We start from the raw sequence: 144,179 nt of genomic DNA, 5'->3' as shown, positions 1-144,179 counted from the left end.
ACGAACTTATTTCATTTTTAGAATATGTGTTTTCTAGTTATTCACCAACCATAAATATGTTAAAGTTACGGACTTTCTTCGTAATTTTGTTTTTGGCATCAAAGTTCATTTAACGCTTTCTAAAGTACATATCACACTTTTTGAAGTAGTATTTAAGAGATTCTCAAATACGATTGGCTATTTTGAAGTACATTTGGCGGGTTCTGAACTATATTAACGCTTTCTGAAATACATTTAAATATATAATATTATATAAATATTGAAATATATTACACGTTTTCTGAAGAGCATTTGATTATTCGGAAATATATTTTATGCCTTATGAAGTACGATAGGAAACATTGTTTTTTTTTTTTTGTAGCAGCTTTCTAAAACCTGTCAGTGCGATGTAGTACCAGTCGTCTTCGTCTAACTCATTTAACGGTAGACCCAGGAAACATTGTAGTAAAGTTCGCTTCATTAGCTAGATGTGAACACGGCCCTAAGTAACATGTTTGCTTAAATGTAAGTATCATACATGCGTATCGCAAGTTTAGTCGCGTAGATCAAAGTAATTTACGTGTAATGCAGTTTGGCTTATAAATAAAGGATCTTTCAAAGAACGCGTCTATACCTTTAAATTCTTCAAGGTTGCACTATTTTTATTCAAGATACGGCTCTTAACAATTATATGTGAAAAATGACATAATTTAAATGTCCACCATGAGCACTTCTACCAGTCGATTCATGAATGCCTGACTTTGAGAACGTCCGGATTTCGATGTTGAAGTTTGTTCAGCAACACTTTGTGCTACAGCAGTAATATTTTCAACAGAACGTCCAGATTTTGGTCTTAGTCCCTTTTTTATTCTGGACAGGAAAAAAATTCACCATTTTTTCACCAACCTTTGAATTGTCAACTCACTCACACGAATATTTACAACAAAAAAATCTGGAATTTCGTGATAAGTTGTTCCATAAGATCGACTATTTTCATAATAAGTTTCAATAATTTGTGCTATAGCGAAAAAATGTACATCTGTCTACTAAACAAATGCCAAAGATGACATAAAGAAAAGGTATCGTCTAGGAATTACCATGTTCAATACTGACATCTAAGCGTCACTTCTGAAAATAACTTTATTAATAAAAAGGGTATTACTCAAGAGTTTAACAGAGCTGTTCTCGTCCTAAATACTTATTCGAAAAATTCCATCGCGTTTTCAACACTAATCGAATTAGCATTTTCCTGCATCATAGGATAATATCAAAAACATTTTAAAAGAGAATAGATCAAAATTGAAAACAAAAGTAGTAGATTTTACCAAAAGCTTAGGTCCAAATTTTCAAAGTACGAAAATATTAATACATTTTTGTAAACAATTCTCACTGGCTTGCTTATAACAGTTTTTTCATTTCATGGAAAAAACCAGTGAATGTTAATATGTGAAAATTTCTCAGCGCATTGGATATATACAAATACAAATTTAGATGACATACAGATTAGATGCACTTATTTTGTTTTCACTTTCTTTTCTTTTAGTTTTCATGATAGTAAAATTAAGTGGAACGATTTGATTAAATTAAGAATTCTAGAATTCCTAAATTAAATCTAATTTACCAAAATTAGGTCATAATAGGGAAATATTGGAGGAAGAATCTGATGAAAAAATTTCAAAAGGGCAAATGTCGCTACTAGCGTCATGATTGCAGAAAAGGTCCGCAACTGGCGAATAGCGTCCAATAATTTTCACTAATTTTAGCTTTGCCAGAAATAGTAAGCTTTCCAATTAATTTTGGAACAGCTAAGTCTGCTGGTCTTAATTTAAATTTATTATATTTATGTTATTTACGTCTGGTTGCTCTGGGAGTGCGCAAACAGAAGCAAGGATCTACAATATAAAAAATGTGCAAACTCCGATATTTGCTATATGTTTATCTTAGATGAAGCATTTATCTTTGGCTTAACTCTATGCAAAGCCTTTTGCAAAACATGCAAAGCCTTTTGAAAGCATGCAAAACAGTTGTTCAAGCTTATAATAATACAAATAGGAGTATGTTGACAAATTCATATTTCAAGCGTATCTGGTGATAAAAGAAAAATTGGTACATTTAATTTCAAACCTATATACAGTACAATCGTGATAGTCCGACATTTCTTAATCCGACACGTTCGGTAATCCGACAACCTCATAACGTCTATGGATGCAATTGGCATTATTTTATTTTGATCAGTCGTAGCATAGCAGCAGAGGGGGATTGTGTTTTGTTTCCCGGTCACAACGAATTTGTCATTAAATTTGAACGACGCCAGTTCTCTCGCGATTTCTGACGGTGTTGATGTGATTTTTTTCTGTCTTTTCGTGTCATTAAATGGAACCTTCGGTAGTCCGGAATATTTGATAATCCGACAACGAGTCGGACCCGTATGTGTCGGACTATCACGATTGGACTGTACTTGTAAAGACAAAATGGGTACGAAGCTTAGCAGGAAAATCTAAATGTTTTTTCAGCAGACAGACAGATACATAAATAAATCAAATTCTCTCGGAAGTACCAGCTGTATTACTTTGAGTACATGGTTTTTTTAAGTCTAAGTCTCTTTCTGTTCCGATGGAACTCAAAATTTCATAAATTTCAACAGAAGGAAATTATCTTTTGAAGAAAATCTTAGAAAAATACCGTCGTCAATTATTTATTGCGAGTCTGATGTATCAAAGATGCTGGAATGAGAATTAAAATATTGTCTCAAACAATAAAACACTTTATTTAATACATAATTTCTTTTACATTAACTCGAGAAACAAAAAAAACAAAAATTAAAACTTCCTTAATAATTGAGAGAGAAGATTAAAGCTAACTTCAACCAGAAGAAAGATACTGATAACACAGGTCAACAACGTTTTGTTCTAGGAAAGTGTAGGGTAATTTTCGAAGTAATTTTTTGCGTAGAATCCGAATCAGGGGTTTAAATTGCTCTATCACGTCAGGATTTTGAGATATCCTAACCTAAAAGTGCAAAAACGCTGTTTTTGCCCATTTTTGAGGTTATGTAGCTACGCAGATTTTGCTCTTCATAAAAAAGTAAACATAGTATTTTAAAGTATAAGTCTTCCTCTTTTAAATGCCGGTGAGTTTGCTTAAATATCTTAATTTTTCACTGAGATATCGCATTTTGAAGTTTCCATGTTTGTGAATTTTTCGATATTCGATAATCCATTGAGATAACATGAGACGTGATACGGTCGATTACATAGTCGCACAAAAAAAAAAACATGGAGACTGCAAAATGCGATATCTCAGTGAAAAATTAAGATATTTGAGCAAACTCAACGGCATTTAAAAGAGGAATACTTATAATTTAAAATACCACGTCTACTTTTTTATGAAGAGCAAAATCTTCGTAGCTACATAATCTCAAAAATGGGCAAAAACAGCGTTTTTTGCACTCCTAGGTTAGGATATCTCAAAGTCCTGACGTGACAGAACAATTTAAACCCCGGATTCGGATTTTACGCAAAAAATTACTTCGGAAATGACACTACACTTTTATAGAACATTCCGAACCCATTTTTTTGCAGACCTGTGTAATCGATCCTGTAGGCAGATTAATCAAAAATAGTATTATTTCTAGTCTATATCTTTGGCTAGCAAGAGTAGAAAGAGTGATGAGTTTAAACGACTATTATAAGGGGAAATATTATATAGAGAATCCCATGTTTTTTAATGTGTTCGACCTTAGCTTCATAAATTTGCGAAGGCTTCCTTCGGGAATTCTTCAGACGTTTATACATATATTTGGTAACAATAATAATAATAAGTATTAACTTGATAATCGAGGTAAGAAGAGATTTAACGAAAGAGACTAACTAAGACCAAGAAGATCACGGTTTTTTTTTAATTGCATATATATTTAAGTAGAAAAGTTTTAAATCCAGTTTAAAGCGATATTAGTCCAAATTCTGGGATTGAGCCATGTTGGTGATCGCTTTTTGAAGTTCTTCAAGAGGCTGTCTGCTTCAATCAAAAAGTAACATTCTCTGCTAAATTGCACGTTTTCTTGAAATTTTGTTAGTGCAGTGATTCAAAGAGCCAGGCCCGTGCGCAGACCCTCAGATTTAGGGGGGGTTTTCAAAAAATGTTACAATAAGCGTTACAGTCTTAAAGTAATTATAAACAATGAGACTTTGCATCATTTTTTTTTCTCTGTGCAGATGATGGGAATACAACATGTGTATCTTATATACGTATATTATGATTGGGAGCAATACTAGAAAACAATTCAATAAATATTATACTATATATTGATCGAAATTAAATATTTTTCGGGACTGTTAGCAATACAGATTTGTATATACTAATAAAAATTACATTTTTATGTGGATTAACTCGAGATTACAACACAACGGAAGTCAAGGATAAAAATTTTTATCTTGAAGTCATCAAATAGGCTTTTTCAGAAATTCCTATTTTTTTTGCAAATGGTTTACTTTCCGTAAAAATTTATATTTTTATAATAGTAACCGTAATTGGTTTCATTAAAAATTTACAGAAAGTTTTCCAGTAGTCGAACTCGCACTTGCTATTTCGTGAACCAGCACACTAATCACTCGGCCACCGAAGCATTTCATTAATGTAGGCAAATGTTCTATCATACTTATCGAATCGTTGTCTGTGTCTGCTGGTCGTTAGCTCTTCTGTTCTAATATCGATTGCATATTGGATGGGAGCATTAATTCATATTCTTCAAATAGAGACTTCTGCATTATTTCACATTTTGGAGATAAATTTGAGACCATCATAATACTCATAGATAGCTTCCTTAAAGAGATTACAAAAAGTCTTTTATTTCAAACAATCGGAACTTTTTTATAAATAGATTACAGCAAGCGTTTTATTTTAAAAAAGCAAATCTGTAGCTCTCTATTGAGATTTTGTTTTCCAATGGATTAGGAAAAGGTTATTGTGAATGACTCGTTAAAATTTTGCTAAATATGTTTGATAATTTCAAATTTTAAATGATTCGGAATACAAAAAAGTCTGGAGCTTTTTAGTTCTGCTTTACATACCGACAGTGGGCTTATTTTCTAGTTTTAGAACTATGCTTCATACCATCGATGCATTAATTTTGACTCAGACCACATTTGAAACCGTAAAAAATCATTGCACGAAAATTTTCATTTTTCACAAAATTTAATTTTTTCACAAAATTTAATTTTTTCACAAAATTTCATTTTTTCACAAAATTTACTTTTTTAAGATTTAAGATGCTATTAAAACGAAACTAATCTGTCAATGGTGTTTATCATAAACAATTTCAAACATTTAAACTATTTATAAAAGCTGCTCGGATGTGAGCGTTTGCATGATTCGTTTAAAGAAAAAAAATTTCCGCAGAGTCATTGGTGACAAATATAGACTTTCGAACAGGATTTATTTGCGGTAATGATAAGAAATTCACCAAACATTTTGTTGAAAATGGATGTGTTTTTCATAACAACGACGTTGATATGAAGTAAAACATTTTTAAACTTTATCTAATTGCTTCGATAGCGCAGAGGTAGGCGCATAAATACCTCGATCAGTAAACGCGAGTTCGACGCGAAGAAAGCTAACTGTAATTTTTTTGTTTTACTGTAATACATTTAAATTGCTCAAGCTGACATAAGTTGAAAGTGATGAATGGTTAATCAATGGCTCATTTATTTGCACTGAAGTCATAATCATTAGTGATAAAGTCATAATCATGAGTAATAAAGACATAATTGTTAGTAATTTTATTCCTAAACTTTTGCTTTGAACTGGGATAGTTGTCTAATAATAGTAAGATTACTTCTTAGCTGCGGCTTTTGTCTACTTAAACAGCTTTAATTTATTGCTTTATATAATAATCAATTACTTCAAGTTGGTTGTAGATATATTCAAATGTAATAAGCCTTGGCTAATAAAAAAAGATGTTTGTGTAACTATCAGTTAGGATTATTTTATGGCATAGTAGGCCGGCGGCACAGACAATTTGGTACAAGTATGAAATATTTAATGTTTTCGGCCTACAGTGGGTGGAGCGTTAATATGTACATTAACATTTTCGGTCAATTTGTATTTCAAATTTCATTATTGCTTTCTTGGCATTGCAGTAAAAGCAGCATGTTTAAGATCATCTAACCAAAAAACAAAGGATTGTTTAAGCCTTTCGTAACTCTTTAATTATGTCGAAAGTTTGTAGAATCTATGCCAAGACGCTTAGAAGTTGTTTCCAAAATAATGATTATCAAACGAAGTATTAAATAGCTTGAACACATATTTATACACCACTACTACAGACGTACTGTTAAGTTTATATGAAAAATAACAATTATTTTTAAATTTTGCGAAACTATTTATTTAATATTAAGCGTAAGTTTTAATAACTTTTCAAATAATTTATAAGAAATACAAAAAATTATAGATTTACATCATCGTTCTTATATGTAAAATACTTAAGCGAACCACTCAACTCTACGAGAGCTGACTTTATATTTTGCGCCCAATAATGACAACAAAGTAAAATAATAAATGAAATTGAATCAACTTTTAAAGCACTTTTGTCACTCAGATGTGAATACCTCCGAAACGAGCAGTTTCAAAGCTTCAACAGATTTTTTGAGCTTTGAAAAACGTTGACCTCACATTTTATTTTTGACGTTCGGGAACAAAAATAAATCAAAGTTGAAGTAAGTTGGTTAATGATTAGTGAAAGCGTTAAATGTAAGTTTATGCTAAAAAATACTATATCGAAAGTTGAAAATGTCGAATCAGTTCATCACACGTAGTGTGCAAAGGCGCAAAATATAAAAGGCAACCCTCGTACATACCAGCACACAATTAATTTTTATTATTTTAACTGATTTTTTCATTTTAACTGTTAAACGAATTTTTTATCTGACAATGCTCCAAATACCCCTAATGACATCCTGTGAAAGTTTACAATGGCAACCATAACTTAGTGCATGATGCTTTTTTAATATTTACAATTTTTTTCGAACTAAGATTTTTTTGTTACATTTGTTATTTTGCTACAAAATTCATACTGGAAATTTTTCTTCAAAATTTCAAAATTTAGATTTATTTTTCTAAATTTTGTATAAAGCTTGAATATTTGATTTATTGTGGTTTTGGTTACAGAAAGAACAAAATTTACCAAAAAAAAATTAGCTTGAAAAACAGTTTTAATATCGAGAAGTTTTTTAAGACGTTTTTTGTGCTTTTTCTTCAAAATTTCAAAATTTAGATTTATTTTTCTAAATTTTGTATAAAGCTTGAATATTTGATTTATTGTGGTTTTGGTTACAGAAAGAACAAAATTTACTAAAAAAAAAATTAGCTTGAAAAACAGTTTTAATATCGAGAAGTTTTTTAAGAGCTTGAGAACTTAAAATGCTAATACAAAACGGAAATATTGTTGGAATGGATTTTTTTACTATAATCTGGTAGATCATTCCATGGCATTTAGTTTTTGTATATGATATCCAGCATATGTATTTTCGCCGCGGCTACGAGTTACTTGGTCCATTCGATTAGTCCAATTTTTGATTACTTTTCCTAGTAATAATAAATCTAAATGAGACCCATCAACAAAAACTCGACGCAAACGATGGTCATTTAACTTCAATTATTGCACGAAATTATGCAAAATTCTCCACGTGGTCGAAGTACAACAAGTTGAGAACGACGACAAATCGACAGGATTGCGTCGTTTTGAACATATCGCTGTACGAACTTCGCGAACAGGTTTTTTTCTTCAAAGTACATTTCCACAATTTGCTCTGGCGTTAGACGATTCATAATGACTTGCCAAAGAAGTGTCAACACAATTTGCCATTCTCAGCTGTCAAATCATTGTTATCGATATCGATAGTTTTCATGCAGCTAAAAAACACTCGGTCGGCCGCCGTAGCCGAATGGGTTGGTACGTGACTACCATTCGGAATTCACAGAGGTTCACAGAACGTAGGATCGAATCTCGGTGAAACACCAAAATTAAGAAAACATTTTTCAAATGGCGGTCGCCCCTCGGCAGGCAATGGCAAACCTCCGAGTGTATTTCTGCCATGAAAAAGCTCCTCATAAAAATATCTGCCGTTCGGAGTCGGCTTAAAACGGGCCTACAATTTGTGGAACAACATCAAGACGCACACCACAAATATTAGGAGGAGCTCAGCCAAACACCCAAAAAGGGTGTACGCGCCAATTATATATATAATATATATATACATATATTAAAATAATTCTCATGCACAAGTTATGCTCGCCACTGCAGATATTTTTTTTGGAAAACTTAAGTTTAATATTTAATATGATAGCGTTACCTGCTGTAAGTTTTTATTGTGTGTTTATATATGTGTATATAATTTTCCACACATGTATTTTGTTAAGTTTATTATGCTTTTAATTTCCGCGCTGCATTTTTAGAATGTACTTTGCTTGAGTTTTTGCTTTAATGCATGTATTTATGGATTTTTAATAATTATTTTTTTTTATTTTATAATGGTTTTGCTAGTTTGTATTGAGGTTGACTTTTATATGTTTGTACCTTAGAATTTTCCTTTTTTTCTTTTTTAATATATGTATCTGCGAATATTTTAATGCTAACATTTACCTTGTTTTATTGGAGTTTTATCAAATGTTTTCGTTTATTTCTTATTTTGTGTGTCTCGTTTTTCGTTTGATCGCCGTTTTATGTATGTTATGTCTGCGTTTTGTGTTGGAATTTGATCTTTATGTACGTACATATATGTATGTATATATGTGAGAAATGAACAACAACAACAACGAAAACAACGACACAAAATGAAAATGTTGTGAATTGTTTTATGGAATTGACATCATCACTGATTGCTGGATGCTGATTGTGCGTGAAAAACCATTAACTCGCATACGCACATATGGCATGTGTGTGGTGTACGGCTCCTTTAAATGTTTATTTTGTTTTGGATGTATGCATGTGTGTGAAACAAATAAAAAACACTATAAAAATGTCATTGAACTGTGCAAAAACACATACATACATACATACGCCCGCAACTAAAAATATTGACTTTCGTGTGTTGTGCCTATGCATGGACGTGTGTATTTGTGTTTGCATATATATGTACATGTGTATGCACCCTGCAATAATGCTATCTGTTGTATTTGTTGTGTATCTGTTGTGTTTGTTTGTATCATCAATTTATTTTCATTGGATGTGACTACTAAAAATAGTACCGATGACACACACATACTCACCGAATACACACATACGTACTTATGTAAATATTGATAAAAATGGCTGTGATATTTGGCCTCTGGTGACGGTCAAGCATTGTTTGACAAGAACTTTATATGTGTGCGTGTCGGGTGCTTGACGCTAATATCTAAAATTTTTGATTTTTACCGACAACAAGTATGTGTGACACGACGCCACCCGACTGCACTAACACATACAAAGCTCAGTCAAGCATGCTGTATCGTCACCAGAGGCCAATTGTGAAAAACATTGAAAATATGTCGGTATGTGATCAGCAATCATGCGTCTTGATGATGATGGTCCAAATAAATAAATATGCACATTGGCTAACAAACTCAAACACACATACATACATACACACACGTATAAACATTTTAGCTGACACTGAACACAAACGCTGAAAGTACAATAATAATATAATAAAATAATAGTTGGATATTTCGCGAATTTGCGGGGGAAAATCAACTACATACACAAACACCTTGAAAATTTTAAATTGTCTACGAAAATTCATCACGCCAGAAGACACTAAGCTAAATAGAAAAATATTCTTGTTTCGCCTACTAAAATTCATATATTATGCTGTTGATGCCGTTGCTGCTGCTGCCGCCGATGCTGTCAACTACGTACACTCACCAACAAAAACAACCACAACCGACATCTTCATCATCTCGTCGTAACATCAACAAAATTGGTAATAAATTTTTTGCAAAACTACTTGTTTGCGTCGCATTTGCTTCTTCGATCGGCGATGTGGCGACCAACACGTGTCGTCCGCCTGGCGTCCACTGGCGTGTCTGGTTTTTTACGCTTCAAATAAATTTCGCCAACACATATCTTTGATAACATGGCGCCACCGCTATTATATACATGTGTATGTTTGCACATCATGTCATGTCGCGTCTTTCACCAAATGCCTTTGATCTTCTCTCGTTAATTTAATGCGCCTGCTTGTGGGAACTCATGTTGTGGGCCAATTCGGTGTCGACTGCTTGCTGCTGCCGCCGCTGGATGACTGATCTTTGCACCAAATTGCCAAATGGTTTATTATTATTTTTTGTTGTATTTTTTGTTTGCTTTGCTATGATTTTTCAATGGGACTACAAATAGTGAGTTGACGTTGTACGACAATAGCGTGCCCATATACTCCATCTCGTCGAAGGCTAACTAACCTCCTCGGCCAACCCATTGGAAACTGCCGTCGCCCGTCAATCAACTGCCAGAATACATTTCAATGATGATTGCTTAAAAAGCTTTTTGCTAGAAATTCCCAACTAGTTTAAAATGTTTATGATTTGTTAGTAGAAAACAAATAGAAATTGATAATAAGAAGAAGAAGATTCATGCGAACGTTACTTATTAGGGCATTACCATATACAATATATTTTTAATTTTAATTTATGTATCTGCTACGCTAATGTAAATAAAAGATTAAGTACATTTTTTTAATTTATTATATAAAAGCATTGTTTTTGGCGTAAATTAGTTGCATATTACACATCAATATACGAGTATATCGTCTTATGCACTTACTTATTTAAACTTAAATAGTTAAAAATTAGTTTAAAACGAAATGTTGCAATTAATTTCTGCTAACACTTCATTCTCTTGCCAAATTAAATACATGCATACATATTTATATTTTTTTTTATCACAATTACTGATTTCGTTGTTGTAACAAAGCTTTTGTTGTATATTTATGTTTTAGAATTGCATAAAAAACGTTTGCGCTGTATTAATTATTTATTTAACTAAAGTTAAAAAAAGTAGTTTAAATTATATTTATGCCTATATAAATAAAGTTTGTAAGTAAACCGCCCCTTTGTATTTAGCAAGCACCATTAAATTATTATAGTAGTTGAATTTGCAAATATAAATAAACACATAAAACAACTGAAGATATAAGTACATATTCGACTCTAAAGCTCTCTCTCTCTGGGCAACTGTGTAACTGGTGCCCTACTGTATAACGCTCCATAAACGTATATGAAAATATTTAAATTAATTTATGTATAAATAACATTAATAAAAAACAATCTTTTAATTTTTTGCTTACCTTGTTCGTTGTTGTAGCCTGTGTTTTATTCACTTATGAGTTGCTGAATCCTATTTGCCAATATACATATGTACATGCAAGCATACGCAGTATATGATGTGCAAGTATGCATGTGCACAATTGTTCTTACATGCGTATTTACTTTGATCTTTTGCAGCTTTCCAGCCTCATTATTGTACAGTAACAACAATAAATTGAATTTACAACTCTGTATGAATAACTCTGTGCAAACATTTTTGCTTTGCATTTACACACCAACATACATACATATACATATACACATTTGCTTGCCTGTAAAAACTAATCGCACTTTTAATTTGTTTGTTTTCTCATCTGTTGTTTATTGTTTTCTATCACTTTGTGCATTCAATTGCTATTGACATCTTAGTGAGAGTGAATATTACTCTACTATGTACATACATACATACATGTACTGTTACTTTACATAGATATTTTGAAAGCGTAAGTATCATATTTATGATATCACCCGATTACTCCGAAATCGGAACGCGAAGTTCGATATTTTCCCTTTTTAATATAATAAAATAAAGCACAACAAAACGTTTTCTTTAAAGTTCCAGTATTGTGTTTCATATCTACTTTAAACTGTCAAGCAAGACAAATGGTTTAGATGAGCCTTTTTGGGGGTCTTTCAATTATTAGTGCGAAAAACAAATTAATAGAATATTTTTTGAAACTTTTTTGGGGCTTTTCAGTTTTTTCATAAGAAAAAGATTTAAAAATAATCTTTTTTTTATCATTGAAGGATCCTGTTTTGGACCTTGACGGTTTCTATGCAAGAAAAATAATTAGGAATAATATTTTTATAGATATTTTTAGTTTTTGGGTATTTTCCGTTTCTTCACCAGAAAAAGAATTAAATTTTTTATAATTTTTAATTTCTGCCTCAGAAATAAATTTTTGAATTTAGACCTATTCAGTTTCTAGGCAAGAAAAAGAAATTAGAATTCATTTTGGACGTTTTCATTTTCTACGGAAAAAAAATTAACGACCCCACTACTACAACTGTAAGCATGCAATACCCAAACTCTCGGCATGCCTAAAGCCTTGCTTGGAACTAAGCACAACTGCAAGCTTTGCATATTCCACTTGACCCTTTGTAATGAATGGAATTTGTAATGTGAAACTTCTCTTGCGGGGATAGTGAAAAGAAATCGTCACGGTATTTGTCTTGCTTCTCATACTAATACTTCGAATGAATTGTACCGCTCCACCTGTTTTATATTTGTTGTATTTTCGGAAAAAATTCCCTAGAGTACGCCGGACAATGCTGGCTTTATGCACCTGCATTCCGTTTTACTTTTTCAAACCACATCTCGCTAGCTTCCTTTTCAATCAGAAGTTCGTTGTCAATATTTGTATGAAGTGGTATTGTTGTATTGTTTTTGAAGAAGTGGTGTAGCTCGTAAGGTTTTCTCCGAGTTCAAATGCGAGCCAAATGTGATCAACTGCAACCAGAAGACCTTAGGTTCAAACCTCTATAAGACTATCACTCGAATTAGTATCCCTTTTGGAGGTACTGACAAATTTATGCAGCTTCCAAACGTCAGATAGCTTTCACGTCCAAACTCGTGAAAAATGTACCGAAAAGGGCCTGCAAATGCCATTTATCAAGTTCAGAATTGCTTCGAATTCTGCCTCCTATAAACTCTAAGACAACTTCTATCAGATTTACGCAATCGATTTGAGCGTTATTACATAAATTAACTTTCTACAAAACCACTCCAAATTCCACCTACTAGTCTGTTCTTGATGCAACTCTATCTGATACTAAAAGGCCTGGACGCAAACGGTAACATGGCTTTGAACGTTTATACACAAACATCTTTTTCGGATGAAGTACCAAATTTTTCCATGTATTCATTCCGGAGATTCGAACCCGGGCACTACCGGCGGCCCAAGATTACAACCAATACGGCTTGGCGGCTTTCTTGTTCGGGCGGCGGTTCTCAAATTTATTGTTTATCAATTATAAAAAATCCCCACGGCAATTTATACAATAGCACCTGCTAATGGTAAGCCTTTATTAAGAACTATTTGAGTGAAGGTAACCATACCCTCAATCACGGACTCGATGTGAATTGACCTCGCTACACTTATTGACCCTTCTGAAGGCATGGGCCTATGCCAATAAATTGCAAGTAAGTGATGGCATTAAAGTGATCCCAACACAAGGAATTGCTCAAATTGGGCCGTGGCAGACATTTTAACGATGTCATATGCCACACATAATGGGATATACGGACATTTCAAATAAAAAGAAAAGATTTTCGTGAAATAGGTCAACTAAAATTATGATCGTGCCGTCTTTAAAATGCTTACATTTGTTTATTAGTAACTATTTTAATTATACATATATTAATATACACCCTTTTTGGGTGTTTGGCCGAGCTCCTCTACCTATTTGTGGCGTGCGTCTTGATGTTGTTCCACAAGCCGACTCCGAACGGCAGATATTTTTTTTATAAAGAGCTTTTTCATGGCAGAAATACACCGGAGGTTTCCCATTGTCTGCCAAGGGGCGGGGCGACCGCTATTAGAAAAAGTAACCTATTTTAATTACATTTATCAAAAAAAGTTACATATGCCCAACTGCATGTATATTTTCAAAAATATTTTTAAAGCTTTTGCTTTGCGCCAATAAAAAAGCTTTATCACCAAAAAGAATGTTCCGAAACGTATTCTTATAAATGCAGTAGAGCACTTTCGCAGTCTCGAAGAGAGAGCCAGCTTCGGCACTTATTGCATTGCAACCAGTTCTCAATTGCAATGAGATCTTAGTACTGATTATAAGCTAAGCTTTTTCAGTTGATTCACGCCTGTTCTTCTTGTTGGTGTTGCGCTTTTGGTTGATTCATATAAAACAGTTTATTTTGAAATATTTCAACAAACCTGAAGAGCGGGATTCGCATTTGGCGGTGGAAAATATTATACCACTGACATTTTTATGATAAGTAAAACAAAATAAAAAAATTGAAAGTTTACCTCAACGGAACTGTTTTACCGAAATGAATATTTTTCTGTACCATTGATTGCCAGGAACGGAGATTGAAAGAATTAAGTAATTTTATATAAAAGTTGTGTTGGAAATTTTTTTGTTATTAGGAAGCGTTTTTATATATTCCGTTTGTAGAAAAAACGTGTTCTTTTGAATGCCTACTTCTGTGTTTCGCTGAAACAAAATGAACGCAATTTTGAAATATGTTTTTTTAGAGCTTCGAATAATTCACAAAAAAATAAAACATCTCTGGGTTTATTTAAAACCGATTACACAGATGTGTGCCAACTGATTTCTAATTCGGAGTTCGCAACTGATACGTAGGCATACAATTCAACTTGCCAAGCTTTTCAATAAGCTAATATAATTGGGCATACTGGACGTGCATACATAAGTTAGTAAATGTCTCTATGCAACAAGCTTTCCTTTAGTTTACTTTCTGCCATTTTATGTAATTTAATGTGTGACCTGTTGCTCAAAGTTGCATTCATATGCTGAATATAAAATAGTTTTTGAAGATACAGAGTGAACCATCAATATGTGATCATTGGAGACAAGACAAAAGCAAATTGTTTTGTTTATACAGTTTCCGTAATACATTTGGATTTTCGGTTAAAGCATTGCGTAAATTGTTTAAAAAATATCACTTTTTAGAAAGATATTTTTATTTGGTTATAGGCGACACAGGCTTTTTGGCCAAAACACGCTAAAATGAAGTCGCAGCTAACTCTACATCTACTCCTTACATACACAGATTAAGTAGAAAAGCTATGTTAAAATATAGATGGGGACCCCGAATTTTCACTATTGATACATCTCTGTTATGCCAAAAATCATAATATGGCTGTCTTAACATCTGTCACAAGAGCAAACAAAACAAAATTAAGACACGAAAATGCTAAATGCTAAAGCGGTAACGCCATAGGCGTAACCATAACCATGCCGTAACCGTAAACAACTGATATTGAAGTAGAATGAATGACAACATTTGCATTTTGTCATAAAAACAAGAATAATTTTCCACTAAGTCAATTAATTTTTCGTCGTTCATTTCTAATTTCCAAATGTTTATCGCAAATATAGATACATACATACGGCTACGCTTATGGCTATGGCGCTATGATGCGACATCTATAACCATGCACAGTGTTGCCCATATGTCGCTTTATGATTGAAAGACGTTTTAAAATATTGAAAACTTACTTCCAAGTGATTGTTGTCTTGCTTGTGTATTTTTGACGTGATAACGTCTTGTAATTCGATTTAGCCGGTTGCACGCACGAAAAAATGTGTCGTTACCTTGCTCATTAGTGTTACCTTGCTCATTTGTCGTTACCTTGCTCATTTGTCGTTACCTTGCTCATTGCCGTTACCTTGCTCATTGCCGTTACCTTGAATGAACTGCAAGCGAAAGCGCGGAACGAACAAAGCAAACGAACGGCAACGTTCGACATCTTGCTCTCTCCTACTTAAGTGAGCGTATATATGTATGTATATGCGCATATGTACATATATAAATTCACGTATTTGTATTTGATTATTATTAATTTGATTTACTTGAAGAATTTAAAATAAAACCAAGTTTGTCAATAATACCTGTTGTTTTAATGTTATTATTATTAATTTTTTTATTATACAATATATGAAGGAAAAAATGTATGGTAATATTTACCACATACCTTATAAGATATGTTGTATACTAATATATGTATATAAACATGCATATACATATACAATTTCGCGCAATTTTCAAAAAGAACAAATCTATATGTAAAGATGCATACAAATCATATGGGCATATCAAATATACGAATCTATTCCGTATGCAAGCAAATGTAAGCTAATGTGCTTGAACTGCAAACGAGAGCGCGGAACGAACGACAAAGAACACAATCGGCCCCCGCGTTCGGCAACGTTCGACATCTGGCTCTGTCTTACTTGAGTGAGCATATATATGTATGTATATGTATTATATGTATATGCGCATTTGTATATAAATTCACATACTTGTATTTGCATATGCCTTCTTCCTGTGTGCATGGTAATGAACCATTTCTCTGTTGAGAATAGGACGATGATAGAAAAAGTAGGAAATGAAAGGGAGTGTTTCGAGTGTAAAGTGTCTTGAAAAAGGCAAATCGATGATGGTGCCTCTTAATGTTGTTGACTTATTAACGTCTGATGCACAATCGAAATTGAAGATATCTTTCATGAATTTGATAAATGTTTCGTCATTTTTCACGTTTGTGTAATGTGTAAATGTAACTTGACCTATTCCATTGCAATTCCATTTACTTCCTCCTCTATATCCATACAAAATATCTATCAAACAAATAAAATAAAATTTTCTTTTGAAAAATGCAGCCATTCCATCAGTATTTTCTTATGACGTTGTCACGTTAAACTATCGTCAGTAAACCGACTTTACAGACAACCTCTTTTTTTTTATAGAAATTTCTGACGAAGCTCTTTTCACCTCGGTGTCGAAGTGAATAAAAACGATTACTTCACCACATCTAGTGATCAGAAAACTCGCGCAATAAGTATGGAGCCAAATATTCCGATTTGTTTTTTAGCTGAAACTTTAACGATTTTTTGTGTCAGCAGAATGTCGCTGGTTGGTGGTGCACAGATCATCAAATAATCAATATTTTGCTCACTATATAATACTCTGACTGCAAACCATTTTCATACCACGTTTCCGGAACAATCGACCGCATTTCGCTGTTAATGCGCCGAATGTAGTCCTCTTAATTGCGAATCTTAGCTGGTTTATCAGCAGAAACCGCACCTCCAAAAAGAGTCAAAGGTGCCAAATCGCATGTTCTAGGTGGTCTACTGAGGAAAGGCTCATTTTAGAGATCGTTCGGTTACCACAAGTTCATTCCAAGTTTCAATTCTCAACCTTCAATTTCGAAAAAATATAATTCGCCGGTACTTAAATCATGATTCATAAACAAGTCTGATAATGGGGTATCGACAGCCTCGTAAGTAAATATTTATCTCATTGCAAATACGACAAACAACTAATTTCATTAGTTTTTACTAAGGGACAGCACTTGGACTCTAAATGTTTTTAACAGAGAGAAAAGTCCTATAGTTAGAGGAGCAGGTCTTAACTCAATCTCCGTGTTTATATTTCTTGTATAATATATAAAGGATATTAAAATATGGCAATATCCATTGATATTCAACCAAGAAAGAACCGAGATTTTATTATTTTCAAAGCGAACATTTCAAGGGATTTTCAATAGTTAAATACAAAAGTCTGAAAGTAAATAATATAGGGTAGGTCATGAAAAATTTGTTTTTTGAATCGGCTATAAAAAAAAACTAAATATTTTTTCAAACTTTATCTTTTATTTTGAAGATTGAACATTGTCATTTATGAATGAAAAATAATATCGTTCAAATGACTGCCACGACTGGCTTTAAGCACATTTTCAATTGTTTGGGCTCCAATTTCATGAATGGCAACTTCGATTTCGTGTTTTAAAGCATCAATCGTCTCTGGATGGTTCGTATAGCATTTGTCCTTAACGGCTCTCCACAAAAAATAGCCCAACGGGCTTAAATCACAGCTCCGAGGCGGCCAATTGATATCGGGATTTCGGCTGATTATTCGGTTTTCAAAAACGGTAGCCAAAAGTTCGAGTGTAACTTTGGCAGTGTGACAAGTTGCACCGTCCTGTTGAAACCAAATGTCGTCCATGTCATCCTCTTCAATTTTTGGAAAGAACTCGTTGAGCATGTCACGGTAACGCTCGCCATTTACTGTGACCGCGGCTCCTCGCTCATTTTCGAAAAAAATGGCCCGATGATGCCGCCAGACCAAAAACCGCACCAAACAGTGACACGTTGTAGATGCATTTGCTTCTCTACAGTAACGTGTGGATTTTCTGAGCCTCAAATCCGACAATTTTGCTTATTGACGTAGCCACCGATGTCAAAATCAGAAAATAAGAAGAATACTCACCACTTTGGAAATAGGTTTTCAATATTTCCCAATTTTGTTCAAGCGTATAGCGTCCCATTTCGTAAATGTCAAACCTTTAAGTAAATTATGAACATATTTGACATGTCATTTGTGTTACCATTCGCAAAAAAAATAGGTGGTTCAAAAAGCAAATGCTATATGGCTCACCCGTATAAAAATAAATCTTATGGTATAACCAGATTTTTGAGAAATAGTCTTGATTTTTACATAGTGAGAATGCGTCGGCTTTTAATTGTTCGAGACCATTGTTCCAGAACTCGACCGTATGCGCCTGATATGGCGCGGACTCACTTTCAGCCCGGCGAGAGCAGGACAGCTGAGGAAAACATACTTCTGTTTGAAGTACTTAAAGCAATACTCAGTCTCACCGCATGGATACCTATTGGATAATGCCTAGAAAAGACACCTACAAAAATTCGAGAGCTGCGGCTTAGTTAACTTCAGAAGTTCTCTCACGCGCCTTTGATTACCGTGGCCGGAAGAATATCGTATCTTCGCACGTTTGTGTTCTAAGTATTTAACAACGCTCCATTATTTTTGACAGAATGTATTATATTATATAAGCTGTTGATGTTCAATTCTGGATTAGTTGTTCAACTGGACGTTCTTTTAATGAAATAAATAATCTAAATTCTCACTTGAAACGCATGGGGTTCTTTAATGGCTTAAGCCTTAATTTTGTAACAAATCTAAATTCATCATCATAGGAAAACCTACCGTTAAGCTGTTTAGAAAGATTCGGTTAAAGGAAGTGATAAAGTATGGGAAAAACGAAAAACGGTCTAGCGTTACCTTCAACAAAACACTAAACTCCGTGTAAATCTAAATTTTGGCCTTGAAAGACTTGACGGTGTATCCGCTTATGCTGAAAAGATGCTTTATAGGTGCAGATAAAACTGAAACAATTCCAGGGACATTGTCTGGGGCGAAGTGATTCTAACTCAGGACAAAAGGCCTAGACCCATGTAGTAAAAGCTCCACATCTTTTTGTATTCTCAGTTAATGATTTGTTAATGACCATTAAAAGTTTGTGATTCTTTGCCTGACTATTTTTAGAATAAGTGAAATAAGGGTTTAATATTAATATCGGACCGAAATCTATAATTCGTATTAAAATCGCATTTGAGAGGTCGCTAAAGGGATAAAATGTTTTGGAATATTTCGGAAAATTTCATTACGGGTATTTTCAGGCACAACTTTATACGAAAAACGTAAAAGTACACAGAAAATAAAAACCAGACATACATATGTCCTTTATATACATACATATGTATATGCAATAATTTTGTTTTGTGCTTTTATAAATATTATTGAACAGAATTTTTTTCAAAAATATGTTTAGGAGTACTTGGACAGCTGGTTGGTCCGACAATTCTTTCGGAAATTCGAAGCGTCTAAAAGAAAACATTCATTATAAATATTTAAATACACACTCTCATGCAATACATTGGAATTTTTTTTATTTTCTTAGTAAATTATTAATACAAAATACTAACCCAACACACGTTTTCATTCACTTTGCAGAATTTCACCGGACGGCGATCGGGAAGCAGATGTACCTTTCGGCGAAGAAGAAGATGCATAGCCACTACTGCGTGAAATTGATTCCGAGTGCAGTGATGACAGCGATGACACACTCTTCAAGAGCAACAACAACACATCGAATAATCACGGTCTTTCCAGCATTATCAGCTAGCACATGCGACACTATTGGTTAGATGACTCTAACATTCGTTTCGAAACTTCTAACATCGTTGCCCTCATGCAAATGCAGATCTTCATATATTAGCAATAGTCGGACCAAAGGAACAATCAGACACAGCAACAACAACAGCCGCAATAAATAATTTTGTAAACATTACAGCAATGAACAAAATGCAAATGTTCATATTTTTTTATTGTATAAAAACAATAACAACAACAAAAAATATCAGCATCATCATCATCTAGGCGTTAAGACATCAGATTTTTTAATGCATTTAGATGAGATGGCACACATGTATGAAATGATTGGAGAATTTTGATGAAAATGATTAGTACAACAGTTGATGGACCAATGCGGCAAGTCGTCATTGGGACTTATAAGTAACTATGAGAAAGTGAAAAACTAAAAGACATCTAAGTGGAATCAATTAGGCAATTATTTTCTATTTTTTAAATAAATTCTGGTAAAATTTGATATCGACAAAGACATTTACAAAAAAATTAAATTAAAATTATATATATGTTGCTTTTTAAAACTTAAATAATGGTAAATGTTAAAATTATGTGCTATTTTAAAATTTTTATACCATATAAGAAAATAAAATATTTCGCTTTCGCTTTTTCCACAATTGTAAATATGTATGACAATACTGTGCTCTCTAAAAAATTAGAAACTGTAAAACGAAAAGAAATTTAAATTTTAAGATGTATGGTACATGGTAAGGCTGTGAGGTTTGTAGTAGGAACCGGCAAAAAGCGTAAAAACTTAATTATAAAGTTTTAAGAAAAAATACTTAAATTCTATTAATTAATAAGATTTTAATTGTTGATGATGTGTGATTAAATCAAAAATGGTTGCAATATTTTTTTAAAAGTATTGTATATGGATACATATTTTAATAAACATGTTTATAATATTGCTTGAATGCTAGAAGAACGTTAAAACCAAAAAAGAAAAAAAAAAAAATTAATAAAAAAATAAAGCCGTTTTTTTAATTTAGTATGCAGAAATGGCCTTGGCTAATTATTACATACTTTGTGTTATGCAAAATATTCAAGGTAATTATTACAAGAAATCAGGTCTTTATTTTTACTTAGGGAAAAATGGTGCATAGAAAAATTCCATTTACTCGAATTCTCGATGTTTTGAGTTATGTCGTTCTTGCAGTAAGCGGGTAATATGTAATATGTGTCTACAAGTACATATTTCTACTTAATACGAGGGCTACTCTTTATAATGTGAGCCTTAGCAAACATAAGCGTAACCCTCATGGGGAGTGGTAACCAACGTAACCTTATGGAGGATTATTAATATTAAAATTCCGAATGTTTTATCAATTGAGAACGATCTCTGTTGTTTACGGTTAATCGAACTCAGTTCTTTTGTACTCACTTTTGGCGATGATGCTCCTTCCTTCGACATTGTGAATTGCTGCAATAACTAATTTTATAGCAGACTAAATCCTTTGCTCAAGAAAAATCGGAAAACATTTGATCCGTTCCCGCACGTTTAGTAAAAGTATACCAGAATGTATAGAATGCATAGATGCGGCGAAAATTAAACCGGTAATCGGCTCTCAGCGAATTTGAAGGAATCATATGATTTGCTGACGTAATAAGGGAAACTACAGTGATTTGTTTACAACAAAGGTCGATAAAAACTGAGATATAAAAAAATTAATGGAGCCCACGACTATATTACTTCATTGACATCTGAACAACGACTGACTGGAAGAGCGTAAAAATAAATGTGAAATATGCGGCCACAATTGTGCCAAGTTCCCGTAAGACAAAGTCATTCTTGTAATTTTGCTTCGGATTACCAAATCTTGTATTTCTATCATTCTTGGTAAAATCTGTAAAAAAATGTATCAAGATTAAAAACATACTCCAAGGACTTGGCTGGTAACAAATATGAGATCCATGGGTATTTTATGTGTTTTTGATTACTAGGCTCGCAATACAAAAAGTAACCCTCGTACCTATACTTTTGTTCTCAGTTGGATTTTTATTTAAAAAGTTGTACAATTGGATCATTATAAGGAAATTCATGAAATAGTACTAGTACTCGTACATGTTCAAGGGAACTCAAATTGTTATTTTGTCCGGGTGATTGCTTTGTATGTATTCAGTTCCATGTGTGCTTTATATAGTCTATTATATTAGTTAATAACAAATATAAGTTCTTATGTTGAATAAAATTACAAAATCATAAACACATTACAATAAACAAAAACAAAATCGGAGTGATTTATTTAGGTTGATTTAAAACTTGTTTGTGCACGCGAAGCAGCGATAGATAAAAAAGCCGTATAACAGCAAGAAAAATTAAGCTCGCCTTAAACCAAGTTGTTGGCTGGATTTTAAAAAATATTGGTTAGAATGAAAGTATTGATTGAGATCTTACCTTCACAACCCCAATGAAATTTTTATACGGAAATTTTTTCCATGTTTTTTCACTGTCAAACTTTTCATTCTTCTGTCAAGGAGTATATGGGAGTTATATTTATTTTAAAATAATAAATTATAATCTATAAAATTCATTTGCATTGTAATAAGTAAAATTGAAAAACTAAAACCGAGCGTTCCGCTCACTCGCAGATACATCTACCCTCATTGACAGCTTAAACTGCACTCCCTTCTGTTGCCGACAGTTTTTTTTAACTCCTTCAAATATCCTTTCCGTAACTTCTGTAAAATTGTAGCAGATTATTGGCTGATCATAGCAATATTACACATTACACAGAGGCTACAATCTTTCATTAACAAATGCCTCCGCATCATTTGTAGAATATTTTGGGCGAACACCATAAGCAACGACGCGTTGTGGAGATCAACGCGGAAGAAGAGAGTTCAATCGTTTCCACGACAGTCGGTTCTACGTTGCCGAAACGACCCGGATTTATATCCGGCCAAAGACTGTCACTCCTACAGCATTTCCCGTATGTGAGTATGGGGAATGTTTATGCTGCTACAACGACAATAACAACAAGAGAGTTCAATGAGAGGCCCCCCATGATATATCAAACACAGAAAGTGGCGATGGATAGGCCACACGTTTAGAAAACCACTAGACAGCATCACGAGAATGGCATTGGACTGGACACAGAGATCGCGGCCGGTCAAAGAATATTTGGAGAAGGTGAATGTTGCGCGAGCTAGCAGATGCCGACATCACATGTGACGGCGCAAAAACAACAGCCCAGAACCGTGTACGATGACAGAATTTTTTCGAGGCTCTGTGCTCTTCAGCGGAGCGAATAAGGAAATATCGTTGCCGTTTAAACGATGTCTAATTGGATTAAGTGTGTGAATACCTAAGAAATGGCAGACGAAGTTGCTCTTGCAATTTTACTTTTGGTCAAACCTTATAATCTACCATCTTTGGATAAAAAGAAAGTAAGTATGGAATATACATAATGTTGGGAAAATGGCTGGCGTGATTCCGATCTAAGTGACAGTCGGCGCAGCTCCTTGTGCATTTTCGAAGAAATAAAGAACACCAAAATTCATACCAAACAGTGACTTTTTCTGCGGAGTGTAGAGGTACCTGATGTATCTCCCTTGGATTTTTGTCGTTCCCAAACCAGTGATTTTTTGCTTATGAAGTCACTTAGCCTGAAATAGGCCTCATCTCTGAATGTTACTTTTCTCCCGATTAACTTAATGAAAAATTTGAATGCGAAAGCAACAACAAAGTTATAGAGTAAGATTCGCTGCTAACGAGTATGGCTATGCCTCATTAAATCGGTATAACTCACTGCCTTACAAAAACATGTAATTTAAGACCCCTGTATTCTCGCGTTGCCAATATATGTTCATTTATACCAGTTGCTTCATCTACCTATTCGTCGCTTTCTAACGCGTGGCGAAAAGAAGAATCCTATTACATCGTTAACGTTTTATGGTTAATTGTTAAGACCAATATACCATACAGGACATCGCTCACATCAAAAATAATCTTTAGGCCCGTTAATCATATCGTTCGGCTGTGAGGTCTCAGGCATTATTTTCACGCTAACAAAAGCCAACCGGGCATCGACTCACCCTCCAATCATGGAGTCGTTCATTGAATGTATGTTCAAATCAAAGTCCCTTGTTGTTGTTGTTGTAGCAACAATACAAGCCCTGTCAGTGTAGCTTATATCACCGGTCGTCTTCGTCTAACTCATCTAAAGGTAGGCCCAGGAAACATGCTGCTTCGACAGGTTGGGTCCGTGCGAGGTGCTTTCACATGCTAGACATATGTTTAATATGTCTGGGTCAATTCTGGATAAGTAGGAGTTTAACCTGCTACAATATCTTGAATGTAATTGTGACAGTGTTACGCGGGTCTCGCGGGGAAGCTGAAGCTTTTCATCGGCAATGGGTGGTGGTTGGACCCCGAATACGGCATTCGGTGGTTGGGAGCTTAAGAAGGTGGTGATGGTCTCCCGATGATGTAGATGTCAGTAGATGTCTGTTCGTTTGTCCTGGATCTCGTCGGCGTAGTTGAGAAGGTGTCTCTTGATGTGCCTAGGAGGCACTGTCCGAATAGCAGAGTTTTGGCAAGACTGGAGCTTTATCCCCTGAATGTCACTAGTTTCAGGTGACCGGACAGGCGCAGCATAGTTTAGAACCAGTCGGCCAATTGCCTTAAATGTCGATAGCAACCTTTCTTTCCCTTTGCCGCATGTGCTTCCGGCAAGCGATTTGAGGACCTAGTTGTGATTTTGGACTTTAGTGGCAATTGCGGTTGTGTGCGCAGAGAAGGAGAGCAAACTATCAAAGTTTGCGCCCAAAATTTTGGGATTGTATACAGTCGTAATTGGTGTGTCATCGACTTTTACCTTGAGCTGCAGTTGGACCTTCTTTGTCCAGGTGGTATTCTTTATGTGAATTTACAAGTTTTCGAAAAATTTTCGAAAAAATAATTTTTTCGGAGCAAAAATAGTAGGAAAATTCGTCCCAAATTAAATTTTTTTTACGCATTTTATTCCGCGATTTTTTTCGTTTTTTTTTCATTTTTTAATTCATATAGAAATTATGATATTAATAAACAAAAAAAATATTGGTTTTTTGTATTCAGGTCACTGACGCCGATGCTACAATGCCCCCCGATCGACAAGCCCCGCTGCGACCTTCCTGGAAGAATTGAGTGTACATCCACCATCTTAAATGATTAAAGTAAAAAAAAATGTATATTATTTTAATGTATAAATAAACTGTATGCCAATTTTGAAAAAAATATATTGACTTCTTCATCTTCTTCTTCTTCTGTATATATAAAAATGAAGGTTTGTCTGTATGTCCTCGATGAACTCAAAAGCTACTGATTATTATAAAAATTGGTATATATACAGTAGGTTCTGTTTTTATGCGGCTTTTTTTATGCGGTTTTGAAATAGTGCGGTTTTTTTTTAAATTACAAAATGCATGTCGACCTATCGGGAATTGCACATATAAACAAGATTCTAAACCAGCTAAGCAAAAACTCATCACAGATTACATCAGAAATGCTAACCCTACAAGTATGGAAGATATATAAAGATATAATTTTCAAAAATACAATATTTTGTTTATGCGATTTTATTTAATTATTTCAGATTCATGCGGTCTATGGAACGTATCTATAGTTATAATATGGGACTAGTGCCCTTTTTTATGCGATTTTATTACATTATTTCAGATTTATGCGGTTTTAGCATTTGAAACGTATCTATAGTTTTACTATAGAACTAGTAGCTTTTTTTATGCCGTTTCTTGCGGAACGTATCTACTGCATAAAAACAGAACCTACTGTATAATATATGGCATATTACTTTTCCACGGAGAAGGTTTGTAGAATATGCTCATTGCTGCCACTCGCCACCAGGTGGTGCTGCAGAGTAGCAACTTCTGCCCCGTTCAACCGATTTTTTCGAAGTAAAGAAAATCAATAAAATGGTTTAGAATGAATTGAATATTTGTGTACTGATTTTTCTTTAAAGTTATTTTTCTTAAATTTATTTTAGTTGTTGGCGTGGCAATCAGGGAAAATATGGCCCTTTACAGGTATCTGTCCCCTTAACTTATACTTTTGAATATGAATCAGAGATTTTATGTACATGCATGTATGTATATGTATGTATGAGCATTTCACTAATTAAGAAAAAAAAAAACGTTTTAAGTGCTATTAAAATTTTTGGAATGAACATTTCTATTGCAAACGGTCAAAGTGCAAAAACATTTAAAAGTAGAAAAGAGTATTCCGCTTCTAGAGTATAAAATTACTTCAATTTTACATACACTTAAACGTATTGAAATATGTACAGGTTGATTAAAATGGTTAAATAAATAACAATTAAATGTAGTCTTTATTTACACCGTTTAAACTTATGCCTCTAGGAGTGCGGGGTCAACGAGAAAAAATCTTTATTTCGGAATAAATTCATAAAATCATAGAACTCGCTTGCGCGTTAATCACTTCGTTAAGAACACTGTACCGCGTAAAGTGTGTTGCTTGATAGGCGGAAATACGCACATACAAATTTACAAAAAAATATAAGTAAAGCGAAGAGACAGCAGTGTGCCTTCATTCAAAATGAAGTTCTGTGTAATTCTAACGGTATTCGTCTTCTTTGGAATTTGCTGTAAATTTACAACTGGTGATCTGCGTGAGTGCTTATAGTTGGGAGCATCCGTTTTGGAATAAAATCAGGATTATATTTAAATTAACACGACTTATAGTGTTTTAAAGGCCTCCAAATGTTTAGTTTTCGTATTTTTTATTTTTCGAGCTCAAGGCCTGATCGACCCCTAATTGAATTTTTTGTGTTATTACTAACCAGCCTAGTGCTTACCAAATAAAATTACGAGAATTAAATATTTAGATAAAAATAAAAAGGGTGCTAATTATTTTAAAACTTATTTGATTAGTATTTAATTTTTAAGCAGTACAACAATTTGCTTTTTATAAAAGTAACGGTTTTGTTCTTCTATGAATTTCTTGGGCTTCTAACTAATCTTTTGTTAAAACAATTTTCATGTATTTAAAGCAAAAATGCAATATTTACTTCTAATTAAAAGCTGAAGACACTTTTCGAAATTCGTGTTGGTGAAAAAGTGAACCAATCGTCAAATCGCCTAAATAGCCTATTTAAGTAAATAAATAGGAAATTAAAAAAAAAAATTAATAACATTTTTAAAAAAATTTGTTCTAAAAAGTTTTTATTACGTAAAAAATTTACTTACACGTAAATACTATTTTTTAAATAATACTATAAAAACGTATTTATAATTTTTTGTTCATTAACACTGTTCGACGAAATCAAATTTGTTCCAAACTACCAAGGTTCAGGTGATGGATTCTAATTGAGGGAACAAAAAATGTACTTCTTACTTTAGGGACGCATATTTATGGTAAGCCGGCATAGGAAACTGTGTGATCCCTACTCTAGGTATATGATGTTTTCTGCACTTCTGTGTAAAAAATACCGGGAGCATTATTTCTGGAACATTTTAGCCCTCTAACTCTGCCAGGTCGACCTTTTTAATCTATTTTGTGCGGAAGTGCTAAAAAATACTCATAATATAGAGATGTAACGGGTTAAAATGTACCACAAACATTTTAGTATTAGCCTCTGAAAGCTCTTAATTCAATCCAAAAGTAAAAATAAGATAAAGCTTAAAATGTGCATACGAGTATGTTGAAATTTGACCAAATCAAGTTTTTTAACCGACACTGAAGACATTAAAAAAAATTTAACTTCACTTAAAAACGAAAAGCAAATTGTTAATACTAAACGCTAATACGCGAATATATGTGTTTTCTGATCCCTCCATCAGAGTCCATAGTCCGAACCTTGTAATCTTATTGTGTTGCACAATGCAATTGCACTGAAAATAGCTTTTTATCTTGAAATAACTGAATGGCAGGAGTAATGGATATCGTAACTCGCAAATGAAATGGAACAGAAAAATAGTTTTTTGGTGTCAAATGTCACCTCGACAACGAGCATACCTGTAAACTTAAAATTTGTTGATCGATACTTTAGGAGATATCGATGACTACAGTCATTTACCGAGAAAATAATGGATATAAAACATATACTATCCTGATTATGTATTTGAATTGATCGATTATTAAGCATTTTAGTAAGACATTTTCAATTTGGTTAGGTTAGGTTAGGGGCTGATCAACCATATAGTTAAAATAAGCAGCTGCCTAGGACGGCACAATTCTAAATGTTAACTCAGTTAAATATAATGAATCAAAACCCATTAAAATACTCAAACCCATATAAGAGAAAAAAGTTATATAACCTTGTTTGATTGTGAGGACTTGTCACATGAATATTTCGAATTGCCAATTAACCAATTAAAAACTTAGAGTGAAATAAGAGGTGTAGCTAATAAATAGCGATGCTGATACTACATATAAAACATTTTGCTTGGATCTCATGCTTTTAACATCCACCTCTCCTCAATACTTGCAGCACTCCATTCGATTCTTTCATTGTTCGAGCCATAGCTGGAAGTCTCTTCATTAAGCTACTCTAGAACGCGTAGCACTTGCTCTATCCCAATTTTAACATACTCAAATTTTGTTCCTTCATGTCTCTTTTCAGTTCCAATGCAGATTTGATCTTAGAAAATATACAGAAGTCACACGGTCTTAAGGCGAATGTTCTAACCCTGGTGGGCTGTTGTTGGCTTTGATAGAGCATGTGGAATGAGCAGCCGCATTGTCTTTTAGGAGCACCAATGACTTTTCCTTGCAAAATTCGAATCCTTTCTTCTTCATTATTTTACGAAATTCAGCATGAACCTCGTTGAAGGTGCCCAACAAAGAATGTCGAAAAAATCATTTTCTTTGCTTTGAATTTTATCATGGAAGAGCTTTCGGGGTATTTCATGCTTAGGTGGCAGATTTCGCAAAACTCATACTCCTGTATAACTGTTTTTTAATTAATGGGTTTTCAATGAAGATTTGTTACGCTCCTGTGTTTTAAAAGTGAAATTTGTCATTTTTCGTAAATTTGATTATCGGATTACTAGTTTTATTTCCAGTCTGATGTTACGGAATGCACGACGTCCTATATTTTCTAACTATATATAATTTTAAATATACTTCAAAAGCCCAAAATTATATTATACAATTCTGACCCTCCGTAAAAACAAATGTAAGCCCTCTTTATTTTGTTAGTAAAGAAAACGACTATGTTTTTACTTTATAAGTTCCTGCTGCGCGATGGATAGTTTTTGAATTCGGTACACTTTTTGTGTTGTGTTAGTACGTGCTTCGATGTTAATTTTATATGGCAGTTCTGGGATCGTTGTTATCGAGAATAACCTTTTAAGGCCTCTATAGTATTTTTTGTTTATTTATATTATATTAGTTACAATTAAAATTGTAATTAATTAAGCACTAGCTGCCAGGCCTATCGGCTTAGAATGTATATAAATTACAGGAAAGATTAAATTAATTTATGAATATGTATGTTTTTACAAACTCAAATATTAGATTAACATTTTTTTCTTGTGGGTATGTTAATAGTTCAAAGGGGCTGAGATTGGAAAAGGAAATAGTTCTGGATTTTGCGAGGAGGGGGCAATCTTTGAGAATATGTGGAATAGTTAAGTAAGCACTGAGGCAAAATTTACATGTTGGCTGAGGTTCCTTATTTAACAAATGAGCTTGTGTTAGATTAGTGTGGCCCAATCTAGGGCGAATAAAGCATTTGTTCATGGCTGTGGTTGTAGTGGTTGAGAGTCTGACTGCAGTTCTGTTAGGGTTGTATGACTTGTAAGGGTGAGAATAATTTGCCCATTGTATAGCGCTTCGTTGGTAAGAAATTTAGAAATTTGTTTGCCACATCTTTTCTGGAGAAAGGCATACAAGTTACTAATGGGGCTTTTGAAGCTAATTTGGCTGCTTTATTTGAGTGCTCATTTCCATTAATGCCAGCGTGTCCAGGAATCCACATAAATTTTACTCTTTTGCTTAGTTGGATAATGAGCTTTTTTGTGGTACAAATTGGTTCAGATGAGTTGCTTGCTGATTTAGCGGCTTCAAATACTGAAATACTGTCTGTGCACAAAATGAATTTATCTTTTGATGATTTAAGTAGAAGCAGAGCAGACAAAATGCCTTGCACTTCTGCGCCAGAAGCCGTTGCAACTGTGGGTAAGATGCCTTGCGCTAGTATTTTACCATTGACGTCAACAACTGCGAAAAATGTACCATGAATAGATTAAGATCCATCAGGGAATAATATTAGCCAACCTTTCTGTAAAAATGGATCAGTAATTTGCCAGTATAATTGTCTATAGATTACTACGTTAGTGCTTTGTTTGGCATGAAGTGTGAGTTCGTTGAGAAAAGATTTGTCGTGCATTAACCACGGAGGGTGCTTCCAGGTAGGAGAAGGTAAAGGTGTGATGTTTGATTTAGAAACCACATCAAGTATACAAGTCAGAGCGGATGAGAGTTTCATGCTGCGTTTCCGTCGTTTTAATAAGGTTTTCTCTTTGGATAAAATTGAGTTGCTCGTAGAATAGATAACTGCAATTTGACGGCATGAGAAAACCACTTTCCGCCAACAAACTTTTGATGGGTGTGGTCCTGAACGCTCTGAGACTTGATCTTATAGCTGCTTGATAAGGACCTTTGATGAGTGATAAGTGTGATTTTGCACAATTGCCATAAATTGCGAGCTCATAGTCAATTTTTGAAATTAAGGTTAGTTGGGTTATATTGAGGATGGTATTAGTATGTATCTCGCTTTTATTAGAGAAAAGGTATTTTATGAGGTTAAGTCTGGCAGCTAGACTACTTCTTAAATAACTACAATGTTCCTTAAAATTATGCTTAGAATCAAAAATTAAACCTAGTACTTTAAGATGATTAATATTTTGTACTGAAAAGTTGCTCATTTTTATTGAAATGGGGTCACAAAAACGTTTCCGACACACGTGTAGATGCCTGCACTTTTCAAGTGAGAGTTTCGCTCCAGAGTTATCCGACCAGTTGATTATCGTTGATACAGCTTCTGTAAAGTGCATAAGTGTATCTTTCGAGTCCCTGCTGTTGCATTTGAGGTATAAATCGTCTGCGTTGAAGCAGTGGTTGATATTCTTTTGGGCGCAAAGTATTTTGCTGAGGTCGTCGAATCAAGAATAATGTTGTTGAAAGGGGAGAGCCCTGCGGTATACCATTAGAAAGTGGATGGATAGAAGACTGTATATTGTTAATTCGGCTACATATGGACCGTGCCGTTAGAAAAGATTTAATCTATAATATAAAAATGAATCGCAAAATGTGTTGGTAAGCGCATAACTCAACAACGCATGGACCAATCTTAACAATTCTTTTTTTTTAATGTTCCTGGAAGTCCAAGGATGGTTTGTACGGCGAGAAAAATTCGAATAATTTCCGGGAAACCCCTAAAACACCCCTTTTCTTTTTTCCCATACAAATATTGCGCGTTTGTGTGCGTGTGCGTGTTCGCGGTGCAGGATCTAATGCATTCACACAAAAGTGATAATATTCTTTCTTTTGTTTTAGTTTCAGAACGATTTAAGGAATGATTTCATTCACAAATCTTCTATAATCTATAATCTACCGACCAAATTCAAAATTCAAAAAATGTAAGAGCCATAGATATGATTGGCCTCGCAATATTATTTATTTTGTTTTAGTTTCAGAACGAGTTAAGGAATGATTTCATTCCCAAATAGTTAAGTAAATTCTAAGAATAATCGTGCAGGGCTGAACAAATCCAAATATATTTTAAAAATAACAAAAGATAAACATTTAATAATAACAAAAGACGAACATATTTTACAAGATCTACGGAGCAATCATAATCCATTTGGTGGTGTAATGATTTTATTGGCAGGAGATTTTCGTCAAACATTGCCAGTGATTCCACGATCAACGCCAGCTGTTGTACTCAATGCATGTTTAAAGTCCTCTAATTTGTGGAAACATGTCAAGGTATTACGCTTAAGCAAGAATATGCGAGTCGAGTTGCAAAATGACCAATATGGAGGCATATTCTCTAAACAACTCATTGACTTTCCTCAAAGTTTTTGTCAGTTAACTCGATCAAAAGATTAACTTATTCAAAAGGTATTTCCAGATGTTGCTCAAAATTACAGAAACCATGATTGGTTGAGCGAACGGACTATATTGGCTGCAAAAAACATATGTAGATGTAAATGAATTAAATTTCAAAATTCAAGAACAAATTACAGGCGAATTGATGATATATAAATCAGTTGATTCGGTTACAAACCAAGATTATGTCGTTAACTATCCGCCTGAATTTTCAAACTCGCTGGATTTACCAGGATTGCCACCTCACAATCTTCAATTAAAGGTTGGATCGGTAGTTATAATGTTGAGAAATATCAACCAACCGCGTCTTTGCAACGACACACGGTTAGCGATAAAAAAATTATTGAACAACGTGATAGAAGCAACTATATTGAAAGGAAAGTATAAAGGAGAAGACGTTTTGATACCACGCGTCCCAATGATTCCGACTGATGTGCCATTTGAATTTAAACGACTACAGTTTCCAGTGCGGCTTGCTTTTGCTATGACCATAAATAAGTCCCAGGGGCAATCATTAGGTGCTTGTGGTATTAATCTAGAAAATCCATGTTTCTCACATGGTCAATTGTATGTTGCCTGTTCCCGTGTTGGAAAACCATCAGATTTGTTTGTATATTCACCAGGTAATCAAACCAAAAACATTGTGTATCACAAATCACTACAATAAAAATAAAACAGATTTTTGTTAATAATTATGATTCCCTTGATTTACAATAAAGCGATTACTGAAAATACTTATGTATATACGTCTTATTTCATTATTCTTTATTATATCGGTTATTAACCCTATCTTAATAATAATAATAATAAATAATTAATTATCTCTACGTTTTGTCATTGAAGCACCCACTTTATAAATATTTGACACCTTTAGGTTCCACTATCCTTTTAGATTATTTTTCAATCAGGTTTGAACCTTTAGCTCCCCTCTTAGTTTGAAGCCCTCTGGCAAATATCCCAGTCAGGGTTTTTAGAGGGTTCCAAAAGACCAAAGTTCGTGGAAGCGAAGATACTTAGGTCACCCGAGCTGACCCTTTTCTTTAATTATCCTGAAAAGAACCGTCACCATGATGATAGGGCGATGTGTGAGGGTCAGCAGAGTAAAAACGACTTAAGGTCGAAATATAAACGGCCACATTCAAAATCTATTTGACAGAACGAAGTCTTTCGGGTCCGCTAAATTATACATTTCAATTTGGAGACTGACTAAGAATTGTGTTTTTACCTGAACGGAAAGTTGAAGAGAAATTTAAATCACTAGAAATAGAGGACCAGTGCTTAGTAAAAGTTTCTGTGATGTCTTTTGGGTCAGTCACTACGAGTATATTAGAAGATGATTTCACTAGATGAATAATAGAAGGTCTGTACGTACCAACTAATTTACGAACGCTTTGCCAAATCAGTGATATGGAAGTACTAGGGTTAATTTTTTTGGTGAAATCTGCAAAACTCTGCAGTTAAGCAGTTTGTTTGGCTTTAGTAAATAAAGAATTTGCTTAGTTAAATGATATTAAGTCATTAGAAGAGGAGGATTTTCTGTAAGCTCTCCAAGCACTCTGTTTAACGTTTCTTAAAGATTTTAACTCGGGTGACCACCATGGAACAGTCCTGATAAATTTTTTGATAGTGGCACAGGGAATGGATTCGTTGGCTGCTGTGCGTATTATCTTCTGAAGACAGCAGCTTCGCAGTTGTTAATATTAGGGGGGTATAAAATAGATAAGTCTAGAATTTTATTCTGAAATAGTGACCAATTAGACCGTTTTATGTTGAACAGTGGAATAGTATATTACGATGAGGAGTATAAAGATCTACTGTGACAGAAGTTATAGAAGGGAAATGGTCACTGTTGTGTAAGTCGTTAATGATGTACAAATTGCATATAGGAACAATTTGAGAGGAATATAGCGATACATCAATGTGCGTTAGGGAGTTGTGGGTACTGTGGTGAGTGGGCGATCCATCATTGAGAACGGAGAGATTAGATGATAAGATAAAATCTTCAATGTTTGTGTTATGATTTGGTGAGCCCCCAAAAAGGGCTCCAAGCATTCAGATCACCGACTATTATCACTGGGCCATTAACTACATGTAGTATGTTTCGAAGATCAGACAGATATTTTGTTGTGCAGCAATGTAAATGGAAATAATGGTGAATTTTAGTTTTAATTTACTTTCGGCGGCGACAATAGATAAGTTTGAATTGAAGCTGTACCCTGCCTAGCAATAGTGTTATAACTAAAGTTTGTGAAAGTGTCCATTATATTGCTTAGATAATATTGGAGTTGATCCATATTGAGTCTCTTGGAGACAAATTATCTTAGGGCTTTGCTCTTTAATTAATATTTCTAAATTTGACTAGTTATTATAATAGCCATGAATATTCCATTGCAGAATGTTCAGCATCAATGTTATTGGAAGAGAAATTAGCTAATACACTAATTCAAAAAGTACACTTAATGTACTCTGAATAGTGAAGGTTAGGTTAGGTTAGGTTGTAGCGGTTGTCCATTGTAGGACACACTCAGGACACAAGGTCTTCTAATTCGTTAAAGACATGCCCGCCCGAAATGGCGAGTCTACGTCTGGATGGGGCTGGACCGTGACATCTCTTCTTAGTAGAAGTTCTGTGCGTTTAGCATTGAGAGTCGGTCACATCTGTCGGGCTATTTTGCAAGTGGCTTCGTTACGCCATCTTTCATTCGCTACTCTCACAATTTCCTCGCGGATACGTAGTCTACATGTTTGCAAGGGTATACCTATATCATTGTCTATGTGCTCATCAGTCAATTTGGTACCGATTTTCGCTAGTTCGCAATGGCCAGGAACCCATGCTATCATTAGGTGAAATGACTCAGCCATTTCATGGCTACCTTGGAGGTTGTTGACAGTTTTGTGAGGGATTTTATCGCCGCCTGGCTGTCAGTGAAAATTTAGATATCATCTCCAGGTATCGAATCCCACTGTACCAATGTCACGGCTTTCATTATTGCCATCAGTTCAGCCTGAAAGACACTACAGTAGTCGGGAAGCCGAAAACTGAAGGAGATCATCAGATGCTCAGAATATACACCCCCGCCCACCCTGCCATCGTGCTTTGAGCCATCCGTGTATACATGGATGGACTCGCCCTGTCTTACCACGCCCTGTTCCCACTCTTCCCTCGAGGGTAAGAGGGTCACGAACGTTGTAGTGGCAAATATAGACGGAACCGCATAGTCCACCTGTCTGAGAAGCTCCAACGTGCCATCCAGGATTTTACCGTGTCCATAGTCTGTTTGGCCACTTACTTAAAGTGCTCAGCCTTATTGCTGCACTGCGCGCAGTGTACTTTGCCTGCAGGCCCACCGGAAGGAAATTTAATATCACATATAGTGCCTTCGATGGTGTGGTTGACATTGCACCGGTTATGAGAACAGATGCAAGTCTATGGACCCTGTCAACTCTCTTAATGTTCACGCCCTTCTCCAGGGCATTCCCCCATATTGCAATACCGTAGTAGAGAATTGGTATAATTACTGTTGTATACAACCAGTGTATCATTCTGAGTTTCAAACCCCATTTTTTCCCAATGAGCCTTCTGCAGGAGTATAGCGCCGTCGTAGCTTTGCGTGCTCTATCTGCGACTGTGAGCCTCCAATTTAGCTTCCTATCCAGTACAAGTCCTAGATATTTAGCGTTTTCTGTTACCTTAAGGGGTTTCCCCCTAAAAGTATTTGTTGAAGAGCAGGTGTTCTACGTTTTCTGCTGAACAGTATCAGTTCCCTTTTTTCCGGACTTACTTCTAGTCTTCGACTTTTGCATCATAGTGATAGTCTGTTGAGAGCTCTTAGTTGAATATCACACAGTTGGAAGGTGTTTGCAAAAAAGATGGATATTACAATACAATATCATCGGCATATGAAGTTATCTTACCTCCCATTTTTTCCAGTTCCTGAAGTAGGTTATTGACGGTCAGGTTCCACAGAAGTGGAGAAATGACCCTACCCTGAGGTGTACCCCTGATCCATAATTTCTTGATGGATGTTTCACCCAAATCTGCGCGTATCGTCCGCCCGACTAGCATTCGTTCTATGAGTGAGACGAGCGCTCTGTTTACTCCCATTTCCGTTAGCGACTTGGTAGTTGCTTCCGGGTGTATGTTATTGAAAGCACCCTCTATGTCTAAAAAGACAGCAAGACTGTATTCCTTATAGTGAAGAGAATTCTCAATCGTGTCGACTGTCTATACTGATTTGCCTTTGCTGTGTGCATGTTGAGAAGGTGATAGCTTGTTGCTAATCTTTCCTTTGATGTGCCAATCTAGCAATCGCTCTAGCGTTTTTAACAGGAAGGTTGATAGGCTAATCGGCCTGTAATCCTTCGGTTTCGTATGTGTGGTTTTTTCAGCTTTGGGAATGAAGACCACTTTTGCTTCAGCCCATTTCTTGGGAATATAATTGAATCGTACTGTTGCCTCAAAAATTGAGGCGAGTCTAGGTGCAATCTTACTGATTGTGTGTTGCAGGTCAGCGAAGATGATTCCATCTGGTCTCGGTGATTTATAAGGTTTGAAACTGCCAATGGCAAATTTTATATTGTCCCCCGTTATAAAATCTAGCGGGACCCTCATTGTGAACTATAGGATGAGTTCTACCGTCTTCATTGCATAGACAACCTGGAAAGTGTGTCTGCAATAATAAATATCTAGTGTCTGCAATAATTAATTTCGTCCCATTGCCGTCCTCTTTCATGAGGTAACTAGGGTTGTTGTGACTCATTGATACGACTTTCCTGTGTCTGCTAGTCTCAGAAGTGCTTTCTATCTTTTCACAGAAATCTCTCTAAAACGCCGATTTTGCTGCCCTAATGGCACGAGTTGGTTCTCCTCGCTTCATTGTACTTAGTTCGGCATTCCCCTCTTAGGTCTGCTATATCAGTGGACCACCATGGAGGTTTCGGTTTTCCTCTTTTCGTCCTCGGAGAACATGCTGCTTTCACAGCGTGTTGAAATTCTGAAGTCAGTTCATCAACAGTGGAGTCGAGTTGTAGCTCGGAGTTAATTTGGTATGTCATACCAGAAAGGTTGCTCGCTACTATGTTTTCAAACATCCCCCAGTTATAATTTGTGCCCCCCGTTCGTTGACACATGTAATATCCAGAACTTCCCTCCTAGTAGCTGTTACAAAGGTAGGGGTGTCGCCTATATTGCTAATATACAGATTGTTACACATGATGAATTCAAAAATGTACTCACCGCGTTCGTTGGTGTCTGTATTACCCCAGACATGATGATGAGCATTGGTATCTGCGCCCAGCATAAATGGGATGGATACCACGTCTCGCGGCTTCCTCGGCTGCACCTCTTAGGAGTAGTGGTGGGGGTGGTTGTACCGCGTGATGTGCCATGTAGGACGAGGCAAGCCATATTGTCCTTCCGCAGGACTCCACTGATAGTATTGCGTTGTCCGCATCGCTAAATTGCATCAATAAGTATACATTAATATGTTTTTTCACTAGGGTTTACCTTTGTCGGTGACATAGACCAATTTAAACTCTTTGTTGCTCAACCTGCAAACCCGATCTTTTACGACCCATGGTCCACCGATCGTTGATCAGCGCACCTGATTAATTTATTAATTTGACGCGTGATTGAAACCAGCCCGCGCCCGAATAGCTGGGTGGGGGTCCTAGATTTTCCTGCTGGACGTCCCTGTAAACTTTCCAGAGCCTCCTGTTTATCAGGTCCCTGTTTGCTTGCGTGATCGCACCGTCATGCAAACTGTGATCAATCACCGCTCTTATGTGGCTTTCTTTTGCTACTTCCGCAAAAGATTTCTTCATGGTGTTGCTTGTTTGAGTGGCGGACACCTTAGATCTTTTGGCTTCAGCCGTCGTCCCCTCACTCGATGTTACAAAATCTTTTTGTAACTCTTTTTGTAAAAATGTCATTATGGTTTTTTTAGTATTTTCTGGTATTTTTTCCTTATTTTTACTATGAATACACCTCTTAATGCCCTATGTCCCACTAAGAATTGATGACTGGAAGAAACGATTTAACCTCTACTGTTTTAATTCGCATTCAGTAAGTTCAAACGCTTTTTAACATGTGTAAAAAGGTTTTCAATCTTAAGAAGAGTTGAGAGAAGAAGATTTAATATTCTTGCATAACCTTAAATGGAGCCAAAAATTAAATTTGCACTTTCAAATTATCAAATTTTATAAGAGGCAACAAATTTTCATTAGCACTAAAGTCTTCTCAGAGGGACCTTTTTCAACCTTCTTTTGTTAAATAATATAGTTTTTTTTAACTTACAGTTTCGGTAACTTTGAATTCAAAAAAAAGAAACAAACACGAAACTTAAAAAAGCACTAAATTTATTGCGAAGAACAAATGGTTGGCAACACTGCACAACTCGGCAAACGTGACGTCACGCACTCTTGATATGCGCAATCTTCTTTCTATCATAATGTTTAACAGTACAGTGTTGTTGTTGTCTTTATTAAGTGGAAATGAATTATGTATAACAGTAACAGTATTTATTTGTTGGTTATTGTTGGTTTGAGGGTTGATAGTTGAAACTGGGGAGGAGGGATTAGAGCAGGTTTCTGAGATGTGTTGATGAATAGAATTAACAGTGGTATCAGTAGCGTTAGTATCAGTGTTGTTATCCTCTAGTGAAGCGTGTAAGTCAGGCGTACGTTTAATGTCAATAGTTGGAGTGTGATTAGTACAGGGTAGGGATAGATTAGAGGGAAGTTAAGGCCGGTGGGCCAATTAGATGTCCTAAATTCAGTAGTTTTCGCGAAGCGTTGTAGGATGAGAAAAAAAAACAATTAGCCAAATGAAGTTTTGGGGATAGTTTAATATATACTTGAACTAAAAAAAAAAAATTTGTACAATCTCCAACAACATATTGTAAGCCGAGTTATCAATAGATTCCCAGAGCGCCTGTATCCAACTTCTGTACAAGATACAACTTGCAATTTTCATCTGAAAACAAAAAAAAAAAAGATTATTAATTTTGATGTAATTATCTTCTATGTGAACTAAAAAAAACATCCAAAAACTTTTTTTAAGCGACTTTTTTACCCAGTTGAAGAGTTTTTTTTTTTACGTGTTTCTCCCAATTTTCTTAGTTCACATCGAAGATAATTACATCAAAATTAATAATCTTTTTTTTTTCGGCTTACGGCTTACAATATATTGTTGGAGATTGTACAAATTTTTTTTTTTAGTTCAAATATATATTAAACTATCCCCAAAACTTCATTTGGCTAATTGTTTTTTTTCTCATCCTACAACGCTTCGCGAAAACTACTGAATTTAGGACATCTAATTGGCCCGCCGGCCTTAAAGAGTGGGGCACAGAACTGGTTTTGTAGTTTAAATTGTTTGTTTCTTTGTTGTTTAAATTAGAGTTTAGAGCAGTAACAGTGGTGTAAGAAATTTCACAATTGAGAGGGATATTTTGCTTAAATGTGCGTCGTGCTTCAAACATACTGCACTTATTCTGTCTTTTAATTCTCAAAATTTCTTTTTGTTGTTGGAATATTGGACGTGAGTAGGCGGAAAAAGGGTGGGACAGTTGGCACACATAGTGTGAGTGCAGCTGGAAGGAGTGTGGGGGGGAAGATTACAAACCGAGCAAATATGATTGTTGTTGCAATGCTTGAGTGTATGGCCTAGTTTTTGACAACTTTTGCATCGCATGGGATTAGGAAAATATTCCCTTACTCCGAGTTTGTACCATGCTATATCAATGACCTTCGGAACCGTGTAAAGGTTAAAAGTAAGCAAAATAGACCCCGTATATACAATTTTGTTGTTAGTTTTCTTTGCGAATTTATATACGGTAACTACACCCTGGCTTTTCAAGTCTTCTAATGTTTTTGATTCTGGAGTAGGCATTAGATTTTTATCAAATATTGTGCCTTTAGTGCAGTTAAGATTTTGATGATACGAGATTGAAACTTTGCACAAGCCACCAAAAAAAGCCACCTCAGTACCGATCGAGTCCAATGCCTTTTTTTAGCAAATTCACTGAAGTTTGCTAATGACTTGTCATTTTCCGTGGATTTTATGACAATAAATTTGGGCTGTAGGTGGTTGACATTTATGGTTGACAATTCAGGGAAATCCAAATAAGTAGACAACTTTTCTTCTGTTTTATTGTTTTTACGTTTAGTTTTGGGGCTGGCCAGCAATTGCAGTCTTGCATTACACTGAACCTGTTCCCCACAAGGGGGAAAAGGTATTTGATATTTGATTTTATAAATGAGTTTAATAATGCATAGATATAGCACTTAACACACGAGAAAATTATCACCCGCTCGAGCAATTTGGGAACGAGTCCGAATGAAGCGAGTGTTAGTCGATGACTTCTCTTTAGTATTTAAATAGTATTGCTTATATGTAAAAGGTATCAAAACTTGTACAATTGACTGTCACTATTTATTTAATGTCTCTCTTATTTTCCGAAAAAATAGCGCCAGAAATAGAAAAATGCCACGCTGGCGATGTTGATTGTATTGCGAAAATTCTGCCCTTTATATTCAAAAACTACACTCATGGCATCCCTGAAATCGGCCTAACTGATATAGAAAAGTTATCACTCAGCGATGTTGTCATAACAAAAGCAGATCCAAAGTCGGCAGTGTCGCTTAATCTTGAATTCAAGAAAATGTACCTCCATGGCATAAGCAATTTGACCGTTCAACGAGTCATTGGCTTCGAAAAGGATCTACTCAATTCGAAATTCGAAGTGCATGTGACAATACCAAATTTAGTAGTGGATGGCGAGTACGTTTCTAGTGGTAAGGTTTTGGTGCTACCTATGAACGCTGCTGGATATGCAAATATTCAACTAAAAAATACCAAGCTTAGCTTGAAACTAAAGGCCGACGAACTACGCAAAGATGGCAAGCAGTATATGAAGCTAAAGGGCATTAAGTGCAAGCTAACGCCAGATCTGTAAGTTCGATTGATTATTCTTTATGGAATTGGAATTATTTCAAGTGATATTTTATTTTTATTGTAGATTGCGTTTAAATTTTGAAAATCTCTTTAATGGTAATAAGCAACTAAGCGACTCTCTGAACCAGTTAATCAATGAGAATTGGAGAACACTTTGGGCTGATATGGAAACGCAAGTAAATGAGGCGGTAATGAGGATAGTGAAACGCCTGTTGTTGAATATAGTGAGCGTTTTGCCATATGAAGATTTCTATCGAAAGGACTGAGCTTTTAAGGAAATATTTACAAAAAAAGTTCGTAAATGAAGATCAGTCAACTTTTGGCGCACCTATTTTTGAAATCTATATTTTTTTATAAATAATATAATTTATTTGTATATTGAACATATTTTTTATTCATGCATCATTATTTATTGTACTTTTTATAACGGGTGATCAGATTGGAAGTCCTTTTTCAAATAGGGGTTTTTTTGACAGAGCACGCGAGTTACATATACAAACAGTTACATTGATTTTAAATCCAATGTACCTGATAAATTCGAGGAATTTTTAAATAAAATTGATAATAGCAGTAACCAAATATCAGTTTCCGGCACATGTCGCAATTCATAAAATTTCCAGAGAATAAATAATTTTTTATTAAAACAGAATCAGAAATTTTATTAAACCAATGTAATTTAGCATGTAAGAAAAACAGAATTGTAAAATATACCGAGTAAGCAAATATGTACACATATATAAGCTTTGATTGAACCTTAAGTTAAATAATAAAATTAGTCTGTTTCTCGATCACGACTTGATCGGTAGAATTTTTATATTAATTTTTTAAAAATAACTAAATTCTAATTAGTTATAAATTTCGCGTGACTACTGTAAAGTAAAATACTTTACTACTGTAAAGTTATACCAATACAGTTTTCATTGATGTTTTAACATGAAAAGCCTAACGCCTCAACAACGTTTACAAATCATTGTATTACGAAAAATTACGCTCTTATGGTGGAAAAAGATGAGGCCCGTTTTTGGCGGAACGTTATGTTATTTTGTGATGGGCATCGCGTAATATTCATCGACTATCTTGAGAAGGAAATATCATCAACAGTGAATAGTATAGGTATAGCATTATTGGAGCGTTTGAAGGCCGAAATTGCAAAGAGAGGTCCGCATATGGCAGCGAAAAAAACTTTGTTTCATCAAGACACTGCACCGTGTCACAAATCAATCAAAAAAATGGAAAAACTACATGAATTGAACTTCGAATTGCTCCCACATTAATCATACCTGTATTCGCCAGATTTGGCTCCCAGCGGCTACTGACAGTGTTCTTGATGGAAATAACGGTGATGAATAGAGCTATATTAATTTTGAAAAAAAAGCGTCTTAGGCCCGTGACTTTTCAGCATATGTTCTGGTGTACCTAACCGTCCTACATTTTTGGTTTAATGACTACGTCAATAAACAAAATTTCCGTAATTGGCCTGAAGAGCAACCGGAAGCCACTCAAGAACATCCATTGAAAACAACCGTTTGGTGCGGCCTATGGGCTGAAGGAATCATCGGCCCATATTTCGACGAGGCTGGCGCCAATGTAACAGTAAATGACCGGAAATTGAAGCCCGTGATCTCTAGAACATTTGGCTCTATACGCCTGTGAAATCATAGATTTACTGCGTCGTCGTTTCGGTGAGCACTTTTTCTCTCGTCTCGGTCCAGTGGATTGGCCTTTTTTTCTTTTTTGTGGAGGAGGGGAAGCATCAATAGCCAAAAGCCTATGTCTGAAGCTGTGATGTGGGACTTTAACAAAACTACACCCCTCTCGTGTCCTACGATATGTCCTCCTGGAACTTTCCCGTTAAGTAGTACGTTAGGAGGCTGTTGTGAGTATATTATTACTCAATCGTCTGTTATTGTCATTCACGTTATTCATGATATTTGCGGCCCTACACATGTAATTTTCCAGTTTTCTTCGTTTTCGCACATACAGTTAAATATTTTTATTTTTATATTTTTCTCTTGCGTATTGCGTACAAATCCACTACCTCCTCGATATAAAAAAATTATCATGCAGCATTCGCAAGATTGATGTCAAGATATAAGTCGGGCATCTGATACTATTGCGATTGTTTGGCACTTTAAAACGGGGAATCCCACAATTAATTTGCGCTCGGTGAACAGTGAAAAGAAAGAGCCAAACGTAATAAATTAAAATAACATTTTAGTCGCGTTTGGTTGAATAAAAGTCCAAATTATAAACATGGGTAGACGCGTGGTCAATTGAAATCAAAAATTTATTTATTAGTCTTCATGAAAAGGGTAAAACCGTTCGGGAAATCGCAGAAACAGTGGATAAACCCCGTTCGTCTGTACATGACGTGATAAAATGTTTCAAAGATACAAAATCCGTGGAAAATAAGAAGAAATCGGGACGACCAAAACTGTTTTCGGATGCAGGTGAACGGTGAAAAGTGCAACAAATTAAGGCAAATCCAAATTTGAGCGCTCTTAAGCTTGCAACAGAAGTCGCCCAACACTTTAATATTAACTGCAACCCCGAAAGTATACGTATAGTGTTGCGAAAGTATAATTATAATGGAAGAGTTGCACGAAAAACTTTTCATCAACGAGATTAACCGACAAATATAAAAAAATTCACAAAGCGTCATGGGGATAAGAATTTCGAGTTCTGTAGGCACATTTTATTTCCAGATGAAAGCAAGTTTAACATATTTAGATCTGATAGACAAACATATGTGTGGAGAAGACCTAATGATGAGTTGCTGGGAAAAACTTACATCTGACAGTTGAGCGTGGGGATGGGTCGGTAATGGTGTTTCATTAACGGCAATATGGACCACAATACCTAACAATTATTTTGTCCAAAAGTGCTGAGAAGTTGAGAATTAAGCTCAACTTCCAGTACTATCTAGACCACGATCCCAAGCGAAAGGCATTTGATGTCCGTCTATGGCTTATGTACAACTGCCCTAAAGTACTTTAAACACCTCCGCAATCTCCAGACATTAATGTAATTGAATATATGTGGGCTTATTTGGAAAACCAACTGAAAAAGCATGTTACTAGGATAAAGAAAGACATAGAAAATATATTAAAGAAGAGTGGGGGGAAATATATCCTTTAACATCAAATCCATGTCAAGAAGACTGAATGCTATGAGAAAAAATAAAGGCTTACCGACTAAATATTAATTATATTGTTTTTTCTTAAATATTATTTGCTAAACTCTACTTTTTATAGATGCCGAGTTCTTTTTTCTAATGTATTTTTTTAAGTTATTATGTTTGTTTATGTTTTTTGTAGTTTTGAAAAATACGCTTGAAGAAATAAATAAATGTGACACATAAACGCTTTAAATTTGCATTTTAATGCATATATTTTTATTTAAAACCATATCACTGAGTTGCCCGAGTTCTTTATTGAGCCATTGTATGTGGGATCAGATTTGTCTCACTTATGTTTTCACCAAGCGCTCTCCTAAGCACATTTCCCTCATTAATGAACAGCGGGGATTGGAACAAGATATGCCTCGCTGTTTCTTGTCCTTCAGGACACTGCGGGTAGTATGGGACGTTTTCAAGATGGAACCTGTGTAGGCGTGCTTTGAAGCAACCGTGTGCAGTTAGCAACTTCGTGATACAAAAATCAATTTCTCCGTGTTTTTGCTCAATCCACCTCGCAATGCTTGGAATCATTTCAACGGTCCACCTACCTTTCTCGGATTGCTTTCAATGTATCCGCCATTCTTCAATTGTTCGCAGCCTTTCTTCTTTTTTAGCCACGCTCGACGGCTTCTGCCCAATGATGTTATGAAACTTGTACGCCTCAACTGCGAGAAGGTCAATGGGCAACATTTCCGTCATTACCTGGATTCCATCATCTGAGAAAGTGCGATAGGCACTAGCTACTCTCAAAGCGCCAAGTGTTGGCCCAGATTGGTGCTGCGTACAGAATCACTGAGCTTGTGACTGCCAACAGGAGTTTCCGTATACTTGCGCGAGTGCTGCCAATATTACGCATTAGTCTAGATAATGAGTTATTTATTCTTACAGCTTTTTCACTGACTGACTGTAAATTTTGCTTAATACATACATAGTTATTTTCGAGTCCTTGAGTACTCCCAGATATTTCACGTACCCGTCGAGTTGTTAGTAATACGACTTCAGTTTTTGAGCTGCAAGTTCTTACTTCACGCTTCCAAACCATTCTCTAATTTTAACAGTTGCATCGTTGCACAACGCTTGCAGCACGTTCAGATGCTTTCCCACTACCACCATCGCAATGTCGCCCAATAAGGGTAGCATCTTCAGGAAGCTCAAGCAGTTTAAACTTTTCTCTGTTAATAATAATTAAAAAGCTCATACATCCCTGATACCTGCTCGGGTCTATCTTTTACTTTTGGTTACTTTGGTTTGGTTTGCCTTCTCAGAGCTCAGAAGCGCATTCGTGCCTCAGCACCAATGCCACTGTGGCGAATTATATTTTTTAAGTACATGCAGTAAGGGACTTCGTTTGTTTGGGAACCATCATCAACATCAATAATAATGACAGCCTTGAAGTCCAAGGGAGCCAACAAGTACCACTGTTCTTCAGACTTTTAGCCAACAAGTACTACATTAGATTGATTAGAGAGCTGAGCAAGCTCCAAACTTCATAAGACGGCTTTTGATATGTTTGACGTTCTGCCGAAGATTTATGGCCTTGGGCAGGGGTAATAGGTATAGCAGACGATGGAACAATGAGCTATGTAAAAGGCGATAGGAAGTGGACAAAGGTCTACCTACTTCATTGACTTCCCTCTTTTTCTTCTTCTTCTTCCTCCTCTTCATCTTCATTTCATCTCGTTTTCAAACTCAAAATCATGACCCTTTTTGTTTTTAATTCGTTACTTTTTGTCGAAAATGGACTCTTTGAGTGTTTCAAAATTAATAACTTTAAAGATGTTAAAAATCAAAAATGCTGTGAAAAGAATTTTAAAATTACTACCAGCGGTTTAAGTGAGTTTGCAAACATTTTGGAAACATATCCACAATATTCGATCTCCTATTTTGAATTTGTTAATTGTGACCACACTTCCGGATTAAAGGACTCTAAATACGAAATCATAACGGATGTCCAATTAAGTTTGTTTTTGAAATTTTCAATTTGTATAATTTTCCCGAGTTTCTAGAAATATAAAGTAATAGAACCTGATTTGGTTAAGTTCTGATTATTTTTGTAGATGAGACGATAGGAAGAGCCGATAGCGGGCAAGAATCGCTTAAATTGAGTCCAGAAAGAGCTGAGTAAAAATTGCCCATCCCTGTTTTTTCAACAAATATCGTGAGATTGTTTTCTTGCTAGAAATGTTGTATAATATAAAAATTTATTGATAAGGTGGCTTAAACTATTTGCATGTTTACTGGTGATTGAGCTGGAAAGTGAAGCACGATAATCGATTTACGTGACCGAAATATAATACATACATACAAAAAATAATAACGAATTCAAAAATAAATTCGACTAATAAAATTCGTTTTTCCAATATTATTTATGGAAAAAATTCAAAAAATATTCATAACAAAAATTATGATTAATTGAGTGGAGAAACTTGTTTAAGTTATACACTTGCATATATAGTAAAACTTAGTAATTTTCAAGTGCGGCCACGATTAGAGTAATGCCCATGCTGCTGAAGATCATCATAAAAAATATGATCATTGAAAATTTCATCTCGATGATAATAGTTTTGGAAGCCGTGTACTTTCTCTCCTTGTTTATAATCTTTGTGTTCGCCAAAATATTTTTCTACTTTTCCTTTAGGAACCTTACCCACCATTGCTCGATCTCTAAAATGTTTGCTAAGCTTTTCGATGGCCTCTTTTGTGCCAAGATACTTTAGAACTGAGTCGGTTGGCATTATTATTTTGTCTTCTGTACTTGTCTTTTTATATGTGTCATAATCGGCGTACTCTTCATCAGACTCTGATTTCGCGTCTGCCTCGTCACTTTCCATAGCCGCTTCACCTTGATTTATGGCTTTATTTGTTTCTTTTGATTGTTCGTCCTTTCCTTCTAACGTTTCTTCTATGTTCTCAGTAATTGGTATCACCTTTGCCAAAATGTTTTGATTCTCTCGGGTACCAGCCAATCTTTGGTCTGGAGGTTTCAGGTTCTGCAGTGCTGCTCGTTGTTGCTCAACTGCTCGGCTATTGTCTTTTTTCACAATTTTCAAATGTTCAGCATAGTAAGGGAATTGTGATAGTCTTTGGAGTTTTGCATACGGGCAGTTAGATTCGGCCCCTGCTCGTACTGGTCGGACGATTATCATATACGGCGGCATCTTAAGTCTTTTGGTCATCCTCTTAGGGTTACCTCTATACTTTCGCGACATTTGGTATTTTATTTTTGTATGCAAAGGACTCTTTGTTGTTACGTTTTTCATTTCCTCTCTATAATTGTTAACAATCACACACACCTCCATATTCTCCGGCGCTGGTATAGTAGTGGTATTTTGGTACGGACACTGAAGAATGTGGTACTCTTGTGGTATAGATTGCGTAGGTTTCGCAGGCAGCTTGTAGTAGGCATGGAAATTTCGTTCTACGATTATTGCCCGTACGATGGCCAACTCCTGCAAGAAGGTGATAATTATCTTTCCTGTGATGATGGCGATATTTAAGGTGGCAAACATAGTGAGCGAAGTTTACTATGAATTTTGCTCTTGCCACAAGCGCTATGAGTACTGATTTGGTCGTATTGCGCTTTCTGGCTTTTATGGGGGCCATTTATTTGCATTTATAGACAAAAGCAAAAATAAAATTCACTCTCAGTGAGGCTTGCGTACTCGTAGTAATTGAATTTTGCGGTTTTTGCTTTGGCGATTTCGTTGACAATGTTAATGCCAAACAGTTTGAAGAAAAACTGTCCATAGTACTAAATATGGTAGGCATTACAATGACATTCATACCACTCACTACATATTTTTTCGTAGCTTTCAGTTTTCAAATTATTTTTGTTTTTACATTTGCCCCTATTAAGATGGGATATCAATATTTAAAGTTATTCCATTTGGAATATTCAAAGTATGGCATTTTTAATTGGTAACGGTTCAATTGCCTCACCCTTTATTTATACATTTGCGTTGTTATTAACTTGGTATCTGACGTCATTAGACTATCGTATGGGTAATGAGTGAATAGGCTGAATATCAACTAGGTGAAGTTTGAATGAAAAAACCATATTGTTTTAAGTAAGAAACAATTCTAGATTTTCGAGACCCATTACATTTTCAAAAGGTTACTGTTTAGTTTGGCATGTTGGATACAATTTCGAATCATAATTTTTCAATACTAAAGATGGAGCTAATGTACCCAACAGTGGTCGAGTGCTGCCGTAAAATCATTAGTAACATTTTGACTTTTCCCGTCCTTATCAATCGTTTGAGTGCCGAATGATACTAGTAAAGTCATGTCCGGAAGCGTTTTGGCACTTCATAAAATCCAACAAGACCTGCGCGCGTCTATCAACTGCTGCTCGTCTGTATGATAAAGTAACGAACTCTCCTTTTGAGTTGGTCAATTTATTTGCGCAGTTTTTTCAATCAAACTTGCTCCGTGATAGTGGTGACTCTTATGCTGTTTCCCAATCTGGTTTATTTTCACTCTTAAATTGTTTTTAATTCGGATCTCTCTACTGGGACCATCTCAGATGAGATTTCAGCTTTGAAGCCTCATCACTAATGTGGACAGTCTTTCGTACTTCTCATTAAGAAGTGTCCCATCATTGCATTTCCACTAAAAATTATCTTTAATAAATCACTTGCAGTCGGAATCATTATTGACAACAGTCACTCCCATTTTTAAAAGTGGCAATAAGAATGCTGTGCGAATCTATAGACCAATTTCAGAACTGTCCAGTACTTCCAAATTATTCGAAGCTATTATTAAAGAAAAAGTATACTTTGCTACGAAATGCCTAATTTCTTCCAATTAGCATGGTTTGGTAACAGGTCGGTCCACTGTTTCCATCCTGACCGTTTTCAGTGAATATTGTATTGAATCATTTTTACCTGGATTTCAAGTTGATTGCATCTACACTGATTTGACCAAGACCTTTGACAATGTGTCAATGTGCCTTCTCCACCTGATCTTTCCAAAGCATAGGAGATCTCCCTCTTCCTCTCTACCACCAGCTGGTACCGACCCGCATATTTTCAGAGCGGGAGCATTTGCATCCATCCGGACGAGATGACCAGCCAACGAATCTGCTGAATCTTTATTCGCTGCACTATGTCAACAGGGTCCGGCACTCGAAGTGTAACCAACTTCAGGCCACTCGCGCAGCTGATGGCTGGAAAATCACAACTAGCGATTTTTCGTGAGCTCGAGCACCTTAAAGTAAATAAAGTTTTTGTTTATCGCACCATTAGTCGTTACAATGATACTGGTAGCATCACTAAGCGTCACGAAGGTGGTCATCAAATGACTGCAACGTCACGTGAAATGGTTCAAAGAGTGAAGAAGCGATTTGAGCGATATCCCCGACGAAAAGCCAATTAAACAGCGAAAGAACTGGAAATATCTGACCGTAGCATCCGCCGCATACTGAAAAATGATCTTAAACTCAAGCCTTACAAGAACCAAAAGTCGCACGATCTCACTTCAAAGGGGCAACAAGTCAGACTTGAAAGAGCAAAGGAGTTGCCTCGCTTGGCCGAAAGTGGTAAATTTCCGAACCTTGAGTTTTTTGTGACTAGAAAATTTTTCAAATTTAGCAATTCCTTGACTCCCAAAACGATAGGGCTTATTTGTCCGATCATTCATACGAGAATTTGAGTCATCGATTGACCACCAAGAGGTAACAACCCTCACAGGTAATGGTTTGGGCCGCTGTAACTGCAGATGAGCGTTCTTCAATCGTTTTCATCGAGCCTGTATGTCGATGTAAAGCTGATACACCTCATTGTTCCATCGCCTATGATATTCGCCGTTGCCAACATGTAAAGACCCAAAAATCTCCTCCAGAATCCTTCTCTCAAACACTAAGTCTAAGCGACGCCTCATCAGATGTTGTCATCGTCCAAGCTTCTGCGCCATACAATAGGACGGGTGTGATGAGAGTCTTAGTCGTGTTAGTTTCGTTCGTCGAGAGAGGACTTTACTACTCAATGGCCTACTTACTCCAAAGTAGCTCTTCTTTAGGTTAAATATACTTCAAAAAACAATAATTCGCGTGTACACTTTTGGTAAATGTTTGGCCCAGCTCTTTCTCCTGTTTGTGCTGTACGTCTTGATGTTGTTCCACAAATGCACTTTTAAGTCGACTTCGAACGGCAGATATTTTTTATGAAGAGCTTTTTCATGACAGAAATACAGTCGGAGGCTTACCATTACCTGCCGAGGGGCGACCGCTATTAGAGAACACGTTTGTCTTCATTTTGGTGTTTCATACACGGAGATTTAAGCCTACGTACTCCAAATGGTAGTCACGAACTAAGCCATTCGGCTACGGCGGTCGAATTCTTTAAGCCGCTAATATAATTGTTATTGTTTTGAGTAAGTTATATTTTACAATAGTTTCAGCTCGTTTTTGTTTTTGTTTACAATAAATGGTAGCACTACGAGTAAGTCAATAGTTAGTAAGAACTTTTGTGTTTTTGACTAAGTTAAATAAATAAAAATAATGAAAAACGCTATACAGCGCAAGAAGCTATCACTCTATTGCATGAATTTCCGGTAATCGAATTATTTCAAGAAATGGAGCTGTCAGTGGGCCACCTAGGGCGTGTAAAATAATATCTGTGACTATTTTTTGTTGGAGTACTTACAGTTGCTGGTATATGTTGATATACCAGATACAAGTTGTCCGCGGTAGTCGATTATAAAGGATGTTGCGACCCGAATTTATATACCGTATTATCTACACTAATATTATAAAGAGGAAAACTTTGTTTGTTTGGTTGTAATGAATAGGCTCAAAAACTACTGGACCGATTTTAAAAATTCTTTCACCATTCGAAAGCTACATCATCCACGAGTAACATGGATTATATTTTATTTTGGAAATAGGGCTCGAGATATAGGTCAAAACGTGGACCCGGGTAACCTTCGGATGTGTATGTACAATATGGGTAGCAAATGGAAGCTGTTGGTGAATGCTTTAGTCCAGAGTATTTTTCATGCCGCTCCGTGACTAGGGTCTCGAGATAGGGACCAAAACGTGGACCCTAGAATGTGTTTGTACAATATGGATATCAAATTGAAGCTGTTGGTGAATGCTTTAGTACAGAGTATTTTTCATGCCGCTCCGTGACTGGGGTCTCGAGATATAGGTCAAAACGTGGACCCGGGTTACCTTTGGTTGTGTATGTACAATATGGGTATCAAATGAAAGCTGTTGATAAGTGATTTAATACGGGGTAATTTTCATACCTATTGATGACTAGGGTCTGGAAATATATGCCAAAACGTGGACCCGCCGTGTCTTTGCACCGAATTAAACCAAACTTACACACATTGTTAAGGAGGTATTGAAGATGATTTCCGTATAGTTTGGATACCTATTGGTAGATAGGGTCTCGAGATATAGGTCAAAACGTGGACCCGGGTAACCTTCGGACGTGTATGTACAATATGGGTATCAAATGGACGCTGTTGGTGAATGCTTTAGTTCAGAGTATTTCCATCCGCTCCGTGACTAGGGTCTCGAGATAGAGACCAAAACGTGGACCCTAGAATGTGTTTGTACAATATGGATATCAAATGAAAGCTGTTGATAAGTGCTTTAATACGGGGTAATTTTCATACCTATTGATGACTAGGGTCTCGAAATATATGCCAAAACGTGGACCCGCCGTGTCTTTGAACCGAATTAAACCAAACTTACACACTTTGTTAAGTAGGTATTGAAGATGATTTCCGTATAGTTTGAATACCTATTGGTAGATAGGGTCTCGAGATATAGGTCAAAACGTGGACCCGGGTAACCTTCGGACGTGTATGTACAATATGGGTATCAAATGAAAGCTGTTGATAAGTGCTTTAATACGGGGTAATTTTCATACCTATATATGCCAAAACGTGGACCCGCCGTGTCTTTGCACCGAATTAAACCAAACTTACGCACATTGTTAAGTAAGTATTGAAAATGGGTTTCGTAAAGTTTGGTTGTAATTCGGAGCACTGACAACAGGTACAGCGTTCTTTTGAACCAGCCATAATGTCTCTTACTTTTTTAACGCTTGGGGCGGAACTGAACTGTCAAATTGACAGTGTGAGTTACAATGTGTCAATATTTCTTTCTGATTTGGATGCCATAAGGAAAAAACGTAAGTGCAACATGTAAAAATTGTTTGTGAATTTTTTTGGAGTGGATTTTGGAACAGTGAATAATTTCTTACGAAATTTGAGAATTTAATATGAAATCCGAATGAAATTATGTGTTCGTGGAAAAAAAAATGCTAAAAAAAACATCTAAATTGAAACGAAAAATTCATGGATGATCAGGAAAAAAGACGATTGTTTATTCATATGCGTTGATTTGAAATTTAAAAACAATCTTCTTTTTTCCTGATTTTCAAGTTATATTTTATATTTACTCAAAAACAAATGGAAAAACAAAAAATATTGCTTATGCCAAAGCGTTTGAATAAAGAATAAAGAAATAAATACAATAATATGAAAATCATATATTTTCTGTTCTAAACCATATCTATTCTATTTTAGTGTGCCCAGCGAAGGGGGCAATAACAACATTAAACCAAATATTTACTGTGCTCTTGGCGAGGTAAAGTTAATTGTCCGAAAATAAAAGAAAAATAGTCTAAATTTCGACCAATAAGGTGCAGAAAAGGTAGCCAAATGCGCAAATTATTTAAAAAAAAATTACGTGGTATATAAGTTACAAGATTTTACTTTTCGTTTTATTAAAAAAAATCTATTTCTTTAAAAAAACACCCATTACTATGTTTACTTTTTTATCAATACCATTATGGCTTACTGGTATACAAGCTCCTTATTCACTTTGGGCAGCAACAGGTTATTGTTTATCGTTTAGCTTTGGCGCACATGCGCTCTTCTAATATTAAAAGTGTACGTAAAGCTTTTTTAGTAATAAAAATGTTTGTAAACAATAATTCAAATATAAATGCATATTTATAATACTATTTGGGGTTACTTTCATCATAACGAACTGCTGAGCCTTTGTTAGTAAATATTGAACTTAGAGTTCACGTGGCCAAGTCAATAAAGTGGATGTTACTTAACTTTCTGCTGTTTGTATTTGCGAATAAAAAAATTCAAAAGTGAGAAATGAGAATCAAATCTTACTTTTGTTAACAATCCCATTAGTTGTTTGCCTAAATAGTCAAATATGCAAGATCGGCAATTTATTATTTATAATACTAGCATTAAGTCTTTCAGTAGTCAATCTGAATGTACGTACTAAAATAAAGAAAAAATCGGCACTTATTAATAATTGTTTTTCTAGCCAAGTGTTGCAAATATATAAGTCTGGCCAGATCTTTTCGACATTTTCGACTTTAATACAATTCATTTAAAGCTAATGGCTTGAACTTCCTGGTAGCTTTCTAAAATTCAATTTTCTATCGATTTATGTAATATATGAAATACGCTTTTATAAAGGATCTTCGAACAGGATGAAAAAATTATTTAAAAAGTTACATCTTCGGTTGGGCACATCGAAAATCGTATGAATAACCCAGCCGTTATTTCTCAATTCACTACTCGCTTAGATATGGAATCATTTTTCAACAAACCTATTAGTATCCTAGAAATATTGTAGTCAACTAACCAGCCGGACCCTCCTTTTTTACAGGGAGGCGAAAAACTTCGTCGAAAAACTCGTTTATTTTGTATTTGGTACAAAAATCCAGTATGTATGTCAACAGCACTCAAAAACTCTCATATGTGTTTTGCTTGCTTCCCATCGAATCTATAAATAAATATCAATAAATATATATATAATTGGCGCGTACACCCTTCTTGGGTCTTTCGCCGAGCTCCTCCACCTATTTGCGGCATGCGTCTTAATGTTGTTCCACAAATGGAGGGATCTACAGCCTCAAGCCGACTCTGAACGGCAGATATTTTTTATGAGGAGCTTTTTCATGGCAGAAATACACTCGGAGTTTTGCCATTGCCTGCCGAGGGGCGGCCGCTATTAGAAAAAACTTTTTCTTAATTGTGGTGTTTCACCGAAATTCGAACCTACGTTCTCTCTGAATTCCGAACGCTAGTCACGCACCAATCCACAAATATCATTTCATATTTTGCCATAAATTTCATTGTAATCAACTTTTTTTCTTCAACCTTCTTCGAAAGGTTGATAGGGGTCTGGCCAGACCCGGGTGACCAACCGAAGATTTTAAAAAGGTGTCCAACGGAGGGTTAATGACATGTAGGAATTTGCTTTGCCTTACTATAACATAATATCTAAAGTTGTATGCAGTCGCCAATAAATTAAAAAATCATCGCTGTACTACCTAAATCCTTCATACCGTAAACTTTTTGTTTCCTAATATTCCATACAAACATATCTTAAAGTACAACTCTTTCCTTGTACTCATATATATACTTACATATATATGTCTTATCTTCTTATGAAAATTAGTGAACAATCATAAAACCAGCACAACTTGGCTTAATATCACCGCTTGTTCAAATTCAATTTCTCATAGTTGTTAAGCATTTAATGGGAAATCCAAATTCAATTACTAGCACGATTAGAAATGTAATAATTTAGGTACTCAACACTTATCGGCGCAATCATCAAATAAGTTAAGACATTTAGAACTTTCCAACCGACACTTGTTAGAGAGTTCTACCGGAATTTTAGCGCATACCGGAAGATGTTTCCCTAATTGCTTTTCGTCACGCAACACTTACAGGCATAAAATATTTTGAAATGAACATTGCACTTTGTAGTTGCAAAACTTTGTTTTTGCCTGCCACACAATTATTAAATCGCGTGCCGAAGAAAACAGCTGCTGGCGCAACTAAAAATATACTGCAGGTGCTATTTTTATGTCACATGCTCGAGCACAAATTTTGTAGGCATGAAAGCGCTCATGAGCCCACGTGAAACACGAGAGGTGGTGTGTAGCCAGGACACGCAAACGTTGCTATGGAGATTACTTTACAAACGTGCAACAGGTGTGAGCCGGACTTGTTGATATGCCGGTTTGTCGTTGCTTGGTAAACTTTATAATGTAAATAGTAAGCGTATGCAAACAAACAGGATGTGGCCTATTGTTTGTTGTATAAAATATGTTTCACTTCAATAAATACGTCACCTTGACTACAGGACTATAATTAAAAAGTTCATGCAAAATATGGAATTTTACTTAGTGTTGTTTGTGAGTCGTAACCAATAACAAAATAATTTAAAGCTAATATTCTAAATTTTGAAATATTAAATTTTTATAAAGACTAAATTTGTTACATTCGGCAATATGTGAAAGTTTCCAAACTTAAAGGTTCGTATTCAAATTTTAAGTAATCGAATAAATATGCATATCTTTTTTTCATATATCTTACCACGCCTTCCAAGCAGAATTTAAAAAGAGTGACTGTAGTCATTCGCACGACACCGTTGCAGTCACTGAAATGCTCCTAAACATTACCAGTACTCGTTTTCATCCAATTTGTCTTTAAATGTATACCTAAACTATACCATACACTCGCACTTCTCACAGCAGACTACAGCTTTGATATGCAACACTTTCAGGGAAGAAAAAATTTTGTGTTGTGTCCGTCACGATGACATCTTTTTTTTGTATTGCTTCCAAAAAATGTTACACTTGTCTATATGACAATAACTATAATACTTTGTTTTACAGATATTTGGAAAGTCAAGTGATACTGTAGAGCAATGGATCACTTAGGAATATGTAACACATTTGTCAAATTTTCAAATTTACTACTACGGCCGCCGTAGCCAAACGGTTTGGTGCGTGACTACCGTTCGGAATTCAGAGAGAACGTAGGTTCGAAACTCGGTGAAACACAAAAATGAAGAAAACGTGTTTTCTAATAGCGGTCGCCCCTCGGCAGGCAATGGCAAACCTCCGAGTGTATTTCTGACATGAAAAAACTCTTCAAAAAATATCTGCCGTTCGGAGTCGGCTTGAAACTATAGGTCCCTCCATTTGTGGAACAACATTAAGACGTACGCCACAAATAGGAGGAGGAGCTCGGCCAAATACTTAAAAAGGGTGTACGCGTCAATTATATAAATACGTAAACATATGTATGTATTTCTTATTATTGCATTACAAAAGTTCAGTTGGTATTTTTCGTTTAAGTTCCTTCTTATTGAATTTTTTTTCAGCAGGAAGCCCTCTCATCGTCTGATTTGTCTGCTTACGAGTATATGATTTCTGCTCGCGGTTTGTAGTGCTTCATCAACTGAGTCGATGTTTATGTCGCGATGAATGTCAGCGTTCGGTATATACCATGGTGGTTCTGATAGTGCTAATTAAGCGTGTGGTTAAGGTAGTAGCATACGCCGATGACTTGGTCCTAATGGTATCGATCACTGGCTGTACTCAGTCACTGGGCTGCCCCTTGCGGCATCCGAGTCAACTCTGACGACAGAACGGAGTTGGTTCTATTTACCAGAAAATATAAACCTCCACCCTTTCGACTTCTCCAATTAAACAATCACGTTCTTCCGCTTTCATCGGAATTTAGGTATCTTGGAGTGATACTTGACTCCAAACTCTATTGGACGCTACGCATTGAAAATCGGGTAAAGAAGGCCAGTATAGCCTTCTACTCCTGCAAATCTATGTTCGATAAAAAATGGGGACTTAAGCCCTAGGTCGTGCTGTGGATGTACAACGCAGTGGTTTTGCCAATTTTATCGTATGGATGCCTAGTTTGGTGGGAAGCTCTCCGGAAGGGCTATAACAACACTAAACTGGGGAGGGTGCAAAGGACTGCATGCATTGGCATCACCGGAGTATGTAAAACTAGCCCCAGTGCTGCCCTGAATGTCCTTTTGCACTTACTTCCCATCGACTTTTCCGTCATTTCCATTGCAGCTCAAAGTGCAATCAGGTTAAAGAAGATTGGCCTCTGGAGGCAATCTCTCAAGGGACATGGTATCATTTTCGGTCAGTTAACACCGTATTTCTCCGCACTTCGAACATATCTCTCTATCCGCAAACTAGAGTTTGTGGGTCGTGCTATAGCAATCTTTCCAAATAGGCAGGATTGGATCGAGGGGAAAATCTGCACCGAAGCTTGCACCTCTGTCTTCACTGACGGTTCCAAGATAGAATCGGGTTTTCTCTTAATCAGCCAATTTATCTATCTCCTTTAAACTACCGAATACTGCTAGTGTTTTTCAAGCAGAAGTCTCTGCGATACTGCAGGCATGCAAAACGCTTAGGGAACGCGGGAGCGAGGGAGATATTAACATGACGACGCCATGGCGCAGAACGAAATTAGTAAACTCCTGTAAGGAGGATATCAAATCTCTTGGGTGTGCAGGTAACATTTCTCTGATATGGGTTCCAGGACATAGGAATATAGAGGGAAATGAAATTGCTGTTGAGCTTGCCGGGAAGGGGACTGAATTGGCCCCAGAGACCTCTTATCCGGTCATCGGAATTATTTCTCAGGAAAGCGCAGAAAATATGGAGCTCCATTTCTTCATGTGCTATTTCGAAAACGCTTTGGCCTCAATACGATATACGAAGGACTCAGAAAGACCTTTGGACTCCTCGCCATTCTTTTTCCAAACTCGTCGCTGTGTTTACCGGTAACTGGACGATCGGCACACACGCGAAAAAGCTAGTGTTACCATTGAACCTTCATTGCAGAAGCTGTGGGGACCTTTCAAAGAATGAGACTGTAAAACATTTTCTCTATAAATATCCCGATTTGGCAGCTAGACGACTAAGGTCACTGGGCGTTCCTTTCTTTGACATCCTGGGGTACTCGTATTACGCCAACCTAAATCCAATCAATCTACTCTATTATATCAACAGCTCTGGTTGGCGGTAGATATCTGCCTGTGGGAGGTCTTAACATGGTATCAAAACGGCGCTTTAGTGCTATTTGAGAAGTGCCAGACCGGCACTTCAGCCATTTCACTTACCTACCTACCTTTGACTGAGATACTAGCAGCCAGTACAGTTGCCGAAAGCGATTTTTAATTTCATTTCGTGGTTTCGTGGACATATTCAAATATTCAGGTTTCATCTCCAGTAACTTGCCGGGTAATTTCCCATGGATTTTTTCAAGATTTCACTATACAATTGGGTCACTTTGTTCGTGGTGTAGGCCACTCACTTCCCCGAAACCACTAAAAAAATTATTTTCCTTGACTTTGACTTGGACTGAAACTGTACATATAGTATGTTACCAGACGCAGTGTTCCCAGTTCCCGAGTTATAACTAAATTTTCGGAACTTTGTAACTTTATATTGAGTGGATTGTGTGAAAGTTTGAGGTATACTGTCCTTCCACCCGACTACAGCGGGCCAACCAAAATTAATGTAAAGCTTAATGTACGGAAACTTCCTGCTACAAAATATTGTGTTTTATTATTGTAGTAAGAAGCAGCATAAATGGACTTAACATTTTTTTTCTATTAAGAAATAAATTCCTTAATGATGTACGCTTAAAAAAATATCAATTATTATTATTACAATAAAAATCTAAATAATAAAATCTAAAATTACTAAAGCTATATAACTTGTCCAAAGTCCACAGATATGTAAGTATTTGTAATCAAGGGCGTTACTTAAGAGGGTAAGATTGTTCGAAAGAAATATTTTGTGGCTATTTACAGAAATGCAATTGAAACAATTAACAATTAAATCATTTACGATCGTTTTGAGTTATTCGTAAGGAAGCTTTTTGTAAAAAAGTTATAATTTTTTTTTGCTCCAATTTAGGGAACTTGGGAGCTTGGGAGCATATCTAAAATGAGTATGAGTATATTCTCCATATGAGGAATGCTCTACATTTTTTTATATGAGAAAATTCGCAATATGGTCAGGCCAAAAAAATTTAAAAACTAAGAAGAATTTTGAGCCAATTCAAACTTTTACTTTATTTTACTAAAATTTAATGAGAAATAAAACTGCGTACCCATTTTTTTTAATTCTGGTGTCAAAACTGGACGAAATATCATGTATTTTTTTATTTTGATCATGGGTATATATGTATAATAAAGATCATAGAAAACTACTGCAGTAATACTTATTTTATAGACTGAGACTGTTAAGTGAAAATAACAGATTTATAGAAATATCAGAATTTCAGAAAAATTTGTAGCTGTACTTAATGACTTAAAGTTATGTCTTCTGACTGCTACACTGGCATCAATGCACTGAGTCATTCATAACCCAGCTAACATTTTTAGCTCGTTAAGTCCTTTTAAGTTATTTATGAGTTGCACGTAGAGATTGATTAAAGAAATTGATTAAATGAATATAAATTTATGAACCGTTAAAAACAGTAATAAATTGTCATATTTATTAAACAACTTGCGCTTGAAACCAATTTGATTGAAAAGTATAATAATAAGTTTAATGCAATTATCTCTTAACAAATTAGTAAAGGAACTTCTTATTATTTCTGCAATAAGAACTTCCGTTAAAGAAATTGTCAGTTGGTGAGGAATAAATGACAAAGCGGTATACTAATTTACATTTCAGTGTAATGCACGTGGCCAAGCCGAAGTAGAGAATACCCTAAGAAAAATAACACATACGGCGACTGGCGTGTTTGCCTTTTTTGCCACGAAAAGTTTTTCATAAAATTCGTAGTTATTCGAGACTCTTCAATTGAGCCATATCAAAGTTTCAAGTTATGTTGATTCAAGAGAATGTAAAAATATACCTCATTTTGCTATTATTCCCAACAGTCCGCCAAAATAGCAGACAGTCGGTTACCAGAACAATCCGGATTTATATCCAGCCAAGAATTACGCTTATGCTGCTACAAAAGCAACAGAGATTACAAACTACGTCCATTCCCAAACTCCAAACTCGTTCTTATTTATGCTTATGAAGTAATTTATTGACAAGTAAACGCTTGCAGAAAAATTTTCATTCAAGAACCCTTAAGTCATAGTAACGCTCACATCACATATTCACCTGTTCGCAGCCCCACAAATAGGAGGAGGAGCTCGGCCAAATACTTAAAAAGGGTGTACGCGTCAATTATATAAATACGTAAACATATGTATGTATTTCTTATTATTGCATTACAAAAGTTCAGTTGGTATTTTTCGTTTAAGTTCCTTCTTATTGAATTTTTTTTCAGCAGGAAGCCCTCTCATCGTCTGATTTGTCTGCTTACGAGTATATGATTTCTGCTCGCGGTTTGTAGTGCTTCATCAACTGAGTCGATGTTTATGTCGCGATGAATGTCAGCGTTCGGTATATACCATGGTGGTTCTGATAGTGCTAATTAAGCGTGTGGTTAAGGTAGTAGCATACGCCGATGACTTGGTCCTGATGGTATCGATCACTGGCTGTACTCAGTCACTGGGCTGCCCCTTGCGGCATCCGAGTCAACTCTGACGACAGAACGGAGTTGGTTCTATTTACCAGAAAATATAAACCTCCACCCTTTCGACTTCTCCAATTAAACAATCACGTTCTTCCGCTTTCATCGGAATTTAGGTATCTTGGAGTGATACTTGACTCCAAACTCTATTGGACGCTACGCATTGAAAATCGGGTAAAGAAGGCCAGTATAGCCTTCTACTCCTGCAAATCTATGTTCGATAAAAAATGGGGACTTAAGCCCTAGGTCGTGCTGTGGATGTACAACGCAGTGGTTTTGCCAATTTTATCGTATGGATGCCTAGTTTGGTGGGAAGCTCTCCGGAAGGGCTATAACAACACTAAACTGGGGAGGGTGCAAAGGACTGCATGCATTGGCATCACCGGAGTATGTAAAACTAGCCCCAGTGCTGCCCTGAATGTCCTTTTGCACTTACTTCCCATCGACTTTTCCGTCATTTCCATTGCAGCTCAAAGTGCAATCAGGTTAAAGAAGATTGGCCTCTGGAGGCAATCTCTCAAGGGACATGGTATCATTTTCGGTCAGTTAACACCGTATTTCTCCGCACTTCGAACATATCTCTCTATCCGCAAACTAGAGTTTGTGGGTCGTGCTATAGCAATCTTTCCAAATAGGCAGGATTGGATCGAGGGGAAAATCTGCACCGAAGCTTGCACCTCTGTCTTCACTGACGGTTCCAAGATAGAATCGGGTTTTCTCTTAATCAGCCAATTTATCTATCTCCTTTAAACTACCGAATACTGCTAGTGTTTTTCAAGCAGAAGTCTCTGCGATACTGCAGGCATGCAAAACGCTTAGGGAACGCGGGAGCGAGGGAGATATTAACATGACGACGCCATGGCGCAGAACGAAATTAGTAAACTCCTGTAAGGAGGATATCAAATCTCTTGGGTGTGCAGGTAACATTTCTCTGATATGGGTTCCAGGACATAGGAATATAGAGGGAAATGAAATTGCTGTTGAGCTTGCCGGGAAGGGGACTGAATTGGCCCCAGAGACCTCTTATCCGGTCATCGGAATTATTTCTCAGGAAAGCGCAGAAAATATGGAGCTCCATTTCTTCATGTGCTATTTCGAAAACGCTTTGGCCTCAATACGATATACGAAGGACTCAGAAAGACCTTTGGACTCCTCGCCATTCTTTTTCCAAACTCGTCGCTGTGTTTACCGGTAACTGGACGATCGGCACACACGCGAAAAAGCTAGTGTTACCATTGAACCTTCATTGCAGAAGCTGTGGGGACCTTTCAAAGAATGAGACTGTAAAACATTTTCTCTATAAATATCCCGATTTGGCAGCTAGACGACTAAGGTCACTGGGCGTTCCTTTCTTTGACATCCTGGGGTACTCGTATTACGCCAACCTAAATCCAATCAATCTACTCTATTATATCAACAGCTCTGGTTGGCGGTAGATATCTGCCTGTGGGAGGTCTTAACATGGTATCAAAACGGCGCTTTAGTGCTATTTGAGAAGTGCCAGACCGGCACTTCAGCCATTTCACTTACCTACCTACCTTTGACTGAGATACTAGCAGCCAGTACAGTTGCCGAAAGCGATTTTTAATTTCATTTCGTGGTTTCGTGGACATATTCAAATATTCAGGTTTCATCTCCAGTAACTTGCCGGGTAATTTCCCATGGATTTTTTCAAGATTTCACTATACAATTGGGTCACTTTGTTCGTGGTGTAGGCCACTCACTTCCCCGAAACCACTAAAAAAATTATTTTCCTTGACTTTGACTTGGACTGAAACTGTACATATAGTATGTTACCAGACGCAGTGTTCCCAGTTCCCGAGTTATAACTAAATTTTCGGAACTTTGTAACTTTATATTGAGTGGATTGTGTGAAAGTTTGAGGTATACTGTCCTTCCACCCGACTACAGCGGGCCAACCAAAATTAATGTAAAGCTTAATGTACGGAAACTTCCTGCTACAAAATATTGTGTTTTATTATTGTAGTAAGAAGCAGCATAAATGGACTTAACATTTTTTTTCTATTAAGAAATAAATTCCTTAATGATGTACGCTTAAAAAAATATCAATTATTATTATTACAATAAAAATCTAAATAATAAAATCTAAAATTACTAAAGCTATATAACTTGTCCAAAGTCCACAGATATGTAAGTATTTGTAATCAAGGGCGTTACTTAAGAGGGTAAGATTGTTCGAAAGAAATATTTTGTGGCTATTTACAGAAATGCAATTGAAACAATTAACAATTAAATCATTTACGATCGTTTTGAGTTATTCGTAAGGAAGCTTTTTGTAAAAAAGTTATAATTTTTTTTTGCTCCAATTTAGGGAACTTGGGAGCTTGGGAGCATATCTAAAATGAGTATGAGTATATTCTCCATATGAGGAATGCTCTACATTTTTTTATATGAGAAAATTCGCAATATGGTCAGGCCAAAAAAATTTAAAAACTAAGAAGAATTTTGAGCCAATTCAAACTTTTACTTTATTTTACTAAAATTTAATGAGAAATAAAACTGCGTACCCATTTTTTTTAATTCTGGTGTCAAAACTGGACGAAATATCATGTATTTTTTTATTTTGATCATGGGTATATATGTATAATAAAGATCATAGAAAACTACTGCAGTAATACTTATTTTATAGACTGAGACTGTTAAGTGAAAATAACAGATTTATAGAAATATCAGAATTTCAGAAAAATTTGTAGCTGTACTTAATGACTTAAAGTTATGTCTTCTGACTGCTACACTGGCATCAATGCACTGAGTCATTCATAACCCAGCTAACATTTTTAGCTCGTTAAGTCCTTTTAAGTTATTTATGAGTTGCACGTAGAGATTGATTAAAGAAATTGATTAAATGAATATAAATTTATGAACCGTTAAAAACAGTAATAAATTGTCATATTTATTAAACAACTTGCGCTTGAAACCAATTTGATTGAAAAGTATAATAATAAGTTTAATGCAATTATCTCTTAACAAATTAGTAAAGGAACTTCTTATTATTTCTGCAATAAGAACTTCCGTTAAAGAAATTGTCAGTTGGTGAGGAATAAATGACAAAGCGGTATACTAATTTACATTTCAGTGTAATGCACGTGGCCAAGCCGAAGTAGAGAATACCCTAAGAAAAATAACACATACGGCGACTGGCGTGTTTGCCTTTTTTGCCACGAAAAGTTTTTCATAAAATTCGTAGTTATTCGAGACTCTTCAATTGAGCCATATCAAAGTTTCAAGTTATGTTGATTCAAGAGAATGTAAAAATATACCTCATTTTGCTATTATTCCCAACAGTCCGCCAAAATAGCAGACAGTCGGTTACCAGAACAATCCGGATTTATATCCAGCCAAGAATTACGCTTATGCTGCTACAAAAGCAACAGAGATTACAAACTACGTCCATTCCCAAACTCCAAACTCGTTCTTATTTATGCTTATGAAGTAATTTATTGACAAGTAAACGCTTGCAGAAAAATTTTCATTCAAGAACCCTTAAGTCATAGTAACGCTCACATCACATATTCACCTGTTCGCAGCCCTACAATTCTCATTAAGCTAATTAAGCAATCGGCGAGCAAGGCACGCAGTTACTAACTATTAAAAGGCTCTCTCTGAGTTCTCTGAGGGGCCACGAAACTTACTTACGACATATCTGGACAAATCTGTCCAAAAGTGGGTAAAAACAGGTCTAAGTAATTAATCTACTTCAATGCTGTTTCCTTATAACTGGACATTGTCAAATTGACCTTTTAATAATATTTGTTATTACAGAAGGATTTAACAGTCTCATAGGCAGTAAACCACCGAACTCATGAAATACATTTTTAAACATCAGTTTGCGTCTTGATGTTGTTCCACAAATGGATCATATTTACCTGTCTGAATATTTTGAGCTGAATCAAAGGCTTGTGCTTAAAAACTTAATTGAGCTGTGGGTAAAAATTTATTAAATTGTTTTAAGGTTTTTTAAATACTTACATGCCAGCAAGTACGTATTAAATACAGAAAAGATTATCAAATAAATTTAATAAGTGACTTCAATATATCGAAATTTTTATTGTTTAATGCAATAATTCGACTTCATTAGTCATCTCACCTACGTCGGCACCAATCTGCCTGCTTCATATTTTGGTAGCGTGCAATAAAATATTGTCAAATAAAAATATGTTGATGTTTATCTAACTGCATTGGTTCGGCGATATGTTTGTGCCGGTTGTTATGGGTTTGTTATTTTTCGATGGTTGTCAATTGAATGGAAGTTTCTCAGTGGCTGGCACCAAGAAAATAGATAATGGTTGCATCATTCTTTAGTTGGATAGTCAAGAAGAGATGAAGTTACTTTTTTAATTTTGTGAAATTTTTTTAAGAAAGAGGTGAAGTAGTAAAAAAAATATATGTCTAAAAATATTTGAAATAAAGTAATTTAATGAAAGTGTAAAAGCTAAAGTTGGATTGTTCCGCTAAAATTGCTAAGCATATTCGAGATTAACATGATTGCATAACAGTGAACATAACCTAAAATATTTATTTTCAAAGGAGTTAGTGTTTTAAAGAGTTTTAAAAATAAAATTAGAAAGCGAATTGAAAAGAGAAAAAAAAAATGTTAATAAATTTATTAGTTTTAATATATATTTCTTTTAACTAAAAATTTTAACGAAATGCCTTAATAATGATTTAGCGATACCGGGTGATTCATTTAGCGCTTACAATCTTATTTGAATTAGCTACAAATAAAATAATTTCAAAATTCGAAACACTTCAAAAATAAAATTCAAAGTGTTTTACAACTGAAATTAGCAGAAAAGTAGTTTTAATAAATTTATAAATTGAATTATATACAATATATTTTTCCACAAAAGTGAAATGAATATAAAAAAATTTCGCTGTTTGCAATAGAGTAGTCTATTCTATGAACGCCATACACATCAATGGCAAGGGTGATTTCATTTTGCAACTCTTGCATAGTCGCTAAATGATTAACGTAATATTTTTTCTTAACGGCGCACAGTGCGGCCGATTCCCGAAAAGCTGGCCAAAACTCAAAAAATTAAGTAATTGATTCAAAATTTCTTACTCGGGGGTTGTCGGGGTCGCTGATTACGAATTTGGTCTTAAAATTTTGAAACCCCTATCGGCCACCCCCTCATGTGAAATAGCGTATATTCTAGAACATAATCAAGATGCATGTTAATTTATATGTTTTCGGGGTCGCAAGGTAGCAAGTGGTAGCAGCTGAATCTTGTTTTATTCAGTAACCCTTACTTTTTTGAGTAACCTTTAATAGGTTTCAAAGCAGCATATGACGGCGTTGTATTACTATACAGTTTGAAAACTCAAATTTTATAAAAAAAATTGCAAAAAATGTATCTACGTATTGCTGCAGCTAAAAATTTTGTGTCGAGGTATTGATATGTACTAAAGATTTCTCGTATTTTACTAACCTTCCGAAGATGATTCCATTTGGTTTTGTTCAATTTACTCCGTTACAAAATCTTTCAAATGTGTACAACTTTCACTATTCATCGACAGTAATACGATGCTCAAACGAAGGCCACGTTGCGACTGAAAATACAGAGGATACTTAGGGTGCAGGACGTTGCTATGAACGGTTTTCACTACTCAAGGCATTACTGTAGCCAACCCAAAGACAAAAAAACTCTATCTAGAAACTTTTTTTTTCGACTTTTGGCCAGCTTTTTGGGAATCGGCCGCACTGTGCGGCGCCCTAGAAAAAATCGTTTAATGGAGTCACGTTGCAGCTTTAAGGCGACCAATTTACATTACCGCTTCCTTTGATTTGTCGATTTTCGATTTTCCACATTCGAGTATAATGTTTGGCTACTTTTTTCAAATGAAAAGCGATCAATTTCCATCCAAAAAATAAATTTCTGATACGCCACGGATATTATTTTAGCTGTGAAGTTTAAAAACTCGCTACTTGAAATTCCAAACACTAGATGGACCACCCTGTACCATATAATACAAACATACTATTACATAAGTGAAAATTATATATTAGTAATTCCTTACTATTTTTTTTTTCCTTTTTCATATTTTTCCCCATTGCAACTTATTATTTGAAACTTCTTTTTCAGCAATTTCTATGGTAAATATAATCACCCGGCCAAGCCGTTACTCCCCCATCCGCTGATATGGAGCCTACCACCAGTGCAGAAGCTGCTGCTGCAGCTGCTGTTGGACCCGATCCACGCCTCGAATTAATGGGCTCTTTTGTAATAAAATCACTTAAATTAAAACCGGAAAAATGGACACGTGTCATAACGGTTGAAGAACACAAAGCCATCATAAAAGAATTTCTGGATCGCCCCATACCAATGGTGCTGGTGATAATTCTGACACAGGCCGCCCAATTGGTACCATCCACTACCTTTCCCCTCTCACAGCTAAAGAGCAAAGGGGTGTATTTTATTAAGAAACATCCACAGCCTGTGCCACGGGAAGAATGTGGCAATTTTATTATTTTTGGTGACTTGGCTACACGCACCATCGATCAGCTGTCCGCGTTGGTCGAGGAGGTGCTTGTACCATTGCTCTCCAATGATGTCAACTACAAGTCGTGGCCCACAATGGTTGCACAGGATGTGCAAAAGCATGTGCATAGTTTGAAGAGCACTGTACATCAAGTGAAGGGGCAGGTGAGTGGTGAGACCATACTCGCTATGCCTGTTGGAGTTGAGCTGATTGTAAAGTTGGCTGCTAAATTGAATGATTCACGGCGCATAGCAATCGATTTGTATTTAAAAAGTGCCATCGAGGGTGTGGTTATCAAGTGGGCCGAACAAATACATGAAGTCATCAAGGAGAATCCATCGAATGCGTTTCAAAATGGTCAGAATCCGACGCCAAACATTGGTGAGTACGCGAATTGTTTGAAGCAAATGTTCCGCACTTATTGATGGCGATAGGCGCCGCAGCATCTTATGCGCAGATTAGGGATGTCAATATTAGCGTTGATTATTGATACCACGATTTTGGAATAGATTTTTTATAATCCCGGTATTTCGGGACTCGACACGGAAAATACTTTATTAAATTCTTTAAAAAAATCTTTAAGCATGTAGTTTTTGTTAAAAACTAAAATATTAAAAAAAGATTTACTAAAAATGACAAATAAATATTATATTCTAATATTTTTTATTTAGTTCAGGATAATACAAGCAAGCACTTCTTAGAACCGGAACTTTTTCTACGCCAATACAGTTTTCAAATTGTATTTACTTGTGTTTAGCTTAAGCAGCATCGGTCAGGTGGAAAAATGTTCCTTTATTTTTTTAAATTCCTCTTTGAGCTAAAAACACCAATATGACTCTAAAGAATCGGTAACTTTTATTTTATTATATTTAAAATGCTTCCTTAAGAAGAGCAAATTATTTGAAATAAATTTTGTTGATAATTTTTCGTACTAAAAAGGAAAAATCTAGAATTTGCATTAATACTGACTTTTTTTCAATATGATTTGATTTCAAATATTTCCTAGCTGAAGTGAAAAAATTTAAAAATTTTGTTATATCAACAGCATCCCTAGTGCAGACGGACTTACGGCGTTCTAAGTACTGCAAAATATGTGAAATTGTAAAACTCGAAGTGGTAGGAAATTATATGGGATATGAATTATAAATATTAAAAAAATAACGTATATTTAAACTACGTAATATTTAAACTATTATTTGAATGAATATTTAAGTTTGATTCCTATGCCCCCACTGAAAGAAACCGGTAGCCAAGGATTTCTAGAAAACAGTAACCCTCGTGCCATTGGAGATGACAATGAGTGCGTTAGGTTTTACAGTGTTAGAAACAATTCGCATGCTGTTTTCATCGAAGAATACTCCTATTGAAATCAGAAAGATTTTTAAAAATAAGGGTCAAATGAATTGTTTTTTTGGACATCGTGGGTGCCTTCAATAACATATATCCGGAGGCAATAACAAGATCGCTTACTGAAATGGGAGTAAACGGTGCGCTAGATTCGTTTATAGAATGAATGCGAATTGGACAGATTTGAGCGAAACATCAATTTCCTGTCCGGGGCACAATTCAGGAAGGTGTAATCCCTCCACTTATGTGGAAACTGACGGTCAATAATTTTCTGCGAGATTTTGGAAAATAGGAGGAAAGCTAATTATGATACATACGCCGATGATATATTAACAGCACTCTCGGATAAACACCTTCCAACATTATGTGATCTTCAACAAAGATCAGGCAACAGACTATCATTTTCGTGTAATAGTCGAAGAATAGAATTATAGTAAATTCGGAAAAACCAGATATGATACTGATACTGATGTCTTCCTTCATGGCAGTGACTTCCGCTTGAAATACACTACAGCGATCGGGTAGGCGGAATGATTGCTTTATCTTCAGTTTTTCGGGGTAGACCCCTCCACCTACTTTATTATCCAATATTGAGCCATCTGTATAGATAGTTATTTCATTTTCATGTTCAATTAGGCAGTTATCCCAATCTTCTTTCGAAGGAAACATTGAGATAAAGGATTTGTTAGGGCTAATGTAATTGGTATAAAAGAAGGCTGTTTTACAAGGAATACAGGTGAATTACTCCAATATTGTCGAATGATCTTTAGAGGTCGTTCTGAATGAGTTTATTTCCCTTAATCAATGAACTGATTTTTCATCCACTGGTTTACCGAATAATTCGATTGGTAGTAAGTTCAGCATTATATTGAATGCATCTGTAGGTGTACAGAGACTGGTCATACTTTGTATATGATCCATAGTCTTTTTGATGCACCCCCCTTCTAAAGCCGGCTACTGAGCCACTTTGTGATGGAGGAGCTACTTCCGGAACATTGTGTTTAGTAAATAGAACCATTTCGGTTTTGTTTGGCGTTTTACCTCGTTTGCTTTCGACCACTTTCCAACTGAATTTAATAGTTCTTGCATAATTTTACATAGCGTATTGAGAAATTCCCTTCTTACTGCCATATCAACATCATACGCGTAGGCTACGATGTGGGCTCCACTCCCCTCCAGACCCTTTAGCAATACATTTATTGCTAGAACCCAGAGAAGAGGAGAGAGCACATCGCCTTAAGGTGTTCCTCTGGTATCTGTATTCCGAATGTTTGATTTTCCAAGGGTTGCATTAACAAATCTGCTCGAACGCATGTTGTTGATCAATTCAACCACAGACCCGAAAATCCGCAAATTAGTCAGTGCCTGTGATTAAATTTAAAATTAATATGGCAAAGGTGATGCGGCCTTCACTTAAATACAGAATATTCCAACTTAGGTCGTGCAAGCGAGGTAAATAGTAAAGTTTGAACCAAATCAGCGGATGAGGGAATGTAGAATATTACAATACTTAGAAATTATATAATTTAAACGACTCAGAAATAGGAATTTTTAATAAAAAATCACTCCCAGATCGGAAACTTCTTTTATAATGGTGAGACGGGAGCCTGTTATTAAATATGAAATAACAAATAACTGCCTAGACTTAGACTGTCGTCTTCCTTAAATTTAGTGCAGGCGATTTTTATCACACGTATAGACTGTACCGACTTGGAGCCTGTGATTAATTCAAACCAGACGTACAAAATTTAGTGAATGCAGCAAGTTTGGTACGGTTGACCTAACACCATTATACTGGCTATTGGATGTATATAATTCTGTACGAACAATTAATATACAATAATTGTTATATAATCTCATATACATATAGGGTGGGCCACGTAAAATTTGCTTTTTGAATCGGCTATAAAAAAAAAACTAATCAATATTTTTTCAAACTTTTTTATTTTATTTTGAAGTTTGAACCTAGTCATTTATGAATAAAAAATAATATCGTTCAAATGGCCGCCACGACTGGCTTTACAGTAGGCCATTCGATCAACCCAATTTTTAAGCACATTTTCGATTGATTGGGCTCCAATTTCATGAATAGCAACTTCGATTTCGTGTTTTAAAGCATCAATCGTCTCTGGATGGTTCGCACAGCGTTTGTCCTTAACGGCTCTCCACAAAAAATAGTCCAACGGGCTTAAATCATAGCTCCGAGGCGGCCAATTGATATCGGAATTCTAAAACGGTAGCCAAAAGTTCGAGTGTAACTTTGGCAGTGTGACAAGTTGCACCGTCCTGTTGAAACAAAATGTCGTCCATGTCATCCTCTTCAATTTTTGGAAACAAAAACTCGTTGATCATGTCACGGTAACGCTCGTCATTTCCTGCAACCGTGGAAGAAGAAGAAGACTCACCACTTTGGAAATAGGTTTTCAATATTTCCTAATTTTTGTTCAAGCGTATAGCGTCCCATTTCGTAAATGTCAAACCTTGAACACATTTGACATGCCATTTCTGTTACCATTCTCAAAAAATATATTAGGTGGCTCAAAAAGCAAACGCTATATGGCCCACCCGTATAACCAAAAATAGTAATAGCAACAGTAATTTTGGAGTTGAATGTCTCGAAAGCCTGTCATACTGGGGCTCTTCTGAGCTCATATTCGCATTCAATGCGTCAAAATCTGTTCCCCTGGACCTGGAGGTTAAATCTTCTATAGCCCGTGCTATAAGTATGCCCGATTCGCTAAGCGCCTACGGATTAAAACCTCCCCGACCACTGCTTCCAGTTTCCCACTTTAATGGTGAAGACGCATTTGTCGAACGAGTTCATATGCGCTCAGTCTGCAGTTCAGTTGTCGTTCCACCAGTGTCCGCACTTCCGTGAATCGCACGCATCGATCGCTGACATATCGCACCCTAAATACAAAAGGGTCACAACTCAAAATGTACCTTTTGCTCAAATATGAGCGAGACGTTATCAATAAAACGGTCCGCGGATGACATATGGCAAAAATAAATTTTTTGTTTTTTGGTAGGACTGTTATAAGCTTACATGGCAAATTTCAGCGTGATATGTCACATAGTTTGTTTTCTGTGCTGCTGTAAACAAGTCAAGCTCGAGTGTGGAAAATTTTGAGTTGTGCCCCTTTTGTATTTAGGGTGCGATATTTTAATCGGTGTAGATATTGTTTGAAACATCCTTGACCAGAAAGGAACTGCGTCACATAGAAATTCAGTTTCCCATGTTTCCATTTCCTCCAGGTCCGCATAATTTTTGAAAGTCAATCTCCCCTGGTTCATGGTTAAAAATTTGTGTCGTTCAGTGTGGATGATTACACTACTATACAGATGTCTGAAGAATTTGGTTTAATTTGGCTAAAAATTTGACAAGTTTAAAATAAAAGTCAATCACACACATACCAATAACAACAAAGATAATTTGATATTCAATGATTTACCTTGGCCTTTTAATTTTAAATTTCATATGAGAAAGCATCAAGAAAATGCGATGAAGACATCTCCAACACCCGATGCTCCCAAAAAAATTATTGCTTAATGACGTTTCAGTCCATTGCATAACTTCGGCGACTTTAAGTTTGGCAGCATTATCATCTATGCTTCTACTTTCAAATGTAATTACAAGTAATGTGGCACCAGTTCGCGAAGAGAGTGATTGTATTTTTCGGAATCGAGCTAACTTGTATATGGCTACTAGTGCTTCTATATCTACTTGGTATACTTACTTTATAATATTAAGGTTTTCAAAATAGGTTCAGTTATGAACCTTTGGTGGTAACACTCGTATATGGTAAAAGTACCGTATTCCCACTGAATAGCTCGAACCCTTCGAATCTCGCTCCTATCATGAACTGCGAACATCTTCACCGAAAATTTATATTTTCCATTTTCTGTTCTTAAGAATACAAAAATTCCTTTTATAATCATTTGCATCGGTTCCCTCTTTATTTCTTCACAAATCTCAATTTTCATCCCTTAAAAAACGCTGTAGTGACATGCATAAGGTGCGATTGCAGATCCGCCGAGTAGAGACTGATTTAAGTTCATCCCTCTATATTCGAGTTAACTTGTAGATTGCAAATATCAAAGTTTTCTCATTAGTTGTCTTGAATTCTCAGAATCTCACTCCTTTTACGAACCGCAATACATACACTACCGGTCAAAAGTTTGGGTTCACTTGAAAAATTGTAAAAAAATTTCAAATAATCATGATTTTCTTCGTCAAAGATTTTTTAATATTGTTATTTTACAGAAAGTAATTGTGTTTAATACAAAATATGTTAACTTTTAAAGAAACCCGCAAGTATTTGTTCATATTTTCGTTTCCTTGAAATATCCGCCTTTGGCTCGTATTACAGCATCGCATATTCTGGGCATCCTATCAACTAATTTACGCAAAGATTCTGCTGTTATTTGATTCCAGCAATTTTGTAGAAATGTCCAAAGTTGTTTTGTATTAGTAGGTTGCAATATTCTTACTTCTCTGACCAACTCGTCCCACAGGAACTCGATGGGGTTACAATCCGGCGACTGAGGATGCCATTCCATATATTTCAGTTGTTTTTGATTTTCTTTGGCTGCAATGTAATCCTGGCAAAATTTTGAAGGGTGCTTAGGATCGTTATCCTGCTGGAAAACGAATCCACTGCCCACAAGTCTTTTCCCACACGGAAAAGCGTGCCGTTGAAGTATGTTGTGGTAGACTTTTTGTCCACGATACCCTTAATTTGTACAATGTTTCCAACTTTTTCTCCAGCAAAGCATCCCCAGACTAACACTAACCCTCCACCATGCTTAACTGTGGGAACAACACATTGGTTCATCATGCGTTCACCGACAAACGGCCAATATGTTGGCAGCGTCGTTTGTTGAAAATTTCAAATTTGGACTCGTCCGTGAACAAGACTTTAGACCATTGTTCGGTTGTCCACTCTTTATGTTTTTTAGCCCAATTAAGTCTCATTACTTTATTTTGCTTTCGAAGTAAAAGTTTTTTGGCGGCGACGCACCCTTTTAGGCCGTAGTTTCTTAGTCGTCGCTATACCGTCGAAACAGATACTGGAGCCTCGCGCGAGGAATTGAGTTGTTCGCGAATTTCAGGGGCTGTTAGAAAACGATTTTTTTTGCTTACAACACATATGAACTTATCCTCTCCATTTGGCGAAGTTTTAGGCTTTCCAGAACGATGACGACTCTGATTGCAACCAGTATCGCTCTTTCTTTGTAACGTTCGCATGACAGCATTTTGAGAGACATTACATTAAAGATGACACCAACAATTAGAAATATAACTCTTGAAGCGAGTTTTGCAGCAGTAAGATGTTACGCGTAATAGGCACTAGACGCATTGACAGAATGCAGCAAGTCATAACCCTTAATGCTTGATCTACGCGTCTCCCACAGTCACTTTGTAAACAATAACAATCTCCTAAACTCAAACTAGTAGCAGAACGCACGTTTTAAAAACAAAACCACTAATAAGCCGACTTTATTGTGTAAAATTGACTTATTTGTGTAAAGGTGATTTTTTAAAAGCTATAGGAAAGTTTTTCAAAAAAACACACGTAAAATTCAGAAAAATGCATGACATTTTGACGTGATAACGTCTTATAATTCGATTTAGCTGGCTGAACGCACGAAAAAATGTGTCGTTACCTTGCTTATTTGTCGTTACCTTGCTCATTAGTGTTACCTTGCTCTTTTGTCGTTACCCTGCTCATTTGTCGTTACCTTGAATGAACTGCAAGCGAAAGCGCGGAACGAACAAAGCAAACGAACGGCAACGTTCGACATCTTGCTCTCTCCTACTTAAGTGAGCGTATATATGTATGTATGTATATGCGCATATGTACATATATAAATTCACGTATTTGTATTTGCATATGCCTTCTTATTGATTATTATTAATTTGATTTACTTGAAGAATTTAAAATAAAACCAAGTTTGTTAATAATACCTGTTGTTTTAATGTTATCATTATTAATTTTTTTATTATATATGAAGGAAAAAATGTATGGTAATATTTACCATATACCTTATAAGATATGTTGTATACTAATATATGTATATAAACATGCATATACATATACAATTTCGCGCAATTTTCAAAAAGAACAAATCTATATGTAAAGATGCATACAAGTCATATGGACATATCAAATATACGAATCTATTCCGTGCGCAAGCAAATGTAAGCTAATGTGCTTGAACTGCAAGCGAGAGCGCGGAACGAACGACAAAGAGCACAATCGGACCCCGCGTTCGGCAACGTTCGACATCTGGCTCTGTCTTACTTGAGTGAGCATATATATGTATGTATATGTATTATATGTATATGCGCATTTGTAATATATATAAATTCACATACTTGTATTTGCATATGCCTTCTTCCTGTGTGCATGGTAATGAACCATTTCTCTGTTGAGAATAGGGCGATGATAGAAAAAGTAGGAAATGAAAGGGAGTGTTTCGAGTGTAAAGTGTCTTGAAAAAGGCAAATCGATGATGGTGCCTCTTAGTGTTGTTGACTTATTAACGTCTGATGCACAATCGAAATTGAAGATATCTTTCATGAATTTGATAAATGTATCGTCATTTTTCACGTTTGTGTAAATGTAACTTGATCAATTCCATTGCAATTCCATTTACCTCCTCCTCTATATCCATACAAAATATCTATCAAACAAATAAAATTAAAATTTTGTTTTGAAAATTGCAACCATTCCATCAATATTTTCTTATGACGTTGTCACGTTAAACTATCGTCAGTAAACCGACTTTACAGACAACCTCTTTTTATTTAAATCGATAGCACAGTCCATATAATTTAAAGTTTGAAGATTATTTCATGCAAATGTTGACCGCGACTGCGTTTCAAATGGTCCATCCGCTTAGTCCAATTTTGGCATACTCATTCCAATGTTTCGGCCGGTATCTCACATATAAATGCTGTAATGTTGTCTTCCAATGTGTTAATTGAAGCAGGCTTGTCTGAATAGACATGAGCTTTAACATAGCCCCACAAAAACTAATTTAAAGACGTTATATCGCACGATCTGGGTGGCCAATTGACAGGTCCCGAACGTGAAATAAAATGTTCACCGAACTCACCTCTCAACAAGTCCGTTGTTACGCGTGATGTGTGGCATGTGGCACCGTCTTGCTGAAACCACATGTCATGCAAGTCAAGCTCTTGCATTTTGGGCAAAAAAAGTTGGATATCATTTCACGGTAGCGCTCACCATTCACAGTTACGTTACGATTCGCAGCATCTTTGAAGAAGTACGGTCCAATGATACCTCCAGCCCATAAACCGCACCAAACTGTGACCTTTTCTGGATTCTTTGGTAGCTCTTGGAATTCTTCTGGCTGATCTTCACTCCAAAATCGACAATTGTGCTTATTTACGTACCCATTGATCCAAAAATGAGCTTCGTCGCTGAGCAGAATTTTTCGATGAAAAAGTAGATCTTCGGCCAACTTTCCAAGAGCCCATTCACCAAAAATTCTGCGTTGCGGTAGGTCGTTCGGCTTCAATTCTTGCACCAGCTGTATTTTGCTAGGCTTCACACCTTTCGCAAAATTGTCCACTTTGTTGAGTAACAGAGGCCCTACTGCTGCGAACGGCGACGAATCGATAATTGATGGTCATCATTAACACTGGCCGATACAGCTGCGATATTTTCTTCAGTTTGCACTCTACGTAAGCGTGTTGGTGGTTTGATGAACAATAATGTAAATTTGGTTCTAAATTTAGTCACAATAGCTCGCATAGCCGCTTCAGTGGGTCGATTAAAGTGACCATAAAATGGAAGAGGCGCGCTATAAACTTTCTTAACAGAACACACACAAGCGGTGTTCGTTTGTAAGACGATTCATGGTGAAATTATAGACCAAACTGAAGATGTTTGCAGTGAAACAAAACACGAAACGTGCGTCAGCTGTTTAAACCAACTGTTTAAAAAGATAATAGCTAAAAAATCACCCGTTATAAATTGAATTAACAATTCCGATTCGAAGGCACCGTAGTTACTTAGTACAATGTTTTATATTTGGTTATTGTATTGCCATAATTACACGTTTATATTAACCTATTAAATTGTATATGTATATTTCCGTGTTATCATATATTATGTGATTTGGTTTGGGTAGTGATAGCTGTTGTAGTGAGTTCCCGGATGTTTGTTTTCGGGCTGGTAGTTTTTACAAACTGGAAAACTTGTAGTGAAGTTGGTGCGATTATTCATTCCTGCATTGTCCTTCTTTCGCTTTTCTGAATTTAAGCGGATGATGCAGGGATGTGTTTATTTGGAATAACCACTATCCTTTGTACTCTTTTTCATTTGAAGAAATCGCTTTCTGGAACAACCGCCTCAAAAACTTATCCTTCATCTTCGACCAATTGCGTGGTGAACGTATACGTGCCATGGCTTTGGTGTTGGAGTACACCGATAGTGCGTATCATCCATGCTTCCAAGGTATATTCAAGAATGTTGTAACAGGTAAAGAACAAGCTAAAAAAAACAAAATATTTGAAGAACTTTAAGTTTATCTTATTTCTTTTTATATGTTAGCGTTGGCCGAAGCGAAAGACATAACACTCTATCTGAATCCTTTGAAGCGCCTAATACAATTGTTGGAAGAATTTGATTTCGCCGAATGTAAACCATTGCTAATACCGTTAATGTACGTAGTTTGTACTATGTGGGGCAATTCGCGTTATTATAGTAACTCTTCGAAAATAACGGTACTGCTGAAACAAATCTGTAATCTGATTATACATCAGGTAAATAGTATATAATAGATATTCACGGGAACTTAAAATTCTATATTGGCTAAAATTTATTTTTTATTTTCTTGATTATTAGGCCAAGCGTTATCTCGATCCTTCCTCGATATTCCACAGCGATATTGATGAAGCAATGCAACGACTCACACAATCTATACAAATCTTGAAATTCTTTCGCGAACTTTTCGAGTACTACAAAGAACACCTGGCTGACTTCTTTCCTACGCCTGAGGAGAGACCACCGATTTTCTGGACCTTTCATCCAAATTCCGTTTTCAATCGCTTTAATGCATTTTTGGAACGTCTAACAACCATACAATGGTGTGTTTATAGTCATATCTATGTATTTTTAAGTTGTGTTCTTCATGCGTAGCTTGATTTTTATGTTTTCAGGTTCTTCTTTACGGTGATTGAATTCTTGAAATTAGAGAAAGTTGAGATTGGTGGCCTGCGCGGGCGACAATTGAGCACACGCATCACCGCAGTTTATGTTGAATTCAATCAATATTTTACTGCATTCGCCTCCAAGTCATATGACGTACTCGATCCGGATGATCATGAGTTTGATGACGATTTCAAAGACTTTCAAACGCATATACTGGAATTGGATATGAAATTAGCTGCGATACTGTGCCAAGCGTTTGATGATTGCCATAATTTGGAGAGTATGTTCAAGGTGAGGAGGTGAAGGTAAGTTTCCGCAAATTTTAATAATATTGTTTACTCACCACTTTCAGTTGATAAATATTGTGGGCAGCGTAATTGATCGCCCCAAAATTAAGGAGCAGTTCACACAACGGTATACAGAAATCGTACAAATGCTTGAAGTGGAAATGACCACCTGTGAGGATATATTCTACAAGCAATTGGATTTGCAACAAACGAATACTAATTTATATCCCGACTATAATTGCCCACCAGTAGCCGCTTTCATACGCTGGTGCAATCAACTAGAGGCGCGAATTAGTACACCGGTTACAAATTTTCAAAAATTACAACACGAGTGAGACGTAGTTTTATTTCTAGTACAGAATTGTTTCTTGTATTCTATATTTCATTCGGCAGCATCACTAAATCGGAAATGGCTATTGATATATTTACACGCTACGAACGCTTGATGCGTCGCCTGGGCATTCACAAAACTTGCGCCTTTGATGAATGGAGCGAGAAGTTGCCCGAGCAAATCGAAATGAATCTCAAGGTTTCGCTCATTGCACGCGATCCCAACAGTAATTCGTTGATTTTGAATTTCAGTCCAGAACTCTTTAGTATTCTACGTGAGGTGCATTATTTAAAGCAAATGGTTGTCGAGGGTATACCGGAAATCGCTTTGGATTTTGCAGAGAAGAATGAAACATTTCGAACATACACATTGAACCTGGAGAAGACCATCGACTGGTATAATACTATACAAGAGAATAGTTCTCCTGTTGAGTTGCAATTGATCGAATCGGAAATAAAACAAATCGATGATTTGGTGGAGATTGGAGTAGACGAATTGGTATGGAACTCCGAGGGTGAGTGAAAATGGACATTTTTACAATAAAGTATATAAGTACCCTTGTGCTTACACAATTACGTCACTTTATCTTTTTACAATGTTATAAATCAAAACCTCCAAACTTTTCATAATTCATAAAAACTTAACATATTTCGAAAATTGTTATCAAAATCTCAACTTTTTTAACATAATCTTTACGAAATTTCTGGGTGGGACGTTTAAAACTCATTGAAGCTTAGCATAAAAAAGTATAAGTGTGAGGACTTTCAAAATCGCGTTGGTTTTTTGCAATTTTTGTTTTGTTTACATGTTTGGATCTTCTTTAGTATGTTTTTTGTAAGTGCATTCTAAGAAGTTAAGAAGCGTCCTTATGTTTCTTTGTTTAAAAGCTATCTTCTTTTGTGATAGGTAAGACCGTATCCTCTTCTCTCAAACCAGTTCGCAATCGCCTGGGTATATTTTGCAATGACCAAGTTTGGGAAACTTGCCATATCATGTGGAGAAAAGTGTTTTCAATTACTCGAGCGACTTCCCGAATCTAAATGAGAAAGAATTTTGTGCTCCGATGCTGATATATGCAAAACCAAAAAATCAACTTCGACAAATTTAAAAATATATTACACATAATTAGAGCAAAATATTGTGATGTTACTCATATTTCATATCTCAAATCTCACTCAGTTAATAACTCTCATAACATACCTGCATCATATAAATGACCTAAAATAACACCTTAAGTCTTTTACCTCCTACAGATATTACCACATATCTAAACAAGCTTCGCACTCCTGTAGCTGCTTTGCAAAATCGTATGCATCATACCCAAAGTAATCTACAACAAATCAGTCAACTCATGTCCGTTTGGGCGAAGCAACCACTCTTCGAACGTAAAGATTCCAAAAAGGATACGGTGCTTTGCATTGAAGAGCGTCCAGATCGTACGGCCAAGCGATACGCTGAGATACAAGCCGCTTCTGTGGAAATACACAAACTACTTGAGGACAATTTGATTCAGTTCAATATGGAGAATAGGCAAGAAGATGAAATTTGCTTGAATTATGTGAACTTTGTCGACAATATTGTCTATGAGAACATACTGAAGACCGTGGGTGTGAGTGTTGGCTATTTGGCGGAGAACATGGATCCTGATAACAACTGTGCGCCGCTTTTTGAGTCCCGATTAGAGTTGGTGGAACCGAGTTTGGTATTTGTACCGTCGCTTGATCCCGAAGATCCAATGGGTTTCAATAATATGTTGATCGAACTGATGCGCGACATAATGAAAATGGCAACGCTAATTAAGCGATTGAAGAGGAATGAAAAACGAAACTATGGCGTTATGGTTAAGGAAAACCAGGACATCATTGATATGCGACGCGAGATATTGAATGGTGTCGATCGGGTTATGGAGGAAGCGTCTCTCTTTTGTCGCCAATTTGAACGCTACTCTTACCTCTGGCTCGACGACCGTCAAGAATGTATGGAATATTTTCTCGAGTACGGGCGTATTCTGGATGTGGACGAAATAGATTTGGTGTTAATGAAAGATCCGAGCGCACCACAACCAAGTGCACCCACCATAGAGGCATTCCGCGAACAAATCGACAACTACGAATCATTATTTAGTGAAATTGAAGATATTGCGCCATTTCAGATTTTCAATACTTGGTTCCAAGTAGACGTGCGTCCTTTTAGGCAAGCTCTGCTAAATACTGTTTGCAAATGGGGCAATATGTTTAAGGAACATCTGGTGAATACTGTCACAAATAATCTCATGGATTTGAGTAGTTTCATACGGAAGGCAGATGAAGGTCTATTGCAGACCGTAAAGGAGGGTGACTACGACGGACTTGTGAGCATTATGGCATATTTGATGCAAGTGAAGGAGCGCGCAGTCAAAACGGACAACATGTTTGAGCCCATGCAAGAGACCATACAATTGCTAAAGTACTTCGACATGGATATACCGGAAGAGGTGAATGTGTTGTTGCAAGAACTGCCTGAGCAATGGGTGAACACGAAGAAGATTGCTGTGACTGTGAAGCAACAGGTGTCGCCGTTGCAGGCTACCGAAGTGGTGCGCATACGGAACAAGGTGGCCGAGTTTGAGACACATACACAACTATTTCGGGAGATTTTCAAACATTACAAGTTCTTTCGGTTCGATTGTCATCAACCTTATCTGCTAATCGATCGCATAAATGACGATATATATCGTTTGGAATGTGAGATGCGCGACATACAGCAATCGGGTAGCCTTTTCGAGGTTAATATACCCGAGTTTAAGGCGTTGAAACAATGTCGCAAGGAGTTGAGAATGTTAAAGGTAAACATTTTAATGGGTAGTAAACAATTTAGCTGTTTCAAAATTCTTTTTGAATACTTCAGGGTATGTATTTTTGTTTAGTTAAACAGTATTCGAATGTGTTGACGGTATACAACATTTTTTAAAACCAATTTTGTATTTTGCATGCAACAATTTGGATACTTTTTTCTTGATTGGAAATAACTGTATACATATATTTATGACCGCGACTTTCGAGCAAATAACCTCTTTTGACGATCTTTCCATAATGTCCTCAAAAAATATATACATATTCAGTGCAGAAATAGGATTCTGATGATGAACGAAAAGTTCTTCACTATTATTGTGGTTCTGAAATCAAATTATTTTAATTCCTACAGAAAAATGTTTTAGTGCAGGACTCTGGCTATCGTTCTGAAGGCAAAATACTTCACCATAGTTTTGGTTCTGAAAAGAAAATATTTTTGTGTGGGATCCTGAACATACTTATATAAGTAGTTCTGATAGGGAAAATTTTCTCTATTAAAATATTTCAAAATAATTATGGTTTCAAAAGCAAATATTTTAGCGGAGCACTACGTTTCTGCTTCTGAAAATAAATAGTGTCAAATAGGCTATTTTGTCTCAAAAGTCCGTAGTTATACTTTTATACACAATATTGCCAGTATTTTTGAATTTCGAAGGCTTTTGAAAAAAAAAAAACAAAGATATGTCTGGGCATATTTACAAAAATAAAATCAGGTAACTGTCAATATAAAATATTGTTTTATAGGAAAGCGTTTTTGAACTCAAGAGACCCCAAAGAAATTGGGATCGGTTTTGCGAAACAGTTATGTACATATGTATATAATAAAATAATTTAAAAACATTGACTTGATATTTTTTTATGTAAAATGTTTTTCTGGAGGTACCGCAATTTCCTTTCGTATTAAGTAATATAATATTCTCAAAATCTCCAACCAGCAACTTTGGGATTATGTGTACATCGTGCAAACCTGTATCGAAGATTGGAAAACAACACCATGGCGTAAAGTCGATGTGGAAAACATGGATATTGAATGTAAAAAATTTGCTAAGGATATACGCCTACTGGACAAAGAGATGCGTGCATGGGATACATTCGTGAATTTGGAGTCGACCGTAAAGAATATGTTGACTTCGTTGAGAGCTGTTGGAGAGCTACAAAATCCAGCTATTCGTGAACGCCATTGGAATCAGCTGATGAATTCTACTAAGGTTACTTTGCTTTATAAAGTGTCGCTCACTGTGTGCATACAATTATACATTCACTGATCATGTATTTATTAATTTTTCTAAAATTCTTGACTTACTTCTGAAGCACTCGCGCTACTCTCTCTATCTTTCCTTCTAAACCATTTGTAAATACACAGAATGCTCTAGAGAGAGGCGTATGCCTTGTACAGTCACTATTTGAATATTTTTCGCTTTTATTATTTTTTTACTTTTTAGAAAACTCAAATGTTTATTTGTAAATTTTGTATTGTAGATCGTACACAAGGTAGCATTTTTAAGTTCGCGGGATTAGTAATAGTGCCCGTGCGACAATAATTGTTAAATTATTATTTGTTTGTCAAATTGCGTTCACGCGGCCCAGGTCAAATTGAAGGAAGAGAAGGGTGAGACCTAAATGACATTTTATTTGAAGGCAAAAATACAAATTTTTTCTCTCTCGCAATAGTGATAATGTCAAAATTGGGAACTTGTATAAGCAAAAAAAAATAAGTTAATTAACACGAAAAATAATTGAAAATATAATAGAAGGAAATGAGTTTACGATTTAACATCTTTTCTTCTGAACGAGCAACCAAATAATTTCACTTGTTGAATATTACCTACGCTCCGTAATTGAAAATCTGCAAAGTGATGCCCATCTGCCAGATCTATATATACCCAAACTATTTGTTGGTACTATAAAAAAGCTTCTCATTAAAATATCTGCCGTTCGGAGTCGGCTTAAAATTGTAGAACCCTCCATTAGTGGAACAACATCAATACACACACCGCAACCCTGAGGAGGAGCTCGGCAAACACCTAACAGAAGTTTTTGTTTTTTTTAACATCCCAATTTTTTATTACATCTGCCCATGGACACTTAGTAATTTTTATAGCTTGGGTGAGAGATTAATTGTTACTTGAAACCAGCATTTAAATAACATGTTTCAATGAACAGTTACATAGCTTACATTTAATATATTAGCAACAATAAAATACTTAGTTTATAATTTGTCAAAATAGTTTTTGTATCTGCTAATGCTGTTAATGTGATTCGCTTTAGTCTCAATTTCTACGTCAACTCCATGCGCGGTATTTTTTGTACCTCTTTGTTCGAATGGGTTAGTAATTTTTGTGAGTGTTTCGTACTGTATTTCTGGATTACGTCTTTTATGGGATCAATTTTTAGGTCGCGGTGTAAGTCTTCATTTGTTATAAACCAGGGTGCATTTACGATAGTCCTTAAGATTTTTGATTGAAGTCGTTGAATTATTTGTATATTTGATTTGCTTGCTGTCCCCTATAGTTCTACGCCGTATCTCCGGATGGGTATTATCATGGTCTTATATAATTGTAGTTTGTTGTATACTGACAGTTTTGAGTTCTTGTTGAGTAGCCAATACAGTTGTCTGAATATGTTTTTCACTTCGTTCCTTTTTTGGATTATATGGTCCTTCCAGGTCAGTTTTGCATCAATGATCATGCCCAGGTATATAGCTTCTGTGTTTTGAGTGATGACTATGTTATTAATTGTTAGCGTACGATGGTCATGTTTGTGATTGGTATATATTACTTGGAGCGTTTTGTCTGCGTTTACTTGGATTCCCCATTTTTCGAACCAAGTCAACATTGTGTCAATTAGGTTTTGTAACTTCCATGCGATAAGCGAAGACGTAATTAATACTATCAGACGTAAATAATACTATGTCGACGGCGAAGGTAGCAATCATGCTGGCCTCATTTGGATAGGGAATGTCATATGTGTAAATTATATGCAACAATGGTCCCAATACGCTGCCTTGTGGTACTCCGGCATCCATTTTTAATACCTCCAAGCATTCGTCCTGATGTTTAACATAGAAGTACCGGACGCTTAGATTCCTCAATAGTCGAATGTTTATGTCAGAACCCAAACTGGTGGGAGGGAATTATGTTCTTCGCTTGTATGATGGCGTCAAGACGATTATGGATTAAGTTTTCAAATTGTTTTAAAAGAATTAGTAACATTCTTATAGGACTATATGCTGACGGTTTACTGGATTCTTTATTTGGTTTCGGCAATGCTATTAATTCTGAAACTTTCCATGGAAGGAGAAAATATTTTAGTTTAATGGATGAGTTAAAGATGTTTCTTAAGTATATTATTCCATCGTAATGTAGTTTTCTTAATATTTGTACATTAATTTTGTCATATCCAGGAGATTTTTTGTTGTTTATGGCTTTGATTTTGCGTTGAGTTTCGTCCGAAGTTACTCTCTTGATTAGTTTGTTGACTGTATCAAATGTAGCAGGCAGGTTATATTTTGAGTGTCCTTTTGATTTATGAATGTCTTTTTGAAGTGTCTGGCGAGCACACTAGCATTTTCTGTTGGCGTTTTGGCCCATGTGCTGTTTTCGTTTAAAATTGCATGTTGGTGGGGTGTTGTTTTCTTGATCTTTGATCTTGTCCACCAGAGTGAGTAACAGAAGTGTACGCGCCAATTACACGGTGCAACACTGAAAATACACCTGATAAATTACACACTGTAGGTTATTTATATGGTCGAATAATACATAAAAATATTTTTGTTATATTTTTTGTACCCTCCAATTTTTATTTGTTTATAAAAACCCGTTTTTTCAGACTTTGCGCGGTAATCTACGGATATCTCAGTCATTTTTTCACCGATTTTCAATATTTTATATGTTTTATAAAGGATATTGTCAGACCTTTTAAATGATGTACAACAAGTAATTATTCAAACTAGTTAGTTGTGATTTTTATTTGATTAAACCTGGAGAAAGTGCTTTTTTTATCATTTTTTTAACTTTAACAATTTTTTATTGCATAATTTTACAACAAAATTAAAGATGTTTGTTAATATTCTTTGAGTGCATTTATTAACGAAGAAATTAATGTATTACTTTCAATAATCGGACAAAAATTGCGTAAACTACGCTAGTTTTTCGTAAATAGAAAAAAATGCCTTGAATATCTATCCATTTGTGGAACCATAGTTTTTGTCTTTAGTGATTATTTACTTGGAAAAATCACTGCATTCTTTATATATTGACAATAAATGTTTGACAATGACAATTTATCATAAATTACAAATGAAAGGTTTACGTGTTTCTACATAATTTTGTGACATAATTTTCGTGCGATTTCTGAGGCGCAGAGACCCTCCTCCTCCCACGCAGTAATTTTACCTCTCTCTAATTCGGTAAGTTTTGAACCGCGTGACATATTGATATTTATTGACTTAAAAAAACGATTTAAATTAAAAGTTGTACTCAGCGAACACATAAATGCACTTTAAATCTTCAATTCCTAATGCGTTCTATAGTTATGAAACGGCAAAAGTAGTAACGAATTGCTCTGACTCGTGCTCAAAGTAACGGTACAAACAAACACAAAAACACCACGATGAAAAGTTGTTGTTTATTGATACTAAGTAGAATAACGGTATTATTCCATATATTCATTTATTTTTACGGAGTACCTACATATTTTTGGAATAAAGATTAAATATTCATGTTATGTGTCCTATAGTTATGAAACGCACCTTAGTCTGAAACAGCTATTAGACCAGTCTTTGGTTGGCAGTGCCTTTTTATCTCCTTCTTCCAAAATCGCGTTTTTCTCAAGTGTGTTTTTTTGTTAAAATTGTTTATAAGTTAGTTAAAGATGTGTGACAAATTATTTATATTTTTCTACAACCTGGTAGAACCAACATCGCGAGATATGCTTCTAACACTTATTACTTGCAATTTTTTGTTATAATTTTTATTTTAGGAGAGCTTTTGCTTTCTCGACTGCGTTTTATTGTTCCGAAGCGTTCGCAATTTTTAAAATCGATTTGTTAGGACAAACATTTGGAAATCACAGTTTCATAGTTCTGGATATTCTTCCATTTTTGTGGGCCTAAAATTGTTTGGTCGCTTAATTAGAGATACGAAAACTCTCTAGACCCTCTCCTTTGCGAAGTTACTTTAGTAGTTCATGCCAAGTGTGGATGGACTGTTTGAACTTGGTCCTCATTCATTCCTCATTTGGTCTTCATTGACCATCGTTTGGATTGAAGCAAAGAATTTTCCACCAGAACATTACTATCCATACATTTATCCTGGATTAGTATGCCCATAAAAATACAAATTTCTTGCCTTTACATAATAAGAAAAAATATTAAAATAATGACTCGCTTCGCGTTACACATTAATACTTAAAAAAGCTCCCTCGTGTACGTGAACTTAGTTTGAATCTTTTGTACAGTTCTACTTGTAAATAACATTTCTTTACAGAGTCTAGCCGCATTACCGAAAGACATAACGGTAAGTTCTGTGTAAATAAACCCTGCCCATATGTGTTTGTGTTGTCCCATATATTATTCACTTGCATGGTATTACAGGAAATCAATTAATTTTCTTCTACAATAATAAAATACAATTATCACAATTTCCTTGGCTTTAAGAGTTTTTTATAATAGAATACTCTTTCTCAAATTTTAAATCATCCAACTAATCTATTTTATCTATACAACACCTTCTTCTAGGTGAAATTTATAATGGACCATGAAACTACACTCGCCGAGCTGTTGGGTCTCAATTTGCATGAATGCGAGGAGGAGGTGAAGAATATCGTCGATAAAGCTGTAAAGGAAATGTCTATGGAGAAGATTTTACGTGATTTACACACCACTTGGTCCACGATGGAATTCGATCATGAACTCCATCCACGCACTGGCTGTAATCTTCTCAAGGCATCGGAGGAACTCATAGAGACTCTCGAAGATAATCAGGTCTGCTTACAAAATCTGATAACATCAAAGTACATTGCGCACTTCCTTGAGGAGGTGTCAACATGGCAGAACAAACTGATGGTTGCGGATCAGGTGATCACCGTCTGGTTTGAGGTGCAACGCACTTGGACCCATCTCGAAAGTATCTTCATGAGTTCCGAAGACATACGCAAGCAATTGCCAGTCGACTCGGATCGTTTCGATCGCATCGACGCTGAATTTCGCATACTAATGGACGAGATGTCTGTGTCATCGAATGTTGTGGCGTCGACAAATCGACCCGGGTTGATCGAACGCTTGGAACACCTACAGAAGGAGCTTACATTGTGTGAGAAGGCACTGGCAGAGTATTTGGAAACGAAACGTTTAGCTTTTCCTCGTTTCTACTTTGTGTCATCAGCCGATTTACTCGATGTGCTCAGCAATGGCATTCAGCCCGAGATGGTCACCAAACATTTGACCAAACTTTTTGATTCGATAGCACGTTTGAAATTTAATCGCGACGGGTCGAACGAGATTGACACAGCTTCGGGTATGTACGCCAAAGATGGTGAATATGTGGAATTCAATGATTTGGCGAGTATACGCGGACCGGTGGAAGTTTGGCTGAATCGCATCCAGGCGGCCATGCGTGCCTCGCTACGTCATTACGTGTCCGAAGCTGTAGTTGCCTATGAGGAAAAGCAACGTGAGCAATGGTTATTCGACTATCCTGCACAGGTGTCACTCTGTGGATCTCAAATTTGGTGGTCCACCGAGGTGAACATTGCCTTCGGTCGTTTGGAGGAAGGTTACGATAATGCCATCAAGGACTACTACAAAAAACAGATTTCTCAGTTGAGCTTGCTCATCACACTATTGCTGGGCGAGCTGACCAAGGGAGATCGTCAGAAGATAATGACCATATGTACAATTGATGTGCATTCGCGCGATGTGGTCGCTAAAATGATCCAAGCCAAACTGGATTCGGGTTCAGCATTCATGTGGCAGTCACAGTTGCGACATCGCTATGACGAAATTGAAAAGGACTGTTTTGCAAATATTTGCGATGCAGAATTTCAATATTCGCATGAGTATTTAGGTAATACACCGCGGTTGGTTATCACACCGCTAACAGATCGTTGTTATATCACACTGACGCAATCGTTGCATTTGATAATGGGCGGTGGACCAGCTGGGCCCGCGGGTACGGGCAAGACCGAAACCACGAAGGATTTAGGACGTGCTCTGGGCATTATGGTGTACGTCTTCAACTGTTCCGAACAAATGGACTATCAGTCATGCGGCAATATTTACAAAGGATTGGCGCAAACAGGCGCTTGGGGCTGCTTTGACGAATTTAACCGCATCACAGTGGAGGTGCTCTCCGTTGTGGCTGTGCAGGTGAAATCTGTGCAAGATGCTATACGTGACAAGAAAGATAAATTCAATTTTATGGGTGAATTCATTTCCTGTGTGCCCACAGTGGGCATATTTATTACCATGAACCCCGGGTATGCTGGCCGTACGGAGTTGCCCGAAAATCTAAAGGCGCTTTTTCGGCCTTGTGCTATGGTTGTGCCGGATTTTGAGCTGATTTGTGAAATTATGTTGGTGGCAGAAGGTTTCCAAGATGCTCGTGTGTTAGCTAGGAAATTCATAACGCTCTACACACTATGCAAAGAGTTGCTCTCTAAACAGGATCACTACGATTGGGGACTCAGGGCAATCAAGTCGGTACTAGTTGTCGCCGGATCCTTGAAGGTTGGTATTTACGGACCTTTTAAAGTGCTTAAAAGTTATATGCCTGCCGAAGCGCTCTCGATATTTCATTCAAGATTTTAGCATTTATTAGAGAGGTTTTCTTGGCTTGCCAGAGTTAGGGAAACATTATCGCGATGTATAAAATATTTTAAGTTGCAGTATTATTTCGTTCTGCCTTATCCAATTTCTTCCCTATCTATCTATCCCGAAGTACCTTCGACTTTTCCTTCAACAAATAATACGGGTCTGTGCGTTCTTTTGTTTGATTTTGCACCAGCTTTATTAGATCCGCCATTTTTAGTTTTAAAAAACTGACAACGGATTTGTAATTAGCAGTCCCAAAAGCCACCGAGTAGTTTTTTTTTATAGACTTAGGACAGGAATTCGATCATTCATCAATGCAATCTCTCATTTTATTCAAAGTTGTCTATTTTTTTGGGACATGCATATTCATATATTATTTAAGATTAAAACTTAATTATAAAGTAGGTGGAGTTTTCGATCACATCAGAAAGGTGGAGTAAAAACCCCCAAAAAAATTGTAATGTGTTCTTACCCCCAATTTTCTCAAAACCATTACTTGTTATAACAAAAAAGGGGAATTTTATAGATCTCTGTAGTTAGCTGTTATGAAAATTACTGCTTGTCCACAAACTAAAGTTGAAATTATCTCCTTACAGCGTGGCGATCCTGGTCGCCCTGAGGAGGAGGTGCTTATGCGCGCATTACGTGATTTCAACATACCCAAGATCGTCACAGACGATATGCCTGTCTTCATGGGTCTAATTAGTGATCTGTTTCCCGCCTTGGATGTACCCAGAAAACGTGATCAGGATTTCGAGCGCACCGTCAAACAAGCCGCATCCGATCTCTTACTACAGCCCGAAGACAATTTCATATTAAAAGTCGTACAGTTGGAGGAGCTATTAGAAGTGCGTCATTCCGTTTTCATTGTTGGTAATGCTGGCACCGGCAAAACTCAAGTGTGGAAAACTTTGCTCCGCACGTATCAAAATATCAAACGAAAACCGATTTTTAATGATTTAAATCCAAAAGCTGTTACCAATGATGAACTCTTTGGCATCATCAACCCGGCTACGCGTGAATGGAAAGATGGTTTGTTTTCTGTGATAATGCGAGATCAAGCAAACATAACGGGTGATCAGCCCAAATGGATTGTGCTCGATGGCGATATCGATCCTATGTGGATTGAAAGCTTAAATACCGTTATGGACGATAACAAAGTATTGACTTTGGCCAGTAACGAGCGCATTGCGCTGACACCTTCGATGCGCTTGCTTTTTGAGATTTCCAATTTGAGAACAGCCACTCCAGCTACCGTGTCCCGAGCGGGCATACTCTATATAAACCCGCAAGATTTAGGCTGGAATCCGTAAGTACGAAATAAATTAATTTTTTAAATCATACTAATGGATTGCATTCGTAATTTTATAGTTACGTCAGCAGCTGGGTGGAAACACGCAAAATACCTTCAGAGAAGTCTAACCTGGTAATGTTGTTCGATAAATATATACCAGCCTCATTGGAGACCATACGCACACGCTTTAAGAAAATTACGCCTATTGCCGAAATGGCGCATATACAGATGTTATGTCACTTGTTGGAATGTTTCTTGACGCCTACGAACACACCAGCCGATTGCCCAAAAGAATGGCACGAACTGTATTTCGTTTTTGCTTGTGTTTGGGCATTCGGATCGGCTATGTTCCAGGATCAAGCGATCGACTATAGAGTCGAATTTAGCAAATGGTGGGTAAACGAATTCAAAACTGTTAAATTCCCACAAGGTGAGTATAATTGAAATGCAACGGTAACTTCTGCTTCTGCTAGTTACCAAATAAAATATATTTTTGATATATTTCCAAAAAAAGGCGGCACCGTATTTGATTATTTCCTTGATACGGAAACAAAAGCATTTATCCCTTGGACCGATAAAATACCGAAATTCGAGCTTGAGTCCGATCTACCGTTACAAGCAGTGTTGGTACATACCTCTGAATCGATACGCGTTCGCTTTTTCCTTGAACTACTTATGAATATGCGACATCCCGTTATGTTGGTGGGCACTGCCGGTTGCGGCAAAACTGTACTCGTCAATGAAAAACTACAGGCACTCAATGAGAATTATGCGGTCACTACGATTCCTTTCAACTACTACACCACCTCAGAAATGCTGCAAAAGATACTGGAGAAGCCATTGGAGAAGAAAGCAGGTCGCAATTATGGCCCACCGGGTAATAAGACACTCATCTACTATATTGATGACATGAATATGCCAGAGGTGGACTGCTACGGTACCGTACAACCGCACACAATCATTCGTCAACATTTGGACTATGGACATTGGTATGATCGCAACAAGTTGTCGCTGAAAGATATACACAATTGTCAGTATGTAGCATGTATGAATCCGACAGCTGGCAGCTTTACTATCAATCCACGTCTTCAGCGGCATTTCTGTGTGTTGGCCGTAAGCTTTCCAAGTGGTGATTCCATCACCTTGATCTTTTCAACGATCTTGTCACAGCATTTCACAAATGCTGAACAGAAATTTAATCCGATAGTGACGCGCATGACATCTAACATTGTTGCCGCGACGTTGGCTCTGCATAACAAGTCCACACAGATATTCTTGCCAACGGCCATAAAGTCGCATTACATCTTCAATTTAAGAGACATCAGCAACGTGTTTCAGGTGAGACCTCATGATTGGTACAATTAGTCCTTCCTTTCCTTTCCTATAAAACTTTCCAAGATTTTGTTAGAGCTAAATGTACAACAACTCATACATACGTATCCAATTTACTTTTAACTTGGGGCAGATATAAAGTATAGAGTAAGTCAGATGTTCATATCTTAACACCTATTTTCCTAAACATCAATCTTAGTGAAGGTGGGATAGGTGCAATGATAAAACTTTGGCGTTCCATCCATCTCAGCACTTATGACACCCCATGCATGAAGTTACATTCAACTGTTTAAACCAGCTACAGTCTGCTCAGCACTCATCTTAGCCAATTGTTGATGTGTCACATTTCCAGTTACTCTCGTTTGACTCGACCTATCAGAAACAGCATAATTGGTTAAGTCGTAATTTTTTTTACTGAATAAGTTTTGAAGTAGCTAGAGGATTGACCGATAACTTTAGGGTAGCATTAGTAGTGGTTTAACTTAAAAAATCAAAAAAAGTCCTCTGGTAATGGTGAAATGCTAAATGAAATGCCATTGAATTTACCTTAAAGAAATATTGACATGTGGTTAGGGCTATAAAATCTGCCCCATGTCCTCATTCCCTTGTACCGGAAAAGTCCAGTTTATACTAATCTTAAAACTATACCACATATTGTTTTCCCAATGTATGCCACTGAAGTTAGGTCAAGTTAGACAAACTGCTCATAAAAAGTTCACTCGGTTGCCACAGTCGCTCGTTGCGATGGACAGATCCATAAAGGCTTTTAACCACTCCGCGGTATACAGCAAGCCTTTCCAACGAAACTGTGGCTATACTGTATAAGAATTGCTATTTTTCCCAATTATATAATTGGCTCGTACATCCTTTGTTAGGTGTTTGGCCGATCTCCTTCTACATCTTTTAGTGTATGCTTCGATCGGAAGTTTGTTATTGCCTATCAGAAAGCGATCGCTATAGAAAAAATTAGCATATAAGCAGGAGCCATCAGATTGAGCCATACAAAATTTGCTCTCATTGAATACGATTTTCTGCTTCGTTGTGAACAGACAGGCAAATGGATTTTCATTAAATTCTTTAACACAAAAAGCCAAAGTGTAAGCGTCTTTATTGGATACTGTTTTATTTCCACAAAACATGAATTTCTACCAGTTTGGTAATAATTTAATTTAAAATTCCTACCAACCGAACTACTTGTCTGCAAAATCTTCACCTTTCATTACATTTCAGGGCTTACTTTTTAGCACAGCAGACTGTTTGACTGGCTCATCCGATCTTATACGTCTGTGGCAACACGAGACACAGCGTGTTTATGGCGATAAACTAATCGACGAAAAGGACATCGACAGTTTCACCAAGATGCAACATGACATAGTGAAGAAGTCTTTCGAGGAGATTGATGAATCGGTCATCTTTGATAAACCCAATATATATTGTCATTTCGCTGGAGGAATTGGTGAACCCAAGTACATGCCCGTAAAGGGTTGGACTGAGCTTCACAAACTCCTTCAGGAAGCAATGGCATCGTACAATGATCTCGTGGCGGCAATGAATTTGGTACTCTTCGAGGATGCCATGATGCATGTGTGCAGGTAATACTCGAAATTCAATCAAATATAATTTATTTCATAGTCCATTAATGTAAATATCGTCCTCAGAATAAATCGCATATTGGAATCGCCGCGAGGTAGCGCTCTTCTTGTTGGTGTCGGTGGCAGTGGTAAGCAATCTTTGTCGCGGCTGGCAGCATTCATTTCTAGTTTGGAAGTCGTGCAAATACAACTGAAAAAGGGTTATGGCATAAATGATTTGAAGGTATATACCTTTTCGAGTTCATTGTCCCATTTCTATTCCTTCTTTTTGCCTCTTCAGAATGAGTTTTCCGGCTTATATCTGAAAGCTGGTTTGAAAAATGTCGGCATAATGTTCCTCATGACTGATGCACAAATACCCAGTGAAGATTTTCTGGTGCTAATCAACGACATGCTCTCGACTGGCGAGATTCCAGATATCTTTCCAGATGATGAAATTGAAAACATTATCGCTGGAGTACGTAACGAAGTAAAAGGCGCTGGTATGGTCGACTCCCGCGAGAACTGTTGGAAATTCTTCATAGACCGCGTACGTAAACAATTGAAGATTGTGCTCTGCTTTTCACCGGTGGGCTCGACATTGCGTGTGCGTTCGCGAAAATTCCCCGCAATCATAAATGCCACTTCCATTAACTGGTTCCATGAATGGCCACAAGAAGCACTTATTTCGGTGGCAATGAACTTTTTGTCAATGAATAAAGTTTTGCCCGAGACTCATCGCGATTCCGTGGCCAAATTTATGGCTTACGTGCACACTTCAGTAAATGCCACTTCCAAGGTGTATCTGCAAACGGAGCGTCGCTATAATTATACCACACCAAAAAGCTATCTTGAACAGATCAGTCTTTACTTGAAGTTATTAAACCACAAACACGACGATTTACAGGGCAAGATCGTGCGTTTGGAAAATGGTCTAGAGAAGTTGCGTTCCACTGCTGTACAAGTGGCAGATTTGAAGCTGAAGTTAGCTGTGCAAGAGGTGGAATTGAAGGAGAAGAATGAAGCAGCTGACGCGCTCATCGAGATCGTTGGAATCGAAACAGAAAAAGTACAAACTGAAAAGGCAGTTGCTGATGAAGAGGAAATGAAGGTGGCGCTCATAGCCGATGAGGTGAGCAAGAAGCAAAAGGATTGCGAAGAAGATCTGTTGAAAGCGGAGCCCGCATTGACCGCCGCACAAGAAGCGCTTAACACTTTGAACAAAGCAAATTTAACCGAACTGAAGTCGTTTGGGTCCCCGCCCGGCGCTGTCACCAATGTAACTGCAGCTGTCATGGTACTACTGGCGCCTGGTGGCAAACTACCCAAAGATCGTTCATGGAAAGCGGCCAAAATTTCCATGGCTAAGGTAGACGCATTTCTGGATGCACTCATCAACTATGACAAAGAGAATATACACCCGGAAATTATAAAAGCAATACAACCCTATCTAAAAGATCCAGAATTTGAACCCGAATTTGTGCGCTCTAAATCAGGCGCTGCTGCGGGACTCTGCGCATGGGTCATTAACATAATCAAATTCTACGAAGTATATTGCGATGTAGAGCCGAAACGTAAGGCATTGGCTGCAGCGAATGCTGAATTGGCCGCAGCACAGGAAAAGTTAGCAGGCATCAAAAGGAAAGTCGCGGTGAGTAATATTTCACACTTTTTTCAAAAATCTATCTTAAGTGAAGTACGAATTGAAAGTTGCGTGATATTCTAGAATCTCGAAGAACAATTGGCAAAGCTGACGGCCGACTTCGAACAGGCCACTGCTGATAAGTTACGTTGCCAACAGGAGGCTGATGCCACGCAAGCCACAATCGCGTTGGCCAACCGGCTGGTCAATGGCTTAGCTAGTGAGAATGTGCGTTGGGCCGAAGCGGTAAACAGGTGGGCACACAAGATTTTTTAACAGATAAATTAATTAACTTACTTATTTCCCTAGCTTTGTCAAACAAGGCATTACCCTGCCAGGTGACATTCTACTGATAACCGCCTTTATCTCATATGTGGGCTGCTTCACCAAACAATTTCGCATAGATTTGCTGCAAAAGATGTGGACACCGTTTTTGAAGAGCATCGATCCACCCATTCCAACCACTGAGAATTTAGATCCACTCTCATTGCTAACAGATGACACAACAATTGCTATATGGACCAATGAAGGATTACCAAGTGACCGTATGTCCATTGAGAATGCCACAATACTATCAAATTCGGATCGTTGGCCACTGATGATCGATCCACAGGTAACAGAATTGGCCCAATGAAACGTGCAAGATTATTATTTATTAATTTATGTATTTTATTGGGAAATTTCAGCTACAAGGTGTGAAATGGATTAAACAAAAGTATGGCGAGGAATTGAAAGTGATACGTTTGGGGCAGCGCAGCTATTTGGATATTATAGAATTGGCCATTACTAAAGGCAGCATTGTGCTGATCGAGAATATCGATGAAAACTTAGACCCGGTGCTGGATTCGCTGCTAGGAAGAAATCTGATAAAGAAGGGCAAGTGAGTATTAGTTTAGATGAGGGTGGATTAGCCCAGCAGAAGACATTTCTCGGTAGCTAGTCAATTATCAGCGAATATTAACTTTAATAAATTGTTCTTATGTATTTGTTTTTTCAAAGAGCCATCAAAATTGGTGACAAAGAAATCGAGTATAACTCAAACTTCCGCCTAATATTGCACACTAAGTTAGCTAACCCGCACTATAAACCTGAAATGCAGGCTCAAAGTACTTTAATTAACTTCACTGTGACACGCGATGGCTTAGAAGACCAACTGTTGGCGGAGGTGGTTAAGGCAGAGCGTCCTGATCTGGAAGATCTGAAGGTAAATACAAAATTTAAGAAGCTTGAAGTCAATTGGTCGATTAACTTAAGTACTTTAATATTTTTAGGCCGAACTAACAAAGCAACAAAATGATTTCAAAATCATGCTGAAAAAACTTGAAGATGATTTGCTTTCCAGACTATCTTCAGCAGGTGAAAATATTTTGGGTGATACAGCATTGGTAGAAAACTTGGAGACCACAAAGAGCACAGCATCAGAAATTGAAGTGAAGGTAAGTGAAAAGAGTATACAGATCTATTTACACACATCAGTGCCAATCAGTGATACCAATTCATAAACAGTCGTAGTTTTTCGGCCATATCACGCACAACTTCTGAATAGATAAACGCCAGCTGGCCATTGGAATACACAAAACTATTGTTGAAGACGACTATGGATACTGAAGAGACATTACCATACTAAGGCAACGATATTTTATTTTTCGCTGAGACTGATATTGGTATTGAACTGAAACAGCGCTGATGCGTGAGAATATTCCCTAAAAGTGCGATATAAGTAAATAAATATTGGACGTTTAAAACTAAGTGTTGATGGTTTCTTTTTAAACTGCATAGCATTGTATAAAAATTTCTCTTTAGATTTTAAAATATTAATATTCTTTCATAAATTCTATTTAGGTGGCTGAAGCTAAAATTACTTCTAAGGAAATCGACAAGGCTCGCGAGTATTATCGTCCAGCAGCGGCAAGAGCAAGTTTACTCTACTTCATACTTAATGAACTCAACACTATTAATCCCATTTATCAATTTTCGCTTAAGGTAAATTAAAAAAACACGCTGTGGTCACGAAACACCAAATTATAGAAAAGGTTTATTCTATTACCGGTCGCCACTCGGCAAACAATAGCAAAGCTTTTTCTTAAAACCCACTCACCATTCGGAGGCGCAGAAGAAGTTTAAAAATAAATTTTATAAAACAATCTTTAAAATTGTTCCATCGTTTGAACTACCAGTGCTGGCGAAACCTTAGAAAATTGAACATCACTTCTCTAAAGAATTGTCACTTCATGCATCAGTGCAGCAAGTCTCATTTACATTCCGAGCAGTGGTGTCATTTTACATTTTTCCGGATAAATTTAACATTTTATTTTTCATTTTCGCCAGAAAAACTCGCTTTTCGCCTCTGACTTTGTTTAGTATTTTCTTTATTAAATTATTTGTTAGTGTTTTTTAGCTAACGACGTGGCTTCACGCGGGAATACGTCACCTCCTTAATCATAGCGTCCATTGTTGAAAAGCGTATTAAAATCCGATCAATAGTTCATTTCAGAGTTCATCGCTCTAAGAGGGACAGACAGACGCGGCAGGTGACTTGGTTTCACAATAAGTACCTGTACAGTTTTAAATTTTTTTATTAAAAATTAAATAGCAGCGCCTTCAAAATAATCTTTGATTTAAAGTTTTCTTAAACACATACATACCTATATTATTACTCTAATTTTTAGTAATTTAATTTGTAACTAATTTACATTTTTTAAAGTTTTCTGATATACCTTTCGCTTTATAGCAATACTCTAAAATTTAATTCAGGTTTGTAATTAATTTCTATTTTTTCTGGAAAAAATAGGTGACAACTTCACTTAAAAATTAGTTTGCATTAAAACTTTTCTAAACACTGTTCACTTGATATCCATCTTTTGTTATTTAGTTTTGTACTTAATTTAAAAATTAGGTGGCAACACCATCTATTTCCAATAAAACCATGCTAGTTAGCAGATCGGGGAATAACCAATACTGTGATAATTTTTATGAAGAGGTTCCAAAGTTATAACCGGGTAATCACCCATTTTTTTATTTTAATATTTTATACAATATATTCAGTTGGCAACTCTTCTACTGTGAAGCTTATTTACTTATTTACCAAATTATTTTACTATAGATACATGGCGTCGGCATATTTTTCACAACATTTTCTGCAATCATCGCCATATTTCAGCAATTTTGCACAAAACCTTAAAACCGTACAATGATGAAGAATTAAAAAAAAAATCCGTTATTTAATAAGTGAAATATTAAACAAAAATCTCATACTTACAAGAGAAGAAAGTTGAAAGCAACTCTCTCAAGCATTCTCAAAGTAAAAGCAAATAAATGAAAAATAGGAAAAATTATGAAGTAAAAAGACTGATTCTGAAATTTTTCATTTTATGTGGTACACGCAAATCTATTTATTTGGCCCATCTTAATTAATGAGCTCATCCAGAAACTAAAATTAATCCAGTTCTACCTGTGTATCTCTCTAAAATTTCTTCATTAACTTGTTTAAAACTGGTTGTAAACATTTACTTCCTTGCAAATATTGGTTAACTTCATTGTCAATCTTGTCAGAGTCTTATTTGCTAGTACCCACTTTCGATAAGGACTTAGACGAATTAAGATTATATTTGTGGAGGAGTTGGAGCAAATATGCAGCAATAAAACATATTATCCTACAAGTGGAAATGGAACAATTGTTGGGGTTTTTTACCTATAAATAGGTACTTAGCGGCGTAAAAAATCATAGATTAGAAAAGAGGCCATATCCAAAGAATGAAATCCCCTGATCTTATCTTATTAATTTTAGGCCAGGTTTGTAGTGCTGCCTTGCAAGTGAAGCTTGCCAATCATGTTTGCCTTTTCGAGAAAATTTGTTATAAGCCAAATAAAAATAAAATTTGTTGTGCCCTTGAATTATGAAAAGTGTAGATGTTTCCTTACCAACTTGTTTGCTTCGTTCCTAGTACCTATATCTCTATGGCTGCGCCATATCAACAATATTCTAAAATAAAGAAGCTACAACTGCTGACCTTTTCTGTTTTAGACATTGTGTGAGGCGCACTTAATGAGTAGCTCAATCAGAACATGTTTGGACCTCCCCGCCATTCTCGATAAGACTTTGTTTATGTTACTTTAGTGCCCATAAATCTTCTTTAACCAAATTGCAATTACCATTGTGAATACTTCTATACAAATATTTATCTTTTTAGGCTTTTAGCGTAGTATTCCAAAAGGCCATCGCACGCGCCGATCCCGGTGAATGTTTAGATGCACGTGTTTCTAATTTAATCGATTGCATAACCTACTCCGTATTTCAATACACTTCGAGAGGTTTGTTCGAATGTGATAAACTAATTTTCGCATCGCAAATGGCTTTCCAGGTATTTGTCTTTGTTTAAATTACTTTTTTATTTTTATTTTATAAACAATTTCTTCAATATTCACAGATTCTTTTGATGAACGAGGAAATTACATCTACCGAACTGGACTTTTTACTCCGCTTCCCGATTAAACCGCACGTCACAAGCCCGGTTGATTTTCTGTCCAACCAATCGTGGGGCGGAATATGCAGTCTGGCGTCTAAAGATGAATTCCGTAACCTCGATCGGGATATAGAAACTTCATCAAAACGCTGGAAGAAATTAGTGGAATCCGAAGCGCCAGAAAAGGAGAAATTCCCGCAAGAGTGGAAGAATAAGACGGCGCTGCAGCGTCTCTGCATGATACGCGCGCTGAGACCGGATCGTATGACCTATGCGCTGGCGTAAATTATGACTCTAAAAAGACTAGATTGAATTTAATAACTTCACTTTTCTTTGCAGCGATTTCATAGCCGAAAAACTTGGCAACAAATATGTAGAGAATCGCGCTTTGGAATTCGCAAAATCCTTTGAAGAGACTAGTCCTTCTACACCAATTTTCTTCATATTATCGCCAGGTGTGAACCCGTTGAAGGACGTTGAGGCGCTGGGCAAACTTATGGGTTTCACTATGGATTTGGGCAATTTTCACAATGTATCGCTGGGTCAGGGCCAGGAAGTTATTGCTGAGGCAGCCATGGATACGGCCGCCAAAAATGGTCACTGGGTTGTATTGCAAAATATACATTTGGTGCGTAAATGGTTGCCGGTGTTGGAGAAGAAATTGGAATTCTATGCAGAGGGTTCACATCCAGATTATCGCATGTTTTTAAGTGCCGAACCGGCATCCTCACCTTCGGCGCATATTATACCACAGGTAGATTGATAATCGCCGTTAGGAGTGTCTCTTTCACTTTGTTTATATTGATTTCTTGCGCTTTTAGGGCATACTCGAGTCCTCTATTAAGATAACTAATGAACCACCCACAGGCATGTTGGCCAATTTACACAAAGCACTCGACAACTTCACGCAGGAAACATTGGAAATGTCCGGCAAAGAAGCAGAATTTAAAGCTATACTTTTCTCACTATGCTATTTCCATGCCGTGGTGGCTGAACGGCGCAAATTCGGACCACAAGGCTGGAACAAAATCTATCCATTCAATGTAGGTGACTTAAATATTAGCGTATCTGTGTTGTACAATTATCTCGAGGCAAACGCAAAAGTGCCCTGGGAGGATTTACGTTATCTTTTCGGTGAAATCATGTATGGCGGTCACATAACCGACGACTGGGATCGTCGTTTGTGCATCACATATCTGGAGGAGTATATGCAACCAGATTTGGTTGATGGGGAACTATTTCTAGCACCCAGTTTTGCGGCGCCACCCAACACAGATTACGCCGGTTATCATACATATGTGGATGAAATGATGCCTGCCGAATCACCATACCTGTATGGCCTGCACCCAAATGCAGAAATTGGTTTTCTAACCACACGGGCTGAGAATATATTCCGCACGGTATTTGAGATGCAACCGCGCGATGCGGGCGCTAGTGGTGGCGCCACAGTGACCAGAGAAGATAAGGTGAAACAAATCGTAGATGAAATTATGGAAAAATTGCCCGAAGAATTCAACATGGTGGAGATAATGAACAAAGTGGAAGAGCGTACTCCCTATGTGATTGTAGCTTTTCAGGAGTGTGAACGTATGAATTATCTGACTAGCGAGATGAAGCGCAGTTTGAAAGAATTGGATTTGGGTTTGAAAGGTGAGCTCACGATCACATCCGATATGGAGGTATTGGAGAATTCACTCTTTTTGGATCAAGTGCCGCCGGTGTGGGCGCAACGCGCCTATCCATCACTGCTGGGTTTGAATTCATGGTTCATCGATTTGTGTTTGCGTTTGCGCGAATTGGAAACATGGTCTACTGATTTTGTGGTGAGTGCAGCTAATTGTAGAGTACGAGTATTCGACTGAATGTCTTATATAACAATAAGCGTACATATTTGTTTTGCAGCTTCCTTCCTGTGTCTGGTTGGCCGGTTTTTTTAATCCGCAGTCGCTACTAACCGCAATTATGCAGAGCACCGCGCGCCGCAATGAATTACCGTTGGATAAAATGTGCCTTCAATGCGATGTGACTAAAAAGCAGAAGGAGGATTTCACGTGAGTGAGCCATGCCCATTATTTAATAAAATTTACCGTAAGAAAATATCTTAATTTTTTACACAACGCTAATAACAGGTGTTCCAATAGGAAATCAATGAATTTGTACCTAAATAATAAAAATGTTATGCTCAGTAGATGACGAAACTTTACATTACATTGGACGATGTTACATTGGACGCTCAGAATTCTTCAGTTATGAAATGTAAATTGTCCACAAAACTTAGGCAAATTTTTACTTGCATGTAAAGCAATGTAATTTTTAGATTTTCAGAATAGTTTTTTGTTTCGATATTTTTTGCAAAATTGATTCCGAAATATCGATCATTGCAAACATTTTCGCCGTAGTTTATATTATTGTTTTTTGATATGTTTTTATTTTAACTTGATATATCCCTATTGAATCCCCCTTTGCGTGTATACCTAAACGTACTAAGTACTTTCACATACCACACATATGTATACGTGCATACATATATAGTACGCAAGCACATTGCATATGTGTGCGTTGTGTATAGAGTTATAATCTATATTATCTTGTGCATGAACTTTCAACCCAGAAGAAAGTTTTCCCAACAACTACCCAACCATCACCATAACCAACCATAAACACCATCATCCATTCATCTCTTCAAAAACGTTGGTTACCATCGCCGTCATGAACATCGACGTTACTATCGTTTAACAGTAAATAAATCAAATCGCAAATTGAATTGACTTCTTAGCTGACCTCCGCATGTACATATCCATACACACGTACATACATACACATTACTGATACTCCTCTCCGTACGTGATTTGATGTACATTTCGCCGTTTTGGCTGTTTTGTGTTTTTTGCTTTTGCGGCTGTAAATTTTTACCCACACAAAGCTCTGTGGTTTCGTAGGTCCGTAGTGAGTATATGCATATGTATGGATGTACCGACATTCGAATAACGGTCTTCTGATATATGATAGCACGTAAGCTTGTATAATTTTAACTTTAGTTGTTTTAACTACATACAAATGCATTTAGTCGCAAGTTCAATTGTCATTCGACTTGATGTGACTACACCAAAGCAAACACGGCGAACTCAGGGGCCAAAAGCGCTCTGGCTTGATTACTTGGAGTCAGTTTGCTTATTAAGTGGTCATAAAAACTGATGTATCAGCATAAAATTGTTCAAAGCGAACTGGTAAATATGTATTGTACTTATGTAATACCTTTACATTCATTCAAATATTAGGGATATATATTTTTTGATTTAAAGAGCCGGACTCTGTAAAAACTTGTAACAAATTTTTTTTTTAATAAAAAACTCAGGTACCTAACGATATTTTTTTATTAATTTCAAGAAAATTTAACATTCAAATTAATAAAATATAGATTGCTACCATCGCTTTTTCCAGCGAGTTATGAAAATCTTCAAGCATTATTGGCCGTCTGTTTGGAGATTTCACTAACAGATTTCGCTATTTATTGAGATTGAGTCATTGGTCATAATGCCGAACAGGGTGGGGTCAAATGCTCTTCTTTATCAATCGTATTGAAGCTGGGTGCAGTTCTTGCTTAATATCAACAACAAACTTCCTGAAATTAAGCCTATCGACAGTTAGTTGCCGATGTTATTCAATAAAGATCTGCATTGTTTCAGCGCTAAAATAACAGGCTGCCGTCGGCGAATCTATTTAACAATTTGGTTGGCTATTATTAAATTTAAGCTGAAGAAAGAAGAGGAAAAGAACATACAAATATGCATTCTCACTTTGACAATTTGGCGCTAATCATTGGAGCGCCTTTTGTGTTATTATAATTTTCTCTTTTTTAAGCGTTTTTTACCATATGTGGATAAATGTAATGAGAGAGGAGACAAACGGTCACGCATTTTATAAATACATACATATATTTTCCTTTAGCTCCTAGTGGAGCATAGGGCATCAACTTCTCCAGAACGCTATCACCCTCAATTCGCTCCATGATAAACCATTTCCGATTCGGCTGTTCTTCGTCAGATTATACGAGGTTTTCCAACTGCGCGCCCTACTTGGAATGGGTTCCATCGTAACACATGTTTGCCCACGTTCTCGTCATCCTTTTAAGGACCAATCCTTTGGGGTATCCAGGGGTATCTTAAAAAACTCGTAGCTCTTATTAAAGAAAAGGTGTGTTGCCAGAGCCTCATTAAAAAGGTTTGCGATGCCTTGCAATATTGCAATATTTGTCGATGGCCGACCGCAAACCTCGCATGTTCGCGCTTTAATAATTGCACAGCGACATTGAATTGCACAACCTGCGACATACCCACTGAATTTGAGATCGGGGTATTTGAGTGCGTCTTTGAACCCCATAACAAAGCTAGTAATAGATGAAAATGGGTGGAGAATAGCCAACTAAAGCGAAAATATACAAGTGGCGACTAAGGCAATATTTTTTCGATATTCGCGGCTAGGTAGGTAGTGGCCAGACAGTTCTATGTTGGCATCTTCTATGTGCGGTCTAACTCGCTGGGATTGCTTGATCTCGCACCTCGACAACGCGCCAAGCTATGGTACGTTTATCGTGCAGGAGTTGTTGGCAAAAAGGGCATTCCAGTTTTACTGCAGGTTTCTTTTTCGTACTCGCCAAAATGAAGTCGCACCTCAAAGGAACTCATCATATCACCCTACAGGAGGTCAAGGGAACTGTAATTTTAATTTAGAGGTAGAGGTCTGCTGCTAAGATTAAATTTCAAGCACAAATATATATTCTAAGTGAATATCATACATTTCAGATGATTGTAATTTTCATTGAGGGTGCGTCATTCGTGTTGCAAGTGCGGAAAACAAAGAAAACAGTTTATGCTTAAAAGAAAAAAGGATGAGGAGTTTCTCTAAATTACCCAAATTTATTAATACCAACACATTTTTTTAATTATATAATAATCACTTACATTTAGAGTTCTCAAAGGATTCAAAGTCAAAAATATATTAAAAAAAATAAATATTTTTTGTTGATTACAAGCTACTGTAATTTCCTTGATTTTGGTCGCCGTGTTAGTTTGTAACTTTTCTGAAAACTTGAAGTATTTCCTAAAGGAGAAAACTATAATCTCCTATATTTGACTGTTTCAAAATAATGTTATTTAAAAGAAAGTCACAAAAGAAAATAACCACCAGTCGGCTCCACAATTAAAAAGCAAAGCAAATGTACCTTAGAAAATTAGCTTGGGAAAGACTGGGAAGTTCACGAATGTGGAATGATTCGTATTTAAATAGAAAATTAAAGCTATCCCAGGAAAAATGTCACTGGATGAAAAGTCGTTTCGAAACAATCCATTACTCTTTCTAACAACTGGATAAAGAGACAAAGCGAATAGGTCCGGTGGTGAACGAGTACGAAACGAAGTATCCCTTGCCATCAAACAAACAGTCGGCGCACTCGCGTATCGGTACTCACGTCACTGTTGACAGTTATGATTTCGAGGTTCTAGACATCGTTTATTTAGCAACCAGCATTAACACCGATAATAATGACCATGAAATGCAACGTGGAATCTTTCTTGCCAACAAGTGCTACTTTAGATTAAGTAGGCAATCGAGTAGTAAAGCCCTCTCTCCACGAGCGGAACTAATACTTGATAAGGTTCTCATGCCCGTCCTATCGTAGAACGCAGAAGCCTGGACGATGACAATATCCAATGAGGCGTCCCTTGGAGTGTTTGAGAGAAAGATTCTGCGGAAGTTTTTTAGACCTTTGCACATTGATGACGGCGAGTATCGTAGGCGATGGAACAATGAGCTGTATGAGCTTCACGATGACATAGACATAGTGCAGCGAATAAAGATCCAGTGGCTTCGTTGGTTAGGTCATGTCTGAAAGTATTCGATGCGGTACCAGCTGGAGGTAGCAGAGGGAAGAGGAAGGCCTCCTCTGCGTAGAAAGATCAGGTGGAGAAAGACTTAGCTTCACTTGGTGAGTCTTAAACTTATCTTAAACGACTTAAGGGGGTATCGCGCCAATCGAGAAGAAGAACAAGAAGAGGGCAATGTGAGACGCGTAACTGGACACGTTTTGAGGGAGACAAGGAGGAAATAGGCAGAATGGTTGGGTGCGTGACTACCATTCGGTAGTGTCCAAGATCGAATATGCCGGCGCCCCTCAGCAGGCAATGGCTAAATCTCCGAGTGTATTTCTGCCATGAAAAAGCTCCTCATATAAAAACATCTGTCATTCGGAGGCAGCAAAAAACTGTAAGTCCCTCCTATTGTCCAAAAATATCAAGACGCACACCACAAATAGGAACAGGAGTTCGGCCAAACATCCAAAAAAGGCATAGGCGCCAATTATATATTATACAACATATAGAAAAAATAAGAATAATTTACTAAATAGGTATCTAGCAAAAGTAAAGATAAATAAAAGGATATGTTATACCATTTCTAAGATTTGTACTTTTCTAGGTAAAACCAATCTGTAAATTGAATGAAAATCTTATAACGTATTTAATATTCCCACTTACGAGAGGGTAGGCGTGGCAGTACGTCAATCTTTGCCATTTTTCGTATTTATTCTTTTCTAAATTTCATCGTTTACTATTTTTGGCCTCATCTCATACATGTCGACGATATATTGTGCGTCATCCAGATAAAACACTTCCTTAGATGAGTCATTAGTCAAAATCCAGCCGACAGCCAACCGTCTTGTGGATCCTTTAAAATCGAAAACATAGCCTCTATGGCCACCTGGTTGTCGGTATAAAGGTTAACTCCCATATTTGTCATACACATACATATACAAGCAACTAGCACGATTACACGAAAACTATCACTTCCTTTATTTGAATGTCAGATTGCAAATTTTATTCAATTTGTTTTAAAATTAAATATTCCCTCTTCGCACCTTTCCACACCACTCAACTAGGGATTCCCTTGCTGAAACAATCACGGAAACCGCAAAACAATTACAATGCGGTCAATGATTGACTGATTGACTACGCGATGAGAGCAATTAGTGCGCCCCCAGACGTGTAATTAAAAACACAAATCACTTAGTAAATTGGCGCAATTGTAAACGGCGTCAAGTCGCGACAGTAGAACCGTGACGACGTTGACGCCATCAGCACACTGTACCAACGACGCCGAAAGTGATGCCAATCATTTGCGAGACAATAAAACTAGGCGTCAATAGCTGGAAAATCATGATTGTTAAGCAACAGCTGCAATACGGGCGTCACTGATTAGTAACGCCACATAGAACACTAACATCATAATAAGATTTTGGTTTGCATCAGGGCATAGCGCACTTGTATGTACATATGTATGTGTGTATGTATAGACATACCAGCTACTAGCCATGCATACTTTTGCATAAAATGAATAACTTTTGAACGATATAATTTTTATTATTATATATTTTTATTAAAATATTGCGGAGTAAATAGTATTTCGCGAAATCTTTGATTTAAAATTTATTTGTTTATATGTACATATATATATGTTTGTATATGTGTGTGTATATTTATAGCACGGCACCACGGGAAGGCGCCTACGTTCATGGCATATTTATGGAAGGCGCCAGATGGGATATACCGCAAGGCATTATCATGGAATCGCGTCTCAAAGAACTCTACCCGCCAATGCCAGTCATCAATATTCGGGTAAGTGAATTCGCCTTTGAAATTATTGCAAATTGTACAGCTACACATACCAACATATCACTGCATATACGAGTATATGTACATATGTGTGTATGTATATATCCGTTAGTAGAGAAACAATAGTGGAAGTGGAGTTTGAGAAAAGGTTAAAAGATTCATAAAAACAAACCAAACAAATTAAACCCCAGAGCAGTTATTGTCGCCACCAAAGCCGCCAGATTCAACGTGAGCGGCAACATGCGCCACCAGGCAACAATTATCTAGGCGTCTAACAAATATATGCATACATATGTGTTAGTATATGTGTGGAATGACGGTGTGCAAATTAGAAAACCTTAGAAAATGGCAAATAGCAATAGAAATTAGATAAAAATGGAATATTGTGTCTGGCGTCTTTGAAATCGTGGCTGAGGTAAGATGTAAATGTGAGTGGATGCTTGGACGCTGGCGCCTCCGAGAACCAAATGATATTCAAATTCTTCATGGCACATGTTTGCATTTCAATTTGTATCTATTAGGTGAGATAAATACATGCATACATATGTGCAAGTATAAAAATTTCCACGCAAAAGGACAAATGTACCTAACAGCATACCATTCGATGCATAAATACATACATATGTATGTAAATACGAGGAGTGGCTGTTAAATAGGGAGGCGGATCTTGGATCGCAGATAGCTTATTAGCGCCTTCAATATGCATTGCTTCTGCGTCCGTAGAGCACTCTATGCGAATCTTCCGAAGGTTTTAAAAAGGTCTAAAAACTGCGCTCCACACAAATAGAGCCGCCCTAATGCTCCTATGTGTATAAGTAAGTCTTCGCAACGTAAACACCCATACATCGTTTTTTTAACACGGTTGAAATTTTTTCAATTTCAAAACAAAAAATGTTTTTATAAACAAAACATAATTCCTAAAAGGATGTCTTATTAAGTAAAAAATTTTCGTGTAAGAGCAATAAGTATATTTCAGAACTAACCAAGTCGAACGTTAAAATGTAACGTAATATTTATGTCGCGTGTAGATGGATAACAAGTATTGTACAAGGTGGCACAAAATTAATCATCCAATGTTGTTTTTGAATAACTTTTTTAATGAATAAAAAAAATAATTTTGAGGGATGGAAATATTTATTTGGTCTTTACGCGCTCCATTGCTTGTATATTTGTATACTGAGCAAAAATTATAAGTTTTTTAATGGGGTGATTAATTTTGCGCCATATTGTAATAATAATTTAATTTAAATAAACCCCGACAGATGGACATATTTTGACATAGGATCTGAAATATCTACTGATGATAGAATTTTTGGTCCAGTCCATAATAAGCGTGCATTACCTAGCATTGCCTAGTTGCAAAATTGATTTAATTCCTTTATTTAAATTAGAAATTTTAAATGTTTTGTACTTATGGATTAAATTTTTTTTTAATAAAACTGAATTGTTTTTGTTTTATAAATACTTCTTTTGCACGGCTTTTGGGGAAATGTTTTTCAGTTTTTCATCTTACACAATTTTTTAAAGATGTGGAACATATCCCCAATGTGCCATATGTCGCATGCATTTTTTTACACGATTTTTCTTGCAAGCACTTTTAAGGAACGTATCTACCGTGTAAAAACAGAATTGGGTATATATGCCAAATGGGTAAGGTTGAACTAAGCTTTCTTATCATAACCCGTATGAGTTTTTCATCCCCAGTAACTCCCCGCAAAATTGTCTGCTTAAAATTTTCATAGATCATTTTAACCCTCCAATTGTCGTTTTCAAACGACCTTTCATTATAGCAGTTTTGAGAGCGGGTCAAAAGTGCCCATTTAGAGTTAGAGGGTAGAGTTTCTAAAATTAAATTGTTTTGTAGAAATGAGGATACAATTAATTGAACTTTCGGCCAAAATGTTAAAAATTTAATCACCCGTAAATTAAAAATCTGATCCTCTGGACTAGTACTGCATTCGGCAAAGTTGGTCTGGTTGACATCCTCTTTCATAATTAATAGAGTGTATTGCTGTTGGGAAACAGTTTTGTTAAAATGTGTACTTGGTCCCTAAATCAGATTTAGCTATAAACTTTTAGCTGAAAGCAATGAAGTAAGGACACTTTTCAGCGTACAGATGCCACCTGACAAAGTATTCCGTACAAACGTATTTGGTTTATCACATTAGACAACTTAGTTTATTATTTGCTATTATTGAGTAAGTTTGAGTTCTATTTGTAAAATTGGAAATTGAAAAGCGTTTTTCTAGTATAGGAATATTTGAAGTTCTTAGAATGGTGCCGCATAAAAGTAAAGATAGAACACGATTGCACCGAGTTTAAAGTGTTTTCCATCATATTTCTTCCATTTCATATGGTTGAATGCACTATCCATCTAACTAACCATCCAAGTGAAGTTTTTATATTGTGGACGTTCCATTAATTACCATATGCGTTATAATAAGTTGCCCTTTCTGAAGGAAATGCATTCCATGCTAAAATAAAAAAATGATTTTCGAAGGAGATAAAAAGCTTGGAAAAATGCCCCTTCGCCAGGGGAGAAGAACTCGCAAATGCAAACAAACTGAAAGCCTAAATATTAGAGAACGATTCAGTGGAGCAACAGAAGCCTTGCCGTTGCGTACGCTGCACTTATGTATGTACATATATCGCCTAGCCGTATACACTATTTCGTACAGTGGGGCTTTCCCTTACATATTGTATTTATGAAATTATTATATATAAAATAAAATTAAAAGTATACATTTTACTCATCTGCGATAATCAATATTGCTGACTTGCGAGAGATCTGTTCGGCTTCAAATGTGTTTTTTTTTTTTGGCAGAATGCCGAGCATTTAAATTTTTGACGTACAAACTTAGGTATCCAACTAGCTTATAGAACAGGCTTGTACTGTCTCCTGCTATTTTCCATCTATGCTGTAAACTCATGCATTCACACAGAGCCCCTCAGCCGAACCGATCCTCCTTCAAACTAGTATTCTAACATATCCTCAGTAGGTCCTTCTATGAGACTCTTTTGACTCGAGAAGTTTTCAATATTAACAAAAGTGCTCGTTATTTTTTAACCATGGCTTCTGAAGTTACTTAGTCTAACTGTCGTTTGAATGTCAATCTCTACTAATTAGCACCAGTTTTAAATTTAAGTCTGAGCAGCAGCCAAAAATATACAAGAATGTGGGGTAGCCATTTTGGAAAAGGAAGAGCTGGATAATGGACATCCTGCTGTTCTGTTCATAAATATTCATCACAATTTCCTCATTTACCATTAATATTGCCTTTAAGAATCTATAATAAATTTGTCTAAAATTTGCAATGCTGGGCCTTCCTGTTTTAATTTTTAAGTGCAATTTGCATTTCTTACCAAGAAAGTGTAGGTAAATTATAAAAAAATTTAAGTTGAAACTAAAGAGTGAAACTTTGCCCATGTTTGAGTAAACGATTTAAACTCCTTAAGGATGTCTAGGACGAAATATTTTTTTTCCTTGTTCACTCCTCTCGGGAGCATAGGATCTCAACAAGATGTCAGCATCTGCTGGTTAACTCTCATGGCCTTGGTCTTGGCGAAGTTCACCTCCAGTCTGACAGTGCGTGGCAGCGCGACTAGTTTGTTGGCCTTCGCTTGCATGTCAGAGAGTTTGTGAAAGAGGAGACAGATGTCATCGGCGAAGTCCAGGTCGTCAAGGTGATGAAACTCCATACGATGCCTTTTTTGTGCAGTGTCAGTTGGCTCACGATCATCAAGGGCGATGGCGAAGAGAAGGGGCGACAGGGGACAACCTTGCCTTACGCCTGCGTTGGTAGTGAATGGATCGCTGATATCGCCTTTGTGAATCACTGCCAACTTGCTCGTCTCTTAAGGGGAAATATGTATACGAATATATTTTTGTATTCGAGAAACGTCAGTAAAATCCGAAAAAGTTTTTTTTTTGTCAAAGTTGCTCCTACACTGCCTTTACCGCAGGTCTAGATTAAAGCTGCAATATACGACTACGATGACCATTTGAATATGTTTATCAAACAATATTTGTCCTCTTATACTTTTTTTTATGAATTTCTTCTTATATTATTTCACAGGCCATTACGCAGGACAAGCAAGATTTGCGCAACATGTACGAATGCCCTTTGTATAAGACGCGCACCCGTGGCCCCACTTACGTTTGGACATTCAACTTGAAAACTAAGGACAAGCCCGGTAAATGGACGCTAGCTGGTGTGGCTTTACTGCTGCAAACATAAATGCACAAAACATAACTGTTATTATGCAATTTTATTATTAGATTCTTAGATTGATAACTCACCAAAAGTGATGAAGGTAGTTGAAAACATGATTTTCTTCCGTTAATCTAAAACAATAAACGTAAAAATATGAATGTGTGTGAGTAAATACTTATCCGAAAAAAATAAATACGTATATAATATTTTTCACTTAGTCGTGCACTGGGTCAGTAAAATCAATAGAATCCATTGTGCACGTCTACAAATAAGATATCTAAAATATAATATTATATTAAGTTGATTGCGAAATTGCTCCACCGCGAGTTCGCCTGATTCAAAATTCATAAGACTTTGAAATACATAAAAAAAAAAATGTGCAAAAAAACAATAAAGTCACTGTGCTTCAATTTTCAACTTATTTATTGGGCAAAGCTTTTAATATTTTCATTCGTTTTTTCATTACACTTAATTGGTGCCTTTTAAATTTAATGACCTCCCTTTTATAAGAGTAGCTCCACTTCTCGAAATAACCTTATATGATAAATTTTGAGAATTGTATTGCAAATTTTTTACATCGCTTTACATACATACATGGTGATAAGACAAGTGAAAATGTAAGGAGCAAAAAGTCTTAATAAACATTAGTTCGCAAACTAACAATTAAGACTTATTTGCTTCTTTTGGTCTAAATTATTATTGCCTTAACCATTTTACATCCTGGTTTTGAAATCCTGTATACTATACGATAAAAGAAACAAATTTCAATACATTTTCTAGTGTTTTTGCCATTTAAATTAATAAATTTAGTTTTATTTCTTTTAATATTTTAAAAATTAATTAATTAATTTTTATTTTATATATTTCGTTTTCTTTCCAACAACATTCACCAAGAATTTGACAGAGTGAAAATTACAGAAAGAGATAGATAACAAATCTTACTTGTAGAGCTGTGCAATGGCTTAATCTTTTTATTTTTTGTACTAGCGGAACCGACAGACTTCATTCTGTCAAATAGATTTTGAATGTGGCTGTTTATATTTCGACCTTTAGTCGTTTTTACTCTGCTGACCCTCACACACCGCACTATTATCATGGCGACGGTTCTGTTCAGGAGAATTAAAGAAAAGGGTCAGCTCGGGTAACCTAAGTATCTTCGCTTCCACGAACTTTGGTCTTTTGGAACCCACTAAAAACCCCGACTGGGATGTTTGCTAGAGGGCTTTAAACTAAGAGGGGAACTAAAGGTTCAAAATTGAAAAATAGTCTAAAGGGATAGTGGGAACCTAAAGGTGACAAATATTTATAAAGTGGGTGCTTCAATCACAAAGCATAGAGATAATTAATTATTTATTTATTATAATTATTATTAAGATGGGGTTAATAACCGATCTAATAAAGAATAATGATATTAAACGTATATATGTAAGTATTGTCAGTAATCGCTTTATTGTAAATCAAGTTAATCATAATTATTAACAAAAATCGGTTTTATTTTTATTGTAGTGCTTTATGATATACAAATGTTTTTTGTTTGATTACCTAGTGAATATTCAAACCCATCTGAATGTGAATGAAATCATTCCTTAACTCGTTCTGAAACTAAAACAAAAGAAAGAATATTCCGAGGCCAATCAAATCTATAGCTCTTACATTTTTTGACTTTTCAATTTGGTCAGGTTCACGATATTATCACTTTTGTGTAAACGCATTAGATCCTCCAACGCGAACACGAACACACACACGAACGCGCAATATTTGAATGGGAAAAAGAAAAGGGGTATTTTAGGGGTTCCCGGAAATTATTCGAATTTTTCTCGCCGTACAAACCATCCTTGGACTTCAAGGAACATTAAAAAAAAAATTGTTAAGATTGGTCCATGCGCTGTTGAGTTATGCGCTTACCAACACATTTTGCGATTCCTTTTTATATTATATTGTAGATTGGGCAAATGTGATTAAGAGAGTGATTAAAAGATACATTCTAAATGAGAGGAAACTGAAAAAGAGGTAAGGAACGTAAGTTCGAAATGAAACATCAAATAATACTTACATACATTTACATATACATTAGGCCGGGTCGATTTGTGGGGAGGCAAAAAAATCGCCCATTGCTCTGTGAAAATCATATTTTAGGGATCAAAATAAGAAACTTTGCCGAGGGAACCATACCTCTAAAACGAATTCTGATGTCCCCCAATTTGGGTTGAACGAAAAATCCCTAGAATACGATTTTCAATGAGCGATTTTTAAATCGACCCGCCCTAATATACATATTTATGTATATATATGGGCCATTCTTCGCCAACCGGACACCCCCATCTGCCCAGAACAGTTTTTATAAAAAAAATGTTTGCCTATGCCGAAATAAAAGCTTATGTCATGTACTTTAATTTGTCATGTGGCACTTTTTAAATATTCAAGATGGACGACGAATATTGACAAATATGTTGGAAGCTTAACAAAAGATTCGAGTCTGCAGCACCAGTACCAGAAATACTAAAAAGCCATTCCTTCCAAATCTCAAACAAAAAGGAAGTGATTATTAAAAGATTTTCCAATTCTCCAGAAGAAAAAAAAGTTTTACTGTGAAAAAAATCCTGTATTATGAAAAAAAAATTCCAATTTCAGCAATTTCCTTCAATATTTATATTCAGCAGCGAACCCAGAAACCCCCGAGCATCATGTCAATATTCGTCGTCCATCTTGAATATTTAAAAAGTGCCACATGACAAATTAAAGTACATGACATAAGCTTTTATTTCGGCATAGGGACAAATTTTTTTTATAAAAACTGTTCTAGGCAGATGGGGGTGTCCGGTTGGCGAAGAATGCCCCATATATATAATAGTAGCAATTAAATTGTTTTTACAACGCTACTCCAGGTTGAGTTTTGCCGGTCACGCATCTATTTAGTAGACTATGAAGGGGACATCAATTTATTTGAATAGCTGACTTTATCTGGATTAATTACGTAATTCATCGATCTACACGAATGTGATTAGCCATAAATTTGGCTTTGAATAAGTTATTTTCCTTTCTTAGCCAGAGTTACAAATTATTTAAACAATTAAATAATACAAGAACCATCCCATTGAAACCTACAACTTTACTCCACCTTTCAGGCAGCATACGAATTCCTTTGACGAAAAATTCGAGTTCTTTTGACTTGATCCATTCATTGAGTCAATTCAGGCCCTCTAAATATTTACGGACCGATTCAGCAACGTGTGGCCTGGCGTTGTCATTCAGCAACATTCTGGTCGTTTGTCTTTGAGAGCTCGATTCAAACGCATTAGCTGCAGTCGGTAACGATCGCAGATGATGGTTTCAGATGGTTTAAGGAGTTCATAATAGATGACATCCTTCTGGTCCCAACAGAGCACAACTTAACTTTGAAGCATAAATATTGTGTTTCGCTGTCGATGGACCTGGTTCACCTGGCAGACTCCAACATTTTCGACGCTTAGGGTTGCATAATAGACTAGTTTTTCATCGCCAATAACGATGCGATGCAGAAAATCTTTTCTGCCGTTCAAGAAGCATCTCACACGTCACCAAACATCTCTCTATATCCCTCTCCTTCGATTGAGGTGACACCCAGTTACTTGCTTTCTGAACCATTCCCAACGCGTGAAAACGTTTACCGACGGTTGATTTGTCAAAATCCAACTCTTTAAACATATCATCAAGGGTTCCAATATTGCTTTAGTTGAGTATCTTCGAATTTTTTCGGTGCCCCTTCGTGATCTTTGTCACTCACGTCGGGATTGCCACTTTGGAAGCGTCGAAACCATTATTTATGTATAAGTTGTATTTGATGGAGTGTGATTACCGTAAATATTGATCAATATACGACACGTTTCAGCTGCACTTTTCTTTAAAAGGTAATAATGAAGCATGACTTCCCGCAAATGCTGTTTTTTCGGAACGAACGTATAGATTTTCTACGTCAGATAGAAAAGGATCTTTACGCTTCAAATGCCAACTACTGCGATCGAGACCTTACATATACAGATTCAAATCACCCGTATATTACTAGAGCAAACACGAAAACTTATTTCCATACCTACATATGTAATAAGTTACTTATGTTCTTATTCCTCGCCAAACTGACTCGATCGCTCAACCAAATAAGCTTTGAACAAATATTTGGGATCAGTTCTTCTTTCGACGTCGAGAATTGACCAAAATCGTCGACCTGCATTTTTCCATTGTCTATATATATAAAAATTAAGCCGAAAAAAAGTGTGCATTTGTCTCTGGTAATCTCAGCAACGCGTTTAAGGAAAACAATGAAAGTTTCACAGATTGTTGGTGTTTCTTTGGCAAAGGTTTCTGTGAAGTTTGGTTGAAATCCGATAACGCGTGTGTGTGCGGTGCGTCAGTTAAGTGAGTGTGTTTTTGCTATTTGCCGCACGTATTTTTTGTACCGCACATAGCATTCATTAGAATTGAATACATTTTGGTCGTGTGTGTCTGGGCCGATTATTATGAAATTTGGTATATATATTCCACGGTGAAGGTTAGTATAATAATTGATTCCACTCGCCACCAGGTGGCGCTGCCGAAGGCCAAAACGAGGACCCGGGTAACCCTAGGATGTGTTTTTACAATGTGGGTATCAGATGGAAGCTGTTGATGAAAGCTTTTAAGTGAAGTAATTTTTACTGCCTGTTTCCGGGATAAAGAAAGGAGATGGAGCTGGAGATGGAAGAGGAATAGCTACAGGAAGAGGAAGAGGAAGACCACTTATTATTAAAAATTAAAAAAAAAAAAATTAAACTGTTACATATACGTTTATTATATAAACGTTAATCTGAAGTCAGTTATAGTGAAAAATTCATTGTATCATTGCCGGCGTGATTGGTGATCGTTTCCTTAATTTTTTGCAGAAAGGTTATGCTAATATGAGATAAGTATTACCTATATCATTCATATATTTACGTATTACCTGTGTACTCACAAATATACGGTTGAAGCAAATATAATATATGTCAGTTTTTTTACTTCGCCTGGAAAAGTTTATATAAATTTAAGAAGAGTAAATAGAACTCATTTTATATCAGACTTCACGCAAAAAAGTCATTTGCACCTCAACACATAGCTGGGTTAAAGCGGGGGGGAATAGAACAGTTCTCTTCTCCTTCTCCGCTTTTTCGCACACGTAATTGTATCGGATGAGTGCACGATGACACATAAAAAGTCACTGGAAGCGCTTGATAGGACATTACGAGATTTACGTAGTAAAAATGAAATGTTTGGTCGTGCCTTAGTGCTGCTGGCAGGTGATTTTAGACAAACACTGCATGTTATTCCCCGAGCAACTGTAGCAGATGAATTGGCTGCATGTTTGAAATCATCATATTTGTGGAGACATGTTCAAACACTCAAACTAACTACAAATGTACGTGTTCTAATGCAAAATGATCCATCAGCTGCTGAGTTTTCACAGCAATTATTGGATATTGGAAATGGCAAAGTTCCTGTCGATAATTTAACTGGTTTAATAACTTTACAACCAAACTTTTGTCAAATAAGTCAAACGAAAGAACAGTTAATTCAAAGTATTTTCCCAAATTTGCCTCAAAATTACAAAAATCATGATTGGCTTAGTGAACGAGCCATCATGGCTGGCAAAAATAAAGATGTGAATGAAGTGAATGCGGCTATTTTGGCTAACATACCAAGTCCAGAACAAACATATCGATCCGTTGACACTGTTACAAATCAAGATGATATTGTAAATTATCCCACTGAATTTTTGAATTCCCTTGATTTACCTGGATTACCGCCACACATGCTAAACTTGAAAATAGGAGCACCGATTATTATGTTGAGAAACATAAATCAACCACGACTATGTAATGGCACTCGATTAACAGTTAAGAGATTGATGAATAACGTCATTGAAGCAACAATTTTGGATGGAAAATAATCTGGTGAAGACGTTTGAATTCAAACGGCATATCCGATGGTATCATTGGTATTCGCGGTATTAATTTCCTGTTCGCTTTGCATTCGCGATTACTATTAATAAGTCACAAGCCCAAACTTTATTGATTTAGAATACCCATGTTTTTCTCATGGCCAAGAGTTGGTAAGCCATCGGTATTGTTCACTTATTCAACAACGCATGGAAAAACGAAGAATATTGTATACCAAAGAGCATTACAATAAAAAAAGTAATCAAGTAAATCACATCAAACGTTTTTTAATTGCTACTACTATTCAAAACTTCTTTCATTACTATTCATGCGCGAGAATTTTTATAAAAAACACACAGTATTTTTCGGCTTAATTTAATTAATTAATCTAGGTTTTTTTAAAGACGACCAGCGTAACGGGCGGGTTTTCGCTAGTATATGTATAATAATTGTTGGGAAATACGTCCGCGGTTTGGCCAATTATGAGTTTTAACATATGTATCTCCACTATTTCGATAACTTCAAGCGATTATTTATTTCATCAGAGGCTGTTGATCTTGAAAGAACTGGCAGTGTTTGGCGAAAATCGCTAGCGCAAATTTTGCAATGTTCGATCGAGTGCTTCCAATGCTCATCCCAATTGAATATTCTGCTATGAAGTACTACTCTCGACATTGCATATTTTTTGGAAATATTAAACTTTGATTCATCTGTCGTTTGCAATTCCAGTGGTAGTTTCAGTTATTATTATAACATTTTTATTATTATAACACGGTATTTCCAAACTTAACAAAAAATGGCTCGGCTCATGTCAAAACGATTTCTTGCTCACTTTCCATAAGTTAATCTTAATACGTTTTCAAGTGCCAATGCACTTTAGGCCTCTGGCTTTTTTAAACCATATAAAATAAATTACGAACTAAATGATGACACTTTTTGGGCACTTCAAACCTTGACTTTACTATGCCAAAATTCAATTCCTCATTCATACTTGAATTTTTTTTTAATTCTAATAAAGATGGGGCGGTCCATAACTACCATTCGAAAGTACGTAGGTTCGAGTCTCCGTGCATGAAACACCAAATGATAATAACGGTCATCTCTCGGCAAGCAATGGCGAACCTCCGAGTGTATTTCTGCTATGAAAAACCTCCTAATAAAAAAACATTTGCCGTTCGGAGTCGGTCCCTCTGTAGGTCATTCCATTTGTAGAACAACATCAACACGTATACCATAAAAAGGGAGAGGAGGTCGACCAAACACCCAATAAAGGAGGTAAGAGCCGATTATATACATATAGAGTTTATTTAACATATACTTAAGTCTGTAAAAATAGCAATCTTGTGTACATTTATTAGAAAATAATGATAATCATAGTTGAATAATTTTTTACTGTAAAGCACCTTACAATCGGTATATTCGATGGAGTGAAATCTATTCAAAAAATAATACAAATACTAAACGTATATACAATAATTGTACTCGAAAAATTTAAAGAAATGTTCCAAATTTCGAGTTTTTCATTCTGGCCGAAGCCAAACCGAAACCGAACTAAAACGTTATGGCCGAATATGGCCGCAGCCGAAGTTCGGTCATTCTCTAGCAGTCCCATATCATCAAAAAGGGTTTCAGTAATTTCCCTTTGAGTATCAAATTACACCTTCATAACACAGATTCGAATTTTGGCTTTGAATTCCCTTTCAGATCATTGAATAGTTAATAGGATTATAGCTTATTCGACTTATCGACTTGTTGCTACAAGCTGACATAATGCCCTCTCTTGTTACAGCAGTCTCCTAAGTCACCAGTTTGAATGGGAGTTTCAAGAATTGATGATCAAATAGTTCTTCTGGAATAGTTACTTAAACCTTCTTATAAGTTAAATGGGAATTTAAAATATTTTTGGTTTTTATATTAAAAATGTTTCTTCAAGGAAACCGCTGCTTTGATGAGCTGCCGATAGACATCAAAAGAAATTCCTGTGTATTGGAGAGTAAATCAAAATTTGAGTAGACTAAACATTTTTTGATAAACGCAATGCGTCATAAGCGTCTGGCAGCAAAAGGCAGCAGCAACATAGTTAAAGGCAAAAACTCTTGCTGATAACCAGCGGCCATGATCATAGGCAGCGAAGCAGCGCAGTAGCTGTCAGCACACTCAAAAGAAAGACAAATACGAAGTCAAAGTCAAAAGCAGTAGCGGCAAACAAGGGACCCGCACATTCATACATTCATACAAACATACATATAAATGAGTATATATATGTATTACTATTGGACTGTGTCATGATTTATAGCCCTCAAGCGGGAGAAGCGCAGATGAAAATATGTTTGCAAATTTTGGACGTTCAGTAGAATAGAGAACGTGAACGAACTGACAACGCGTATGACACTAAAATAAAAACAAAAATTAAATTTATTCTCTGAATATACAAATACGAATAGTGCGGGCTGGCAGTATTGATTTTAAGTATTTCTATGTGTCCTATGTGATTGTTTGGATAATGGATGAACCGTCTAAGTGATTTATTTCGATAAAGATATTCTTAGTTTACAATCAGTCAAAAAAAAAAACACCTTGAAAGAGTTGCTGAATAATTCAACATATTTCAAATTCTATGCTCACATATACATCATTGATACATATGCTTACATATTAACATTTTAGCGGATGAAATTACGGTGCTCTATGTACAAAAGATTGTTTGACATAGTTGCGGTTCACTAGCGTTGATCGCATTCTGATCGAGCGCAGCGCTCACGAATAGGTGATTTTTTAAATATTGTTCTTTGTGCGCATACATGCACACATACATACATACTTATACATTGAATGTGGGTATAAATATACGCAGGTTCGTACTTCAACTTCAAGTCGAAATCATCAGGCAACAGTTTCCAATATCCAACGCCCTAGAACCATTCCGCCACATGCCCATCAACCAAGCAACGTCGAAGCTGACGCCAACAACACATCCACCACAACAACATTTCCACTAACAATAATAAGACACGTAATCGCGTCGATCAATCGATTAGCCATTAGCCGGCAATCGTATCTATACATGTATTATACACACACATTTATGCATGCTGTGTGTGTGTATGCAGTGTACCATTAAGCCGCTTTGCTGTTGAGTCGCTGATCCGCAGTTCCGCCGAGTCGCCAAGTTGCCGCATTGTCGTATTGCTGTGCCGCAGAAATTCTATAAAACTAACAAACTCTTTGCGATCGACTGTGATTCTTTCGTTCATTTACGACGGTGTTGGTTGCAGTTGTTTGTTTAATCAATTGTTCATCCAAGTTTTCGAACGCTCTCGTGTTTCCCGGCATATCCAGTGCATCCAGTTGTTTGGCTCTTAACTAACGTCTGGCGAGCACTCAGATTTCGCTTAGCATAAATTTTGCGGAGGATCACAAAAATCTACCTTTGTGGTCCCATATCCTCGTCAAACCATTTGTACGCGATTTCTTTGAGCATTTGCCGCGGCTTATTGCTTCAAAATACAAATATCATTGACCGGTTTCGATGAAATAAGCTTGCAACATTGTATCGCATCAATAAATACGTAGCATACCACGCATACTAAGGCATTCACAACAGGCTCCAAGTCATTTTCTAATATTTTGCTTTGTGCACGAAGGATACTGTTACCACGCGCGACTCTCGTACGTCTATCTGCCTCATCCATTCGCCTTGGCAAACGTTGGGTCAAAACGATCGTGCGTGTGTGAGAGTGTATATATATAAGTATATATATATTTAAGTATTTGTGGATCAATTGATTGCGGTCGATCGCGAACATTGGTTGCCAATCGCGCACGTTACGGTCCATCGATCGATTCAGTTTGCTTTCACCCGCGGTATTGTGCGTTCACTAGAGCCGCAAAAAGGCGCTTCATACTTAACTATTCGCACCGCAACGTATATACATACATAAGTGTTTTTAGCGAAATTCCACTTAGTCTTAACAAATACATATTGTTTTCTCGGAAATTAAATAAAATATAATCTAAGTGAATCTATGAAGCGTGGACTCGTATTTAAATTTAATAACTAACCGATAACCGAGGTGCCAGCAAATAACCTATTACATACAATACAATCATACATACATACAGAAAGTGTGGATTTGTATTCTGTGTATTGACTTCACGTGATCCAGCCATACGTCATACTTAGTAACACTTTTGAAAAAAAAAAAAAAAAAAATTTTACTAAGTGTTGCCATTTCGCTTTCAATTTTACTGGATTAAACAGAGGAGCGTTATTTTGAGCCCTTCAACTAATTTTTGGATTATTTAAGTTGCTATTGTTGCTGTAAAATCAAATCTACCAACATGAAGCGCTTCGCAATTATTCTCGCATGTAAGTAAAAATATTTCAATAATTTTTAATACCTAAGAAAATTTAATTGCATGCATAGCACCAGAATTTTTATACTCGTATATATTTTTTTAATCCATTTCTTAATTGCGATCTGTTTTTTAAACATTAAGCAATATTTTTATTTAAAGCTTCTTAATTCATTTAAGAGAAAAAAACATTTATGGAATGTCCCAGTGGTGCAACCATTTACTAATTTCATGATAAATAATAATTTAGAGCAATTTATTTTCACTAGATCTTTTGTAGACTTCCTCTTGAGTCTGGTGAACGTTATGGGATTTCCAATTATTTATGTGACAAGAAGGTTGAGTGCGATTGGACCCGATGTGGCATATTACTATATTTTATTTCTTCAGTTATTGTTGGTACTTTGTGATCACGATGAGTTTGTGGATTTATGATATAATAAGGGGCGTTTGAGATCATTTGAGGGGTTTTGGCTGGAATCTTTAAGGTATTTCGATGTTTGAGCTAGCGGCAGTGCTCTAAAGTTGGATGTCATATGTCCATATTGGTTTCAAAATAGCTGAGTAAAGTGACAGCTTACATTCGAGAGAAACATGAGAATTTCCATATAGTAACTGATACAGGTTTATGAGTTTTATTCTTAGAGCCTTCCGTTTGGTGAAAATATGGGTTTTCCATGTAAGTTTGCTATCAAGATGCATGCCGAAGTATCATATTTTGTGACATTAGCCACAATTTAGTGTGACTTAGGAAGATTTTGTTTCCTTTAACTTAATGCACTACTCTTTCAACCACTGAGTTATTTTATCAAGTCCTTTCTGGAGTTTTTGGAGGCCCCATGGGGATAGGAATCAATTGTAAGTCCGGTGGTGTCACCCGCGGACATTCCGACTATTATTTCTTCGTAGATCGTATGTGTGTAGCAAGTACAGGATGGGCCCCATAATACTGCCTTCCGGTACACCAACTGAACTTTCACATTTTTCAGACTGTTATTGGCCTTGTTTAACAAAGAAACATCTATTTTCGAGGAAAGACTCAATAAGAATGTAATAATTTATTGGTAGAGCGTCTTTTATTTTATAGAGTAAGCGACCATGCTAAACACGGTCAAAGGCATGCAATTTTTTTTTTGTTCAAAAGCTTTGTGTATGCTGTTTATGAGTCTATGAAGTTGTTCGAAGGCGCTGTGTTTGTTTCCTGCAATTGAATTGGTGATTTGGCACTATATTTCGGTATTCAATTATAGGCATCATTCTTTTGTGGAAAAATATTTCCATTACTTTAGAGGCAATAGGCGGATGGGCCGCTAAGATTCGATTTGTTCCTGGTTTGAGGATCATTTTTATTTGAGCTACATTTCATTGAATGGGAACAAAACCAGATAATGTTATATAAGTGAGTCTTTCTTGTGGGAGTTGTTTCAGTACTTCTCCTGTTATGTACTTCTCCATATCCAGGTGCTTTGTGTTTTTTTAAGTTTTTTTATAGCTTCTTTAACTTCATTTTTCGAGAATCTTTTTATGAGTGGGTCCATCTGATGCGTGTGTTCTAGGGTATATTTTACTTTTATTTGTTATTATTTAAATATTATTATTTAAAATTTAACAGGAAAAAAGGATTGTAGCGCAAAAATGGGTGGAATATTATTACGTGAAACCTGCAGAATCTCCACATCCGTGAAGGTTGATTGCATTTCCTAATTGTTGGGTGGTTCGAATAAACTCTGCTATATGGGTTTCTTCGTAAACAAATTTGTTAAAAATTTGTTGTTTTGCTGTCAGAATAACCCAAGTTTGAACGGTGTCAGAATAATCATCAAATCAAGCAGCGCAGCACAAATGATTTGAGGCGCGTGAGTCAAAATTGCCATACAAAATTTTACCAGAAACCAGAGCATACTTTTCCAAAGGCTTTTGCTGTGGTATATCCAAATAATTAGATAGAGTCTGGCGGCTCTGATTTCTAAGATGTTGTGGCTATATGGCATCTCGATTTTTTTTAACGAATACAGTATCTTAAAGTAAAAATTTAATGTCACTGGAATACTACCAATTCACTTTTTTGCTCAGCTAGTTCGTGTTCTATCTTTTTGTCATGCACTAGCAGTTAATGAACTTACTCATAATAGACAACATCAAAAAAGCGAACGAGTCGAAAAACTTCAAAAAAATTGAGAAATTAATAAATTATTGCTTCGCAATAATCAGTTTTGGCATAGACAATTTCTCTTCGTGTAGTGAATACAAATTTGAGACAAATCTAACATACGATTTTCAGAAATATCTCGACCAGAACCTAGAATCCCTCAGTTGTTTTCTAATTGGCTCGAAAACAAACATATCCTATTCTTCTTTTTAATCGGCGCGATAACCGCTTACGCGATTTTGGCCGAGTTCAACAAAGCGCGCCAATCGTTTCTTTCTCGTGCTAACCGGCGCCAATTGGACACACCAAGTGAAGCCAAGTCCTTCTCCACCTGATCTTTCCAACGCAGAGGAAACCTTCTTCTTCCTCTACTACAACCAGCTGGTACCGCATCGAATACTTTCAGAGCCGGAGCATTTGTATCCATTCGGACGACATGACCCAGCCAACGTAGCCACTGGATCTTTATTCGCTGCGCTATGTCTATGTCGTCGTAAATGTCATACAGATCATCGTTCCACCACCTGCGATATTCGCTGTTGCCAACGTGCAAAGGTCCAAAAATCTTACGCAGAATCTTTCTCTCAACCACTCCAAGCGTCGCTTCATCGGTGTTAATGCTGGTTCCTAAATAAACGAAGTCTTTTACAACCTCGAAATTATAACTGTCTACAGTGACGTGGCTGCCGATACGCGAGTGCGCCGACTGTTTGTTTGAAGACAGGAGGCACTTCGTTTTGTCCTCGTTCACCACCAAACCCGTTCGCTTTGCCTTTTTATCCAGTTTGGAGAAGGCAGAACTAACAGCGCGGTTGTTAAGACCGATGATGTCAATATCATCGGCATACGCCAACAATTGTACCCTCTTATAAAATATTATGCCTGAGCGATTAAGTTCTGCTGCTCATACGATGCTCTCCAACATCAGGTTAAAGAAGTCACACGACAGCGAGCCACCTTGTCTGAAACCTAGTTTGGTATCAAACGGCTCGGAGAGGTCCTTCCCAATTCTGACGGCGCTGCTGGTGTTGAGCAACGTCATCTTGCAAAGCCGTATTAGTTTTGTGGGGATGCCGCATTCAAACATCGCGGCATAAAGATAACTCCTTTTCGTACTGTCGAATGCAGCTCTGAAATCGACGAAAAGATAGTGTGTGTCGAGTCTCCTTTCATGGGTATTTTCCAAGATTTGGCGTATTGTGAATATTTGGTCGATGGTAGACTTTCCAGGTCTAAAGCAACACTGATAAGTTCCAATCAGTTGGTTGACGGTGGGCTTCAGCTTTTCACACAATACGCTCATTAGAACCGTATAGGCGATATTTAGAAGACTAATCCCGTGGTAATTGGCACAAATTGCAGGATCACCCTTCTTATGGATTGGGCAGAGCACACTTAAACTTCAATCGGCAGGCATGCTTTCATCCGACCATATTTTGCATAGAAGCTGATGCATGCACCTTACCAGCTCCTCACCGCCATGTTTGACTAGCTCAGCCGGCAGTCCGTCGGCACTCGCGGCTTTGCTGTTTTTAGAGGCGTTATCGCTATCCTCACCTCGTCACCTCTGTGACATGCGCAGCTGTCACTATTTAATAGGTTCGAGAAGTGTTCCCTCCATAATTTAAAATACTCTCTCAGTCAACAGATCGCCGTCTTTGTTTTTACAGGAAAACGCCCCGGTCTTGAAACCTTCTGTAAGCCGCCGAACTTTCTGGTAGAATTTTGGGGCGTTGTTCCTATTGGCCAGCATCTGCAGCTCCTCGCACACATATGGAACCATCCTCCAACATATCCTATTAGTTTGAAGTAAATCAGTTTAACGGTCACGAACATACGCGGGAAAACGTCAACATTTGTATTTACACATTCTTGCTACAATATATTTTGGTTTTGGAATATTTAATTTTTAAAAATAATATGCTTTAAGTCGAAAGAAAAGTTAAAGGTAACAAAAAAATTATGCGTCTTTTATATGGAAGAAAATACGAAAAAATATTGTCAAAAACCCACTTTGAGCCACTTGAAATATGCACTTTATTATACGAGAATCGAATGGGTTATGCAACGTGATGCATTTTTATGAAAATCTAAACCAAAAAAATTAAAGAAATTCAAACTTGGTAATTCGTCATGTGCCTATTGTTGTGAACACAGGTCTATGTGGTACAATGCTAATCACTCTGGAACTAGCATGAGAGAGATAGAAAATCTGTTAATGAGATAGAAAATCTGTTAAATAGTAGGCTTTTCGCTGCAGGGAAATTATGTACACTCATGTGTACCTGTATGTGTATTTACTTATATATGACCATGCAAACTTTCTATGTCTCGTATGTACATTTGTTAATTTGCTCACTCTACACTTTTGTATGCGAAAAACGAAATTTATCTTTTGCGTTTTCAATATTTTCTATATTTCTACTGCGTTAGATGCTTTATTGATGACTATTCGGTTATGGTGGTTCGAGGCTTCGTCACAGCCTATACATAGTTATGTGCTTGGCTTTTCGTCTACAGAATTTAGAACGTCATTTTCTTTTGCAAGACAAATTTTAATATTTCCCACCATTATGCAAGCGTAAAACGACGCATCCCGTAATCCCAAGATATTGACCTAACTTACTGTCATAATACCAATGTAATTTAGTTGATACATTAAAAAAATCAATAGTTCAAGTTTCAAACGTAGGTGGTCCACCCTATATATACAGTTACAAGTATCTATAGCAACGGGTTTGGTGGGGAGGTTATCCCTTATGCGGCAAAATACATAATCTCTAGGCTCATTGTGATGCCGTAAAGGAGTTACAATTACCTCTTTCTTTCAAAATCAATTCGTATGTAAAAAAGATATAATCATATTTCAGATATTCGTGGAACTCAGAACCTCCATTTCCATCAAAACCTTTCTACCGATCATTTGAGTGTACGTAATGTTGTAACTTCCACAAAAGTCGTTTCAAGGATTGTACAAATCTGGAAATGTGTGCCCACTTGCGTTTTTTTTTTTTTTTGTTTTGGTTATCATCATCATTTTGAAACATATTGTAGATTATTTTTGATCAGATTTTGATAGAGTTGCCACTTGCGAGAATTAACGCCATTGGATTTATTTTATATTATGGGCTTACGCTAAATTGTTCACGTTCAAGAGGCCAACACCGTTAAGGGGTGGCGTAATACTGTTGAACACGAACTAGCCCATATTCCGTCCGATAGGTGTAGAAGAGAATTTGATCAGAAAATTCTTACAAAAATATTTATTTACATGATTTTCAAACATTTGAAGAGATTTTCATTCGTGAAAACCAATATTTTTCTTCTCGCGCACTTATGTTATGTGGCATATTATAACAGCTCTCTTCACAACAAAAATCCCAAGTGACTAAGAGAAAATAAGAAAAAATAAATAGAATCACATTCTTTCTTATATCATGGAACTACGTGTAATAGATATTTATTTCTTTATTTATTGTATATGTAAATACATTAAAATTCTGAATTTCGCTTTCATAGATTTTACTATTCTGAAAAACAATCAATGAAATAAAAGTTGTTGGTAGCAATGTACATATGTATGAATATGTATCTACTATAATACAAATTTGATGTAGGTATACATATACACATACAGTGCCTTAAACATTTACCCGCACAGCTGCAGAGCGAAGCCATACTCGTATAAGTGAATAGATCCATAAAGATTGTCGGGTATGAAACAAATTTGGAGCTGAATGAGGCAAAAACCTTTACTTCTCAACCCTGTCCAAATTTGAAAGAAAACTTTGTATATGAAATTGCCACAATGCAAATACTTTGTATTGTAATTTTTAAGCAAAATAATTATCCGCACTCTTAATATTCCCATTTGGAACATAAAAAATACTATAAATAAGTAAATGTTGTGTAAATCACTAAAAGCGACAAAGGGATGGTAAAAAAATCGTTTTTAATTGGTGATACAATCAAAAGTAAATATATAAAAAGTTTTGGCAAAAAACAAGGATGATAGACTTACAAGTTTTGCTCTTTAACTGCGGTGAAAAAGAAAAGTGAGAGGAATATTGGCTTCCACGTCACATGGTACTCGGCCGAATTCTGTATAATCATTTCACATGTATTCACACTTTACATATTTAAGGAACGCAAAATTTTGAATATCCCTGAGGGTCATCACCGAATATTTTATATATTTAGTTATTTAATGTCCAACACAGTAACCTTTCGCTGTATTTGCAGTAAGACTACTAGAAAACTATTTTCAAATAAGCAACAAAAAGTAATATCTGGGGAAACCAGCTCATTGCGGATAATATCTGGTGTACCACAAGGCTCTATTCTTGGTCCAGTTTTATTCAGTTTACCTTTGAATGACATAAAGAAAAGCAGCAAAAATGTGTATATTCATCGCTATGCTGATGATGCGCAAATATACTTCTCAGCTCCTCCAAGCCAGGATAATTTTATAATAGAATTAACGAGAACTTTGGAATATTTTATTAAGCTTAACCTTAACCAGCTAACAGTCATATCACATTTTCTATACAACCTAGTTGATGCTTTTTCAATTATATTGAGTGGAAGTGTTATAAAGCTCTAGAAAGTTGTTAAAACCCTCAGCTTTATACTGAATACTACCCTTACGTGTGCGGTCCATAGCAATGAATAAGTTATTAAGTTGTAGTTTGTATTGAGGCATCTTTGAAAAACTGCTTATTATGTTCTTATGCATCTGAATTATCTAATCCGTATTGCTATAAAATGCTTTTTATAGCACTTGTTCTCCCTCACTTAGAATACGATATTCTCATTTGGGATCTTACGAACAACTTGCGATAAATGGAATAGAGCGCAGGCACTACTTTCCCTACGATTTGGTTCCATCTTATAATTCTTGGTAAATGCTAATTAATCTAGAATCTCTAGAAAAGAGGAAACTTTCGTATATTTTCAGTGCTGTTAAAGACTAAATTTGAGAGTAATGCTCTATAATTCATTATCCAATTCCAGCCTACTTGATTTTGCCCGTTACAAATAGGAGGAGGAGCTGGCCTAACACCCAAAAATGGAGTGAGCTCCAATATTGTACATATATAAATTTGGCTTGCTTTTCTTTACATTTTTGTCTAGTCTGTAAGGTAATTTGTACTGTAAATTATTAAAAAAAAATAAAAAATAAAAATAAAGATGAAACTTAAGCTCAATGAAATGCTATTAATATCGATTATCTCGTACTATTTACTAAAAGTCGATTTATGTTTGCGTGGATTAGACAAATATCAATTATTAACCTTCGCCTTAAAATCTTAACTGCTACTTATCTGGGTTTTTTTACTTCAGTAAATGGTTATTTATATGTAAATTAATCAACACCATCGTTCGATTTTTTTGTTTTTGAATATTAAAGAAATACCCAAATAAAATGAAAAATTCAATTATATGCGATCTTTGTTTTTGCATTCTTACGTCTTTAGAGCATTTACACGAAGAAAGCACCCCTTGCTCTCAGTGAAGACCAACGCAAAGTTATTGGATTGTACCGTAGTTTACATTTGCAGGCTTACGCAGTGCTAGAAAAACGTTTTATTACCAGATGGCTTTATCGTTTTAAATTTCATGGAAGGCCATTTGTTGGGCGGAAATCGGGAACGGGTTCTAACTAATCGCAAGTTGAAGCACAATATAGAGTACGGAGGAGTTCGTTCGGTTCAACTTACGAGTAGTTGAACTTAGTGTTCAACTTAGTGGAGACATGACTAAAACATAAAATTGAGATATTTAAAAAAATAGTTCTAGCTTCTCAACTAAAAAATTGAATTTAAATTGAGGAAGGCGCATTCTATCAGCAAAGATACGTCTAAAAGTTTATTAAATAAATAAATAATAAATAGATAAATAATATTTATATTAATAATATAATATTTATATATTTATAGTATTTATATTTATAATTTTCTAGTAGCGGTCGCCCCTCGACAGGCAATGGCAAACATCAGAGTGTATTTCTGCCATGAAAAAGTTCCTCATAAAAAATATTTCCCGTTCGGAGTCGGCTTGAAACTGTAGGTCCCTCCATTTGTGGATACCACAAATAGGAGGAGGAGCTCGGCCAAACATTTAAAAAGTGTGTACGCGCCAATTATATTTATATAATATTTATAAGCACTTCCGACGCAACTGAAAATTATTAATTGAGAAATTACCTTCTGCATTTCATGAATTTCTAAACTTTTTCAATGCACGGACAATTTTTAAAGCTTCTAATTTTATACACACATTTTTCTTTAAATAAAACTTAAAACAGGAAACTTAAAAGTTTGCCACCAAATTTATTTAATTTACGACAATACTTATACATAATCATTGCTCTCGGCTATACGGACAACTATTTGAGACACTGTAAGTTGTTCGTAGATTACTTGAATTGGCATTTTTTATTCTGATCATTACTGAGAAATATTTTTTTGTCCGCTTGTCCATATACATGAACGTGAATATATTTTTTATTGCTATTACGCCATTGGAAATTACTCATAGAATCACTAGCTCACACACTCAATTAACACTTATACACACTTGGCCATGGGCGATTGTTGTGGTCAGGAAGGGCGGTGTGTTCGGGTGGTATTGCGACGGGACTGATGAGGCCGGCCAGACCAATTGGCGGCAATCAATTCGCGTGATGTTGTTTTCCATGTATATGTTTGTATGTGTATATGTGTTATTTGTTGAACTGTTGTTTACGATATAGGTTTTCGTCTTGTTTTCGGATTAGTGAGATAAGAGTCAATTGTTGGTTGTATGTAAGGGACTTTCCAATAAAGCCGAAAGCCCACAAGATTGGATTATGAAATAATTGTATAAAGAAAAAACTGTCATTAATTATTCTGTGGGCATTTTCAGCGCAATTCAACTGATTGTTTTTTTGCAATATTAACAATCACCCAATATATTTATAATATATATATGTACATATCATACATACATACGTATGTACGAGTATCGTCTTTCTATACATATATATATATAATTGGCGCGTACACTCTTTTTAGGTGTTTGGCCGAGCTCCTCCACCTATTTGTGGTATCCACAAATGGAGGGACCTACAGTTTCAAGCCGACTCCGAACGGCAGGGAGTTTTTTTTTATTTTTATGAGAATCTTTTTCATGGCAGAAATACACTCGGAGGTTTGCCATTGCCTGCTGAGGGGCGACCGCTATTATATTAGAAAAATCTTTTTCTTAATTTTGGTGTTTCACCGAGATTCGAACCTACGTTCGATAGTGTTTTCTTGAATATTTAGATTTTTAAGAATTTCTTTGTGAATGATTTTAGCATTTGTAAATAATAATAAAAATAATTATAGTTGGTTACTTATAGTTAAGACTTATTTACAACAAATATCTAAGCTATGGCTGAGGTGGCCTTAAGCTAATTTATCAAATTAATTGATAAATTAATAATTAGATAGGTGAAAACAAATTTTGTTAGGGACACAAATACCTATAATGTGAAAAAGTACGAATAGAATAATTAATTAAATTGTTGAAATTCTAAGCAACATTTTATTTTCATTTTTTTAAGTTATTTATTGTATTTTTTGAGCTTTATGTTTCATAATGTATGATTATAAAGTGTTATGAATATTGTTCCCACAATATATTTTATAACGCATATTTTGTACCAAACAAATGATCACAGAAACTTTTTATATGTTGTTCCTAAAATTATTATATTAGAGGTATTCAAACCAAGTTCGGTACATTATAATTCAATGCGGTTGCAATCAATTGGAACTTACAGATAGTGTGAATTGTGTTTTTTAACACACTAGTACGTTCATGTAACGAGTAGAAACTAAACTTTGCGCTTAAAATCCTCACTGTAGTTTCATGGCACAAATTAGAATATTATTTGAATGTCAACACAAAAATCAAATGTTTCAATACTGAACTATTTAGCAACTTTTTCAGGCTTGCCTCTTCGGTAATTCGGTATTAATTAGTTTATTCGGGTCTATCGGATAGTAATTTTAATGAGCTTGATCTGAAGACTCCTATTGCGCAATCACTGGACTCATCCATATATAGGTATAGGCAAATGGACTTATGTATATTGAAATACATTTAAAAATTATTTATATTGTAATAAATATGTATATAAAAAATGGATTTTCCACAAGTTTTTTTGCTGATTTCTTAAACCAGTGAGGTCTGCTTTTTGTGCAAAAATTTCGTTCCCTTCCGGTTCGTAAATTCCTCATCAGTTATTAGTTACTTAACTCTTAATTTTGGTATTTCACCCAGATTCGAACCTACGTTCTCTCTGTGAATTCCGAATGGTAGTCACGCATTCGGCTACGGCGGCCGCCTTTCTAGTCTACGTATTTATACTGAAAAAACAGCGAAAGTCCACAAAATCTGTATATGTAAAATAAAAAATACCGTTCTAGTGAGAATTTGTTGTTTACATTTTATTTAAATTAGACATTCTATGAGATATTATTTGACATAAACGTGTCTTGAAACAATATTTATGCAAATGAGGCTAATTCACTGCATCATAAATCCGTGCTGTTTCTAATACGCAACAATTATTGTGATGCAAAAACATTCCCCCAAAAATCTGGCTCTTTTGGTGAATATTCCTGCACTTTGAGGCGTTTTATTGGAATGAATTTCTAAGCAATATTTGCTTATAATATGTATGTATAAATATTCCGTCGAGGCGGCCGCCGTAGCCGAATGGGTTGGTGCGTGATCATCATTCGGAATTCACTGAGAGGTCGTTGGTTCGAATCTCGGTGAAAGCAAAATTAATAAAAACATTTTTCTAATAGCGGTCGCCCCTCGGCAGGCAATGGCAAACCTCCGAGTGTATTTCTGCCATGAAAAAGCTCCTCATAAAAATATCTGCCGTTCGGAGTCGGCTTGAAACTGTAGGTCCCTCCATTTGTGGAACAACATCAAGACGCACACCACAAATAGGAGGAGGAGCTCGGCCAAACACCTAACAGAAGTGTACGCGACAATTATTTATTTTTTATTTTTTATAAATATTCCGTCACCATTAATTGTGTGTTTCATACAGATGAAGCTCTGAAAATTATTTCTTCAGCGACCTCGAACAAAATTTATCAAAAAATGTAATTTATCCTTTCAAATGAATATTCATTCTTTTTGCACTTAATATTTATTTAAAATACGAACGAATACAAAATACACTCCTTTATTAGGCGCTTTGTAAGAACCGAATTGCTTTTTAGCTAAGTCGTGCAATATTGCTTAAATTGTTTGGGATCAAACATTCCATATTTGATCTGGATGATTTTTTAAGGGCTTGAGAACTTAAAATGATAACACAAAACAGAATCATTGTTGAATATAATTTATTTTATTATAATCTGGTAGACAATTTAACGACATTTTTTGAATATGATATCCGGTATCCGCCGCAGCTACGAGTTGCATGGTTCATTCGATCAGTCGAATTGTTTACTACTTTTTCCAATAAATCTGGGTGTATGGCAACATGGTGGCCTGAAAATTCCAATAAATCTATTACTAAACCCACTGCATGGCAAGTTGCGCTGTCTTGTTGGAGCCAAATGTCGTCAATGTTTAGTTGATTATTTTTTGGAAACGAAAAAAAAAAAAAACACAATATACATACTACTCAAAGCGGAATTTTCGCCGACTGTGACAAGCCGCTTTACTGTTGTATTACGTCTCGTGCATAAAGTTTTCGTAAAACATTTTAATCATCTAATTGCATTTTTTAACGATCTATCATTGTAGCCGTTTTGAAAACGGGTCAAAAGTGCCCATTTAAAAAAGTTAAACGGTTGAAATCTATTACAAAAAATTCTTCGTCAAATTGTAACGCAAAAGTCTGAGGACCGATGTTTTATTTGAAGTTGGTTTATATTTTATGATATGATATTTTCGATATATTAATTGGGCCTTTGGCCAAAATGTTAAAGCTTTAGCCCACCGTGAAAAAACTTCGACTCTCTGGACTGGTACTATCTTCGGTAATGAACGTTTCCACTGCAGCTTACTTTTCGGTTAATATGATATATGAAGAACTTCCTCAATGCAAACTGCAAAACCAACTGTCCACCTTGCCCACCCTCAGCCCTGTCCCCTACCTCATCACTATTCTCCACATTTTAAAGTACGGAAATACAGTTAGTAATTTATAATTCCCATGTAACTCCTTTGCTCTCTGCAGCACCTTTATCTACCTACTATATAAAATTTATTGTATATATAACAGCAAAACTTTAATAGGCATCTGACCGTTAAATTTAGTATGTGCGCTATTTCCTAATATTTTATATGTATGTACATGTGCACATATACAAATTTCGTTATCTTCCTTATATCTATAAAGTACTGTTACCTGCCTAAAAACACTACAGTGATCATATTTCAATAAAGTTTGTATTCTCATTTCTTTACTCTACAGTTGCCTTGTACGCATTCGCATTGGTGCATTCATTGGCGATATCCGATACGAATGTAAAGTGCCAAATGAACTGTGACCTGCAAGACTACAAACCGGTGTGCGGCACAGATGACGCTGGTGAGACGAAATCTTTCAATAATCTGTGCATTTTGAAGACAGAGAATTGCCTGCGACAACTTTGTAAGTAAAAATACTTCATTCAAATTAACATATTACTATTTCCACGCCACTCTCCCTCCCGCATACCGCGCGAGGCGGGGTCGATTTTCACCGAACACGACGCTACATTCGGGATGCAAGTCGTGCCGGTACTAATTGGTTTTTTGTATTACGTTTTGTATTATTCTATTGTTATTTATTTCAAATTGTTTTGATTTTTTATTAGTACTCGTTTAAAAAAGACCTAACTAGTTATATTACATGTTTTTATTATTATGTACTGCTTTTTGAATATTACCGTGTATTTTTTTGTAAATTTTTATTAATTTTAAATTTTCTATAAAAGTTCTATGCAATATTCCTATATTTGAGATTATGAGTGGTATGATACTCACTTCGTTTTGTTCCCATATCTGTTTTATTTGCTCTGGCTAAATCTGAGTATTTTTCTATTTTTTTAATGTATTTACTGTCTATGTTGTTATCATTTGGTATGCTCATTTCAAGTAATTGGGTAGTATTGTCTTTTTTATTTATTATTGTTACATCTGGTCTATTGCATGCTATTGTTTTGTCTGTGTAAATCGTTCTATCCAGTATATTTTGTTTGTATCGTTTTCAACAATTGTGAAACTTTTATATGAAACTTTTTATATGTATGTAGTTCCTAAAATTATTATATCAGAGGTATTCAACCCAAGTTCGGTACAATATAATTCAATGCGGTTGCAATCAATTGGAACTTACAGATAGTGTGAATTGTGTTTTTTAACACACTAGTACGTTCATGTAACGAGTAGAAACTAAACTTTGCGCTTAAAATCCTCACTGTAGTTTCATGGCACAAATTAGAATATTATTTGAATGTCAACACAAAAATCAAATGTTTCAATACTGAACTATTTAGCAACTTTTTCAGGCTTGCCTCTTCGGTAATTCGGTATTAATTGGTTTATTCGGGTCTATCGGATAGTAATTTTAATGAGCTTGATCTGAAGACTCCTATTGCGCAATCACTGGACTCATCCATATATAGGTATAGGCAAATGGACTTATATTGAAATACATTTAAAAATTATTTGTATTGTAATAATATAAATATATAAAAAATGGATTTTCCAAAAGTTTTTTTGCTCATTTCTTAAACCAGTGAGATCTGCTTTTTGTGCAAAAATTTCGTTCCTTTCCGGTTCGTAAATTCCTCATCAGTTATTAATTTCCTAAGCTACGGTCTTAAATTTGTCTACCCAAATTGATTAAATACTGAAATAATTATCTTTAAGTTTTTGTATCGCGCAAGTGCGCCCAGTGTTGGCTATGGCTAAGTCAGAAGCCAAAAAGACGATTCGGAAAGTTAAATTGCAAGCAAAATTTAGAATTAAAATTATTTAATTCTTTCGAAAAGTACCTTCAAATAACACTACAATTTCTGTAATTGCTTTCCGGAATACATCAGTAAAGCATTTTTCTTGCCACGACTGGTAGCACTTTAAATTATTTTCATAGCGGTAGCAGCCTAACGGGATTGAGATAGATATAATATATACATAGATATGTAGGTATGTGTGATAAAATGTCCGAGATATTCAAATAATCGATGCAGCTACAATAACAACAAAACTCGTGGAACGCGAATGTTTATTACTAAAATTGAAATGTAACCAAACCAATAAAACTGCGATATAGGAACTGGTAAAATAATTTCCTCAAATTTGGTTCAAATAAGTGCCCATTTACAACATTTAGAAGGAAAACATTTTTTTCGGTGGAGAAGGATGGCCGCGGAAGAGAGAAAGTAATTGTCTCCCGTACTGGCGACACGATTTGTTCTTCTTATTCGTATTTCCAATCTTAAAGCAAATTTTGGTTTTGCTTGATTCGTTTTCTTCTTTTGTGGGAGAAATTTCTGTGTTCTGTGTTGGTTTTCAATGAAAGGGAAGAAATCAGCAATGACAAACATTCGAACGCTGCTTGGGAAATGCAGGATTATTTTTGCTAGTAAAGTAGGTATAATTTAAAAAAGTTATGGGACATGTTTATGTTAAATTCTAATTTTCCCTCCCATTTCTAGATGCTCAAGTTAATTTGAAGTAAATTGTTTATATATGAAGTATTTTTATTTACAATAAATTTTTTTTTTTTTGAAGTAAAATAATTTATATATATTGTATATGTAAATAAATAAAAAAACAACAAATTATTTATTATTCCACCAGTTTGCATTCTTCATTGCAATATTTAACAAAGTGTTGACGAACGTTCTCCGCTTTACATGTTAGCAGGTTGTAGAATACAAGAATGATAGAAACAAGATTGCGCCCACCAGAGCGTACGTGACGTCACGTTTGCTGAGTTGTGCAGTATTGCCAACCATTTGCTCTTCACAATAAATTTAGTGCTTTTTTATACCGAAAATGCGACAATTTTTAAGTTTGGTGTTTGTTTCTTTTTGTTTTTAATTTACGGCTAGCGAAACTTTAGGTTAAAAAAAAACTGTATTATTATACAAAAGAAGTTTAAAAAAGGCCACTCTGAGAAGATTTTAGTGCTAATGAAAATTTGTTTACTCCTATAAAATTTGATAATTTGAAAGTGTAAATTTAATTTTTGGCTCCATTTAAGGCTATGCAAAAAACTCTTCTTAAGATTGAAAACCTTTTTACACATTTTAAAAAGCCTTTGAATTTATTGAATGCGAATTAAAACCATAGAGGTGTAATCGTTTATTCCGGTCATCAATCCTTAGTGAGACATAGAGCATCAAGAGGTGTATTCATAGTAAAAATAAGCAACAAAATACCAGAAAATACTAAAGAAACCATACTGACATTTTTACAAAAAGAGTACCTTATCTAGTTACATAACTTCAAATATAGCAAAAAAGCCGTTCCCTTAACAAAAGAGTTTCGCTTAACAAAAAAAAGTCATTAATTAAATTGTACATAAGCATAACACATTTATTTAAAAAAAACGCACATTCTACAGACAATTTGTCACGCATACAAAGTTCTTTAAGTAACACAATAAAAATTTCGTGTTTTATTTTCTTTAAATGGGCATTTAGTGCGTTTTTATATCCAAAGCTAGGCAACTCTGCAGTAGCGAGAGAGAGATTTGACTGCCGAAAGCAGAAGAACACCAACAACACCGGCAATCGCGGGCAATGCCACCAGATGTTAAAAAAAAGTAAAGCTAAATAAAACTGAGTGAATTATTTAAATAATTATTAAAAAATGTATATTTTACAAAATTATAAACATTACTTTTAATTAGAATAGGCTAGAAAAATGTCATGTGGAATGAACTAAAACTCCGAGACAAAAAATAATAAAAATAACAAAAAAAAAATGCTAAATCAAGTTACGAAAATGGTAATCTGGCCATACTGGAGCTAAAATCACGTAACTAGTTGTCAAATTCGCTGAGCGCAAAGTAACGGGACCACGATGGGCGCCATCTCATTATTCTTTGCATCATGGTAGAATATATCCGAATCAGAAGATGCTAAAGCAGTAAACGTCAAAGTGTTGCCGAAAACAATTTTGCCCGTGTGACCGCGAATGAAACATTTAAAGAGATTTTCCAGTATCTCCGTGCGTAAATCGGCACTAAGGATTCAAGCAAGGCACACAGGGAATGTGATTGTTTTAAAACTTTGGAACATTCACTGTTGCCACGAAGTGGTGATCGCTCTTCTTAAATTGGGTTTTCAAATATTTTTATCCCAAATATTTTTTTATCACTACTTACAGGGTCCGGCACTCGAAGTGTAACCAATTAAAAGGGCCATAAATTTAGTTTGGAAAATTACTTTTATTCAGTTCAAAGTAAAAAATTTGTGAAAATAATACAAAATTAAAAATCAATTTATTTTTGCTCGATATAACCACCTTTTAATAAATAAGCAATTAATTGAGTTATGGCGGTTCACGTAAATCGTGTCGCCGCTGACATCGAATTCGGCGAAAGCGATCCTGACCGCAACTTTCATCTGAAATCATAAAATCAAACATTATTTTACTCAGGAGGGTTTTTTATCCTAGATAGACTACAATCTCTAGCAAATTCGAAGAGTAACCATTAAAATGAGGCTTCAAAAAAAACTTTTGGTTTTTTTTGCAAAAATTTTCAAACATTTTTGTGTTAAAAAGTATCTAAAAATTATTTTTTCTTTTCGTCCGTAGTCTACCTAGAGTAGCTTTTTATGCCCTTTAAAATGAAACCTTGATGAAGAAAATTGGTTCAATACTTTTTCCGTAATCACTTACGCCAATTTGAAAAACATGGTTTCGAGAAAACGCCGTTTAAAGTTCGCGGTCAAGGAAAAAGAAACTTACGCCAGGCGCGCTCGGTCGGCTCGGCGCGCGCCACTTTCAAGTGGCATATCTTCCATAATTTTCAAGATCGGCTTTTGAAATTTTGCAATAATATTCTTAGAGCATATACCTATCGGTTAAGACAATAAAAAAAAGTCGATTTTTTGAAACGTCTAAAGGTACTTCCCCCCTGAATGTGATTTGCACGTTTTTTTGGCCCACTCGCGGACAATGGCTTTTTTCAACGCCTAAAGACTGGTGAATCTTTTAGTTCGGACCTTGCTTTCCAAAATGGCCCAAAGAGAATAATCCATCGGATGCGCGTCTGGTGAATTTCAGAGCCATTGTGTGGACGTTATGAAGTTCGGAATGTGGTTTTTTAGCCATTCCTGCCGAGCTTTGTGAGATGGTGCCAAGTCTTGTTGAAACGTCCATGGCCTGCCACTGAAACGTTTGTCTGCCCACGGCTTCAAAGCAACCTCCAGAATACTTTCCCGATAATATTTCGCATTTACCTTGACGCCAGGCTCGATGAAAACGATTTAAGAGCGCTCATCTATGGTTACAGAGGCCCAAACCATTACCTGTGGCGGGTGCTGCCTCCTGGTGGCCAATCGATGACTCAAATTCTCGTATGAACGGTCAGCCAAATAAACCCTATCGCTTTGGGAGTTAACGAATTGCTCGCTTTCGGCGAAGCGAAGCAACTCCTTCGCTCTCTCAAGTCTGACTAGTTGCTGCTTTGGTGTGAGATCATGCGCCTTTTGGATCTTATAAGGCTTGACTTTGAGACTATTTTTCAGTATGCGGCGGATGCTACGGTCAGATATTTTCAGTTCTTTCGCTGTTTAACTAGCACTTCGTCGGGGATATCGCTCAAGTCGCTTCTTCACTCACGTGACGTCGCAGTCATTTGATGACCACCTTCGTGACGCTTTGCGATGCCACCAGTATCATTCATTGTAACGACTAATGGTGCGATAAACAAAAACTTTATTTACTTTAAGGTGCTCGAGCTCACGAAAAATCGCTGGTTAATAGAATGTAATCGCACTATTATGTTTGAAATCCATTACTGATTTTCTTTGTTCGCGTTTACTCTCGGCAAAATGCTTCCGCGCGCTTGTTAACAATGATCTGGACTGTCATTTAGCTAACTAAGAGATAGTTGATGCCCGTGCATCAGCTGTGCGAGCGCGCTGAAGTTAGTTACACTTCGAGTGCCGAAGTGATTTCATTTCATACTTAATTTTTAGAAATGGTCCTCAATTTATCGTCACCCTTATAGAGAATAAATGCAAAAATACTGCGGATCCAAATGTAATTACAAAACTCAGATAACAGAGACCATATATACTTCTTATTGCCATAAGTTCTGTTACAAGTTAAGTCCCGTATATATATGAAATGATCATACTTTTTTAATGAGGTTAGTTTTATTTAATCATGTAAATATTAAAAACACAAAAATTTTCGTTTTCATTTGAATTGGTAACCATTTGCTTTTACACAAGTCTTCAAACGATTAGGCCATTCAGATATTGACGTCGCTGCTCGAACCAAAGATTGTTTGAGACTCTCAAAATTTCTGTCAGGTCTTCGACAGGTCATGTTCTCCAATTCTGACCACAAACCATAGTCCAACGGAATCACACCTGGCCTTCCAGACGGCCAATCTTCTGCGGCTATGAACCCAGGAATATTATTTTTTTGCCACTACTGGATGGTTTTTGCTTTATGAGCTGGCGCGGAATCTTGCTAGAAGATCCAACGCAATCTATTGAAGAGAGTACTGCTCAACCACATCACCACGCCTTCTAAGTTATCCCCCTGGTACACTCTTGCCCCGGTCGTAACCACTTTTTCGTAGAAATGAAGAGACATAACACCTTAACAAGACACTCCGTTTACGGAGGCTGAATGGTGGCCATACTGAACCCTAAGAATAACAATTTGGCGTCTTTAGAAGTTTTAGCATAGATTTTGTCATCTTGCGTATTAAACACTTTTTCAACAATGAACATTTTCTCTTCTGTGAAAGTAATAGTTTCATGGCCATTGACCGCGTGCCACCGAAGAAGCCGTTTGCATCTGTCGAGCCTAATTTTCTTCAACCGCGTTGTCAAAAGATGGCCAGTTGAGCGACGGAAGGCTTTCATGTGGAGACCATCTGTAATTAGTCTTGACATGGATCTAGTCGACGCATAAATTTCCCTGGACATGATTTTCTGTTTTCTAAGGGAATTTCTACGAATTATTTCTCAGATAGCTTTTATGGCTGCACCGGTTCAAACCACGCGAGGACGACCACTTCTTTTTTTTATCTGTCACTTCAAACGTTTAAGAAAAACAGTTTATCATGGGATAAACAAACATTCTCGAAATATTAAGTTTTTTCAGCAATTCGTATATCTCACTTGCACTTTTACCACACCGATTTTCCTTAGTTCCCCAATCAATTGTTAACAAGCGAAATGCGCCACAAAACTGAGCGTAATTTATAAGACGACAATTTATGCGAACAAAATCAAAAATAACGGAACTTTTTTTCTACGGATTTGTTCTCACCTTTTGCATTGTAAAATTTGTCATAGAATTTATGACAAGACTAAGTATAATATAAATTTTCATATTTTTGCAAAAAAATCGAATTTGTTGTTAGCTTTGTAAATATCCTGAAAATGTTTAGTTTTAATGAAAATTGAACATGAACGAAATGTGGCAAATTTAAGTGCTTTAATTTTATATATCACAGGGTGTGATCGGTTAATGAAAGATAATGATATACCACATTTTCTTTAGTCCAAATCCGCTATTTGACGATATCTCGAAAGCAATATTTTGTAAAATATTGTTGGTTTTTTTTGCGGATGAGGGGGTTGAAAATTCGTAATGCATCATCAAAGGTCGCAGCAATGGTAGATAAATAGATAGATTTTTATAAGAGGTTTGCACTTCGACCTCATGATCTTTTGTGTCCTCTACTCATCACAATACCTCATCCAGACCGACTTCCCTTATTAACCTCAGGATAGAGCTGGCCTTTGGCTACAGTTGGTCAAGATGCACAAACTTTCTCTGCGCTATAGCGCTGCATTCCAGCAGAAGGCGCATTGGAGTCTCCTGAGATTGGTCGCAGAAATGACAAGAGTCCGTAGACCAAAGCCCGATCATGTGCGAATGACTTCGTAGTCTGCAGTGGCCTCAGTTATCAGTTGGGGAGGATTATGAGTTTTTTAAATCACTTTTGGTTGTACACTCTCAGTAAGGATTTCGCCTGGCGTAGCCCCATAGTTTGGTGCCAGCAAACCTCCCTTAGCCCTAGCCCTTCACTCCTGAGCTTCTCCTTGATGGTGTGTTGTCCCATAGAAAGGAAGGGCTCGAGTCCTACTAATGGCGAGGCCTGAACCTCTCTTGCTAATGCGTCCGCTGTTTCTTTCCCCCGTGTCCTGGGGCCCAAATTAGTCGGATGCGATTGTTCGCTCCTAGTAGATTAAGTTTCTCGATACACTCAAGGACCAGTGAGGATTTGATTTCACAGGACGACAGGGCCATGAGTGCCGCCTGACTGTCACTCAGAATGGCAATTCACTCATTCTTGACATTTCTGTCTAAGTTTATCTCTGCATATAGATAAATGGCATACACCTCCGCTTGGAAGATGCTTGGAAAACTGCCCATCGGCATAGAAGGCTTGGTTCTGGGGCCGTAAATTCCAGCGTCTATGCCTTGTGGGGTTTTCAAGCCATCTGTGTACCAGTGCAAGGTACACATCTGGAGTTTATTTTCAAATGCAGGTCTACTCAGTTTAACTTATTGTTCTGAACTTCTTTTCGAAATTGATCACCTGAGTGATATCATCTCTGGGTAACTGGGTACGTGGGAGCTGCAGCCTTACCACTTCCATGGTTTTAGATGACAGCATCTTTCCTCTGCCGAAGTCTTCCCTGCTAATATTCAGCAGAGTAGCTCAACCATCACCTCCATCGCAGCAGGCCGGTTCTCATCGTTCCGGTGTTGCACACGCAAGCTTAGCGCTGCCCGCACCGTCGAGCACGTGACTCTCGATGCCTAACCGACCGCTCCATATGACACCATTGTTCTTATTATCATGATGTACATCTATCCTAGGAGTCTTGGGCTACAGCCGCAAGATTTTCCTGCTAGACGTTTGCAGATCATGAGAGCCTTTGTTGCTTTGCACAAGGTTGCATCAGCATGCCTCTTCCAATTAAGCTTGGCATCCAGGACAAGACCAAGGTACTTAACTTCGCTGACCAAAACAATAGTATATCCGGAGACTAAAAAACTCCCCTTCGTTAGGAAGCGTTTTCTATAAACTAGTGTAATTAAATAAAGCGCATTTATATACATTTTTCAAGTATCCTGCAGAAGTATAACCAAAGTAAGCCAGAAAGTAATAAACTTTTATTTGATTAAGTTATGATAATTTTTATAGATGAGTCATATTTAACCTAGAGTCATTAAAGAGTTAACTAAAATTTTGCCTTTAAAATTGACTAATTTGAATATTTATGTATTTTTTACTTCCTCATTTTTTTCTTGTTACTAATCTTATTAAAATTCCTTTTCCTTACAGCATTCCAGAAAACCGCCGATGGAGAATGTCCGTAGATGCTAAAGTTAAAATAAAAAAATTAAAATTAAAAAAAAATATATATATCATTAAACCAGTTAATGTAGAAAATAAACTAAGTGCTGTGCATTTTAATGCAAATCATTGTATTATTAACCAGCTTTTTATTTGGTTCCTTAACTGAAATATTGTACACCCTTTCCACTCACACAATTTCATCTATGAACCGACACTTAAATATTGAATGTATTCTATTTATGCAAAATATTACATAATAACATATAAAATATGAATTTAAATTAAAGCAAAAAAATCGAATGCAATGTTTAATAAAGCCTTCGGCATGGTGAGTTATGCACTTAACGTTCGATGATCCTATGACATGGCCCCATGATCAGTGGAAGTGGATGATCCAATTGCTAAAACTAGCGAAGCTTGTAACTTCGGCTGAGGAATTTCGTACTTGGTTTTGGCGCTGCTGGAGGCCATAATGTGTGTAGTCTGTAAGTGGTATTTGTGTGATATTCTTAAGTTTTGATTTGGAAAAGTCGTACATACTTATACAATAAAATTACATAAAAATGTAGAGAAAAACATTATTAGTAAAAGGTATCTAAAAAGTTGTGGGATACATCATAAAATAAAATAGAAAAGTGTTTCTTTATACATATGAATATTGTTTATCGCATCTGTATGGTCGAACGCATAGGTTAGGTTACATGGCTCCCCATGCAAGAACCCACTTGGAGGAAAAATTAAATTCATCCTTTGTTATACCATACACAGGGAAAATGGGTAAGAGCAGGATGACAACCGAACGATGGCTAATTAAATTTGCGTTAACCGCTTCAAGCTACTGATGAAATTCATTAGGTGTGTGATATATAAGCCTGTTATATCTGCAGGTGTAGCAAAAAGTGACAGCCAAGATGCCTGAGTATCAGCCCAGCGAGAGCAGGACAACTGGGGAGAAGGTTCTGAGATTATTCCACCTCATCCTCGAGCGAGCTGCTGCAAACAGCAACAGCTCCAAGCAATATCAATATCTCACCGCATGGATACCTGACGGACAATGTCCGGTAAGGATACCCTCAAAACTTGAGAGCGGCGATTTTGTAAGCTTTA

General features: G+C 36.2%; 4 protein-coding genes across 9 annotated transcripts in view; all 4 read left to right on the top strand.

Annotated features, from left to right (window-relative positions):
* LOC128871776 (protein Malvolio) overlaps positions 1-22,214 on the top strand; it is a 73,134-nt gene extending 50,920 nt beyond the window's left edge. The window contains exon 13 of one of the 4 annotated variants that reach the window (XM_054113837.1): positions 19,841-22,214. In XM_054113837.1, the coding sequence (XP_053969812.1) occupies positions 19,841-19,901 (61 nt within the window). In that variant the 3' untranslated portion in view covers positions 19,902-22,214. The other 3 variants (XM_054113838.1, XM_054113839.1, XM_054113840.1) reach the window with 3 other exon arrangements.
* Positions 22,215-30,127: 7,913 nt separating this feature from the next.
* LOC128865771 (circadian clock-controlled protein daywake-like) lies at positions 30,128-41,620 on the top strand. Its single transcript, XM_054106147.1, has 3 exons — positions 30,128-30,167; positions 40,572-41,055; positions 41,123-41,620. The coding sequence occupies exons 1-3, from the start codon at positions 30,128-30,130 to the stop codon at positions 41,322-41,324; spliced, it is 726 nt and encodes a 241-aa protein (XP_053962122.1). The 3' UTR covers positions 41,325-41,620.
* Positions 41,621-66,765: 25,145 nt separating this feature from the next.
* On the top strand, positions 66,766-111,260 carry LOC128871775 (dynein beta chain, ciliary). 2 transcript variants are annotated; one of them, XM_054113830.1, is made up of 30 exons: positions 66,766-67,486; positions 76,813-76,965; positions 77,038-77,249; positions 77,332-77,573; positions 77,646-77,928; positions 77,990-78,255; positions 78,318-78,769; positions 79,509-81,079; positions 82,022-82,294; positions 86,573-86,602; positions 86,824-88,812; positions 89,493-90,205; positions 90,268-90,620; positions 90,705-91,528; positions 92,753-93,114; positions 93,181-93,337; positions 93,395-94,744; positions 94,820-94,989; positions 95,045-95,348; positions 95,422-95,615; positions 95,735-95,939; positions 96,007-96,171; positions 96,578-96,718; positions 98,926-99,096; positions 99,163-99,479; positions 99,538-99,952; positions 100,020-101,021; positions 101,101-101,249; positions 106,733-106,865; positions 110,939-111,260. In XM_054113830.1, exons 1-30 carry the CDS (start codon positions 66,766-66,768, stop codon positions 111,098-111,100), a joined length of 13,479 nt encoding a protein of 4,492 aa, XP_053969805.1. In that variant the 3' UTR covers positions 111,101-111,260. The 2 variants fall into 2 exon arrangements, with proteins under 2 accessions (XP_053969805.1, XP_053969806.1); XM_054113831.1 differs by lacking the exon at positions 86,573-86,602.
* An 8,107-nt stretch (positions 111,261-119,367) lies between these two features.
* LOC128871774 (turripeptide Gsg9.2) lies at positions 119,368-143,724 on the top strand. Of its 2 annotated transcripts, XM_054113829.1 has the most exons (4): positions 119,368-119,770; positions 119,858-121,372; positions 133,983-134,162; positions 143,058-143,724. In XM_054113829.1, exons 2-4 carry the CDS (start codon positions 121,345-121,347, stop codon positions 143,090-143,092), a joined length of 243 nt encoding a protein of 80 aa, XP_053969804.1. In that variant the 5' UTR covers positions 119,368-119,770; positions 119,858-121,344; the 3' UTR covers positions 143,093-143,724. The 2 variants fall into 2 exon arrangements, with proteins under 2 accessions (XP_053969804.1, XP_053969802.1); XM_054113827.1 differs by having other exon boundaries at positions 119,368-121,372.
* Positions 143,725-144,179: the final 455 nt, after the last annotated feature.

The sequence above is a fragment of the Anastrepha ludens genome, chromosome 2 (genome assembly GCF_028408465.1).
Source record: "Anastrepha ludens isolate Willacy chromosome 2, idAnaLude1.1, whole genome shotgun sequence".
In the NCBI taxonomy this organism is placed as follows: domain Eukaryota; kingdom Metazoa; phylum Arthropoda; class Insecta; order Diptera; family Tephritidae; genus Anastrepha; species Anastrepha ludens.
This window is presented reverse-complemented; position numbering and strand designations above follow the sequence as displayed.

Excerpts from the sequence above, each read along its gene's own strand:
- LOC128865771 (XM_054106147.1), top strand. The coding sequence starts at position 30,128 with ATGCCTTGCACTTCTGCGCCAGAAGCCGTTGCAACTGTGG. Across the intron at positions 30,168-40,571 it reads AGAAGCCGTTGCAACTGTGG|CGCCAGAAATAGAAAAATGC; the intron begins GTAAGATGCCTT and ends CCGAAAAAATAG. Across the intron at positions 41,056-41,122 it reads TGCAAGCTAACGCCAGATCT|ATTGCGTTTAAATTTTGAAA; the intron begins GTAAGTTCGATT and ends TTTTTATTGTAG.
- LOC128871775 (XM_054113830.1), top strand. The coding sequence starts at position 66,766 with ATGGAGCCTACCACCAGTGCAGAAGCTGCTGCTGCAGCTGCTGTTGGA. Across the intron at positions 77,250-77,331 it reads GTAATCTGATTATACATCAG|GCCAAGCGTTATCTCGATCC; the intron begins GTAAATAGTATA and ends CTTGATTATTAG. Across the intron at positions 78,770-79,508 it reads ATTGGTATGGAACTCCGAGG|ATATTACCACATATCTAAAC; the intron begins GTGAGTGAAAAT and ends TACCTCCTACAG.
- LOC128871774 (XM_054113829.1), top strand. The coding sequence starts at position 121,345 with ATGAAGCGCTTCGCAATTATTCTCGCAT. Across the intron at positions 121,373-133,982 it reads CTTCGCAATTATTCTCGCAT|TTGCCTTGTACGCATTCGCA; the intron begins GTAAGTAAAAAT and ends TTTACTCTACAG. Across the intron at positions 134,163-143,057 it reads GAATTGCCTGCGACAACTTT|CATTCCAGAAAACCGCCGAT; the intron begins GTAAGTAAAAAT and ends TTTTCCTTACAG.